General features: G+C 40.4%; 7 protein-coding genes and 1 non-coding gene across 10 annotated transcripts; 7 read left to right on the top strand and 1 right to left on the bottom strand.

The window, feature by feature from the left end:
* The first annotated feature begins 2,423 nt into the window (after positions 1-2,423).
* prkar2aa (protein kinase, cAMP-dependent, regulatory, type II, alpha A) lies at positions 2,424-48,461 on the top strand. Of its 2 annotated transcripts, none has more exons than XM_085345410.1 (11): positions 2,424-3,077; positions 3,891-4,162; positions 33,093-33,128; positions 38,785-38,921; positions 39,511-39,617; positions 44,108-44,249; positions 44,707-44,808; positions 45,038-45,112; positions 45,218-45,283; positions 45,607-45,745; positions 47,253-48,461. In XM_085345410.1, exons 2-11 carry the CDS (start codon positions 3,916-3,918, stop codon positions 47,375-47,377), a joined length of 1,176 nt encoding a protein of 391 aa, XP_085201536.1. In that variant the 5' UTR covers positions 2,424-3,077; positions 3,891-3,915; the 3' UTR covers positions 47,378-48,461. The 2 variants fall into 2 exon arrangements, with proteins under 2 accessions (XP_085201536.1, XP_085201535.1); XM_085345409.1 differs by having other exon boundaries at positions 2,424-3,094.
* Positions 48,462-49,295: 834 nt separating this feature from the next.
* Positions 49,296-54,089, top strand: naa80 (N-alpha-acetyltransferase 80, NatH catalytic subunit). The gene is made up of 2 exons (XM_085345630.1): positions 49,296-49,348; positions 53,255-54,089. Coding segments are annotated over exons 1-2 (837 nt in total). The 5' UTR covers positions 49,296-49,346.
* Positions 50,545-50,658, top strand: LOC146610563 (U5 spliceosomal RNA). Its single transcript, XR_014905035.1, has one exon. It is a non-coding gene; the product is annotated as a U5 spliceosomal RNA (small nuclear RNA).
* Positions 54,090-55,965: 1,876 nt separating the features above from the next.
* On the top strand, positions 55,966-57,911 carry hyal3 (hyaluronidase 3). Its single transcript, XM_085344316.1, has 6 exons — positions 55,966-56,229; positions 56,376-56,811; positions 56,934-57,081; positions 57,252-57,378; positions 57,481-57,570; positions 57,651-57,911. Exons 1-6 carry the CDS (start codon positions 55,966-55,968, stop codon positions 57,909-57,911), a joined length of 1,326 nt encoding a protein of 441 aa, XP_085200442.1.
* Positions 57,912-58,392: 481 nt separating this feature from the next.
* LOC146610560 (uncharacterized) lies at positions 58,393-62,679 on the bottom strand. The gene is made up of 4 exons (XM_085344314.1): positions 62,363-62,679; positions 60,244-60,389; positions 59,949-60,167; positions 58,393-59,866 (listed from the first exon to the last, which is right to left on the bottom strand). The coding sequence occupies exons 2-4, from the start codon at positions 60,377-60,379 to the stop codon at positions 59,724-59,726; spliced, it is 498 nt and encodes a 165-aa protein (XP_085200440.1). The 5' UTR covers positions 60,380-60,389; positions 62,363-62,679; the 3' UTR covers positions 58,393-59,723.
* Positions 62,680-63,881: 1,202 nt separating this feature from the next.
* On the top strand, positions 63,882-74,674 carry amt (aminomethyltransferase). Its single transcript, XM_085344582.1, has 9 exons — positions 63,882-64,071; positions 65,358-65,525; positions 65,804-65,884; positions 69,564-69,695; positions 69,775-69,853; positions 70,142-70,287; positions 72,189-72,369; positions 72,757-72,912; positions 73,256-74,674. The coding sequence occupies exons 1-9, from the start codon at positions 63,934-63,936 to the stop codon at positions 73,429-73,431; spliced, it is 1,257 nt and encodes a 418-aa protein (XP_085200708.1). The 5' UTR covers positions 63,882-63,933; the 3' UTR covers positions 73,432-74,674.
* Positions 74,675-75,378: 704 nt separating this feature from the next.
* ifrd2 (interferon-related developmental regulator 2) lies at positions 75,379-84,399 on the top strand. Of its 2 annotated transcripts, XM_085344128.1 has the most exons (13): positions 75,379-75,827; positions 76,412-76,468; positions 80,322-80,438; positions 80,623-80,707; positions 80,843-80,967; positions 81,175-81,332; positions 81,556-81,609; positions 81,730-81,908; positions 82,042-82,150; positions 82,258-82,392; positions 82,534-82,662; positions 83,481-83,573; positions 83,695-84,399. In XM_085344128.1, exons 1-13 carry the CDS (start codon positions 75,785-75,787, stop codon positions 83,773-83,775), a joined length of 1,365 nt encoding a protein of 454 aa, XP_085200254.1. In that variant the 5' UTR covers positions 75,379-75,784; the 3' UTR covers positions 83,776-84,399. The 2 variants fall into 2 exon arrangements, with proteins under 2 accessions (XP_085200254.1, XP_085200255.1); XM_085344129.1 differs by lacking the exon at positions 76,412-76,468.
* A 1,118-nt stretch (positions 84,400-85,517) lies between these two features.
* On the top strand, positions 85,518-93,440 carry apeh2 (acylaminoacyl-peptide hydrolase 2). The gene is made up of 21 exons (XM_085343940.1): positions 85,518-85,816; positions 86,985-87,120; positions 87,399-87,474; positions 87,558-87,633; positions 87,783-87,895; positions 88,008-88,142; positions 88,273-88,364; positions 88,551-88,588; positions 88,676-88,797; positions 88,899-88,959; positions 89,186-89,280; positions 89,467-89,518; positions 90,086-90,192; positions 90,326-90,458; positions 90,541-90,624; positions 90,733-90,813; positions 91,959-92,047; positions 92,255-92,448; positions 92,546-92,648; positions 92,971-93,077; positions 93,192-93,440. The coding sequence occupies exons 1-21, from the start codon at positions 85,699-85,701 to the stop codon at positions 93,289-93,291; spliced, it is 2,112 nt and encodes a 703-aa protein (XP_085200066.1). The 5' UTR covers positions 85,518-85,698; the 3' UTR covers positions 93,292-93,440.
* The last annotated feature ends 28,456 nt before the right edge of the window (positions 93,441-121,896 follow it).

Here is a 121,896-nt window from a genome sequence, read left to right as displayed (position 1 = left end):
ACACTGCTGCTAGCATTTAAAATTCCAGTCCTATTTAGCTTTGCCTGTACCTCACTGCCTTAGATTCATTCCTGAAGAGTCAGCTGATTGTTTTGGGAGGAAGCCAGCCCTGAGCCCATCTCCAAGGACTACCAGCAGGTGGAGTGAACATTTGGAGAGCAGAGTCTGGGGAGTGTTTCAGCATCAACCCTGGGAGTCAAGTTTTTTAGACATCTGGACATGGATTTTGTTTGGAGCTTCAGATTAATCAGTCTGGGGGAGGTTTGATTTGTTAGTCTGTCTTAACTACTTTAGAAATCTCCTTTCTGATCTGGTTTGATACTCAGACTTGTGAATGAACAATCTGCAGGCAGATCATTGCAGATTTATCCAATGGAAGAGACTAAACTTGATAGAAATATTTTTGAATTTCATTCTGCATCATTCTGAGTTTTTCTGCTGGCAATGTTCACATTAAAATCTTTGAGCCCTTTCTTGAGTGTCCTTTTGGTAACAAAACACAACACCTTGTTTAATAAATTTAACTGTATTCTTAGAGTGGCAACATGAAAACATCACTTATGTATAATTGTTTTGGCTTTCCTCCTTTACCATTTTTTTTCTGCTCAAAGATTTTTGCCATGTAAAGTACAGCCGTAGAGTCATTTAACATTCTTCGAGTTTATTTGTCTTAATGCACAGGTGACACAAAGTTTGCTAGAAGCATAATAAGCCACGCAAAGCACATCAATGGAAGCAAATCAGATGGGACCTATCATCACTCTTCTCTCCTCCTCATCCATCAAAGTTGCTGTATGTCTGAAGTCCAAGACTCAAGTGTTTGGAAAGGAAAAATACAAAAGCTGTCCAATTTTCTTCTGGTTCCCTGTTTTCTCTGCTTTTCCTCCTCCTCTTTACCCAGTAAATAGGTTAGTAGCTCTCCTTGAGACATTTTTAGAGTTTGTCAGGACCACATTAGCAGTAACTCTCAAAGGATGATACTTCCAGGAAAACCATGGCCAGAATCCACACTCTAAATCTGTATATTATACCACCATGATAAGATATAGATAGATAGATAGATAGATAGATGAAACTTTATTAATCCCTCGGGTAGGTTCCTCCGGGAAATTCAGTTGCATATTACAGATACAATAAGGGGAATGAGAGTAAGGAAATACACAATCTAACCCTGGGCCATTTTATATATACAAATTATACATAGGTGAGTTCTCAGGATAAGGGATAGGGAAGTTGGGTTAACAATAACTAATTTCCACAGTGTATCGTTTTCCACAATCTAACCTGTTCAATGACAATGTGGAGGTATATTTTTTATATATAAACGTTTTACTTGTTTTATGGAGTTCATTCTTCCAGCAGGGGGAGCCTGGAGGTAGACTTTCCCGTTTGTTGGAAACAAAGACCTGAGCCAATCAGAAATCGGTTCAAGGAATTAAATCCGGGCTCGTTGTGGCCATGGCAACGGATTTACCTTGGTGACAGCTGAGAAATAGAAATGGAAGAAGAGATGCGACATGGGCTGTAATGGTCCTGAGCAATACTCTCAGAATACTTCAGATCCACCCTCAGTGACCCCACTGCACCATGACAGGTTAATTTCTGCAGGGGGTGGACTCCCGAAGATCTGCAGTAAAACAAAGTAAACAAAGGCAGGAATATGAAAAGGGAAACAGCAACCTTCAGTAGTACCCTAATTCAGTAGAGCTCTGTGTATGAAAATAGAAGTAAATATAGACTGGTGCATTTAAGGAGATGATATTCAGAAGGTTACATGAAGATTTGATGTATTGGCTCAGAGGGTGATAGCAGAGACTGTTGCCTAATCTGAACATATCTATGAAAGCCCAGAGAGTCTGGAAAGAAGGAAAGGATAAAAGATACCAGGTTAAGGACGAAAATTAGAAAGTGATGAGAGCATGTGAACACCAACGAGGTTAAGGCCGTTCAAGAAAGGTTTTTTGTTGCAGCTTTTTATACAGTTTACTATTTGATATCATCCCATTTCAGCAATTAATTTGTCAGGAAAATGTGTGTTACTTGGGTTACAGTGAAACAAAATTGACCATTGTCCTCATAACTATAATGATAATTCTCAGAGACACCTCATTGGCAGCTGGACAAAGGCAGATATTCACATTCAGCAGCGTCTACATATATAAAGAATGTTTAAATTATTACACACACACACATCTTTACCAAATTGTCAAGGCCACTTCTGTAGGTGTGGTCCTCTTGTGACTGTACAAATATGGTTCTGCCTTCTCTACCGCGTCTAACCCAAGAGCTGTATGTAATTGGCTGTGGTATTGGAATTTTTTATTTTAATTGGCCCTGTTTTCTGTCACTCTACGTCAAACGCTCTCTGCTCACTGTGTAACCACGCCTCCTCATGCTTTCCGGAGCCAGTGGTTCATTCGTGCGTGTAGAGCCGTGGATTGCCTCGCCGGGAGGGAGGAAACGTGTTTCGTTTAATTTTGCTGGGTTCTCGTGCTGTCATTAGCAGTGCTGCTACTACAGTAACGTTTTAAACAGTATTTTCGCGGGTACTTTGCGTTGTAATTAACGGCGGCGTGGCATAACGTTGCGAACAACTAGGTTAGGCTCTGTCACCTGGCTGCAGCAGCTGACTTGGTGTCTTGCGGAGAGTGGCGACAGTTCCCAAAAGAAAACAAGCAATTGCTAGTTAGCAATTCAGCCAGTTAGCCTGCTAGCTAGCTAGCTCTTGCCTTATTGCCACAGCAAGTCCCTCCCTCACAAAGTGCGTGGACGCTGTTGGCTGCGACGGTGAAGTCGAGTGTTTTTTTTCTTTCTTTCTTTTCCTTTTTTTTTTAAACTCCCCTCCTATCAACTTAATAGCCAGCATCCCTATACAGTTGGTTTGCACGGGAAATACCCCCCACAAAGGTTAGATAGGTTAGGAGACGGTAACGTAAAATTGCTGGCTTTTCGTTCGACAAGTGTGTTCTGTGGAGGGATACGGATCATACACTGGCAGAGAGACTGGCTAAAAGAAGACGCGAAATAAGAGCGAACAAGGAAGACACCAGGAAGGAGGGGACTGGCTAGTTTAGCCGGTGAGACTGAATCGCACGTAAGTGACTCATAAGTTAGCTTGACAAATGGCTTAACCTGTACAACTTGCACTGCTTGCGGCTATCAAGTCTTCTACTCTTCTGCGGCTTAGCACCTACAACCAGTACGCCATACTACAAATGTTAGCTAGCTGCACAGGCTTCCTTGAAGGTGGCTTAGTAGCTAGCACGACAGCTAATTGAATGGTTCGAAAGTGAAAATGTGCTTGAAACACATCTCGACTACGCTTTCTTCACTCGTTCCGTCTTAACTAAGGCTCAGTTAAATAGAGGAGTTTAGACAAGTTGGATGTGTGGCTTGAACAGCACCGTGTACCAGCTAGTTGTCATGAGTGGGAGCTTTTTAGCCGCTTTGCTAGCTAATTCCTGCCGGCTACCCACTCAGATTGACAGCTCAGCTTCTGACGACACGAAACCTGAATAGTAGTGAAACCCAGCTTTTATCGCCCCTTTACAAAACACAAGGCTCATATCTATTACGTGCAGCTGTGGGAACTGTGTGTTCCTGAGCTGAACCAAAGATAAACTTGTCAATGTCATGCAGAGTTCACATGACATTACACTATCTTGGTTATAAATGACTGTAGCTGTCAAACTACTCAGTTAATCAGTTTTCTCATTTGTATAGGTTTCATCAGTCACTTAGCATTCACAAGTCATGCACACGTTTATAGTAGTCTATAGTAAGCCACAGCTGTGTAAATCAGCAAATAGGCAACAGCACAGCCCTGCACTTAAACACAATTATGATTCTGTACCAAGATCAGTTGTGACAAATATTCTCTTCTCTTTTAGATAGTACATCAAGCCACACACAGCCATGAGTATTGAGATACCGGTTGGGTTGACAGAACTGCTGCAGGGCTACACTGTGGAGGTGCTCCGACAAAGGCCGTCAGACCTGGTGGATTTTGCCGTACAATACTTTACCCGTTTGCGGGACACCAGAAGTCAGGATGGGGCCAGCACAGGTGGCAAGACGGGAAAAGGAGTGATGTTTGACGGGGAGCCGATGCAAACAGAGTCCAATGGAGAGGATGATGAAGATGATGACTCCGACTTTGAACGTAGGTTGATCTTTTTGTTGTTGAGATTGTCAGCTGTTGTGGTGCAGGTGCTTGTGTGAGTGAAATGGGACGCAATGAGTGATTGTTTGATTTTGTTAGGGAAAGAGCAAGTGAAGGTGAGGCCCAAAGACTTGTCACTGATATGGTCAGAATTTATCCGTCTTCTTGGGAGATTCTTTAGCGTGTTACGTCTGCCATATTTTCATACATGCACTTGCTCTCAGAAAATCCCACTGAGCAGACAGCTTGGCAAAGCAGACATGATCTAATCTGGGTCTACTACATTCTCATCATCTGACTTTCAGGATCAGAAATAATTTATTATTTACATGTCTAAGGATCTGAAAGAGCCGTCTTTGTTAAATGTAGATTCAATGTGCTCTTTAACATATTCTTAAATTAAATTTATACTTCCAGAAAACTGAAGTAGCCCAAGATGCGAAAGGTAACAAGGTAAAGCTGTCCTGTAACGACATATAATGTTGTAATAACAAAATCGGCATGATGTTTTCCCAGAGCAGTGAATGTGTGTGTATATATAACTCTAAATTGTACCTCAATAGTGATACTGGGCCTCTTTTGCATCAATCCCTTGTGTTTGGCACACTGGCATAAGATATAAGCTGCTCCCAAACTCAGCTGTCCTCTGTGCTCCTGAGAGCAATGTGACCTAGATCACACCAGTATGTTCACTGGCATCATCTGTAAACTATGTGGAGATAAAAACTGAAGCCCCTTTTTTGTTTGTAAATAGTAATTGGAACCCAAATGCTGCAACCTAGCTGGCTGCACAGCTTTTGTCAAATCACCAGCAGGTACCGGAGCACTAAAGTGAATTTTGGGCTTCATGAGATCTATTCTTTTTGGGCCTGTTGTTAGTATTCCTTTTTTTTTGAGCTTCTATTCTAGTTTTGTGGTTTAACAATTATGCCAAATATACAGTTTTAAATATACAGTTTTAATCTCTCCTGAAAGCAATGTTGGCCAGCCTTGTAGATTGGTACAAGCTGGCTCATGGTGAACAGGGATTATGTTTTCTTTTTCTGCTAATACAAAATGGGTTCTGCCCGCTGTAAAACAGCTGTGACTTCAGCTGAGAGAGTTGTGTGTGTGTGTGTGTGCGTGCGTACGCTTTGGTGTACACGCGCCAGATGTATTTGAGTTTCAGTGAGTCCTTTTGCATACTTGTGAAAGTAAGCAGTTGTGTTATGGCATTCTTTCACAACCGTTCAAATTCCAGCCTGGTGACGACATAAAAAAATGTGTCCAAGTACACTGTGATTAGCAATCACACCTCATTCTAGGGGATAATAAAGGAAAGGGAGCTGCAACAGTTGTGCTCCAGGGAGAAATCTGGATTCTGGAGTTCACACACATGACTTCCATGACATTAGATTATCCAGTAGGCTTGTGTATACTTCCCCCAGGGAACATTAACATTATTTCTCATGGTAATAACACAGGCCTGCATAATGAAAGGTATCATGTGCTCTTGCCTGACCACTGCTGCAGCCTATAGGTATAAAGAGTGATCTAATTCAGTTAGTTCACTAGCACGTGCTCTAAGACAGTTGCTTGAGTACTGAAGACACCAAATTAGCATTTTTAATCCACAAACCAAGAACGTCATTACTTATTTTTTTAGGTGAGAAATACAAACCTGGTTCTGTTAGCTATAAATGGGACATTCTGCATAACTATCAGCACAGTCTGCAAACTATGCTGGTAAAATACAAATGTCATACTTCTACTTACTTGAATTATGATTGGTTATTTGGGGCATTTTATTGAATTTGGTACTTGCTGCATGTCCTCTCTTGCATGCCTTCTGCTCAAGACTAGGAGTAATTTTTCTCACATTTAGAGCACAAGTGATTAAACTGTATTACTGCTGAGTTGGCAGGTAAGGTATTTTGAGTTGCTATCCTCTTTATAAAGTATGGCTGTTGTGAAATTAGTATTGAGCTGAAATAGTATTGAGCTGTGCAGTCTAATATAAATATTGTTTAGCTGGCCCTGAATTCAAGAAAAAATTGAAAGAAGTTCAAGGTGCTTTTCCAGTTGTGTTGTTTTGGTTGATTTTTTTTTTCATGAATCTGTGGTATCTGGATATTCTTTAGACGTTAATTCTATTGTTTTAATAGGCTACTTACATTTACGATGACTCACCAGTGTGCTCTTAACCTTTCTTTTGCTCTGAAGGAAATCATTGTGTGTTGGCTAAAGGCCTAACATGTAAATGAACTAGATAGCTGCTTGTGTATTTCCATGGATGGTACACCGTATCCCTAAAAACAGGACGTCTTGTGGTAATTTACTTGTCTTGTTTCTGTAACTCCTGCTGCCTGAATCCACTTAGGGCTCACCACACAGGTCTAAGCTGGTTAACAATAGAGGATTTAGTTATACATCCATCATATTTTGGTGATATTCAGGTTTTTAAGTAACCCTTTTTATATTGAGGCTGAGCTTTTAAGAAGTCATTTATTGACAATTTTATAATCTTCTTTCTTTTTGCTGAATGGGTGACATGGACACCAAACTGGGTTTCTGGTAGTGAATTTAAGATTTGTATTTGGCAGGAGTAAAATTCACTTCTGTGAATATTAGGATTGCATCATACTTACCTTTAATGGTTAGTAGCTGAATCCAGAACAAATGCGTCCATTTTACTCAATTTTCAGAAATACAGTGATAATGAGAAAAAGGGTGCAACACAAGGGCATCTTTCTAATTTGTATATGTGGTTTTCCTCTCCTTGCCTCCTCTACTGTCAGTTTAGCAGTGCTTGTTCACTAAGAGAAACAGGAGGGGATGAATGGATGCCTCTGACTGAAACGAGCAGGGCTTTTTAGTCAAAGATGGATGGAGGGACAGATGACTCCTAGAGATGATAATAGAAACTAATTAAAAGTGTTTTTATAAGAAAGACAGCAGGGATAAAGCAGAGGCTGTATTAAAAAAATAATTGAGGGAGGAGAAGAGAATGGGTTTATGTAATTATTCTAAGCTGCACAAAACTTTGTAGAAATGCTTTGTAGCTAGATGGTTGTGCTGCATGGATTCATAACAGAATGCTAGCTTAGATTTTTCTCTTCAGAGTGCAGATTTTCCATAGATTAATAGGTCTTAGCCAGTTTGTCTAGTAATGATTTAACTGTAACACTTTAAAGTTTTTTTCCTTCCTTAAAAGCATCGGTCCATATTTTCAAAATTCTACCTCCGTGTGTTGTTTTGATTATTTATAAGCACTGGTATTTTGAAAACAGATATCTTGAGAGGAGTCATAACGTCATCAGTGTTTCCTTTTCATCGCAGCAGCTCTCTTGCAACAGTAAGTGCAAATTTTCCCAGATGGTTGGTATCCATTTTGGACTGCAAATCTTCTGTTGCTGTTAAACACACCATTAGATTAAGAGATAAGGTCTGTTAGATTTTTTTTTTTAATGATACATAGACATCTTTCTAAGAAGGGTGTCCACCAGCCTTTAAATGTCATCAAAATGAAACGCATTAAATAACAGGATTGAGGGCCTTACAAAAATTTAATAAAGTGCAATAAAAGGTTTCCAGATCTCAAACTCATTTGCTGTTTTACTTAGGTGCAAATTAAACGTGACAGTGTGTCATCAGGTTTGTTTTGATGTGATTAAACCTAGAGTAAATGTTTTGAGTTAGTGTGTTTGCCCTGTTAAGAGTAAATACTGTTAGAAATTTATGTATTTAAGTTCTTCTACCAAAGAAAATGTACAGGAAACATTAAAGCTCTATGGTTGAAACACCAGTAATTGAAAAAAAAAAAATTTTTGAGTTTGTGTTGCAAGTGTCAAGTGTTTTAGTTTCTGTCATATCTGTCCAACATGATAGAAAAACACTGTCATGCACTTGTAGATTTGCATTGAAGATGTGGTTGTGTTCTAGTTTTGCATGGCCACAAGAGTCCCCCAGTCCCAGAATTCATCATCTGGCCAAATCCGAAAGCTTCATCAGAGCTCAAAATTTATCAGTCCAAGTTTGGCATATGAGCTGACAAATGTGTGGATGTGTTTGTCAATGCAGACCACAGTTTGTTTCTGTGTGGAATAGATAAAATGTGTTTCTTGCATGTTTGGTTTGTGTCAAAGGCTCTGCGTAATTTAGCTCGGAGTACGGCCGCACACAATGTGATGAAATTCTGCCTGTGACCTCTTTCTGTCTCCACCCTTGCTCTGTCACCACCACCTCAGTGTTGTTTACACCCTGCTCCCCCCAGTCTCTTCCTTTGCTCCCATAGTGTTCTCCCTTTCTCCCTCTATGGCCCTCTTTTTTTCCCTCCATATTTTTCCTATGTCTCTTAAGCAGTTTGATTTGGCTTTTTTTTTTTTTAGTAGATAAAATTAACTCATAACATGATTGTCAGAACAAACTGCTTCTAAAAGAGAAAACAGAGAGACTCCTATAGTTTTCTTTGATGTAAATTGTGATCCTGCTACTGTTTTCATTTTTTTCTATCCCTCTCTAATTCATACATTTGCTACTGGACCATTTTCCCCCCTTAATATTGCTTTGTGCTTTAGTTTCACTTATTTGGGATGAAAGTACAGACTGCTTTGTCTCTAAAGACACTAATAATTGGTTCAGTAAGACGAGCTGAGATGTCAGTTTTCATTTTCGTCTAGGAGCTTTGTGTCTGTGCACAGTGGTAACAGTGATTAGTGGAAGAGGGAGTACATGTACACTCAAATGACTTTTGTCACTGTAAGTGTGCACAATTTTATATCTGTAGGTTTGCGTGCTTGTGACTAGTCTCAGTTTAGTGTTGTGCAACAGGTGACCTGATTAGTAGATAGCAGTGTATGTCCAGGGTGCTTTTAGCCTGCAGGCAAATCTCATCCAGCCTACTATGGAGACCAGTTGGACTGGCAGTCTGATGGTGTTAAGTGGAAAAGCCCCCAGACGGCTCATACTACTCTGCCTGGCTGATAGTTCACTAATGCAGTTGCTGTCTTTACTCTTGTCTTATTTTTATCATATGCAAAAAAGACAAGTTTTGAAAATGCCTTTTTTTAGCCTTCTGTCCAGATGAAAACAGGGTTTTTGTTCATGTTCAGGGCGAGTAATTATCAAATTACCAGCATGGTGTTTGTGTGACCCTCGTAGGATTGGCTACCTCCATAGACTGAACCTGACTGAATCTAAACTCGGTAGCCCAAACACATAAACTGAACCAGCTGTAAGATAATGGAGTGCTGGTAATAGGATATTCAGAGGGGAGTAATACCACACTTATGGCATTAAGAAGAAGAAGGAGTAGGCTGTACTAGCTGAAAAGTCTTCAGATAAAACTATGAAAAATTTTGCCTATCCCAGTTGGTGACAATACGTGATATTACCAATTATTAAGTCATAAAATCTGTCTGGGTCTGTCTCACCTTTGCTCTTCTCCATGCCCTTCCTACACACAGCAGTTTCAGTGTGACAGTGACACCACTTTAATCAAGAAATTGAGGAGTAGTGGCAAAGTTGTGCGTCAGCAGACACAATTACAATACATTTAATAATGATATTCATTTTCTGCATTAATTGGAAAATAAGCTAAAAATTGCCTGGATTGACTAATCATTAATACCAGAGATCATTATCCATCTATTTTAAATACCGTGTAGAGTACATAGCAGAAGATGTGATGTTCCAAATTCACGATACTGGAATTTGAACCACGTTTATGGTCAAATACGTCTTTAAGCACCTAATTTTTAAGCCCACTTTTTGTGCTGATGTCAATAACAAGTTTATGTATGTAAAGCTGAGAAAAAGCATTTAAGAAATTTTTTTTCAGTATTGTATCATATATTATAAATTAACTAGTAATGTAACTGTTTTGCTTATGCTAAATAACTTTGTACTGCTGCTAAATGATTCGTGGTTAAAGCATGCCAGTCTAATGGGGGGTGGAGTCTTTAAACATGGCTAAGGTCATAATCTCTTTCGTGCACTCTGCGTTTTCTTTTCCTTTTTAGCACCAGGGGAGTAGTATGCATGTATGTATGTATGTATGTAATTTTTGTCTGCCTGTTGATCAGACTGTAGAACTCTAAATTTGTCTCTTTGTTGTGTTATTCCTTTGATTTCTTCAGATTGTGTGTGTGTGTGGTGTTTTGTTTTGTTTTTTTTGTTTTTTTTAAATCTGCTTAAACTTCGTTATCAGCTTTTTAAAAAATTTTTTAATCTTGGTGTCTCTTTGTTTGAATGTCTTTGTAGCCTTATCTCTCTACCTTTCTTCACCCTGTTTCTTCACATCTCTTTGAATTAAAAAAAAATGTATATGGAAACCAACAAATTTTCTTAATTCTATTGTCCTGTTTGTATATTTCTGTATATTTCTGACTTTTTGAAGTATTTGTCTTTACATCATTTTCTGGATCTATATCTTTTTAAAATAACAATACACTAAAATAGTTTGAGATGGCTATAGTGTCAGTTCTTTAGTCACTCTTCAAGTCTCAAACACTTTATGTGGAAATGAGATTTCAGGAGACATTTATGTAGCTGTCCTAATCTCCATTGTCCATTTAAGGGATTGTCATCGGTTATTGGTACAGCAGGCTATGAGACAACTTGGCTTGCATGTATTTGCTAGTAGACATCATTTGAACCTTTGTACTTCCTTGTTCTCTATCCTCTAGCCATCTTAGTCCCTGCAACAAAATAAGGAAGTGGTGAGGGATGACTGGCTTAAAGAGAGAGATTGCATTTTATCTTCTGCTGCTCCTGTTTGAAGTTAATATGCATCCCGTGTCTCTAGCACACTATTCTTGTGAATCATAATGCTGTCTGAACCCTGCCTCGCCAGTCCAGTTAAAGCCTTCAGTGACACATATATGTAGATTTATTACCGCCATCAGAGGCATCTAGATTACATATTTCTGGACAACAGATCTGAGTATGATGCCAGCCTTCTTGGTGTACATTAAATCCAGGCTGGAACCCTCTCAGGAGACTGTCTCTGTCCCAGTCGTGCAAAAGGGTCAGGTTGACCAGTGCAGACTACTGTCATGTCATCATGTTCAGAATCAGAATCAGAAACTTTATTGTCATTGTCATGAGAACAACGAAATTAAGAATGGTCCCCGATCATTGCATCATCCCTAGCAATATCAAAATATAAATAAAACAATAAAATTCAATAAATAAAATAGATAGAATACTTAAAATACTAATAAGATATAACAGTAAAACATTCACATACATTCCCACACACATGCTTCAGACCGTGCATAGATTAACACAAGAGTGGCGTGATGGACATTTTTTTGTAGTATTCAGATGTGTTATTGCAGTTGGATAACAGCTGTGTTTGAGTCTATTAGTCCTTGCTCTGATTGCCCTGTACCGTCTGCCTGAGGGCAACAGTTCGAACAGGGAGTGGCCAGGATGTGAGGTGTCTTTTATGATGTTTTGGGCCTTTTTAAAACAGTGGGCGTTGTGTAGAACTTCCAGTGTGGGGAGAGGGCAGCCAGTGATCTTTTGGGCGGTGTTAATGATCCCTTGGAGTGCTTTCCTCTGAGCCCCTGTGCAGCTAGTGTACCAGATGCATATGCAGTAAGTTAGAACACTCTCAATGGTGGCTCTGTAGAAGGACACCAGCAGTCTCTGTGTGATGTTATTCCTCCTGAGAATTCTCAGGAAGTACAGTCGATCTGTTGATCTCTTTGGTGCATTAGAAGAAGTTGTGATGTTTTGTGAATTCAGTTCATTATGTGTTATGTCTCACCTTTGATTGTCATATGCAATAGATAATGTGGTATAAGCCAGACTTCCCATCAGTGGAAATGATCAGGTCTGTACTTTAGTTTGATTTGGTTTCACTCTTTCTTGAAAAATAAAACTATAGTCTTTTTTTTGAAAAAGTTAAAGGCTCAAAGTTATTTAGCTTACCCCAGTGTTCTAACAAAACATGCTGTATTTATCCTACTATACGCACTGTATATGAAGATGTGCAAATTAAAGTAAGAAGAAAGAGAGCAGGAAGTAAAAGAGCTGAGAAGCATCAATGTTTTTTGTAGAAAATGTTTTAACCAGTTGTTTTTCCCCCAATTTGGACAATCCACAAAGCAAGAGTTTTAGTTTCAATTCACTGGCCAAATAAAGGCAATAAAACTAACACTAAACCAATATTCTAGGTATCAGAAACATGCTCATTTATTGATGTTTCTCCTGGGAGAAAAGCGGGGGAACTACAGAGGGGAGTGAACAGATGAGGGCATGGGATAGCAACAAAGTTAAGGAGGATGACAAAGACCTGAATTGAAATTATAAAAAGAAACAAATACAACTAAAGGATGTGGGACTCATTCCTCCAGCGTTTAGGGTTGTTACTGGCGCCACATTTGTCTCAGAGGGCCATAGCTCCAGGCTGGAATTTGGGAATCCCGGTCCTTACTAAGAAGTAAACCAATGCTTTTTTTTTTTGCTTTTTTTCACACATTTTCATGGCACTCTGATTCCTGATTTATACCAAAGATGTATCGTCACAGAAATGTATCAGATCCATATGTCTTATATTGTTTTGTCATTTTTGAGCACTCTTAGCCACTATTGAATTGTCTGCAAACATGCTTCCTGTGTGAACAAGTGCTTTTCCTTTTCATGGAGCAGCCATTGTTGATTATTCTCTCTTAGCTCATGCTGCTCTCATATATTCATATAGAAAACATCTATAAATGGAAATTATAGCGCATATAGTACAGAGCAGGATTGTCAAACTCATTTTACATCACTTCAGTTTTAAGTGGGCTGCATCAGTGCAAGTCCCCCTTCCTGACAATGGATGGAAGTTTAACTACATATTTAATCCTTGAGATATCTTAAGATCAGAAAAAAGTGCAAAAGTACATCTCAGATTTTCTACATGATAAAGAAATGCTGATGCAGCAAATGGAAGAAAGGTGTCAGCACAAATTAAATATGTACAATTACAGAAAGAAAATCCTGGTAGCCCAGACTCCTGTAATTACAAAATTGAAAAGTTTTGAACAGAAATTCCTATAGTGGATGGTGATAAAAAAGGAATTTTTCCATCATTTAATTCTTTATCTCTTACAAAATTACTTTTGAAGTATGAATAGCCATTTCCCTAAGCTTTCCAGTGGGCCGGATTAGAGTTTTTACCAGGCTGATTCTGGCCACTGGGCCTTATGATTGACACCCCTGGTGTAGAGGAAAAATTGTGTTCACATAAGGTTCAAAGGTGAATGCTGAAGGGAAACTTGGTTGTCTGAGTATGTATATACACATTTTGAATAATTCATTTAGTATGAAGTCAGCTGCCTGTTCAATGCAGTAAACTCAGATAAGCCTGTGACCAACAGTTGTTGTTTTAGTTCTGTTTCACAACCTAGCGATGTGAGATAAGAATGAACTGACGAACCTGAAACCTGGTCGGTTATCAGTTTATTTTTTTTAATTTCTACCAAAAATACGTGCATTTATTAAAAAAAATAAAAGATATCATAGTAACTTAGTATTTAATGTCCGCCATTGGCAGGTTGTTTACCTATGTGTTAGCCATGACAGAACACATCATTTTAACCTTGGTTCTTAAATAAGTAGGACATTGTGTAAAAGGAAATTTATGATTCATATTTTGCAAATCATGTAAATCCTATATTTTAATTAAAAATAGGACAAAGATGACATCATCATGTTGAAATTGATATATACACTCTTTAAACATTTGAATTTGGATTTTATGTCAACAGTCATGTGCTCCCTTTGTTCTCTCAATCGGTCTGTCAGCTTGCCGTTCTGTTTCCACTGGAACCTACTGTGTCATTCTCACGATCCCCTGTCTCCCTTGGCCTGCGTGTGTTTGTCTTGATGTACTTGCCCAATCTCATTAGGTGACATGGCTTAGAGAGAGAGGTTATTAGGGCGGTTTAGCAGAACCATCTTTGGCACAGTAAGAAAGAGAATTAACAAGGGTTCGAGGTATTGAGAAAGAAGGAAAGCATGAATGAGAAGAGGAGACTGAATGAGCGAGAAAGCTGTGGTTAATATCAGCCAAATATCTTTAAAGTTTTACTTTATCTGCTCTTTCAGCCTCTTTAGCTGACAGGATGTAAATACTGTTCAGAAGTATTCTATAATACAATATTTTGTTGCATAACTGCTTAAAGGAGATTTGTTATAATCAACCTAAATAATCAGTGGCACAGTGGCCTCCATCAAGTGTTGCTGAGGAGGTAAAAATTAACCTTGCAGGGTTTTTGTTTTCTTTAACTCATCAAATAACATTTTAATATTGGAGCCACTAGGCAGCAGGTATTTGTATAAATTTGTTGTTCAAATAAAAACAATCACAACAAAATTCAGACTGGGCATCCTGGAACTTTATATTTCATGGGATTTTATTGAATGCACAAGGAGAAAGCTTTATGTAGACAAGCACTAATGCTTGTTTGTGTAATTTGTTACATATGAAACTAGCCATTTTTTTTATTTTTTTATTTTTTTTTTGTGTTAGGCAAAAGTCATTGGGGATTTTTTTTTTAATTTCTAAACTCCTTTGATTTGTAAAAGGAGAGATGAACCTGAAGTATATAGGTTATAGCAAATTGGAGTCCTTCATGTTCCTCAAACCTCGGCCTTCCAAAAATCCTTCCTTCCATACCAACCAACACTATAGGTTAGTGTGGAGGGAAGGGTTGTAGGGAATGGTGGTAGTTTACATCAATACTAGAGCTATTCCTTCTGGACTTCCAGTGTTCATTTTAAAACAAGATGTAAGCCTGTTATAGATCATTTATGAATGCAACATCTGGAATTAAAATACTTACTAGCACAGTAATAAAAGAAATAAAATGGTCTTCAGGGTTGGACAAGTTGCTCCATAGTCTATCGACTATTTGGCGTCACTGCTAGGCAGCAGAACAGGCCTCCTGATCCACCTTCCATATTGCATAATGTGTGGCCCTGTTGAGAGAGAGAAACACGCAGACTGGAGTTTCTCACTTGCTGCATAAAGAAAAGTTTAAACATTAACATATGATGCTCATTGATTTAGACTACCATAATTAGTTAATGTAAGTGGATAGATAAACAGCTATGCTGAGCAGCTATAACAGTAGCAACTTGTAACACTCGCTGGTTCTTTACTCATTTACCTTGGACCTACAGATCTACTGTCTGTATTTCTACCGAAATGTACAAATGTACTCTGTTCTCTAGCTTAAAAAAATTCTATTAAGGAAAAAATCCAGCAGTTTGCCTTGTTTCTCATTTGATGATGATGGATCAGTGTCGCCACTTTAAAGGTAAGCATTAATTTCAAAGCCAGTTTTGTTTTTTGTTGTTTTTTTTTCCCCCCGCACCTAGAATTTTGGGATGTTTTTAGTTTACAGACAAACATGATTGAAAACACAACCACCTTGTAGGAGGAAATGGCAGGTTGCTTTTAACAAAACCATGTGAATGGACTATACTTGGTGAAAGAAATTTGTTTTATTTGCTAACAGTTGATAATGATAAATGGTGAATCCCAAAACCCACCAGTAGTTTTCACCACTTACCTGACAATAGGGGGTCTAAATAACTACCTTTAAAATAAAAATGAAATGGTTCGCTTCAAGACATGTAGATTGCCTTTAACATGGCGCTCTAAACTGTTGCAGCTATTGTTACCATAGAAACCACTGTCCTTGAAAATACTCTCAGCCAATTGCTGCTGGACATGACAGTGAAAGGGAGCGGTCTCACATAATTGTGAATCAGATAAAGAAAGTTGGGAGGTCACAGGTAGTTCACAGCCCTCACTTCCATAACAAGTATCTGTAGCAATATATTTGCATAGCCTTGATATGACTGACTTTCATATCCCTGTCCTTGCGTTGCACTTCTGATAATGTGGGTTTGTATAACCCTATTACTGTTTTTCTTCTTAAAAGAGTAGCTGCTCTGTTCATTGGCAGTCAGTAAGAATTGAAGCTGCAAGTGAGAATCAAAGAAAATAAGAGTGATTAATTAAAAACAAAAGGAGGATGAGTGCAACCTGTCACTTGTTTGCTTTTGCTGTTTGTTGTAAATTTATCTTTCTAAATCTTATAGACTTCCTTCATTTCCATAGTAACACAAACTAATTATGTGTACTGGGTTGGATTTGTTGACTTGACTGAAGGACCAGGTTAAACACGCTTGGCTGTTTCAGTGGCATAACAAGTGGTACCCATGAGTTAGGTAATTAAATTCACTACCATTTGACATTTAACTGTAAACATAAGCTTGAGAATTTGGAATTTTGACCCACTTTTGTGACTGTAAATGGTCATGTAATGGGAAACCACATTGGCTTTGTTTATGTTATACTTCAGTGCTTTGATCAGAATGTGTTACGCTCTAGGCTGTGCAGGCTGACCGTTCTGCAGTTCATAGTTGTACCACCACACAGTACTGTTGAAGGTCATATATTTTTATTTTTTTTTAACTTGGGCGTTAATGACATTCTTTGTCATCCTGCAGATTAAAATAAATGCATGCAGCATTATCATGGGTACAAGTAATCTTACATCAGTTAGCCACAGTAACAACACCAACTCCCTAATATTATATAGATCTGCTTTGTACCCCCAAAGTAGCCTTTACCATTCAATGTATGAACATTGGTGCACTGGGAATGCACGTTTTCACATTTGCAAATGTGCAAGATCCTTCGGGTCCTGAGAGTACATAAATAAGAGTACAAAATACCATCCTGAGCAGTAACCAGTCATTGGCTGTAATACCACTGTCTGGTGTGAGGAGTAATATTGGTACTAATATTGATATTGGCCAGATGGCACATGATTCATTATAGCTATTCATGTTTTTTGCTTTGGTTGCCTTTGTCATATGAAGGATGTGTCATCCCTTGAGCCCTTTTCTGACATGGGATACATAAATCTTTATCAATCTATCAAAGTAACAGTATTCATAATGGCAAGGTATGTTGCTGTGCTAAATTGTGTGTGTTATTTACTTTTAAATCGGATGCTTTGTAATGCGCTTGTGTAGCACCTGTACACTTCACATGATGACATAATTAAAGATGCTTCACCCTACATGCGGTTACGAAAACGCGTCTATATACACTTTACTAAAATTAACTAAGCAACAACAACAAAAAAAATATAAATTGTGTCTCTATGTTGGGGATATTATTTATGGCACCCTGTACATAAATTCACACTACATTCTCACTTTGAAGAAGGTTATGATGCCTGTAGTCTGCAAACTAACCTTAGTTCCTGTTAATGTACTTGCCAAAGCTCAGATTATTTTCATTACTGGTGAATCTCTAGTCTGACACGTCACAGTTTTCATTCAGACTGTTAAGTTTTATTCCATAAACATTTCAGTCTTTAATACAGCAACTTGAGTGAAGAAAAACTCAATGTAGGAGAGGTCTGTGTGCATCTTTCAACTAGTCTTGCTCACAAAAAATGGAAAAGCAGAAGCACAGAAAACTGCAGGACCATAATCTGGGAGTTCTCTGCACGACATCAGAGTCACCAAAAAGGGAATCGAGGTTGGTCATGACACAGGCGCCTGAGGCTAAGGACTATAAATTATTTCCTGCTATTTACAGATGATAAATGTTGCAGAAAAACTACACCAGCTAGGTTCATAAATTTAGTACCAGATAAAGTCAGAAGGGGGATTGCTGTCATATACGTTCTGCAGCGTCAGTTTTCACCGGTGACTGATAATAATGCCCAATTTGTGCAGATTTATAATCCAGCAAACTGTCAGTTATATCGCAGATTCTGCTAACATTAACGTACTAAACACTACTTACAAACCAAACCTTTTTTGGTCTTTAAACGTTTTTTTTAAATGGAAATTTAATTGTTGCAATTATACTCGTGTTCATATCTTGGCTGTTACTTGTCTCTGACAAGCTGGCAGCTTGTTTTGGGCTGCTATCACTGCCAATACTCAGCCACACTCGGCTGAATTGTGTTAGAAGCATCGTGTTAACCTCATAATCCCGTAGTCCTAATTCCTCCAAAACACAGGTGAATCCTTCAGCGCCATTTCTGCAGGAATTTAAACTGTTCCTGTGGTCTTCCCCTGTTTTTTGTAATATTAACCATCTTTTATCATCCTTTTTCTTGTGCAAGATTACACAAATTCCTTGATACTGGCACAAGTACTGTGCATCAGCTTTGACATCAGCATAAAGCTGTCATCAGTGGTCACCAGTAACTATTAGCTGTCTTCATGAATGTGGTGTTTCTAAGAATTTCTTTTTGGGAGTAGGCAGCATATTGGTCATTAGAGAGAGTGTATTGCCCCCCTGAGAGAAGAAGTCTGGGAAAACAAACTACAGTGTAGTCATTTAGCTTGGTCACTCCCATAATCAAGTCATAACTACTAGGTTATGAGTCAGTAATATGTATTTTATTGAGTAGACAATCATCAGTGAACTGTAACCTCTCTTAGTTTACTCAGAATGGTCAGGATTGCATCAAGTAGCTCCTGCTGGATTAAAGTGACACTTGACGCTGATTAGTCTTGGTGTCATGTGGCATAGTTTGTCTGTGCCTGTTTGTTTGTTTGTTTGTTTGTTTTTTGTTTTCATTGATGCTATGTGATGTCCAATAATTGAAAAAGATAGCACACTCATGATGTTTGTAAAAGAGTGGTGCTTCTTTTGCTGCACTAACTGCTACCCTGTGTAAATACTTGGGAATTGCATAGTATTAACACTACCAGGGGCATGGGGGATTTCCAAAGACCTTAAATAAGCACTTTCTTGTGGTGCTTGAATATCATTTGCAAAAGCCTTCGTACGCCTGTGTCTGTGCTGCCATTGCTGCTGCTTACAAACTTTGAAATTTTAGTGAGACTTTTGTGATAACTTGGAGTATATACTTAAGTCAGACTTCAGATAACTGAGTAATCAAAATAAACATTACATTTTTAGCTGTGTTGTCGATCTTTTCAGCCACCTCACATGTCCGGCCAATTTATTTTTTTTCTCTGTGTGAATTGTGTGCTTTTTGGGTTACACAGTAAACCATCTCCTAAGGGATGTGTTTAGCTTTCCACTCCATAGATGACTCTTTGAGTTATCTTTCTCACCAAAAACAAAGGATGACAGGTTTGTTATATTACAGCCAGCTACAAGTTGACTTTGGAAAGTAGCACATTTTAAAAAGCCAGAATGTACCTTCTACTTGACACAAAGAAAACATTTTGCTCCCTGTGTGAGTCTAACTAGGAAGTGGCAGGGCACATTTTTTTGGTTTTCTGGTTATTTGCTACAAGTTCACTTTGGAGTCCATTTGATTTTTAGTGGTCAAAAACTATCCAGAAGTTCCCATAAACACGGGTAATACAGGAAATTGTATTAGTGAGAATGTTTTGACAATATTACTTTAATATCACATTTTGTGACAGATTGAAGTAATAAACACAAGAAAAATAGTCAATTTGAGCTTAAAGACGTTAGAGGCATTGGAAAACCTGATGGCTGTGGTGATGGGAAAGGGTTAACACCAATGCAGCTATAAGCAGTACAGGGTTACTTCCTTTTAAGGACCTAAGTCTTAGGGAGCGTGTGATAGAGGGAGTTAGATACTGGGAAAATGAGTGAGTCGCATATGGGGCAAGGGGAAAGAGGGAGAGGACGAGACTTTTTTTTGTGTTGAGAGATGGTAAGAGTTAAATCATAGGCAGGATGTGGAGTGAGCAGAAAGTTGTATGGTGTGAAACACAGACTGAAACAGTAACTAAACTAAGTGTAATAGCAAAAAGAGGAAGCATTATGACAAAAAAGATGAAGGTATAGGCTTTGAGAACTGCTGAGACTTTTGTTTTGGCAAGGACGAATCGAAATAGTCTGAATCGGTGAACAGTAGGATGCAACATTTACAACAAATGTCACTGCAGGCACAGTACTGTAGACAAGGAAGGAAAGGGCAGTGTAAAGATACAAGCAAGGTAGATCCTCCAAGACCAACATAAACGGAAGGGGAAAAAAGTAGTATGTACATATCAAAAGTATAGGAAAAGACAATGTGGAGGATAAGATGAATAAAACAAAAATAAATTATTACATAGTCATAAATTCCAGAACACATGGTAAATTACAGCTAACTATAGGCTGTGCCAGTTTAATTTCTTTGTCCCTTTATATCCATACTTTCTATATTACATGTCATCAACCATTAGTTTTTGCATCAGCATGTCACAGTGACTGTACAAGCTATTGTTTTATGCCGAATTGCCTAAGATGGGGTATAAGATATAGCCCAGTTACTGAGTAAAATTGCTCTTGCACCATTCAGTGTAGCGCTGGTAGATTTACTGCTCTTTATAGAGATATAAAAGCTATTTTTCCTCCTTAAAAATCTATATCAGCACTTGCCAAAATCCTGCTTGGCTCATTGCAGTAGCACCTCATATCTCGCCACTCAATTGTCTTTTTACTCCCGTGAACTCCTGAAGAATTGCTGCTTAAAATCTCCTAAATTTCTATGCTGTCCTGATTAACAGGTTATGTTATTAGTCTGCATCCATAAAGAACTATTTCTTGCACAGTCTTCCAACTGTTAAAAAGAGTTATATTGAAAAGTTGTTTTTGGTTATTTGGGCTGAGGCTTAACAGGTGAGATTGATGTCATGTATTTTTCAACAGTACCACCATAGTTTTTGCTGCTGTGACTTATCTTGCTTATTTTAGGTGTTGAACTTTAAAAAAAGAGCCCAAAGTTCACAAGCTTGATCCTTGTAGTCTCCATCCTACTGCTGGTGGTATGAACGTGCAGTTATGAACTGGTGTTAACTATAATTTTGTTGAAATATTAAGCATTTTCAGAGTGTGCTCTGTCTATTTGGTAAGGTCCCAATTTGCTAGATGCAGTAATTGGCAGGTTGCTTGACACTCATAATTTGACTCTGGTATGACGCACTGCAACCAGCAGGCATGATATGTCAGCGTTCTTGATACCTGCATTGCACTACACATTTTAACCCAGTATGACACAAAAAGATGCCACAAGGTTTGTTATCGATCTGCTTCCTCTCTGTAAAGCAACCACATGTGTTGGCACATTCAGAAACCACACACTGAACTGATTTATCAGAAAACAGTGAGAATACTGTTCTTGATAAGACAATTGAGATCAAATTATTTAATTTTTACTGCAAAGCTATTTTGTCACCACTTTTTTTTTTTCTTCAGTTTTTTACACTTGCTGCTTAGTTCACCTAGAGTTATGGAAAAAAAAACATTTGGTCAACAAGACCAGTCTAAAAGGAATAAGTTGTTGTAGCTCTCTTGTTGCCGAAAAAAAGACAAACATTCACTACTCTGGGACTAAGACTCTGAGACGACCCAGTCGCCCACCATGTCCACCTATTGTATCCCTACTAGAGCTGTGCCGTGTCATATTGCCCAATAATAAAAGTATAAATGTTTACATGATATTAAAATGTCATATCATGATATCATTGCTATAGCAACATTATGCATTTACCTTAGTAGTTGTGTGCACTAAGGAGACGAGACTAGGTATGTCTGTGAGCAAAGCTGCCTGTAAGGCCTCCCATGAAGATTTAGTACCTAAAAAGAGAACTAGCTTAACAGCCTATAACAAAGCGTAGTACTTTGGGAAATCTGCAAGAAGATTGTTCCTGCTAGGGAACAAGATGGAAACGGCAAACTTGGTTCACCACTTCAAAAACATACCAGTGAGTACAAGGATACAAAGGAGGAGATGCTAGAAGCTGGTGATATGCGACCCAAAAGTAAACAAACGACTCACTTGCTAGCTGCACACCATATGACAGGAAGAGCAAACAGTGGATGGTCACATGGTAAAAAGGCAGGGTTTTAAAGCAAGTGGTTAAAAATCTTGGCCCAAGATATACAACATACCAGCTAGAAAATGTTTTTCAGTTTTATTTTACAGGATTAACTCTTACTTCTGTTGCTGTTAAACTAAAGTGTTAAACAACTATATTATAGTTTTACTTAAAATTTCCAGAGAAAATACTACCTAGGCTACTTTAGTGCTTACATCTTTATGCTTGATATATTGCTGTGTCACTACTGTTGCACTGTAATGCTCCTGGTGCTGGCACCTTGCTTCAATAGCTTCACACTTCAAATTATGTAATGGGTCATTTGTGACAGTTGCTCATTAGAAAAGGATATTATAAATAATGCTGCCTGCAAGCTGCAAGCTTTGATGAACTGTTGTTCTGTATTTTTTCTGTAGATTCAGAAATCTTCTTGAAATATTGTGATATAATTTTGAGGGTATATTGCCCCTATTCCCTACTATGCATTTAGTTAAATTTAATAAAACTGTATTCATTAAAAATCGCTGTTAAAAATTGTATTAAAAAATGTATTGTTGCCGACTGGTGATATATAGGGGTACATGTGTAAATGTTATCTGTGGAGGAGGACATGCAGGGTAATGGCAGAGAATTTTTTTTTTCCCCCACTTCAGACCAGTCTGCCAATCCTCTGTACTTTTCCCTCCAGTGAGTGGATTTGTATTCAGTGTACAAGGGAGTGTGCAGTACTTCTCGAGCTGATGATGTGCTTTATTGAGTCTGCTTTTGAGCTTGCCAGTTATGTGTCTACATCTCCTGTTTGTGTGCCTATATGAACACCTTTCTTATGCTTTATGTATCTGTGTGGATTGCTCTTTCTGTCTTGCTGTGGGTCCAAATGCCTGTTTAAGCTACTGTTTGTAAATGCATGCGAGTGTGTTTATGTGAGATCGTGCCAGTAGAGTCTTGCTGAAGTCCTTGGTGGCTAGCTCTGGAGGAGAGGTAACACGTGAGGGGAAGCTCCACATCTGACCCTGACCCTTGACGCTCTTATCAATCAGGCCTTGAGAGGTGGAGAAAGTAAGAGGAACAGGCATAAGCATAGAGGCTGAGAGGACTGGATGAAAAAAGATGGAGAGAGGAGGAACAGATGGCAGGAATTGTTGCTGAGCAGGGAATATGCTTTAGGTGAGGGGGGAGAGAGGAATAGATAGAATACTCCAAATCACAAATGTCTGTAAAGTCGTAGTTTATTCTCAGGGCTAGTACCAACTAAGTTATTATATTTGTTTTTTTGCATTTATTGAAAGATTATTGAATGTGTGTTTTTATATTTTGGATGTATTCATAGATCAGCTGTGAACATTTTAGATGCAGTTGTTGTTTTTTTCTATGAGACATAAAGCCACAATATCAAAACAATAATACTAACATTTCATTTTTGCAGGTTGAGCCAAGTTGTAGGGATGAAACTATACAAATTTCTCAGTAATTGGGAGTTGCTACTGTGGAATTAGAGACGAAAAAGCAATCAATCATTACACTTCTTCAGCTATGTTTGATATGCTGGCAAAATAATGGTCTTCCCCCTCCTGTAATAGGACCTGTGCATGTGTATCATTTTTTAAACTTGAGTTAGGGTTAGACTTTAAGGTAAATTTTCTTAATTTAATAGAGGGTGTCAAATAGTCACACATAGTCTATTTTCAGTGTTGTTCTGAAAAATTGCCAGCAGCACATACATGCCAAGCACGATCAAGTCCCCGTAGGGCTGTGCGATATGTCCAAAATCTCATATCCCGATATTAAGACATCTATCGTCCGATAACGGTATAAATCACAAAAATGTAACATTTTCTGTAAATTCTGTGAATCTCGGGCAGCTCGACTTGCGTGAAGTGTTTCCAGCTGGGTGTCACAAACCTGAAGTCGAGTGTTTTAAGTGATGCATGAAACTATACATTTTTAGACATAGGTTGTAACGGCCGCCGTTTTCTTTGAGTATTTATTACACAGCGTGCTGCGGGGAAAAGCCTGTTCTAACATTTGAGTCCAAGGTTTATTTTTTAGCACCTGATGGCTCATTTTTGCTTCTCATCCGTAAACACTCTGCATCTTTCACGTGAATCAGTTTATTTTGAAAAGTCTCAACAAGATTTTGAGCTTTATTGTGAAAGGTTTACGTGGAACAAGTGAACACGCGGTGGTTTTACCGTTGTTGTTGCTAATGACAACGCATAAAAACCAACACTTGTCTGTCTGTAGTGTGGTTATATTCAGTGTTGGGACTAATGCGTTATTAAGTAACGCGTTACAGTAACTACGTTATTATTGTGGTAACGAACACGGTAACTAGTTATTATGCCAAAACCAGGAACGCGTTACTCGTTACTGGGATTTAGATAGGCTCGTTATTCGTTACTTCGTGTGGTGGCTATTGCGGAGCTTCCACAGATTCAATAACATTAGCAAGTGGTGGAGGCCAGCAGGTGGATGAAGGAAAAGGGAGGCAAGAGGAGAGACCTGAAGCGGCCGCTGGTCCGAGAGTGTCAGGTGAACTGAACTTCAGGTAAGAAGTTATAATCTGCAGTCCATCTGGGTCAGATATGAACCAAGTTTAGGTGGAGTTTATTTTCGTTATGCTGACTTTTTCGTACTGCGTGCTAGCTAGCATGACGGAGTTTCTATACAGCTGGGTGGGTGCTATGTTACTGATGTTGAACTTTATTTTGTTCATAAGGTTAATTAGTAGAGTTGCCAACTGTCCCGTAAAAAACGGAATCATCTCATTCAGAGAAAATATTATGCGTTTCGTGTTGAGCTGAGAAGGAACGCAGTTTGTCCCAGACTTCAGCTACAATGAAAAAGACACAAAGCTGGAGTTATTCTATGTCTTTGCTGCACAGCTGCCTCTTCTCCTCTCATTCTCTCCCCCTCCCTCTGCTGTTTCTACTTCAATCATGAAACTGATCAATGATCAGCTGATCGGCTTTTCTCTCTTGTTTATTTATCGCCCACTTTGCGCCAGAAAGAGGAAACCAGCGGATGTCGTGGTAAACAACAGCAGCACTTTTAAGCTTGATCAGCTGTTGTTAGAATTTATTTAATATTAATTTCTAGTATCAGCTGATGTTTGCTGGAGCCACAGCTGTAAAAGCTGCTGGTCATTATGTCGGTTTGGATATGTGGTGAGAGGGAAACATGAAGATGAAACCAGGAGATGTCCTTACTGAATCATCAGAGCTGTGATGGAGAAACAGGTTTACCTTTTAGGTGACATGAATGAGTTGAAGAGAAGTTATGAACTGTTTCTGAGAGACAAATAACACCAGGATCCTTTTCTAAGTAGCTGACAGCTGGTAACTGTGCAGGGGCAGGTCTAGCAAAGTGCTGCCAGAGGTCCATGTAGGGAATTAAAAGGGAAAGGGGGGCACAAGGAAATACTTTCTTATTCTCATTTAAAATGTCACTTTTAAAAAAATAATTATCTGAGTCTTACAACAAACAATTGATTGATACATATATACCATCAGAACAGTGTACATCACTGTCACAACAGTGTTTATTTTCATTCAAAGGCTTTATGATTTTTCCTATAATGGTGGGCCGGTCTCTAGTCAAAATGCCCGGGACAATTATTTTTTTTGTCCCAGTCCAGCTCTGTATGCAGCTCATATGCAGTCTGGTGTTACCTACATCTTCCTATTCAGAAGGCAGAATTTCCGAGTTCTGAGTACAATCGAAAGCACCACGACTGCAGTCTTTGTGTTGGATGTAAAAAGCAGGCTAGGATAGAATCAGGCGTGGGATTTCTCTCGTGGAAATGTGCACATAATTTTTTCCTTTCTATTGGTAGGTGGCACAGTGCACTTGTGGCAAGTAAGCAAGCTAGAAGACTGGCAATCTTGCTGGGTATCCAGTTACGGAAGCAACACATTAACAAGAGAATTCTGAGTAAAACCAAAGTTACTTTCCCTAGTAACTAGTTACTCTGAAAGTAACGAGTAACTTGAAGTAACTGAGTTACTTTTGATAGAAGTAACTAGTAATGTAACTAAGTTACTAATTTAAAGCAACTTACCCAACACTGGTTACATTAAATAGAAGAGAAAGAGAGAACTTGAAGAAATTAATATAGCCACTACAGTGACCATCAAAATAATGAAAAAATATTGCTGTAAACAGTTTATTTTGCGACACCACGAAACAAACAATAGCGTAAAATGAAACGATAGACGTTTTTACATCGTCATCTGATATATATCGTTATATCGAACAGCCCTAAGTCCCCGTCACTATTTTATTCTGCCAGACTCATTCTGTTTAATAGATTGAAGACTCTAAATGGTGTTTGACTCTCTGCCAGGATGGCTAATGTAATGGACTGACCCGGTCTTTTAAAAGCCAAAAATTTCCTCCATTTCAGTGTTACTATTCCAGGAAGAGTGGTTAAACGGAAACTAGGAGGTGTGAGCAGCTATTACCAGACAAATCCAAACTTTTCACTTTTTTTCTTGTAGCACTACGCTTTGAAAGCCAGCGCTGCTTCCTTAGTTTAAGTTGGGGCTCATTTATTCCTTGTTAACTGTAGCAGATCTGTCTTTTGTGTTTTCTTCAACTGTACCTCTCAAACTTGTCAGTCTTATTAGCGTCATCACCTAGTAGGCCTGTTGTTGAAGCAAACATTGCAGAATTGGAATTTGAAGCATCTTGTGGCTAAATACCTCATTTGGTCTCCTCCAGCTAACTGAATGATGTATTGATGGGCTGAGCAGACAGTTACACACTGAGAAAGGTTGCAAGGGAAATCGATAGAAAACACCAAGCAGGGAATCTCTCTCTCTCCCTCCCCCTGTCATATCAGTTTGCCCACTTCCTGTATTTATGCACAGTCTCAAGTCAGGGTGCTCTCTTTTTTTTCCTTCCTTTTTTCCTTTTCTGTGTTGATAGTCATACAAGGTAGCTCAATAGTCATCACTCATCAAATGCTATCAAGGCATTTTATAGTCTTTTTTTCTTTTTTTTCCTTCACTTTGTTTCCCCCTCCACAGTCAGAATCACTCTATCACCCCTTCTGGTGTTTTTGTTTCTTCCTCTGTGGTCCCCTCTCTATTTTACTCTTCCCTCCATCTGTTAATGCTGTTATAGCTGTGCGTGGGAGTATAGGGAGGGATGGAGAGAAATGGAAAAAACATGAGGAGGGGGGTGCTCTTCTACTTGTTACGAGCTGGATTGTTTGGGGTGGGGTGGGTGTGTGTGTGTGTGTTGGGGGGGGGGGGGGGGGGGAGATTGTGAAGGGGGTTGTGTTGTTATGGCAATGAGATCTTCTTTGTGTTAGGTTGCCAAGGCAACTTCAGGCGTACACTTGGTACCGCCACCGCCACCACCCTACCCCGCCCCCAACCCCCTCAGCCACATGACTGCAGGGAGAGCACTTCACGCTTTGCATGCGCAGCCTTATGCACCCACACACTGGAAATGCATAAAAGCATGTGCACACACAATTTTATTATATCTACATCCTTTTAACAGAGGACTCTGCAGAGTGACAGTACCCAAATCACTTTTAAACTGACTATTGTAAACAAACTATTTTACAGTTAAGGTTTAGATATACTTTTTTTTTTAGCCATTAGCATGGACATTTGAAAATTATCCAAACATCTACTGGCTACACTGGAACACTTGATCAGCAAAGTCATCAGACCAGAGTCAATGGGTTTTTAGAGTAGATTTATTTTTAAATATTAGAGATCTACTTTTTTTTGGGGGGTGGGGCTGAAAAGATTTCTGCAGCACAATTGTTTCTCACCTCAACACTGCACCTAAATCACCCTGAAAGATCCACGTCTACTTGCTGTTTCGTTTGTTGACTTTGGTTGCAGTTTGACACACATGGTGGTGAAGTGCATAGCTCTAAAAAACCACAGGACCAGAGAAAAGTCATCTCACTGTTCACGTCACTGCCCAGACTTTATATCGCATTAAAATGGTCTGTTCTGAAGTAAACACAGTGCAGCAGCAGATCGCCAGTGCAGTGATCATCACTTATGTGAACTGCTGCAGATCAGCAGTTTGTGATAAGATCCTGCGGGTGTAGCTCCTCATACCACTGTCATTTCAGTGCAACCTTCATGGCAGCACTGAAATATGGTTGCAGTATCACAGCAGCAGTAATCCCAGGGCAGCGCTAAATATATCAGAGCCCTCAGTGTTATATGGAATCAAGCAGTATGCTGCCTACAATCAGGGGACACAGACAACCAACGGGAACTTAACCTCCTAGGACCTGGTGTCCACATATGTGGACATCACATTTTGGGTTATTTAGACCAAAATACTAAATTTAGCTCTACAAGGGCCTGATATCCACTTACGAGGACATTATACTGCCACTGTTCTATCGAAATTTTAAACGAATGTCCTCATATGGCGCTCTTTTTTTTTTTTTTTTTTTTTTTTTTTTTTTTTTTTAAATTTATTTATTTATTTTTAGAAACAAAAATCTGGTTTAAAAAAAAATCTGGTAATTCTTTGTTTTTATATTCATCGGGTCCCAATATGCCCAAATATCAAAGAGAAATTAAAAATGCATGCCATGGAAGAGTTCGAGTCTTAGGAGGTTAAAAGCAATTCTTATGGACTTGTCTCTGCCCAAAAGAAACTAGATGAGCCTTTGAAAACTTCTGGACTCTAAGAAGAGGGAATCAATCTTTTGCATTCAAATAAAAAAACACCAAAAAACCCAAAAGAATTTAGGCACCATTTGAGGATACAGTAAAATCACGGAGGAGGACAGTATTAACTTGTAAAATATGTGATTAGTTAGTCTTTTAGATAGACCATATAAAGGAACGTGAAACCTAAGCAACAGTGGTCCGGAAATCAGTGTGTGCTTTAAATGTAAAGGGCAAAAGTACAGACAACAGCCGTAAAACAAAGTATTGTCTGCATATATTCAGTCAAAGAGCAGTGAGGTGGGCATTATTGCAGCTTTTTGCTGAACAAAGTACATCAGTGTTTCCAAGCATGGCCTTTTGTGGTCTATGTGTGGATCTTAAATTCTGTGTGAGAATATATATATATTTTTTCCTCTCTCGTCTTTGTGCCTCTTGCCTGCGGTACCTGCAGCGATCTGACCTGTTCGTGAGTTTGAGTCGGATCAAAACAAATCATTTTAAGCAGTTTGGAATGCGTCCTCCCTGTTGGTGGGTGAATGGTAGCGCTTAAGGGAAATGGGGATTGTGTTGAAGGGAGAGAAAAGTGTGTTTGGGAAAGGGTAAAAATTAGGTTAAGCTGAAGTTAAATCTTCCCAGGTGGTGTCGGGATTTTTCTCAATGCACCTCTTTTAAGAAACCAGCTTATGTTATGTTTTTCGTTCAGTGTATCACAAATTGTATATCTTCAGACCTACCAAGCTCTTATGGAAGGGCTGATAGATGAATGAGCAGGTGAACCTGAGGTCACTGATGGAAGAATGTTAGTGCTATGTGCATGTGTGTTAAAGGCATAGTACATTGTTATGTATTTTAGCATTGATGTCCAAGTTAACTACAGCACATATTCATCTTGTTAGTTATAGAAAACAGTATTCTAGTTTATTCAAGAACACTTACAGTCAGTGATAGACCATTTAATTTTAACCCTGAACTAATGGGTGGGTTGTTTTCCAGCCTTGCTTTTCTGCAGGCTTCACCTCGAGTGATGTGTGCTGACCACATTTCTTATGGACATGATTTCCAGTGAAAGAGGTGGAGGAACAACTAAACATGTGAAAAAAGGGCAAAAGTATACTACTGCTCTCTGTGAAGCTAAGACTTGTTGACTTTGGTTGCATGACGACTGACTGCTCATGTGATAAACAAAACAGTGACCCTTTTGTAGATAAAAAAGACTACTTTTGGATGTTTTTTTTTTAATCTGTATTTATGAGCCATTTGTGGGGTGTTTTTGTTTTGTTTCTTAGACAAACATTGGTTTGTCAAAGTGCCATTTTACAACCCAACCCCCCCCCCCCCCCCCCCCCCCCCCCCCCCCCCACTTCATGTATTAGTGTTGGCAAAATGAAAATTAATCTACTTCCTGTTTTGGCTAATGTTCATTAACATTACCCGCCCAGTTTTATGAGAAAACACAAGATTATCTGCCTCTACTTTGTGTAGAGCCTCTTCAAGAGCTAGGTTTTTGCTTTTATTTGAATGGTTAAATCACAATCTGCCAAGGACTGCTTCTGTTGGGCTTGTAACTTTTATGGGAGGCTCCGACACTGTTTTACTCATGCATGGCATTAAAACTGAACATGCAAGCAGGCAGATCCAGATTTCAAGTAAAGGAGATCACAAGAACCTGACTATCTGGTATATATGTGAGAGCTAACACACACACACACGCACACTTGTGTATCATTTACTCTTGGATGTGACACAGATGTCAGTGTACTATTAACTAGGACCCCTCTATGGCTTTATCTGTTGAGCCAAAGTAAGCCTGATCTCCAGAGAGAGCAGGCATTGTTAAACCCTCTCCATATCCCCAGATGACTGCAGTAAAGTGGTGTGTGTATGTGAGTTTTCCCCAAGCTCCTGTCTTCACAGTCCAGATCTAATTTGCTCTGACAGGATGGTAATAAGGTAGCAATAGACACATGCTGTGTGTGTGTGTATCTGTATTTCAGCCGTGAACCATACCCACGCTGGCTTGTAACAGCCCACTGCTAGAAAGCAGGTGTTTAGAACCTCAAACTTACCCTCTGCGTGCGTAAATGAAGGCCATGTTGCACACAGACTTAAATACTCACAATCACATACAAACTCGAGGGCACAGCTGTTGCACTGGCTTTACCGAAGAAACACATTATGTAACCAACTTTAGTTTGTCAAGGTAGAAGTGATATTGTCTCAGGTTTTCAAATGAGATACAAAATATCAATGCACTAAAGTAGATATACTTCCCAGCCATAACACACACACACACACACACACACACACACACACACACACACACACACACACACACACACACACACTGCTGAGACATTGTTTCACTGTACATATGCTCTCATCTACACTGCTATCTATTTATACCCAGCTGTGTTCTTCCGGGCTGCCATAGCTCTGAAAATTTTCTTTTGTCAAGTGCGCAGGACTTGAAATCATGACCACATATTAAACTTGATTATAGTTGTTGTTGAAACATTTCCAGGAAACATTCCCTGATTTAGGTAGGATGTTTTTCCTGTGTTTGGGTTTAATGTTGTTACTAACATTGGCTAAAGCCAGCTCCTGTATAATCAACTATCAAAGTAACACAGGAAATTAACGTGTTATTGTCCAAACTCTGAATAATAACGGCTAGAAATGTTAAAGCTGTTTTATTTCCTTTGAAGAGCTCATTGACCTGTTAATAATTTCTTTGCCACAGGGCCTCACCGGTCCTTGATCTTGAGAGGCCATAAAGCCAGGAGAAAAGATTGTGAGCAAAAGGATGGCTTCCTGGCAAGTATTCCTGTGGCTCAGCTGGGAAAAGTCTGGGGGAAAAAAAACCCAAAACAACAAAAAGGGGCAGCACCAGCAGTGAGTGTAGCTGCTCCATGCCCAAATGGTCAGCTTACACTCGCAGAACTAGACCAGTTTCAGGCTGTAGTCTCACCCAGTTAACTCTAAGACTACAGCCCTACTTTTCATGTCTGGTATGCACTGTGGATAGCTCGTTTGTAGCATGATAAAAAGTTCAGTATTAATACATGCAAGTTTATTGGTGTCCCTAAGGAGAAAGGCCTTTACTAGGTGTTTTAATCAAGACTGAAGGCAAAGTCCATTTCTTGTTTTATTGCTCCTTGTATCATGATTGACACCATAAGGGGACTTTTTCATGATTGCTCTTATTTATAAATTATAGGGCAGTGTAATAAAAGAAGGGTTGTTCCACTTTATTTTACACATGTCACCACATCTGAAACTGTATTGTAATCTGAGTTCATAGTGCACTCCATCCACTTGTATGAACATGACGCAAGTTGATAAGCATCTCTGTGAATATGCAGTTATTAATGTAAATACATTGACCAACATTTGGCTCAGTGTTTGTTTAGTTTGTACAGAGTACAATGTGTTAGCTTGGGTTTCAGGAATACATTGATTTTTTTTATTGCCGAATCTAGGATGAGCAGAACTCAGAAAAACACAACATGCCGCCTCATGTTTTGTTTTTTCTTCATCACATTGCATTGATCTGCAGCGATTACCGTTACATACTGGTAGTGGAGGTGCATGCTGTTTTGAGTCCTTGAAAGCTGAATTTGAAAGCAGAGACATGTGCTACCCTGGCGGCTCAAAAAATGTCAACAGCGCCCCAGCAGCATCTGTGCATCCAAACAGTGCTATGCAGCAGCTTGAAGCTGGCTACACTGGCGTGCATACAAGTCGTCTTGTTGAAACAAAATATAAACAAACCGCAAACCTCTGAACGCAGAAACCTGTCAACACTTGGGGGGGGGGGAATTGTGTTGCTTATTTAGGCAACCAAATGATTATTACATGTAATGTGATCTGTCAGCTAGATTTTATTCCAGCATAACCTTCATTAGACGTACGAATAGTTGGATATGCTTTACTTGTAAACATGCATCTGAGACTTCCTTATTAAGTTATTTGTTGCATATTCATATCTCTATTTTGTTTTTGTTTTTTGTGATCAACTTTTGTTTTATTTTTCCACTTTGTAGTCATGAAAAAATGCATCTCTTCAGCTCAGGGAAAGTGTGTGTGTGTGTGTGTGTGTGTGTGTGTGTGTGTCTTTAGTCACTGCTCATTAATGTGTATAAAGAGACTGATAACTGTGCTAATCTGAAAATGCTCTTTGTGGCGTTCTCTTATCTCTAAATCTCTCCTGGTTGGACTTGGTTTCTCTCTAAATCTTCTTGCCCACCTGCATCTCTGAATGTGTCCCACTTTTAGTCTCATTATTTCTGTCTGTCTACCTTTTGTCCAATCTCCTTCAATTATGAACACCGTCTATTCAGAGCACACAATAGTTATATGGATTTTTTTCTTCTTCCATATAATCATGAAATTGTATTAAATGTCACCACATTAAAACAGAATTCTTTCTTTCTGTCTGTTCACAGCTCCACCACCAAGCAGATTCAACAGGAGAGTGTCGGGTAAGTTCACCGGCGTGTGTTTGTGTGTGTTTGACATCATGTCCCCCAAGTGTAAACCACACCATTGGCGACATTACATACATCACTGCCAAAACAGCTTACCAACAGTTTATTTGTGTGTGTGCGTGCCTGTGGGGCTGATTAGTATCTGCTTTTGCAGTAGAACTGTGTTTAGGCATTTTTTGGGGGGGGGGGTAATCACTGTATTTGTGCACGTCACAAATGTACAACAGTGTTAAGAAGCTTCACTGTGGTGTGTTTTGGGTCTTGTGTGTCTGCCTCGTCTCTGTTTCTGTGCTTTAGCGTCTGTGGTTTGGTGTGCGCTGTGCTCTTGTTTTCTCACGCTCCGTCATACTTCTGTAGTGTTTACACGAGTGGCTGAATGTCATCAGCCGTCACAGAGCGCTGCACTTTGATTAGGCTCTGGGTGTGTCCCCTGATGTTTATCTGCACTGCCTTTTTATCATTACTGACCTCCTGTCTTTACCCCAGTCTTATGGTTTCCTTGGAGAAATTGCACATTTTAACAGAAAGTGCACATTTTAGCAACTTTATTTTCTTTGTTTTTTCTTTTCTTTTTTTAAAAGCTAATTTAGAACAATGACATTTTGCTGCCCAGAGGTCCTTGTTGCTATGATTTGGTAAACAAAACTGTTCAAATATTCTTTGTTGACAAAGATACTGTGTGGTGCCACAACCTTTGTTGTGGTAATGTTGTAAGACACGATGATCCCTTCTGATCCATGAGGAAGAATTGCTTTAATATAACAACAAAGATGGAGCGTCACTGTGCTGCTTGTCATGTTTCCCAGAGATGTCACTGCAAAGATTCTTCAGAAACGAAGGCCCATGTTTGTAGTTTTCTTTTTCAGGCATTTGTATGTATATTCAATGATGGCTTCATTTTTTATTTTTTTGGCATTTTGGTTGTGATATACAGTCCTTTGCAAAAGTCTTGAGCTCCCCTTGTTTCTTTATATTTTACGAGGAGCCACACTTTTTTATTTTTAAAGTAGTCTTGAGCAGTAGTTCTCTTTCTAAAGGTCTTTCAAAGGTTTTCTTTGGATTTTGGCTGCTTTTTCACGCATTTTTAGTCCAACGTATGTACCTGGCCTTTTACACAGGATGCTTTTCTTTTTTTTTCTCTCTCTCTTTTCCTGCCTAGAAATCCCTCAGGAATTAATCAGTTCTGTATCTACTAGGGGTGCAACGATACACAAAATTCACGGTTCGGTTCGGTTCGGTTCGATACTTTGGTGTCACGGTTCGATATTTTTTCGATACAAAATAAAATGTTCATGCCTTTCTAATTTGTCATTTATTAAAATTATAAATATATATTTTAACTCAAAAGTACAGTTTTTAAATTTAAACCTAACCCTTGTGCGTGTTTTTTATTTTGACAGCGAATGCGCACCTGCGGACCACTTATGTGCAGCCCTGGTTATTTAGCTCATCATATCGCAGCCACAGAAATTCTTTTGTCCATGAAACCATAAAGCTGCACTTTCTTTTTGCCTTATAGTCTGATTTGTCATAACTTCTCCGTTTTGCGGTAAGCTTTTCTTTGGCTGTCACTTCTTCACCCTGACCTGTCTTATTTGGCTCAGCAGAACTAAAATATATATCCTGCTGCTTTTACACACGCACTCACATAAGCTCAGCGATTCTCTGCGCGATCAACCTCTCACATGTTTAAGCTGCGGGAGATTTCACTTGTCATGTTTGCATAGTAAGCTAACGATTAATAAGACGATGTCAGAGGAATTGGTGCACAAATTATCATCACTCACAGATCAGTGCTGTCGCTCTCTATACACAGTTCGCACGATTGCAAAGTGAAAGCAAAAAAACAAGCGCAAATTCAAATGCGATTTCAATATGTCACATATTGACAGTGGCTCACCGATGCCAATGACATAATTACCCAGCTACATTTCTGAAAGAATGCAAAAGCATTGACATATATTTTTCCTTCCTACAATAGCCCGACGGGCAGGGCAGAGATAGATTTTGGTAGCCCGACTGAAAAAATCGCTAGCTCCAGGACGTCGGGCTAGCGATATTGCAAGCCCTGTATCTGATTGAAGAATCACTCATCTTTGGAAAAGAGAGTTTATTACAGAGAAATGTCTCTTTCCAAAATAAAAGCTATACTATCCGCTTCTTCTGGGCTATATTCTCAGCAGCATAAGGAGAATCATGTGCTAACAGCTGTCTAAATGACTCGGCTAAAGTTAGTAGCATGCTTGCTTGTTTTTGTCTGCTTCCACTTGTCTTTGCACTAGGATGATGTCGGCGTAAATGTGCAGTCATATTCGTTGTGTTCCCACTAGTGCTTTTCAGGTTAATCTCGTTGAAATGACCTTAACGCCACAACACGGCAAATCTCCGTTAACGAGCTACCGCCGATCGCCCTGTGCATGGGGCTAGACGGCCAACACGTTAACGAGCTAACTGCGCTAACACACTAGTTCCCACCCATGTAATTGAGCATTGCATGGCACATCCAACATACTGTTTTACTTTAGTCCATGACTCGCCTACCTTCAGGGTCATACATCACATGAAAACCAAAATAATCCCAAACGCCAGATCTGAATGAGGGTGGGGGAGGTCCATGTTGCAAGGAGAGCTTAACTTCTGTCTTGCTAGCTTGCCCTGCTCTCTTCCTTCTGACGATGCTGTCTGTGTTGAGCGCTCAGTGGATCTGTGCTCGACAGTGCAGCCTAGGCGGAGTAGTCGAACGCAGATTCACTGAGCGCTCAACACAGACCGCATCGTCAGAAGGAAAGTTGATAAAATAAATTACAAATGTTGTATTGTTCGATACATATGCGTACGGAACCGAAAGCACTGTATCGAACGGTTCAATATCGATACGAATATCGTTGCACCCCTAGTATCTACACATAGCAGACAATCATTTTTCAATTGTATCCTGAGGCAATTTGTTACTAACAGCCTGTTGCAAAAACAAATTTGCTCCAGTTAAAAAGTTTAATCTTTTAAAAAATCCCAAAGAAGAGCTATTTGGAAAACTGTAGAAGTGGAGGATAAAGGAAGAGGTTATAGGCCTTAAAAAACACACACACAAACAAACAACAACTTACACCAGATGAACAAATATCCCACGAATCCCCAAATTTCACAAGAACTGGATTGAAAGTCAGTGGGGACAGGTCTTATGGCGTAATGAATCCAAATTTGAAATTTTTGTTTAAAATTTCTGTTGGTATTGATGGAGAAGGAAAAAGAGGTTCAACAATGTCTACAGCCATCTGTAAAACATGGTGGAGGCCCTGTCATGCTTTTCAAGCTGCACGTCAGTCAGTGGTGTTGAGGATCTTGTCAAAATTGATGAAATTATGAACCCAGAAAACTACGATCAGATTTTGCAATATATCTAAAAGGCAGCCAAAATCCAAAGAAATGAGTTATCTGTGTGTTTCATTAAAAATAAAGGGGTGGTCTGCCTTTAAATGAATAAGAGAAGAAAAGGGAGTAGAATACTGTCCAGAAAAGGTGTAATGATGTCATCCAACAGTTACACAAAAGCATTTACTCTTTGCTTTTCTAAATGGTGAGGTAGGTGTAGCATCCAAAACTTAATATGTGACTAATTTCACAAGGAGATTGTTATTTAGATACAAAGATGTTTGCCTAAAACCTTCTTGGCATTGTCTTGTAATTAGGATTCCTTAATAATTAGATTATTTTGTGATATTAAACCACTGGTCTGTGGTTCATTTAGTAACAGGCGTGATTTCACTTTCAGACCGTCTAGTGCAGTGTTCGACAACACTTCCAAATAAGTTAATTAAACAAAGATGGGGCATCGTTTGTTGTGGCTTGGCACTATAAATCAAAATATCCTCTCTGTACAGTGATATTATGAGAGTCCTGTTTTGTATTGTAGCAGTTAATATGAGGATCTGCTCAGAGTTTCTGTCCACTCTAATGCAAGAACAAATAGTTGGGGGGGAGAGGGCCGCTTTCCAAGGACGTGCTAAGTAAAGGAATTTCTGATGACGTAGTTTAAATTGTTAAACAAAAAATTCAGCCTTGGAGCTTTTAAACTGTGCTTTAAATCAAAAAATGCACTTATCATTATTTTCTTTTTTAATAATACAGCGTTTGGTCCAAACACTTGTATTTTGGGGCAGAAAAAGTAAGGAATAACCTATTTGGATGATCAATATGTCCATTACCTTTGTGGGTCTTGGGTGTGATGCCTCATTGTTTAAGATTGTGTTCTCACTCCTAATTAACTACCATATTCTGAATTAAAGAGCACTGAAACTCACACTTTTGCATTTTTATTTCTTCAAACTGAAACAAATGAGTTAGCACATTGACTCTCTAGAGATCACACTGCTTCAAACATCATTGTTATGACTGCTGGAAGAGAAGACTCTACTCTTGCGCGCACACACACACACACACACACACACACACACGGAGGCATCAATGTGTTTTGTGAGAAGTGGTGTCTCTCTCTACAGAGAGGGAGGAAACAGATAAATAGTGACTATCTAAAATTACCTTGTCAGTGTTTGTCATGCACTGTGGCAAAACATGTCGCTGCACATGTGTCATTTCCTCAATCCAGTGTCCTGCGGTCCTCTCTTTCCCTACGCTTGTGTGTAGAAACATTTGTTTGTTTTTCCTTGTCCAGAAGAATGTGATAAAATTGAATTATCTTACAAACATAATTATCTTACATACACACTTTTTGTTGAGTGGACTCTGGGCTGTTAAGAGTGGTTCATTTTGAAGTTAATTTAGTAAATTAGCTTACCGGTACCAGTTTACAATGTAAGGGACAGAGTAGTGTATTTTTGACAAGGTTTGTCATTTTTAAGGCAAGTTTTTGGTATGTTTATAACTTGAGGTTACTCTATTCCGTAACCCCTGTTCTCTGATAACATGAGTGAGGTGTCTCACTATGGCTGAGAGAGCGTTCCCCATACAGGTAAAAGGTGCAGCAGTGAGAGTTTGCAGCCATCTTTAAACCACGGTGAAGGCTTAATAGTGGTTTTGGGCTGCATTTCAGCCAGAGGTGTTGGGTCTTGTCAAAATGGACAAGAAGTTATGAAGAGTCACGAAAAATGCCATCAGATTTTGATGCAGCATACAATACTATTTGGAAAGTGTCTAGTAACAGATTAATCTTTCAGCATGACAATGATCCCAAACAGACTTCCAAGGGAATAAAAGCATCCCTGGATACAAAATCCCATAGTGCAATGCCATCAGTCACAGTGGCTTTGGGACCTGAACATTATTGAAGCAGTGTCGGATTATCTTGACAGAAAACAGAACAAAAGTTAGCCAACATCTAAAGAAGAGCTTTGAATGTCCTTCAAGAAGCCTGGAGAACTATCCTTGAAGACTACTTAAAAAAAAAAAAAAATACAAGAAAGATTGCATAAGAGAGTTCAGGCTGTATTGAAGAATATTTCCATGTATGTTTGCTTGTTTCAGTAAATCACTGCATGTATTTCCCATTTTCCTAACAAAATATAAATGAATGGGGATGGGGTCCAAACTTTTGCACCATACTGTAATTAATTTTTTAGTTGAAGTGGCTTAATGCTTACTCAGAAAGAGTAGTAGAAAACTGTATTTTTTACCTGGATTTCTTTGTCTGTAGTGTGTGCGGAACCATTAAACCCAGACGAGGATGACGAGGACACTGAACCCAGAGTGGTTCACCCAAAAACAGACGAACAGCGCTGCAGACTGCAAGAGGCCTGCCGAGACATCCTACTCTTCAAAACACTAGATCAAGTAAATCAGTCACACAAACAAACAAAACAAAACAGGAAGAGATGTGTACACAGATGGTTAGCAATGGATAAAACTATTAAAAAAAAAAGGGGGGGGGGGGGAAAGAAAGGTTGAACAAAGAATGATTCCTGAAGGGATGCCTTCCTCATTAAACCTGTCAGTGAGGCCATGAAACAATATTTATTATTAACTTGGGTACAGTGCAGTAGAGTTACATGCAAATAATGCTATATTACTACTTGTGGTGTTTGTGTGTGCAATGAATTACTGACTCGTTTGGGTCACATAAACAGCACAGGTAAATTATGTTTCTTAAAGTCAATTGCTGTTGGGGTAAATCTGACATTGTGAAAAAAAATATTGTATTGTGGACTCGAAAATGGTCCTCTTCCTTTCCCTTGTGTATTTTCTAATACCATTTCCCTGATGGGATAATTAAATTTCTTCTTGTCTCCCTTCAGGAGCAACACACACACAGAAGCTAACTGAAATTATTGATGCACGAGCGCATGCGCACACAAAATATATTTTCCCTGTTACTCATCTTCCTCATTTGTGGCTGACATCCTTTTTCTGTTCCCGTATGAAGGAGCAGTTCTCACAGGTGCTGGACGCTATGTTTGAGTTGATTGTTAAGCCTCAGGAGCACGTCATAGACCAGGGACATGATGGAGACAACTTCTATGTCATAGAGAGGTAAGAAGCAGATGCCCGTGTCAGATCATTAAAACTGGGACTGTTTGTTTATTCAAATACAGCCTGTTTATTTAGGCTAGGCTGGATGGCAAAAAGGCCAGTGATGGTGTTTTACAGCATAACTGTTGCAAAAGACGGTGATGACCAGAGTTCCTGTTTTGTATATTTGAGTTATTATATTATACTGAAAGACCAGACAATATACATTTGTATTATTTAAACCAATGCAGTGCCATATTCCTGCATCATAATGTAGCATCAGTCTGTATGGAAAAGAGTCAGACAATTATGAGCCTCATAAAGTATAAAACAATAAATCCTTCCATTACATCCTAAACAACTGCAAACTAGATCTGACATAGTGATATCACTTAGAAAGTATATTATGGTAATTAAGAAATGAGTAGAAGGTAGTTTAAAAAAGCACGGCTGTTCTTTTAGAAATCAGTAAATAAGTTGTGACTGCTGGTCATAACAGTTGGGCTTGGGTTTGTGCATTGTTCAGGTTTGACAGGCGTGTGTATCTGTGTTTATGGTATTAGTGGAGCTGTGTATTTCACCTGCTGTATTGTTAATGTAAACACATGGTGCGTTCACAGGTCTTTACATGCCAGGTTAAAGTTGACTTGCATTAAATATACCCTCTGCGTTATATGTAATATGGAAAAATGAACACATTGTGATTTGGAAAATTATAATTACTCATTCGTCTGCAGGAAGTTGTGCTGATTGCTGCATTAACTTTCTCAGGCCTTGGTGAAATACAAACATTTTAAGTTCATTTCAAGAGTTTTGTACTTTAAAATATGTTAGATGCAACTTGAAAGGTTTCCATGGTGATCTCGAAGAGTACAGTGCTCTTGTAGGATATAGCATCTTTGTCGCTTACATTACTCTAACCAAAGTGATTACTTAAGAATGACTTAGGGATTACTTGCACTGAAAAAAGCCTGACCTCAAGATGTCAGTTTTTAACCTCTACCACTGAAGAGAGAACAGACTTCCCACTGTGTTTCTGGTGGCCTGCCAACGTTTGTCCCACCCTGGCCTCAGTTCATTCTTGGCATGGCTCATATCAGTGCAGTACAGCAGTGTAGTTCCACTCGTGTGCTATCGTTTCATCTGCACACACACTTTTAAACACAGCGTGCTCCCTGTACATGAGACATGCAGTGACCTTTATGAGCAGCATGCCTGCCTGATCATATACTATCCTGTGGTTTTTTTCCTAGCCTGTGCAAAGTGTAGGTGGCAGCTAATGTCACGAGCAGGGTGGGGTGTGAACATGGACACACAGAGAGACGAAGGGATAAACAGAAAAGAAAAGCAGTGAGGATAATAGGATAAAGCAACATTGCTTGTTTCCCATTTAATCTTTTTCGTATGTCACTGAGGCATATTTGTATTATAGACATCTCCTGCTTTCCTTATGGTGTCATATTATTAATCAGCTTAAACAGATTGGTCTGTTTCTGCTGTCAGCTGATTCTGAATGGCATAACTAAATGGGTTTGTGTAGCTGACGTGTGTGCCACTATATGGTAAATGTCCACTTAACAAAATCATAGACAGTCAGTTCTAAAGCCTCTAAGACAGGAAGTGGCTAGAAATCCTTCAGAGCTCCTCAAGGATGAGGAGTAAATATATAATGGGAGGAGTGACGTGAAAGATGTGAAAAAGGATCATTGTTGCTTTCAGCTGTGATTACTTAAAGTGTTATTACTGTAATCATTAAATTAAAAGTTTCAGTTTTGAAATCATTAAGTTGCGTAATCTTTCTCTCCTGCCTGGGTTTTTCTCATGAAAGCTGTAATGTCTTATATATTTTCAAATCACTGTGAAGCTCAGTGCCCAAAATAATTTTTTAATTCTGTTTACTGATATTGAGCATTTGCACCGTGTATCTAGTTTAAACATCACTGAAGGCTGTGCCCAAGGGTGGGCTTAGAAAAATTATGTACACATCCCCTAAGTGCAGGAAGAAACATCCGTTTGTCCTTGAGCAGCAGTTCCACAAATATACTCGTCGTTTTCTCATTTGCTGCAGTTTATCAAGAAAGTACATTTAACACTAGAAACACTTTGAGTTCAAAAGCACTGAACTACGCTAGTGTGATGTTATTCCTAGTGGTTGAATGAAGAAACAGAGGTGGTGAAAGAATCATGGCTCTTTGTTTATATTGACCCAGACATATTTATCCAAGCATGAAATTTATCAGTGGCCACCAGGTTTCACACCTGTTTGGTTGTTGAATAATGTGTGAACAACACATACAGATGGGTCTAGAGGGGGGAAGAAAAGAGAGGCTATAAAACTGTCGAAGTAACTTGCAACAGCTTTAATCCGCTTTGGCATGGATTCTACAAATCTATGAAACTCTACCAGAAGGATTTAACACATGTAATGCAAATACAGCTTTCGGATCTCATATCATATCTACTATCATTTAAATTTAATTCATTTTAAATTTTAATTTATCAATGGATTTGAATCACATCATAAAGCCATTCATTAACTTCTCTTGCCCTATGAATGGCAGAATGGTCTCACCATAGGATGAAGGTGACCACATCGAACAAGTTTGCATTGATTTGCAATGAACAGATCCACCAGATCCTTCACTGCTTAACTTTCTCACTCATCTGTAGCTACATCTTAACTTCAGGCAGCTGGCGAAACAGGTTATCATTGTTCCCTCTGTCATGATAATCCAGTCGACGTAAGCTAATACTCAGTCGCCACCGATAGGGTTTTATCCCTTCTACGCAGCCAATGGGAAGACTGGCTAGCCTACAAAATTAGGGGTTAATCCTGCCAAGCAACAACGCTGCAAATTACCTACTCCAGGTTTAATCCTCGTGCAGACAGAGAGGGAGAGTGGGCTTCTCAACTGAAGCATTAGTCTCAATGAGTCAAGTAGGCACTATAACCTTTTTTTATTAGACAGTGGGATAATATAACAAATCCAACTGTTTTCCTGTCATGTTTTCCTGCTATTAAATCTTTTACATAGTGGATTGCAAAACAGGATGCTTTGTAAAATGAAAGAATTTGACTGGAATGATTTGCAAAACATTTGAAGTACATTTAATTGGTAGAAGAACAACGACAAAACAGAAAATGGTAAAAGTGAGGAATTTTCTTGAGTTTGAAAAATATATGATCATTTTAAATTTGATGCCAGTACCACATTTTAGAAAAGTTAAGACTTTTGTTAATCACATTTTCTTTCAAACATGGTTAATGGTACTGTTGGAGTTATAATAGTGAAATGTGTTGTCATTCTCACTAAATATTTTTGAGCGGTTCGGCAATCCTCCGTGGTATTTTGCATTTCATATTGTACCAGATGCTTTTAATAAGCGACAGCTCTGGACTGCAGTCAGATCAGTTTATCACCCCAACACTCTTACTGTGGAGCTATAATGTTGTAAGAAAGTAGTTTGCTATAGTCAGGCTGATATAGATACAGCAGCATGTACTACTTCAAAATTTGCATTGCTTGTTCAGAGTCGGTGGTCCACAAACATATGTGAGCTAATGCCTAAAGCCCATAGAAATTGCCTATGCTTATTTTGAATGGTGCAGTCCTGATGGCACCTCTGTACCTAAATGAGCTTGTGCCCAGAGGATGTGTCAATTACACTTTTATTCATTGCTGACAGTGTTTTTCACACGTGTTCCTGAGCTTGTATGAACCCACTGATTTTTCCATTATAAAATCTTTTATGTTTTAAATGTAGTGCCTCCTCGGGGCCTTATGATTCTGCCTGTTCCCTATTAGTTTTCAGCCTTGTCCCTTGGAAACAAAGATTTTCCTTGTTATATTACACTGAGAGATGTATTACAAATTATTGAGCTTCTTCTTACACAGTATTTCTCAGGGAAATAGACACTTCTCCATCTTTACTTCCTCTCTGAGATGCTCTTCAAATTAAGTGAGTTCAGGTATTTTTTGCAGTGATACGTTTTCCCTGGTTATACCTGTGCGCGCCCATCAATCCATTTTAGATAGCTTCACAGAACATTGCAGCATCTTTATGTGCTTACATTACTGAAATATAGCATTGAAATGATTTGCAAATCAATGCATTCTGTTGTTTTGTTTTGTTTTTCTTTTTAAGAATAAACACAAGTCACCAAGTGTACCACACTATCACGGTCCTATCCACAGGATAGAGATGCTCTGTAAATAGATAACCATGTACACCATTTTGTAGTTAATAAACATTACTCATTTTGGGTGATCAGTGATGACTGTCATCAAAAAACCTCTTATAGCAACTAAAATGGTACATTTTTTCAAAGCTTGTGGAGAGGTTGAACACAGTCAGAGGAAGAAGCCATAAAATGTTTATGCAGATCTTGAATCACTTTCTTTGAAACTGCAGCTCTGTCCAAGTGCCCCACTTTTCTCACTTTGAGACTCTGCTGCTGACTTCTTGTTATTTCTAACCTTCTGTCAATCGCTCTCTCGCCTTCTCTCCAGGGGTGTGTATGACATAGTGGTTTCAGGAAAATGCGTGGGTCAGTATAACAATAAGGGCAGCTTTGGAGAGCTGGCACTCATGTACAACACGCCACGTGCCGCCACCATTGTAGCCACCCAGGACGGAGCGCTATGGGGACTGGTAAGAACTTATAATCCACTTTAAATCCTTTTCTAAAGCCACCACCTACATGAAACTCCATTATTAAGCATTTTCTAACTCCATTTTGTTCTTTGTTTTTCAGTAACATTTCAGTTATGACCTCTTTGAACTTACATCAACTGTTGTACATCTGTTGTAATAGTATAGCAGCCTGTACGGGTCTGTAAAGCTCAGGTTTAAACTGTTTTCATTGAAAATTGTCTCAAGAGTATTGCACTGTGAAGGCTGGGAGCTGTTTCTGTGACTGAACACAGTTTAATAGGCTGTGATGCTGAAGCATGTTAAGAATGGACTCCTGTAATCTATGAATGGAGCCAGTGGCTTTGTAATGTCTTTTGCCGCTGCAGCTCCACCTGCTGGCCAAGCAGAGGAAGAACAATGTGACTTTTTCTCTATATGAGGTATTTGTTTATTAGAGACATTTTTCCTCTCCTAGGACCGTGCTACATTTCGTAGACTCATTGTAAAGAACAATGCCAAGAAGAGGAGGATGTACGAGTGTTTCATTGAGTCAGTGCCCCTACTCAAATCACTGGAGGTGAGTTATACTTGGATTGGTTTGAAATAAGCCTCATCTTACTCAGTTTAGGCCCCCCCACCCCCACACCCTCATATTAAAGAGTCTAAAGTTCAGCAGAAAGTATAAGAATGTGATTGATGAATCTGAGATGAGCTGGATTGACTTTGGGGGTATTTGCAACATTTTTGACGCATTTCTTCTACAATATTGCCATTTTCCCTTAAATGTTTGTCTTCTCTCTTTCCAGGCAACAGAGAGGATGAAGCTAGTTGATGTATTAGGAGCAAAGCAGTTCACAGATGCCGAACGTATCATCACACAGGTGAGAGATGCATTTATCAGATGTAGTTTCACGCTGCAGCGTTGAAGGTCTTTACATTCATATAGAGCATATATATATATATAAGTGTCTTTTCTTTCTCCTCAGGGACACAAAGCTGATTGTTTCTACATTGTAGAGTCTGGGGAGGTCAAGATCATGATGAAGAGTAAAGTAAGAAGCTCAACTTCTTTGAATGAATGTATTTTCAATGTGCATTTCTATAAGCAGAAAACTTAGGATCATACTTACTGGTTTAACAGTATGCAGTTAGACAAAAGCCTGATTATATTCTTTCACCAGGTAATTTCTGTACAGCACAATAGCAACCCACACTCTCCATTGAAATCCATCACAACACAAAAGCGTGTCCTCTATTTGCCTAGCAACTATGGGATTCATGATTGTCTGCTCAGTCTGCTGAGTGCCTCTTGCTTCGGGGTTGAGGCTCCTAACCTTTAATCCTGTTCCCTTTTCTCCTCCCCCCTCTCCTGCAGACGAAGGCAGACCACGCAGACAATGCGGAGGTGGAGATAACACGCTGTACCAGGGGTCAGTACTTCGGGGAGCTGGCCTTGGTCACTAACAAGCCCCGGGCCGCCTCAGCCTACGCAGTGGGAGATGTCAAGTGTTTGGGTAAGACAAAATATACTTGGACATCAATGCCAATCCTGCTATCTCAAGGATAGTGATAAGGAACTTAGATGTGTGTAACCCTTGTATATAGTTGGGCATCATATAAAATCTGTGAATGAGTAGTATTTAAACCACTCAAACTTTCAACAGGTCTGTGGTATTCATTTTCTACTAATTGAACTGTTACAAGCATTTTGGCCTGAGATATCAAGTGGCATTTGAATTTTGATTAATTCACGGCCGGCTGTTCATCGCCTTTTTTTTTTTTTTTTTTCCTCTTTGATTGAAGGTCATTGTGTCATTATTTTGCTTTTAAAGTGGGTACACTAATTCAGGCTCTTCAGAGTGTGTATGAGCAGCTCTTCAGTTTTGAAAATGAACAGGATTATTATTATTTTTATTTTTTTTAATAACTGGTTGTGTTTTTGTAGCATCCCTGTGGTTTTTATTTAGTTTTCCAGTCATCTCTGTTATTTGTTTTAATGGTGTATTAGCTCCACTCTGTGTTCCCCTGTTTACTCCTCTTTAGTGTTAACCATAAATACACTGTTAGTATACACTCTTATCCATCTTGTATTTCAGTGTATTTTCTGTTCCCTGACGGTACCCCAGCTTGTCTTGAACAAATGCTTGATCTTTTAAGAAGAGGAAGTGTCATTAATCTGTACTGCAGCGGCATATTCTGTCTGCTGTACTCCTGTCACTCTCCCACCGTTGTTAAAGATGAGCAGGACTTCAAAGGCCCCCTGGTGCCTGTAGTGCTGTTATGAACATGTATATCTGTCACAGTGCATCTGTGACAGATAAGATAAGCAGTCTGCTAAATGTATTAATGATGCATCAGAAACATTTCACTGATGACTGAAGTTGTTGTTTCATTCGGGATGAATGCTTATGCTCGCATTTGTCCTGATGGAGGTGAATTTGTCTGGTACTTTGGAGACCTCGGGGTTCAAGTGGGGTTCTTGTGAGATGTGTTTCCAGCTTGGCAGCTTCAGATGATTCTAATCGCAACTCTACTCGTTGCACTTGCGCCTCAGAAATACGTCTACCCTGATATTCTAATGTAGATGTTTGGGAAAGCCAATCCTTTATTTATTCTTTTCAGGAAATTTACATCACAAAGGCAGACAGCTTCAGCACAGACATAATGCCTCACATCCCAAACAGAAAAACTTTATCTATTCCTCATGGCTCCAACTTCCTGTTGAGCTGCACACCAAAGTATCTGTGGTTAAAGACTACTTCTGCTTCTGGGTGGTTATCGGTATTGGTTATGTCCTCCTCCTACCTCTCTTAAAGTCCACAACCATCCCCTTGTATTTGCGATGTTAAGATGGAGATGATTACATTCCCTCCAATCTACAAAGTCCTGTGTTTACATATATATGTAACTTTATGTGGGGAAACATTTCAACAGTACCCCTTGTAGACTGTTTAAATGTGTTGTGACAACTGAATTTAATCCTCAGATGTGTTTCACATCCATCTCTGTTTCTCTGTTTAGTAATAGACATCCAGGCATTTGAGCGCCTCCTGGGCTCCTGTAAGGAGATCATGAAGAGGAACATCGCCCACTATGAGGAGCAGCTGGTGGCTCTGTTTGGCTCCAGCATGGACCTGAGAGACTGAGCCTCCCATACCACCCTCCGTGCCTTCTACTACAAACACACATACAGACACAGACACACAGACATATGTCCTTTCCCATATCATGCAGTGGCTATAGAGACTCATAAGCTTTACACAGATGGTGCAAATGCATGAAAGTGTACTTGGCTCACCTCCAGGTATATAAATCAGAGTATGAACACACACTCCATCACACACACACATTCACTGATCTCTGTAGGCACTGAGAGACGCTCACTTAAGTCTGCTCACCCTCGTGCACAACCAGCTCAACAGACCCCTTGTTAAGCTGACTTTGGTTAGATATACACATACAGAGCTAGCTGAAGGCCCACATACCTTGTTACTTGAGCCAGCTTCAACCTCTCAGTATGAATGCCTTTGCTGCAGTGACCTAAAACAGGTAAAAGCAGTGTAAGGACGTATAGTACACAAGCACTCCATACACACGTCCAAAAAGACACAGAGCTTCACATGTGCAGGCTTTGCATTCACGTGAGCACTTAAACAACTCCAAGTTGTTCCAAGCCTCAGCCAAGGACACATCAACCCATGGAGACACACACACACACACACACACACACACACACACACACACACACACACACACACACACACGCGGGTACAACATATAGGCAACCACAGTTGCAAAAACGGATACACTGTGGTAAAATGGAGATGAAAAACTTCCCTGAAAAGGAAAACTTCAAATTCAAAAAGGCAAAAAAAAAGAGAGTTTAAAAAAAGATACATTTTAGAAACATTTTATGAAGATTCAAAACAGAAGCTTTGATAAAATATTTAAATTAACAAAAAAAGAGTGTTTCCTCTTTGGGGGGGGCTGGGGTGCAGAACTTTGTGAGCGCGCTCCGTTTCTTCCTCTACTGTTGTTGATCGAGTTGAGTTAGTGCTGGTGATTATTGCAGTACCACAGAAGAAGCAGTGAAAACAACCCTATGTTTTCTGGGCCATTGTTATTCGTCATTGACTCCACACATCATTGTATTGAATTAATTAATAATGTATTGTTATATTCTTTTTTTGCTTTTTGTTTTGTTTTACTTTGACCAGTTCTGATAAAATTCACCATCATCTCTGACACAATGTAAAGAGAAAAAAAAGGAAGAAAAAAAAATCTAATATAACATTAGTGCTTATTTCGCCTTGATTATTCTTGAATAAGTTGTCCTGGATTTAAAAATGGAAAAAAAATAAATAAAAAATTTTGTTAAAAAATCTTGCCTCTGTTAAATTTCTAATGCAACTTGATATTTTTTTCAGTGCCATATTAATAACATGTAAATGCAAGTATTTGGGTGATTCAAATGCAGTGCATGTAACACTGAGCTTTGGTTGATTCTCACAGGCAGTTTGTGGTCCTTCATTATGTTCTAGCCTTCAGCTTATGTAGTAAGAGACTACTCATCACTACTGCACTGCTTTGTTAATGTCATTTCCCTTTGTTTCCATGTGTCAATTTTCATCTTTCCTAAAGGTGCTTGTACATGATTCAGCTGTGACTCAACTTTAGACAATACTTACTGCAGATCACTGTTTTTAATTAATTTTTTAAAGTTACAATAATAGTCATACATTATGCATTATTTAAATAATAGCCAAAATATTCCACCTACTATATAACACAAAGAAGCCACTCATGACCTCACTGAAAAGGTCAACGGAACAGATTTTCCTTTAATTTGTCACTTTTTGTGTATATGTAATACAACTCCCATTCGCTGGGGGCAGACGTGACAGCACGCACTCTTGACGTGAGCAGCAGCATTTCCTCCCGTTATGGACGTACCGGTTTGATGGTAGGGGAAACTGATACAGGAGCGGACGCTATGAACGGCCATAAGCTTATACAGTCGTGAAGCCAGATTTAGAGCTTACCGCAGATCAGCTGTGAAACAAACTCCTGTGAGAGGACGACCAGAAACGGCAACCAACCACGAGACTTAAAAAAATGTAGGTAACTTTGTGGTGGTAGGAAGCGACCGAAAAGGTGAACTTGTTGCTTTAGAATAAACTTAAAATGAGTTTCTTACTAATATTTAACTAGCGTCACTACGCACCCACGGGGTACTGCTTATTGACGCCTAAAGCTGTAAATAAGCACATGGGCATGCTAGCATGTCGCTGTGAATGAGAGTTCATTTAACTTGCATAGAAGTGGACGCCAATAAGGGAGGAGTAGATGACAAATATATATATATATTTAAAAAAAATACCCAGCTTATTTTTATATCAATATTTTATCTCAAATGTGCTTAATTATTTTACGATCAGGGGAGTTGTGGGCAGTGAAACATCGAATAACTACAACTCCCACAAAGCATACATTTCTGCTCTTGCTACTACCTGGGGGGAAAAAAACTTTTTGTCTGTAATAAATCTGTTTTCTGATTAACGAGAGCATTAAAACGGTATTACCACGTTTAGTTTAGCGTCTTACTTTCTTCCCTCTTTAAGGTACCCGATATTTATCTTGTTGCCCTCCCACCCAGTGTTATTTCTCACTATAAAGGTTTTTGGGCTATCTGGCCAAGGAAAAACATAAAAAGAAGCATCTTATAAGTGAGAGAGGTTAGAAAAAGGGAGTAATCCCTTATTTTTAAATCATACATGAGTAATAATATTAACGATATATTTTAGTATTCTATTGTTGTATTTAATGAATGTACACTGCTGTACGCAGACATGAAACGCGGTTATACTACGCATGTGCAGAGGGCGACAACATTGAGTGTCTATTACGCATGCGCGAAACCTCTGAGCACGGAAAGTAACGTTTTTAGTAATTACTGTTCTTGTTGGAAAATCTGACATCCTCGCTTCATTCAGACGTCACATAATCACATCAGTGTTTTATGAAGAAGCGGGAGCTTTAGTGAAAAATAACGTAGGAAACACACAACTAAAGTTAGAGGCGTGGCTGTGATCGCAGTGTTCCCATAATGCATTGCGCGTGTGTAAACGTTTATAGTATATTTAATAATTTACCATGTAGCGTTTGTGTTTTCCTAAAAGGTAGCGTGAAATTTCCGAACAGTATTAGTTTGTGTCTGTTTAGTTGTGGCATTATTAAACGTTAAAGTGCGAACCGTAATAGAGACTGCTATGTCGGAGAATGGGGTCGGCCTGCCGCTCGTCTAGTATCCAGTACACTCTTGTTTCTCTTCAGATCGTATAAATCTTTCGCCTTTTACTAAAGATTTCCGTGGAGTGGAACAATAAGAGTTTAATCTAATTTTTTGATGCCCTGCGTTAGTGGGGCTTGTTTCACTGTGAAAAATTAATGTTTGTTTCTAAATGTTGGTCTATAAGTTCTGTTGGAAGTATCTGTGTGGTTTAGTGGTCTGTAAAACTGCTGTTTTTGGTATCAATCTGACACCAAGTAAATATAGGACCAGTACTGCCAATACTGACACTTTGCAACCCATAAAGGCAGTTTATGCACAAGATTGCAGTGTATGGCATGAATCATCATAGGTTTGCCATTTCTGAACATATTTAATAACCACTAAATCACTGTGATTCTTCAATAATGAGTTAACACAATAAAAAAAACACCTTTCAGATTTTCCTGCATTTTGATACTAGGTCTTTTGGAGACAAGAAATATGCATGTGCCTGTCTCTAAACCAAAGCACATGTTGTTTAACTGTGCTATAGGCTAGAGCCTATTGCACTAGTATCACCCAATACCAGGGGGGGTTTGCAATACTATTGACAGTTGAATCGAACTGCCAACCTCTAGTGTGGTTCTTGGTAATAGATAAAAGTGTTACTTTCAAAACGTCACTTTTCCATGTCCACCCCCTTCACAATAAAAGCCCAGATTTTGGCTGTCTTTTTGTACTAGTTTTACTAAATAAAGTAGTTTTGGTTCATTTGTTTTGTATTTTAAAATTAACTAATAAATGTTAGTTTTTTTGTTGTCATTTTCCTTATCAAATAACAGACCTATTCCTGTTTTGGTAGGGAATGTCTGCAAAGCATATATTGTGAAAGTTTATAAGACGATTGCATTAGTCTCTAAACATACGTTCCAAAAACAGCATAAGCTGTGACTTCAGTTGAATTTGAATTTCGCAAACACACACACACACAGTCAGATAAAAGTGGACCTCTTTACAGAAACAACAAAACATACATAGAGCACACAAAACACTGCTGTTGATTTAAACATAATATGGAAATGTCAGTCATTTTAATGCAAAATCCGAAAAAGAATAAGGTTTCTTTTACTCTCGAGCAGTGACAGGAAGTTGCCAACCTCTGTTTTTCATCATACCCGATGTAAGTGTTGTGGCTTCAATACTGAATATAATTAAAGTTTAAAAGGCAGAGTCAGACATCAAAAAGAAGGTAGTCAGTGCCTTATTCAGTAAACTCCCATTTCCTGTTGAAGGAGAGTATGTGAAGTAGCATTGCATAGCCAGTAACACATTCAAATCAGTTTGACAGTCAGCTGTTTCGTTTCAGCATTTCTCTCTTGGTGAGTTATTTATTTATTTATTTAGTCCAAGAAAAACTTAAATTAAAAACGACTGCAATGTTTTTCTCACTGTCAGTCATTTTTCACATTTTGCATGCACAACTTGGGGTGAACCCAGTTTTGCTTCTTCTTTAAGACCACTTTAATTACTGGTTTGTGACTCTAATGTGGACGACTTGACTATAATTTAAAATAACATATATATAGAGATATACTGCAGTGTGAATGCATTTGGGTTTTTTACATAAGAAGCAAGTGCAGCTTGGCTTTGAGTTGAATTAGCTGGATTAGTTCGTTTCAGCGTCAGTTTGTGCTGACTAAACTGCACTTCAGCCTTTCTGAAGAAGCACTGTGGTGTAACTGTGACAGATAACTACTGCTTCCCCATTTAGAATGATAACAGCTATTAAACATCAGGACCTCAGCGTACATGAACAGAATCTATTCATCAGTTAAACGCTCTCACATCTCAAGCGCACATAAAAATGCATGAGCGCGGCTATGATTGCACTTTGATGTGTATTTGAGAATTGCGATATTAATTGTGAGGCAGTTTAAATCCACAGTGTGGATTTGAACCAAATGGATCAGAAGTTTGAGCTCTTTGTAGTATTTAAAGGAGAGTGAGACAAGATCTCAGCATATGATACTCCAGCATGTCGTAGATAAAATGGAACTTAAAAGTCGGTTCAGTCACACCCCCACATCACATCTCTCACATCATACTTGGTAAGTGATGCGAGAGATGTATTTTGGCAGTTTCTTTAGGCTTCTCGAGTTCCCGTTTCTGCGTTCAACACGTAAAAGCTGCTGCTGCCCTGCCTGCTGTTTCAGCAGCTCTCACATCCACCTGTAGGATCCACCGTTATATTATGCGCCCCCCTTCCGGCTCTCCTCCCTGCTTTCTCCTATCTTGTCACTTTTGTCTTACTTCTCTCTATCACCTTTTCTGTCCCTTTGAAGAAGTGCGGCTCCATAAATATTAAAGAGGTAAGTATTACTTCTCAGTTGCAGTGAATTTATAGAAGAAAATAAACTGTAGAAAAACAAACAGAAGAAAGTAGAAGAGAAATAATAATTGAACATAAACCACTGACGCACTCCGGGGCCTGATTAACCCTGGCAGGGCCTCCTTGGATGAGGGTGTCTAGTGAATTATATTACTATATATACGTTTGCTGTTTCTGGTGTGGTTTTGAAAGCAAATGAATGCCTTCATCTCTAATCCTTGCTCGCACTGCCTGTTGGGTAACAGACACAGTGTTTTAACCACTCAGCTAAGGAGGAACTGCATGCTTGAGACACTTCCTGATATTTTCACACTTAACCATAGAAGGTAAATGGAGACTGACTTGAAACCCTGATCGTCGCAGGTCTGAACCCGTAACGTCAACGTCCGACGATCCGAGGCGACAAAACTTCTACGAGGTCTCAACACTGGATGGAGACGTTAAAGAGAAGCTACACGTAGTCTCCGAGCAGCCAGAGAAGGTCCACGCCGTTCCCATCCACCAGCGTCCCGACCTGCTCGTTCCCTGCGCAGACCTCGTCAACTGCGAGTGGCAGAGGAGCCAGGCCGCCCGGGTTCACTCTCTCCAAAAATCCTGCTCAGAGTTTCCTGTCAACCTGGTCCTCCTGCAGGGCCGCGGGGAGACTGAGAGGCTACTCGGCCACGCCAGGCTGTCTCGGGTCGTGGGTCACAGCGGCAGCCTTTTTGTCGAGTCAGTAGTTGTGTCCGAGGCGGAGCGAGGCAAGGGCTATGGCCGCACTCTGATGGAGAAGACCGAACGTTACGCCAGAAGTCGAGGGTTCAAGCGTCTCTGTCTGACCACCCACGATAAGCAGCACTTCTACGCCCACCTTGGCTATGTGCTGTCGACACCAGTGCAGAACGCGGGGGCCATGACGGCATTCATTCCCATGGAGACGCTTCTGAGGTTCTCCCGAATGCCGAGTGAGGAAACGAGCGTGCAGACGCAAACAAAGATGCACGCTCAAGAGGACAGAGACTCAGGAGGTGGTTGTGCTGTACGGTCGCCTCCATCCTTTAGTTTACCTCCTCCTCCACCACCTCCTCCTCCTCCCACTATCCCTCGTCCTCCCCCTCCTCCTCAGTGTGCAGGGCAGTGTGTAGTTCAGACTCTGACTGAAACTCCGTACAGAGATGCCAAAGGACTTCCCATCTACTGGATGCACAAGGACATTTGATGATCGCTGTCAGATACACACCAAAAGACAGAAATAAGCACAAACTCACAAAACACACACATATTGGAAGAAGAAGTGTGACATAGAAAGAACTGTGCTAGCAAACCAAAGAAGTAAACACTCGCACTCAACACTTTTACTTTTTCCACGTCACAGTTTGCAGAAGTATTTCCCAACACCTGTGAACAGATGCTGCGTGTGAACCCAGCTGCATGTGTACCTGTACGTCTGCATCGCTGCACTGAGTAAAAGAGAAATGATGGTGAACATAAGGACCCAGCAAGAAACTGGGGATAAACTTTAATGCTTCAGTTTCACTCAAGAATGTACTTTTTTTTATTGGAGTGACTGATGTTTGAGCCTAACTCTGTACAGTGTAGCCTGTGTGATACTCATCGGTTCAGTTTGCTGTGTTTACTTGAAAAGAGCTTAAATAATTGTAATTATTACAACCAGTATAGCTGAGCAAAGCATAAACGTGACTCCCCTGCTCCCAGCTTCCAATGCGGGACCTTGGCACAGCGGAATTTACAGCCCAGAGTGTGTTATGTGTTTTTTTTCTGGCAGTTAAGCGAATTAACTGCAGGCAGGAGCGCACACTCGCTGCAGATTATGGTTATATCGTAATAAATATTACATATTTTCCTTGTTGTTGTTTTTTTTTATGTGTTTTGTAATCCGGGTTTTGAGGTTTGATTGAAACAAGAATAAATTAAAGATCATGACTATTTCCTATTGCTGTGAGACTGCTTGACTTCCATAAAAATGTGTTTTGGTCCCCAAATGTCGAGAAAAGGTGGCGCTGTCGCCGCTTCATGCGCAAAAGCGCAGCGCGGTGGTCATGTTAAAGGCGCTTTTAGTGCTCCGTTGAGTAGAAAAGCGCAATATAAGAATCAGTCCAATTACCGTTTAGCCTTACACATCAGTGGGGCCACACAGCTACAGCGATGGGGCACGCCTATCACTGTTCGGCACCGAGTGCGCGCGGAGAATCCAGGTTAGCGCTGGGGAGAGGGAAAAAAATCCCTCAAGCAGAATCTAATCTGAGCTCTAATCGGATGAGAGGGTGACTCACATCTCTCACCTCAGTGAAATATCAGTCTATCCCGGACTGTCTGAATGGCGGCATCAGTGTAACGTTTAAGGAAAGGGGGCGGAGCTCGATGCGCAACAGGTGCGAGGCTGCAGTTTCATCTTTGCAGCTCTTAGCCCAAAGATGCACACCGTCTACCTCCACCTGTCCATGTCTCAACTCCAATCGCTTCATCTGGAGTTCTTCGGCCGTAAGCTGGCTGTGCATTCAGCAGGAACTAGAAGCTCCACGTCGGCTTTGACTGCTTCCCCTGCAGCGGATACACCAGCAGCGCCAGCTCCCCTCCTGTTTCCTCACATTGAGAAAGGTTTGAAGTGAGAAAAACTAAAAAATAAGCTTTTCTGCGTTTGTTGAGCTGCTTTGATGTAGAATTTTTCGCAGAATAATGCGAATCACAGTCATTGTTGCACTCAGTGATAAATACTTCATATCTGCAGTGACAGCTTGGACCAGTGCAGATATAACCAATCTCAACCACTTAAGTAACTTGTTGCCCATCAGTCTTCCAAAAATCTGTCTGCTGCTGTTATTTTCTCATGTTGTTTTTATTTGGTTCATTGAAATGTTAAAGATTTCTTACAGTGGGTGAAAAATGATTGGAATAAAGAGACTTTCTTATCATTATAGCTTTGACTGGTCTTTATTTTTGCATTTCTTATCATGTTTTTCTGTCAGATAAAAGCCCGTACTTGTATATACAAAGTTAACCATTTAAATGCAGAAAAGTTCATCAGGACGATTTCTTTCTCCTGCCAGGAAGGACACATCTGTGGGTGAGCAGCCATGGAGCTGTCTCTCCTCCTCCTCCCCGTCTTCTTCATCTCTTCCCTCCGTTGCAACTCGCTGCCACAGAATTCCCCCCAGGCGGATGCCTTCATCGGCACCTCGCTGCAAGCTGTGGCTGCAGCTCATCCCATCCTGCAGAACCAGCCTTTCATCCTGGTGTGGAACATGCCCACGGCAAACTGTCCACAGCGATACAACATCCACCTGGACCTGGGAGACTTTCATATTGTGGAGAACAAGAAGGAGCGCTTCCAGGGACAGGTGATCGTCCCTCATCCATTTATTTTACTGATATTCTACTTTAAAACCATAGAAAGAGGGCTGGTGAGGGCACTGTAACAGTAACAAGGATTAAATGTGCAATAAATCCAAAACAAGTGAAAAAGGGAAAATGTTTGATTTTCCAGAAAATGACCATCTTCTACCGCGACCACTTGGGAAAATATCCATACCTCTCCCGAAATGGCAAGAAAGTGAATGGAGGACTCCCTCAGCTCAGCGACCTGGCCTCTCACCTCTCCCTCACGGTGACGCAGCTGTCCGACCTCCTGCTACCAGATTTTAGCGGCCTAGCTGTCATCGACTGGGAGGAATGGAGACCGTTGTGGGAGACGAACTTTGGATCTAAGGTGGAGTACCGGAGGTTGTCCAAACTGCTGGTGAAACAGGAGCAACCAGATCTTTCAGAGCGGGCAGTGACATCGCTGGCGAGGCAGATGTTTGAGGAGAGCGCTCGGAAGTTCATGGAAGAGACACTCCAGTCTGCGGTCGGAGAACGCCCCAAAGGCTTCTGGGGGTTTTATGGTTTTCCCGCCTGCTTTAACAAGAACAAGAGAAAGACAGGTTGGTCTAACACTAACGTTGAACACGTTGGTTTTCTAGCAATCTGAACAATAATGACAACTCCTTTTGTACCGATGATACAGGCTGATCTCTGTCTTTTATTTGTATTTCTGTGTGATCAGATAAAACTTACACAGGACGCTGCCTCAGGGGGACCAGGCAGCAGAATGATGAGCTGTCCTGGCTTTGGACTAAGTCCTCCGCTCTCTACCCCAGCATCTACCTGCCACAGAAACTGGCAGGGTCTGCAGATGCAGCTCTAATGGTCAGGTACAAGAAAATCAGCAAGAAATGCATTCACTTACACTCTGCTGCCTCAGGCACTCACATATCCAATCATGACAAGGGTATGAGCAGTCCTGTCATTTAGCTTTTGTTAGCCATGATGGCCAGACAGGTGGTTTCGCTTACTCACGGGTTGCTCTGTCTTCTTTAACCAGACACAGACTGCTGGAGGCTTTGAGGGTGGCGTCAGGTTGGCCATATCACAACAACACCGACCACGCCACACCCGTCCTCCCCTACGCCAGGCTAGCATTCACACACTCACTCAAGTTTCTCAGTAAGGTAGGACTTTTTTAGCATACATCACATAATATTAAGATTTTAAATATGTGGCATGACAAACTGTGTGTGTGTGCGTGCGTGCGTGCGTGCGTGTGTGTGCAGATGGACCTGGAGCACACACTTGGAGAGAGTGCATCACTGGGGGCAGCTGGAGTTGTGCTGTGGGGAGAACTGAAATTCGCCAAAAACAAGGTGTGCATGTGAGAAAACATTATCAGTGTGTGTGTGTGTGCGCCTATGTGTAACCATATTGATCTTCCCAAACCATCCAGAAACAGTGCGTTCTCCTCAGAGACTACGTCCACAATGTCTTGGGTCCCTTCGTTCGATCTCTGAGGTCTGACGCAGAGCGCTGCAGCCTCCAGGTTTGCCACGGCAATGGACGCTGCACCAGGAGACACCTGGGCTCTGGCCACCGGCTCAGTGACTCTTCCAAACATTTCCAGAAACACTTCATGTGTCATTGCTACCAAGGCTGGACAGGGCAGGGGTGCCAAGACAAGAAGAGCGAGAGCAGAGAGGAGGAAGATTGACCTGAGCTTTTTTGTTACGGTGCTGTCCATTTATGACTTCATGGGGATAATAATACTACTAATGGAAGTTACAGTTTTGAGCAGTGTAGTCCAAGTTCATTTTAATTTCATTAGTCCAAAGTTTTTTTTGTTTTTTTTTTAATCTTCTCTGCCCTTTCTGTTTTCCAGTGCAACCAGTTGTTAACACCTTGCTGTAAATCCTTTGCATTCCTATTTATGGAGTCATCTCTTGATTGTAAACTTTAACAATGATACACCTACCTCCGCAGAGGTTGTGAAGTTGGTACCCATGGAGATAATTCTGCCATCATGCACTTTAATAGTCTGTGGTCTTTCAGTTGTTTAGACTTTTTGGCTGTTTCTGTGGTCGTGTGTCATAAATGAAAGGAAGAAAAGAAACTGTGTTTGGCTACATTAAAGGGACCTGTACTTAAATTTGACTCTAATGGACTTTGCATAGGAAGACTAAAGTGTAATGTTTTACTGTTGCAAGATTTTTTTTTTCTCAACCAATAGTAAAATAGTGTCTTGTTACCATGGAAGAAAAGACACATTTTAAACTTGACATGTGTACATAAAATCTGACTGAAAAATCCAATCAAACATCACCATGAACGACAGAACACTGTAAATAAACGACTTGGTGAAAACACGTAACTATACATTTACCCAGTCATACAATACATACTTGACAAAGTTGATGAAATCAGAAGTCCGTTTAATTTTCTGGCCGTCCACAGCGTTTGTACTTTATGTGTTTCCTGTGATGCCCACAGTGAGTCACCCAAAACGACTGACAGCACAGTATAAAAACAGCTTGTACGTTTTTAGACACAGTGGCAATGACATAATGGTCTCACACAGGCACGTGCAGAGGGGGGGGCTAGAGGGGCTTGAGGATTCTGGATCAGCACCATGATGCCCATAGTATATACATATACTATGTTCATATTCTGAACAAGGTCTAAAATGTCACTGTGTGTGCGTGCATGTGTGTGTTTTATGTATATGGATTATTTTAAATTATTACTCATGATATAACATTGTCCAGACATGCCTGGTAAGGACATGAGGAGGAAACAGAGCTGTGTGAGGCTACTAAAGGCAGTGCTATAACATTTTTCTGTCATCATTTTATTATAGATTAAGTGCTGGAGTTGTTAGGTGTGGATAATTAAATTATAGTTTATTGCAATAGGAAGTTGTGCCTTGTTCTCAGAAAGACAGCAAGTGGAGAGTGATATATGAGAAGATGGGATGGAAGGAAGAAGAGAAGCAAAGAGTGATTCACAGGCAGAGCCCAAGTGCTGTCACCAATCTTTGCATTTAGTTATTATCTCGTGACACTTGTTTAATCAGCTACCATCTCTCCTATGGACTTTTTAATGTCTACAGTCTCAGATCAACACAGCCCTGCCCTCCAGCACTATCCACAGCAACCCCTCAACAGCAACATTGTACCCATCAGGTAAAACATTGGCTACGTTTGCTTTGCCTTGTTGCCCATATTAGATTCTTGATGAATGTGTGTTGTTGTTATTCAGCCTGGCTCAATGTGCCCCTTTTTAGCTTTAAGCATCCGCCCCTTTAAACCTCTCTGCACGGCCCTGGTCTGACATTATTTCAAGCAATGTGAGATCAACCACTTCCCTTCTGCCACACTGCCACCATTAAACAAAAGCTTTATTTAAAAGTCCTTCTCAAATAATCCTAGTAAGCCTAGAAGTTGTTTTTCAGAAAACTCCAATCTCATATTTCTACGGTAATAATCTGAAAACGCTGTCGGTGTTTTGTTTTCTGTGCATATCTTCCTCACGTCCCTCCTGTCGCTCTCTTGGCTGTCAGGTTGTGCCTGAGTGCGTGCAGCTCTTGGATCAGCAGTGACAGCTCTGTGGCTGCAGCCTCTTTTTCTCTCACCGCCTCCGTCAGCATCCGTATTGCGCCGCCCTGCTGGACTGGAAGAGGAGCAGCCAACAATAAATGTTTGCTTTTGTTTGCACATTTCTTTTATTTTTTTCTATTTATTTTTTATCTCACCTAAGAAGTAAAAAATGAGTAACACTGTGAGCAGAAGCAAAGTGATGATAGCGCAGCCCATGGCATAGGCCCGGGATGAACTTGGCGTCAGCATGTCCTGCAGTCGGCTCTGCCAGGATTTGCTGCCTGGGTGGCCTCTTTGATTGGCAGCTGTCGTGTCGCAGGTGTAAATGTTCCCATTTGGCGAAGGTGTGTACACCGGACGAGGAGCCCTCATTCCTGAAATCGCATTTTGTCAGAGTCAGTGTTTTAATGCGTCATTGCACTGTGGATGGTGTGTTTGGGGTGATTTTACCTTTGTGGCTGTGCTCGGGGTGTGTTCGGTGGAGGTCGTTGATGGAATCGACAGAATGCAGCTCGATCTCGGTGAGATCTCTGTCGCTGACTCTGTAGAACTGAGGAGTGGTCTGGGTGGAAGAGGGCCTCGACATGTCTCCTTGTCTTGAGAGAAAAATCAGGAGGAAAATATGCTCACTGTTTGCTCCAAAAGGCTCAACTAATGAGCAATTCCTTTGTTGATCATTTAAATGAGAGGTGCTGCAATCTTGGAATAGTTCTGAAATGCAAAGAGAGGCTGTGCAATTTTAAAGTTCCATAATAATAATACATTTGAAGCTTGGGTCTGTAAAGATTATGTTTCTCTACCAGAGCTCTGTTCCTGTGGAACAAGCTCAGACCTTAACTCAGTCATCAACCTTCGTCTGTTCTCTCCCATAGTTTGTGTTTGGTTCTCATCTCTCTGTGCTCTCCATAAGGTGGCTTTACCGAAATCTCTTCCTGTTAAAACACAGATCTTCCTTCCTACTGTCACCTGCATGCTCACAGGGGATTATCTGATGTTTGAGGTTTCCTTTCTAATATTGCTTTCCTTCTTGAAGTGAATGCTGCTGCGCGTTGGTGGTATGTAGGTAAATTTTAACTAAACTGATCTCAGTCACTGCCTTTGGAAAGTGGACCACAGCTGCATGAAAAAAGATTTTCATAAAATATGACCAAAAACATTGTACGATTTTTCAAGTCCTTAAAGTAGTAAAATAGGCCCAGATTAAGTAAGTGAAGCATTAGATTCAGACTGGGTTATTTATCAGTGAAAATGTGCCAGTATTACACAACTTTCAGTGAAGATTTTTAAGCCCTTGCTTTCAGTATCTGTAGATTGCTTTAATCCTACACACCATCTTGGAGGAATTTTATCCCATACAGAAAAGCTTTAGGATGCTGGTGGGATTCCTCGGATGCTCAATTCAGGAACATTTCTACTGGGTTAAGGTCAGGTCAGGACTTTGACTGCTCAAACCCCCAAAATTCATAACCCAGAGTTAGTTAAACTCCAGGGATATCACTCTGTCCAGTTAGGAAGCTTCAACCACGTCTGACAGTTTGCTCAGAAACATGTACATGAGTAACCCAATCAATGATATTGTGTGCTTCTCCTGTTCCTCCTGCTGGGTTGAAGCGCTTCTACAGCCATTTCCAGCTCTTCTTAAGTAACTGCATGTTACCTGGCATCTCCTCCACACTCTGGAGACTGTGCTGACCTGCAAACCTTTTTGTGATGGCATTTATGAAGGTGCCATCCCGGAGGAGCTAGATTACACATGTAGTCACAAGAACACTAGGAAAAAAAGCAAAACTAAAAAAAAGGGATAAGGACAGAGAAAGAGTCTATAACATCTGCAAAACAATTCCTTTTTGGGGGTTGTCTTGTTTTTGCTTCTCTGGTGAATCTGTTGTCACTTTCAGTGAAAGGATTTGAAATGGATTTATAATGGTTTATACCTACTAAATGAACACACTGACATCCCTGAGGTTAAACAACACCACCCTCTTTCATGCTGTAGATAGGAGAATAATGTGTCAACCTTTACTCAAACACAACATTTGCTCCACAGAGGTTGTTAGAGAAGCCTTCAGTGGCTTAGATGCTATATCCTACATTGCTTTGTGACTTCCTGGACTATCACATGACTGGTTCTCCTGGTTTCTCTCATGCCACTGAAATTCCCAGTCTTTTTGGAGCCTGGTTAAATGAAATGAGGACACAGATACTAAATAAGTAAACACAGATTAGGTCTTTTTTGGAGGGAAGAAGTTTGTGATATATTCTGCTGGTGGAATAAAGCAGCAGGTGATGGCTCGGGGTATGAGGGTTGCCTATTTGAAGAGAAAACACACAGGTCAAATGGGCAGCTGATTAATCAGAGCTATTATTAAAGCTGGCTGCCTAACCGATAAAGGCACAGTGCTGCTTGAATTTCAGACAAGGGCCAAAGGATGTTTCTATCTAGAGACTAACATAATTCTAAGTGGGATACAGGATTTTATGAACCCACCTAAATAATGTAAACTCATGGACCTGAGCAGATTTCTTTTACTTTTTAAGTACAAAAAAGTAACATTTTCTTCTCACCTACCTTGTGTCACCATAAACAAATGCTGTGTTAGATTTTGTCTCTTCTCGTCAGTCACTCTTCTTGCTCCCCCAGTTCTCACACATCCAGACACTCGATGGCCAAAACATATGGCTGCACCCAGTGGCGCAGCAGTTAAATCAATTCAATCTCCCGATGGGTCTTTCAGGGGCCACACTGTGACAAAATAAATCCAAATAAACTCCCGTTCAATCCCAGCAGTAAAATCTTAATATTTTAAAGCCAAAGGGAAAGCGTAGATTTTTCCCAAGGGTCCTTCTGCTCCTGAGTGTCACTGAGCAACTGCAGGATGCCCCAGAGCCACCCCTCCTACTACTAACTATGTTTGTGTGTCTGATTTAGCCCACCCTAGTTTTTTTCACCCCTGCTCCAAGCATGCTTGTGCACACGCCCCAGCTTTCCAGGCCTTAAAGGCCTAAAATAGCAGAAGGAACACGGGGTTATTATTAGCTGCTCAGCCAAAAGGATGACTCAAAGATCTGGGTGGAGGGCATGATGGGGGTACAGAGGGATAAACACACTCATAAATACTCACAAGGACAAATATCACAGTCTGGCAGCTTCACCTGGCCAAAATATCCTCTCAAGTGTGAGAATCAAGAATGGATGATAGTGTGTACGTAGAGGGTGGAGTAACTGTGTGTCATGCTAAACTGAATGCTGATAAAGGATGTTAGGCTCATTATGAAAAATCATCAAAATGTGCTTTGAAAACAATGAAAGCAATGGCTCAATGGGGCCCATTTAATATCCTCTCTGTTTCTTTCATTCTTGATCATTGAACGAGAGCAAAAAATCTGCATAGTCTTCAGATTCAATGCTTTTTTTTTCAGGCTTTTCTTCGCTAGTTATGCTAAAAGATTTTTGGTATTGAATAAAAATATTGACACTGCACGAGGCTCTGAAAATCAGGTTTTACTTTATGTGAGAGCAGAAACACTCCAGAGCTAAACATTTCCACATTTATTAAACTGAGCTGATATACATATAATAATTTTTATTTTGAATTTAGTCTCCCAAAGAAAGAGAACTTTAAGGATTTGTTGTTTATGTGTAAAACAACAGAATTTCATGAAGCTGATGTAAACAAATGTTTTTTTAAATTATTTTATTTTATTTTATGAATGAAGTGGGAAGCCAGTAATATCTCAGGTAACACCCACATTGTGTTTTCTTTTATAAGATTGAGCGTGATTCGCTGAACCAACCAGCAAACGTCTGCGCGCCAGCGGTCCAATAACTACATAACCCACAAGTCCTTGCAGCTAATCGTTGCGCTTCATGTGGTTTTGCTAGGTGAGCGCACGCACACTGCACTGAAGAGTTTAGAAGCACAGCGGAACTTTTGTCTCACTGTCCTTGTCACTCTTTCTGTTCCTCATTGTACTACCACAATGTTATCTTTTATGTGATCCCTGTTTTACTTGACTGTATGTCTATAATGTGATAAATAAAGTTTAAAAAAAAAAAAAAAAAAAAAAAAGCACAGCGGAAGTGTTACCCCGTCAGGAGCAGCGAGAGTGAGTGCTGAATTTAGCGGGGACTCAGGTGTCATGATGTGGGCTCGGTTGACGGTTGGAGCCGGGGCTTCGGGGCTCGGGTTGCGGGCTGCAGGGGACGGTTTGCTGCGGTTCGTTGGAGCTGGATGTGCGGGGAGGAGGCAGCAACAGAGCCGGGCTGCCAGCACAGAGGTAAGCAGAGCCGTGAACTTCAGTCCTTGCAAGTGTGCCAAAGGCTTTTGGCATCAGACTTCACACGCACCTTTTGTTGTTATGAGTTATTTATCTATTTGCTGAATTTTCACTCATTTCATTTGTCACGTGTTCAATATTACTTATTAATTTTTTTTTAAACTCTAACTTTGGTCCTGTGGTATTTTAATCCTACTTTATAAGACTTTAAAGGACAATTTCAGGCCTGTAACTCACGTACTTTAATGAGATTTAAATGATATTTTTGATTGACTCGCTGAAGAAATCTTGCTCTATTATTGTTACTGCCTACTGTGTGTGTCTTTAGTCCTGTCTACCTCCCCTCACCCCCAACAGGTCACCTCAGAGGCCTGCCTGGTTCTTCCTGTTAAAAAGGACTTAACTTTCCACTGCCGCCAAGTGCTTGCTCATTGGGGGGTTGGTATGATTGTCTGATTGTTGAGGTTTCTCTTTATTGCTGTAGGGGTTTACCTTACAATATAAAGCTCCTTGAGGTGACTGTTGTGATAAGGGTTAAGGCGCTGTATTAATAAAACTGAGTTGAATTAATACAGTATTAACATGTGAGTTTGTGACAGCAATGGCTCGCCCATGCACACATAATGTATATCTGTCCCTGCAGAGTGGCCCTCCCCCCCTGCCTGCTTCACTTCACTGAGCTGCACAAAATGGCTTTATTAAAACCACGAGGGACTGACTCTGCAGTACTGTCAGCAAGGTTTAACGCAGGGCCAACTTACCCTTTCATCCATCTTTTTACTCCTTCATGACATCCCTATGCTTTTGTAGGTTTGTATGCAAAGAGGGTTTGGGTCAAAACAGTTGATCAATATAGGATCAGTCTTGTTCTTTCACTTTCAAGTACAAAGCAGTATAAATCCACAACGACTTAGGAGTATATGGGTCTGCAACCAGAGCAGCCACATGCCTTCGGTTTGTTTGCAGTAACGGCTGACTGTGGACAGTTTGGAAAGGTGCAGACACACTCTGTCCCACAATGCGTTGCTGTGGCTGATAAGCCCACCTTCAGCTGGTTCAAAGGTCAGACTGAAGAGAGCACGAGAGAGAGGCCTATCAGCTGAGCTGTCTATTAATCAAAGATGTGTTGTTATTATGTTCCTGCTCACTGTGTTATTTGCAGAACATGCTAAACTACTAAACCTTTTAGAAACACTTTAATAGATTTAATAGCATGCAAGAACTCAGCAGTCACAGTATTTCATCTGTGGACTTTCACTACAAGCCTGATGTTTTCTTTTCCCCAGACTGCCTTGAAGAAGACTCCACTATTTGACTTCCACAGGGGGCAGGGGGGAAAGATGGTGGAGTTTGCAGGCTGGAGTATGCCCGTTCAGTATAAAGACAGTCACATTGCCTCTCACATGCACACCAGAGAGCACTGCTCCATCTTTGATGTCAGTCACATGTTGCAGGTGAGGCATGCGCTCTTAAACATGGGTGCAGATTTCAAGTAGAGCATCGCAACTTGGATTTGAGACTTTCTGAGATATTCTGCTGTAAATATTGGGAGCAGAGTGTGACCCCTGTGTCAAGCAATGTGTGTGTCAAGTGAAGAAATGTATGTGTTAGTCACATCATGGCAGAGTAAAAATGTCTAGTGTCTGGCTGTTGTTTTTATCCACCACCCAACTCTCCAGGAAACTGCTGCTGTTAAAGATTTAATTACAGACTTTTTGTTTTTCTCTGTCAGACCAACATCCACGGCAAAGACGGGGTGAAGTTTATGGAGTCACTGGTGGTGGCAGACATCGCAGAACTCAAGGACAACCAGGTAACGATTTAACGTTAACCAGGCCCGGCCCTAACCAATCTGGCGCCCTAGGCAAGATTTTAGGTGGTGCCCCCCTACATCGGCAGTGTAGTGTATGTACTCACAAGAAACTGAATAGCTTTGTCTTTGACCTTTTTTTTTTTTTTTTTTTACTTAAAGAAAGCAAATTCACAATCAGAATAATTAACAAGATAAAAAAAATATATGAATAAATAAATGAATACAAAAAATAAAAAATGAATATATGAAATACAATAAATTTCATTTCATTTATTTATTTTTTTCACACTTGGTACAACAGATCAAACAAACCAACCACACTTTCTATCAATAAAGCACTACAACCATGTGTGAAAAGGAGCAGGAAGAAGAAAATATTCTTATTAAACCCCGCCCCCTATCTACATTCCAACTTATATTACAAGTGGGCACCAAAAATCAGGGAACAAACTAATATTAACATTTCTCTCCGGTCCTAACCCAAACCAACCAACAAATATACCACTCCACATAGTAACAAGGAGAAAAATAAAATTAAATAAATAAAACAAAAAATTATAATGGATCCATTTTCAATGAACTCCAATTTCATTCGCATTCTTCATATTGAGTTATCGTTTTAAGCATGTAACACTTTTTAAAACAATGTAAACTTATACAATTCTTTAAATTATAATGAAGAGAGTTCCACAGTCGTATACCCCTAACGGTTGGACTCCTTAATCTTTGTGTAGTCCTAGCTAACTGATGCTTAAAATAAAATTTCCTTCTGCTATCTTCTCCCCCTGAACACATTAAAAATACTCTTTGTAACTTAAAGGGCAAAATATTATTTTTAGCCTTAAACATAATTAATAGTGTCCGTAATTTCACTAAATCTCCTAATTTTAATCATTTTGATTTTATAAATAATTTATTTGTATGTTCTCTATATTTAACGTTATGGATCATTCGTATCACTTTCTTCTGTAATAAGTTTAGAGGTTTTATAATATTCTCATATGTATTCCCCCAAACTTCAACACAGTAACTAAAATATGAGAAAAACAATGAAAAATATAAAATGCGCATTGTTTTATGATCTAATAAATCTCTTAAATTTCCCAAAATATAAATGCTTTTGACCATCTTCTTTCTAATATACTCAATATGAGATTTCCACGTCAAATTTTCATCTACTATTACACCCAAAAAACGAAATTTCTCCTCCTCTTCTTTTCTCTTTTTTCTTCCCTGGGCACCTGACAGTTTTGGCCGTTTTGACATCTTGTGTTGATTTTTTTGATGTGGTGACGTCCAAAAGGAACCATAATACGGGAAGGGAGGGGGCGCACCGTGCGGGGAGGGGGGGGCGTAATGTTGTAACAAATAATATTTCTATTAAATAAGCTTTACTTTGCATTTTAATTAACGTGGGATTATTTTTTGTATTTAGAAATAATAGTACCAACTTTTTTTTTTCTTCAACATTTGTGGCACTGGCGTGGCGCCCCCTGATGGACGGCGCCCTTAGCATTTGCCTATACGGCCTATGCCACGGGCCGGCCCTGACGTTAACCATTGTTTCGTTTTAAAACTGCTTTTACTGACTTTTTGTTCACTTTGAGGCAAGTGAGGGGAAGCTGTGAACACAAAACTAGCAGATCAGACATGTTGACTTTAATCAATTTTTTTTTCCTTCCAAAAATATAATCGTCTGGTGCTGAGCAGGCAGTGTACACAGTTTATACTGAGAGGGTTTCCTCTAAATCATCTGCCGGTTGTATTTAGAGACAAACAATGAGACTGTATCCACTGCAGCATGAGGGCATCAGTTCACTCTTGTTGTGTGAATGATTATAAAGGATATATCTTTAATCAACTTAAAAAACATATTCAAACATGTACATACATGTACATACATGTATGTATACACACAGGGCTGCACATAAGTGGTCCGCAGGTGCGCATGCGCTTTCAAAATAAAAGACGCGCACCAGATAAGAAGTTGCAACGCGCGTTTGCGTACATAAGATTTTTTGGAGGAGGACAGACATTTGTTTAGCACTCTTAAAGATGTCGAAGAAGCAAGCTCCTTTTAATCAATTACTTTGGTGTTCCTCCACCTCCAAAGAAATGTCAGCAGGAGTCCGAACCGCAAAAGAAGCACGTATTCTCGGAAAAGTGGTTGCAGGAGGTGAGCTGGCTTCAAACAAATGATGAACGCACTGAGATGCGGTGCAGAATATGCCGTGAAAGTCTCACTCTAGTGGACAAAAACAGTGCCTTTTATATAATATAAAAGGCACCACTTTTCCGAGAATACGCGCTTATTTTGCGATAAGTCAGAGAGAATTCATGACGATGTTTATGTGAAGCGTAGTTTGGATCTTCTTTTGCTGCTGGTTCAGTCAATATTGCTTGGAGAAAGAGATAAAAACCTGCAGCTTCAGAATGTAGCGCAAACGCAAAGCGCGGACCCGCTGACACATCACTGACACTTTCAGCCCCGGCCGTGCCCGTGCCGTCGGGTGAGAAAGGCGACATCTCACTGATTCTGATGTTTCGGCGGCTGCCTGCTTTTTGTTCAGAGTCTGTGTACCTGCTCTCATTTACTGTTTAAGCTGTTTGGTGGTTGTTGAAAATTTTGTGAGGTTTAACCTGAGATTTTGGCGTTTCTGGCAAAATACATTTATATTTAAAAATCGATTCAGATTTTAATGAATCGATATCACGTTATCCAAGCTAGAATCTATTTTAATCGATAAATTGGTAATTAAAACCCACCCCTAGTTCCAAGATCTGCGTGAGCACCCAACTGTGTCCAAGTTTCAACCATCTAGCTCAGGGGTGGGCAATTCCAGGCCCTGAGGGCCGGTGTCCTGCAGGTTTTAGATCTCGCCTTGGGTCAGCACACCTGAATCACGTGATTAGTTCGTTACCAGGCCTCTGGAGAACTTCAGGACATATTGAGGAGCTAATTTAGCCATTTAAATCAGCTGTGTTGGTTCAAGGACACATCTAAAATGTGCAGGGACACCGGCCCTCGAGGCCTGGAGTTGCCCACCCCTGATCTAGCTGTTGACTTGAGGTGAAGTTGAAGAATTTGCACATAGTCCTCATTCTTCATTATTCAAACTATTTTGTGTAATGTACTAGTGTCACTGGTAGTAAAGCCTCACCTTTACTCCTCCAAACGTACCTCCTGTCGTTGTGGCCAAAAAAGCTTTTCTTGTCTGACCATAAAACTTTTTCTTGTCCATGTGAACAGCTGCAAATTCCATTCAAGCTTGAAGATGCTGATTTTGGAGTGTGTGCTTCTTTCTTAATTGGTACCCTTTTAGTTCACAGCGACGTAAAACCTCACTGTGGACAGTGATGATGGCGTTCCAGCAGTATACAGTTATACAGGCTTGAGTCCTTGTGGTTCCTGGATTGTTTGTCTTTCCTTCAGTTGTTTGAACTGATGATCTTGGAATCTGCAGTTGTTTAGAAATGGCCCCAAGAGACCTTCCCAGCTTGTCTAAATCTGAAGTTTCTCTTAAGGCATCTTCACTGAGTTGGGTTTTCAGTTATTCTGAGTATTGGCTAATCCAGTGAGTGCAAGAGAGACTTAAAGATGAGAAACTTAACATAAACACGATGTCCACAGTGTCCTTTTTTCTGTTTCCTTCATTTCCTTTCTTGCCTCACCTCCAAGGGCACGTTGACCCTCTTCACTAATGAGAAAGGTGGGATTATTGATGACCTCATTGTGACAAAGACGGACCAGGGCTACCTCTACGTTGTCTCCAATGCCGGCTGTGCTGACAAGGACTCTGTTCATATGAAGGTGAATTCAAGAAAAGTATGTAGCAAAGAGACCGAGATTTAAAAAGCATCTGATGTGTGTGGGTGTGTTTTGTTTTCAGGCCAGACTGGCAGAGTTCAAATATGCAGGTTCTGATGTGGATCTGGAGTTTCTTGATTGCGCACTGATTGCTGTGCAAGGTAGAATATTTGTGTGACAGTCCGCCTTCTTTTTCTTTTCATCGGTGCTCTTACTATAGTCTTCATCACTTCCTTTCCTTTATACTTCTCTTCCTGCTTCCTTTTCATCTTAATTTACTTTCCTCTGGTTTTGCTTTCCCTCATTTGCTCTTTCTCTGTCCATCTATGAATTTTGGCTATTGCTTCTGATTTTTTTTTTTTTTTTTTTTTTTTTTCCTTTTCTTTTTGAACTCCTGCAGTTTAGGTGTTTCAGATCTTGCAGATAAGAATTTATTTGCATGTCTCCAGGTCCCACTATGTCTCAGGTGCTCCAGGCGGGATTGAAGGAGGACCTCAGTAAGCTAACTTTCATGACCTCTGCCCTGGCCACAGTGTTCGGTGTCCCTGACTGCAGACTAACTCGATGTGGATACACTGGAGAGGACGGGGTGGAGGTGAGCACATATGTGTGTGCTTGCAGGTTCTTTCATGCTTCGGGACAACTAGTTTTGTATTATAACTTGTGTTTAATGGACAGTGTTTTTATTAAAAAAAAAAAAAAAAAAGCTATACTGGCAAGCAGTTCTGTGGGGTCCCACGCCTCTCTGCTGGCCCTGTCCCCCATCACTCCCTCTGACAACCAAAAGCCCATGCAAGTCCTCGAATGTCCGTTATTGCCTGGACAGTGTGTTATTTCTTTCTAACCTCGGTGTGTAACTCTTATTAGGCCTGGTCTTTAGTGAGCTAACCACTGGGACTTGTGCAAAAGCCCACACTCTCAGATACAGTGCCATTTATGGAAAAGAGTGCAGCTCTAAAAGAGGCATATGTGACCTATCGAAACCACAAATGCAAAACCAAATGTTAGGCCAAAGTCAAAAGGCTGTGGACTAACTACTCTGTATCCTGCCATTGTTGATTCACAAGTTGTCTTTTTAAAAAAAAAAAAAAAAAAAAAGATTAGTTACTTGCTGATATGCACCCGCTCAAAAAGGAAGAACCTGTTTCATATGAATGATCTACTAAAAGAAGTGAATTTTTTTTTTTTTTTTTTTTTTTTAAGGGAACTGCAGGTCCTTGAAGGGTAATACAGTTTGAAGCTGGAGGATCTCTATATAAATATCCGCGATAAGCTAGGTTCCCTAACTTTCAGTAGCTGTTGAAAGGATAAAGTTGTGGTATATCAGTGGTTAGAAATACCATTATTACTTTAGGATTAGTTTAACACAAAGTTAGTGCTGATCCGGGACCATTGCTGGAGTCACAGTGCGCAGCATCAAGGTCCTTTCATATTGGCGGCAGCATGTGCTGCTAATGCTAGCTAAAAGGCAAGGATCCGGAATTTGTTGCGCTGGCTGCTGAGCTCTGTGGGTTTTTGCAGCAGCTCTACTTGTACTAGATGCACCTGCTCCTTGTCGTTTCTATCTCTGACACACAAATCTTTTTACACATACAAATCCTGATTTACAAGTACAAAATATTTATGACCACAATTTGAGCCCATAGAGGCGGCTTAAACATTTGACGAACAAGTTAAAGTTTGCTGGTTTTTGTGTCCAGGAGGAGACACAAATCTCTTTGAGTTTGTGTCAGGAAGCTGATTCTGCTGTTTGAAAAAATAAATAAAAAATCTGACAAATAAAACAGAGAGAGGTACCTGCTGTGGTGACCCCCTTGTGAATAAGGGAGCAGCTGACAACAGCTTCTTAATATGTAATCAACATCCTGAAGTAGGCTTAATACACTTGCACTTATTCGGGCATTCATTTGATGCAAATCATGTTTGAGGAAACGTCGTCTCTGCAAACTGCTGCTTTGATTGTTAACAACAAGATTCAGTTTAATTTTTGGTGCCATCAGCTGTAGATCTGCCTGGTTTCTTGTAGCTAGAGCGCCATCTAGTTCTGCTATATCGTTTTCCAAGACAAAAAGACTCCTCAATGTCTTGTTCCAGAAATTCTTACTCAAAACATCCAGAAACCTTATTGTGAGCACTTAATCTAGAAAATGTTTTCTGTTGGCTGAATTACAGCAGCCAGCTGTATCACTCAATACAATAAAGAGATTGTGTAATTGAAGGTTTGCATCCTGTGAAGCTTTCATTACACAAGCTAGCTGCACGTCTTTTGATTGGCACATATAAAATAGTTCCTACATTGACTGACACACACACCAGGGTCTGTGGCTGACAGATCTGTAATAAACTTCTCCAAAACTGGTATAAATTGCACTATGTATCATGACATGCGTAGATGTAATCTTGAGGTGAAATTTGTAATTCTCTGAACTTTATTGACATTAAAGGTACTTGGATAGAGACGTGGCTCTACAGTTTGCCTGTGTCTCTGTGTGTCAGATCTCCGTCCCTGCGTCCAGAGTGGTGGAGCTGACGGAGAAGCTACTGACCAACAGTGAGGTGAAGCTGGCCGGGCTGGGAGCTAGGGACAGCCTACGACTGGAGGCGGGGCTTTGTCTTTATGGCAATGACATCGATGAGACCACTACACCTGTGGAGGCCACGCTTGTCTGGACCATAGGTTGGGGTTTAATTTTTTTGGTCGTTTATTCTTTTTTTCTAACGGCTGCTTTTGTGTGAGGCTGTCATGAAACTTGTGATTTAAAAACATTTAAATTATTTTGTTTTTATTTGCCACTTAATAAGCAGCTGTCGACTAAGGCGTCACTCAAAGGTAAACGTTCTTCTGATTGGTCTCCGAAGGCGAGAAGCAGCACATGTGTTAGGATCTTTTCCTAATAGTGTCACAATTGCATACCAATTAGATACCACCATCTGATAATTTGGAATTGCACATAAGATTTTTATTTCCTTTTTTAAATTTTTATTAGAGGATCCCAGATGTTGTTGTGCACGCCTGCCTTTTCATTCAGTCTGTCAACGAACTCTGCTGGTGTCTCACACACAGGAAAGCGCAGACGCCAGGCCAAAGATTTTCCCGGTGCTGACATCATCATACCTCAGATCAAAGCCAAGACAGCCAGGAAGAGAGTGGGTCTGGTGTCCACCGGCCCCCCAGTCCGGCAGCACACCCCTATTCTCAGCCCTGATGGAAAGGTCATAGGTCAGAATGTGCCAAAGTGCAAACAGACATAAAAACATACCCCCCCCCCCCCCCCCCCCCCCCAAACAATTATGAGAGTATTGTTGTTTGCCACAGTATCTGTTATGATGTTGCCAATTGGGGTCTCCAGACTCAGACATTTTCAAATCTTACATGTTAGGGCTTTAAAATAGATACGATCGCAATGTTTGTATTTCTGTGGTATCATATCAAATGTCAGTGAGATGATTGTTAAGTGTTTCTTCACACGCTGCATGATTGCTGTCATATAGAAATAAATGACTGAAAAAAACTGTACAACAGGATTTCCTTGGAAAGACAAATTCCTTTGTGTTTTGTACAGGTGAGGTGACCAGCGGCTGCCCCTCTCCTTGCCTGAAAAAGAACATTGCCATGGGTTACGTGGATGCGGCATTCGCCAAAAATGGAACAGCCATCCAGGTCGAGGTCAGGAAAAAGGCAGTGCCGGCCACCGTCAGCAAGATGCCCTTTGTGCCCACCAAGTACTATACTGGTTAGGAGAGACACTTTTATAGCGAGTATAGGTGCTGCTGAGCGTTCCTTCAAACGATCCCGTATTTGCCAGCACTGCCCCTTCATTCTTAGCTCACTATTTAAAATGTACAAACCTTCACTGGTGAGTCCAACAGAGGAAAAATTAGTCCAAAAATTACTACTGACTATTGATCGGTCACAAATATATTAAGTTTAAAGTACTCAGTGTTCATATTCAGTCACCAGGGCTGCTGCTTTGAGAATGGACATTATAGGAGCTCATGTAGAAAACAGGGTGTCCAGATGACCCTCTTCATAATGTATTGCAAAGCATTTTTATCCCTTGTCCCCCCCGTCCCACGTATTAAGAGTGTGTCCCACATTTTGATTGGCTCTGCAGGATGTGCATGTCTATAAAGTCTGGCTTGTAATCAAACTGTCTGAAGACAGCAGGGAAGGCCTTATATTCAAGTGGAAGTTAGTCCCACTTAGAGTCATGTAGCTCTGCCCATCAGGGAAAGATGATTTTTCGGAAATGTGATGGAAACTGCCACAAAGAAAATTATTATGTTAAACTGGGAAATTCAATTTGTCCAGCTAAAAAGTTCCACATCGTCTCGTTTTTTTTTTTTTTTTGGGGATCGGGTCACCCTACATAGAAAGACTTTGCACAGACTGCCAGTCCTTATTTAATAATTCAGTATTATGCATGCATCAGGTTAAGAAATTCATGGTGCACTAACATGGGTTCCCCTGCAGATGATGGGGCTGAGACATTGTTCACGTTGTTCCGAGACCAAGTTATTTTGGATTTTTTTTTGTTTGTTTAATGAAATACTTTGCCGCACTTTAATTTTTCCAGTGGGAGTAACAAAGATGTAAACACTAGCATTTCACTTTTTATTGCTAACAAAACATGAAATCATTTCAGTTTGTCACTGTTGGACCAAAACAGAAACTGCACACTTGTGAATGTTATAAACCAAATTTCCAGTGACCATGGTTTTATAAAATGCCTGATTTGTAAACAGTGGCGACTTGTTGTCCTTCAATGCAAAATGTCTCTGTCTGAAGTGTTGTAGTTTTTACTTTACTTTTTTACTCTTGGTTTGGTGATTCATAAAGAAATCTTAAGATAAAAACACTTTGCACCTGGGCAACATGTGGTACAAGACTAACTTGAAAAGATGTTAATTGTAATTGTTTTCTGTCTGCTTCTAATGAAATTTTAATTATCAAATGGGACACTGTCTTATGACTTATGTATGTCTGCAAAACTACTGACTCTTAGGTTCTCTTGAGTATTTGCTGTGAGTTTGTACTAATACTTGGACTAATTATGGAGTTTTTGTAAACATTTTCTATTGATATGAGGTCTCTTCTTTAATAAAGGTGATTTTTGTTCAGTCCTCTTCTGTCAACTTCAACACCCTTTGTCCAGAATATCCATTAATCCTGTTATGCACAGGTCCATCTAAGCCTTGCCTCTCTTTGTTTTTAAACCATGGTTTAAAGACAAAGTTAGCGGTTCCCCCACCTCAAGCTCTGTATCCTGTATTTATTGTTAGTGCCACCATCTCCAAATGTCAGGTCTCGATACTGTGTTGTGAATAATACCCAAATCAGATACAGTAAAAGATTTAAATTCAAGATTACATTGGTAAAATGTTCATCTCCAAGCATGAGTCTGGAGGGATGTAAATGTGTTTTCCCCAAATTCGACTCATGGCTCACACCTTTGAATCAATAAAACACGATTAAAGGCGAGCCGTTTGGTATGAAAACCCCAGAAATTCCAACTTCAGTTCAAAACAAATGCATGACTCAATTTATTTAATCATATCAAGTCCACAAAGGAACTTCATTTACGACGTGTGACGTTGGCTTTACACGTAACCGGAAAGGAGGGACTTTAACTGAACAAACCTGGCAACCCCGGCTGCCGGTTTTATCAGTAGCTACTGAGGGGAAGATGGTGGACTTGGCGACTACAGCGTGCTCAAAACTCCGTCCCAAACGCTTTGAAAAATACTTACCATCTCACCCTAATATTAGATATAGATTACCCGGGGAAAATCATAGATAATACACCGGGGCAGCTGCTAAAGACAGCCACTTTTCCGCCAACAGACAACTCTTTATTCATAGACTGAAGAAAGCGAAAAGTTACGGAACGTGGTGTTGGTTGGTGATCGTAACGGAGGCTAGCCAGCGATAACACGAAAGCAAGTGGCTTAAAAACCATCAACAACCCCCCTAACCCTTGTAAATACGAACAGGCTGCAGTTCCTGCTGTTTTCACGCCCGTCGTTCAAATCCTTGAGCTAGCTAACCTCAGCTAGCTTTGTTGTGAAACGGAGGATCAAAGCTGCTCGAAATGCCGCGGAATAAGACGGGGAAACGTGGCTCCGGTAAGCCGGGTAAGTAGCAATAGCAGCCATGCTAACTCGAGCTCAAGCAGGAATATAAGGGAATAGAAGTCTGAATACGGTTTGAACAGATCTAGCAGTACACTTGGAAGAAAGACTAGCAGTTTGAAGCAGGGGTATTTTTGCCATATGGAATAGACGCTAACAGACGGGCAGCCTGTTGCTTCCTAACTTTAGCATGCGAGTTGTTTTGGACCCTGTCGTGCACATCCATGTGGGTATAATCAGTGCTACAGCTTAGCAGTGCAGTCTGCATTTTCTTGGCGTTAATGCTAAAGTCAGTTTGACACTCTAATAAGCGCGAGGAGCGGTCCAGGAAAGCTTGATGCATTTTTTTAATAGCTGCAGACTTCTGCATTGAGAATTATTATTTAAGCTCATTTACATATGAATGCATCAATAAATGCAAAAAAAAGGTTGCAATACAGAAGTGAATGCCCGTTTTTCATGTTTTCTTCTCCATCATGGCCATTCTTGCATTACATTCACCTTCCCCTCCGTTCATGAACCTGTCCACTGCTCTTGCTCCAAATATACAATCTATTTCAACCATCCGTTCATTCCATCATGTCCAGGCTCTCTCCGTCAGGAGGTTCTTCAGCTGCAGCTGTCGACAAAGGCGTCACTCAAAGGTAACTCCTCTGATTCTTGACTCCCGACCCCAGCTTCTACATCTGGTTCTAACCTTGTCCAGAAGGTCTTGAACCTCATGATAGTGCATGCAGCAAATCAAACGACCATGTCGTTGTCGTCTATTCCAGCTGCACTCTTCCTTCTGCGTGCCTTGGCTGTTCACTTTAATAAGATGTAGCAGTTATATCTGAATGTTCTCATTCTTTGTGTGCACGTCTCACGTGAACACCATGCACTTGTCCTGGCTTTAAGGCAAGATTAAAAGATAGACATTACAGAAGTATGAATGTCATCTAATGACTTTGGACCTTTTCATCCACCCGTCCTGCTGCACTTACAGGTGTTTGGTTTATTTATTTTAAAAAAACTTTTCTTGTTTTATCACCATCTACTCTGATCTTGAACTGGAATTTTTCCTCTTCTTACCTGCACTAATACCATAAACAATTATTTGTTGCTTCCTGTGCGACTATGTCATGTGTAAGCAATGTCAGGTCAGCGTGACATTCTGGACGCTGAGTTAAAGTCACTGGTGACACATTGCTCTATGTGGCAATCCCTAACTTACTGTCACATGTTCCTTATTAACACATAATATAATCATGTTAATGTTTGAGCTTCCTTTGAAACCCAAAGCTTTCTGCAAACTTTAATGTACGGGATGGATGGACGGGGAGAATTTCAGTGTAAATTTTTGAAGTTGTTTAATTTATGCAGGATAACAGGATTTAAAGTTATGAGCCACAGTTCAGCAATAATCCCCAGCTGGTAGAAACATGGGGAAACCAAGTATTTTACATGCTGGTCCAAAGTGTAAGTGTGGCTAAAGGAAGAATCCCAGATTACAGAGGATAGGCTTAAGAAAAGAAGAAGGAGAACCAAAGCATTTCATTATCTTTGGGAAGAGGCCAACAGGGGCAGAAACAAGAATCACGTGTATTGTCAGTATTTAGCTTTATTCAGATAATTCAGTAGTACAGCGTTTTAAATAATCGACTTAAAAATAGTGCGAAGCTGACAATATGCAGATATAAATATCATTAAAATGACTTATTTGCCAGGGAAAAGGCAAGTACAGTGCTAACAGGATGGGGCCCAGGATACAACCTTGTGGAACACCTCATATTATTCAGTTGATGATGGATAATTGTGAGAAATGACTGACAAAGTCCTATGTGAGAGAGATACAAAGACAACCTTTTAAAGCTATCTTTAACCTCTCAAGCAATAAATGATTGTGAATGGAGACAGCACTGACAACCAGCAGTACCAGTAGAGAATACTTCTACATATTCCAGTAGAAACAGACTATTTAAACTCTAAAAACAGTAGTTTTTGTTATCGATGCAGATTTATGCATCGGTTTCCTGCAACACTCCGCGTGGTGTGGTATTTTAAGTTGAAGAATTTAGTTTTCCTTCAGGGTCTGTTTCTGGATGACTTCAAATAGGCCTTGCAGTTTTAGAACAAGCGCTGACGGTGAGAAAAATAGATGTCTGAATATTAGCTGTGCTGCTTGACTTCTCCAACTGTAGGGGTAGTGATCCATTCAGATGTTTAGCAAAGTGCCTGCAAGGAGAATGCAGGTTAATTTAGCCGTTGGAGTCCTATGTCCTCCATCTATAGCATGTGGGCTTTTTAAAAAGCTCCCACCTCCTCGGCTCGAATCTGTCAGCAGAGCCTTATTTCCAAGTGGCCGACCAACTGCTGGAGCCGTGTGAGTGACTGCTACATAAGCATAAAGTGGCAATGTGGAGAGGACACGTGAGTCCTGGCGGGGAGCTCACACTTCACTAACTGAGCTGTGTGTGGGCAGGCCTGCGTAGGAAGGTGTGGAGCTCTGTGTAACCAGTGAAGTGACCAGCAGTTCAAGGATGGTGACTGGGAAACTGCCGACTGATATTGGCCCACAGAGTGTGTTATCTCAGCTACCAACAGTATGTTTGCCTCGGGCCATTCTGTCAGAGTAATCAGAACATCACATAAGGAAAGCGCACTTCAAGGAACGCTGTTTCGATCATCGTCTTTTTTTCTGAATTTACATTTTTTCCTGTATTTCCTCATGTGTTGTTTCACAATTATTTAAAAGAAAAGAGTTATATGATTATTAACTATTAAGTAGAGAGCAGTTGTTGCTAGGAATCATGAACCGATTCTTGGTAGAGACATTTGGTGTAGTGGCAATAATACCTGCTACGCTCAAATATTAGGTGTAACAGTTGTTGCTCGTACTGTTTCCAGAGCCTTTAAATGATGGATAGGAATTAATCAGCAATTATGACAAAGGAATTAAGCAGTGCTTGGCTTGTGAATACAGGTAAGAAACTCTGTAAAGGAAAGGTAAAACTTAAGATCTGACAACAGTGGCTCAACAACTGAGTCCACTCCAGTCAAATGGCTGAACTTTAGCCTAGTTTACACTCTTTACTCTGAGGTCAAACATGGTCCTAGTTTCTTTTCATTTCTTTTTATCTGGGAAAACAGGTGGAAATAACTACAAGATATTGCAAAATGTGTCAACAAAGTTTGTGTATTTGCTGTGCTTTTGTGTTTGGTATTGAACAGAATGGAGTGATTTTCCTATTTCGAATTGCCCCAACACCGGTGACCTTTGGGCTACCCCAGCTGTCCTGTTTGACCTCGACACGAACACCTAAACACACGCATACTCGCGCACACACAGTCTGACCGTTCTGGATCCCACACACTGAATGAACGAATAAATGAAAACCACACTGGTCTTCAGTAATCCCAACAACAGTAGAAAGTCCTGAGCCAGCAGGAGTGTTAGCTTAGCTCGGCATGCCTCACTCTTAGCCCTTCTCATACACACACGACAGAGCTGTGTGGAAACAGAACATCTGGCGCTAATAAACAAATAAAAGATGACGGAGCATTACCTAACGGAAAATCCTTGAGTTATCTGGTGTTTGCTGTGGTTAGAGACTTCATAGTATCATGTTATCCTAATGGAGCACTTTTCTGTGGAACATTCGGCTTACTTGTCATTTAGTAGAATAGGAGGCTGCTTGGTGTGATGCACTTTTTCACTTTCCTTGTGTTTTGTTTATTTATTTTTTTATATTCCACTGCAGCATGTCATTACATTTTTGGCTCCTTTCTCTTGGTTTGTGTGTTGTTGTTATTTATTTGTTTTTAATTTAAAAAAAAAAAAAAAGATTCCTAATATGCAGCAGATGTAAGGTGGTCTTAAAAAACCGAGCATAAAAGAAAAATGCTTGAAAACATTTTTTTTTCTTTGCTATACCATGTGCATACAAATGAAGCGATTCTGACCACTAAAGTCAGACTAAAATATTTAGCATTGAATTTTTTTGTTCCACTGAATCTAACACCGTTCTGGTGTTTGTGCGAGTTTGGCTGCTTTCTGGTGTTTATGGAAAAGTCGAAGAATTACGCAGCTTTTTTCAACTATCACAGATGTGTTTGGGTTTGTTTTTTTTCCTGTTAGTTTGGTAAGCTTCACACTAAGAGGAAGTTGTGCTAACAGGTAATATAAGTGATGGGTTACTCAACACGTCCTGCTGCCTTGGTAAATGGCAGAACAGGTTTCAGTTTTACTGTAATGTTTTTTTTGCATATGATTGGAAGTGAGCTGCTTATAGTGACATAAGAGGGCCTCAGTGTCATCCAGATCTTCTTTAATCATATAATAATTGGGAGCGCTAATCAAAAGGTTTGGGCTAACTTCTGTTGTGTTTTATAACAAAAAGAAAAAAGGACTTATGTTAGACATTAAAGCATCAGTGTATACAGTTTCCATCCATCTTCTTCCAAATATAAATCCTTTTGCTCTGCTGTTTTTTCTTATTTTATCTTTTCCGTCTCCAGGTGCTAAAAATGGAGTAAAGGGAGAGGCGGCAGCCAGCGATGATGAGCTGACGTCGGACGTTCTCAGCCACTACAGCAGTGCCAGCGAGAGCACCTCGGTGGTGGAAGAGGGCACGGGTAAATACACTACACAATTCATTCCCTCTGCATGTGCATTCAGTCTGGGTTAGGACCATTATTTCCTAATTGATTTGCCACTAAACGATCTGTGTATCTGTGGCCGGAGTCTCCAGTCAAAACTTCAAACAGTTGCCTTTTAATGCAGTCGTATCAGTTTTCTGTGTTGTTTGATCTGACACAGGAAGTGAGCAGGTGGATGAGCAAACTGCCCAGGAAGAAACGGAAGACAAACTCAAACTGTGTATAGACAACCTGACTGATAAGAGGTGAGAAACATTTTTTTTATTTTTTAAATCAATCAAGAAGTGTCAAGAAAGAAAAATGAGCATGCAATGGCATTATTAACTGCAAAAAAAATGGCTTCAACACCTTTTGTTGTTGTTTTCTTCCTCATGTCTTAGTGCAAAGACTCGTCTAGCTGCTCTTGAGTCGTTGCGACAGGCCTTCTCCTCCAGAGTGCTGTACGACTTCCTGACAGAGAGGCGCCTCACCATCAGTGACTGCCTGGAAAGGAGCCTCAGAAAAGGTAATGCAAAACAACACGAATGGGTCTGGATTGTTTCAGTTAATCTTGCTTTCTGTTAACCTGTTGATGCCACTTTGTAGAAATTCAAAAGATTTATGAAAACTGTGTTTGTTTGGTTTTTGTTTGGTTTTTTTAAATGGAACGAAAGCGTGAGAATGATTTAAAAACTGCAGGTACTGATGAAACTTTTTCTCCTCGTGTGTCCAGGCAGCGGGGAGGAGAAGGCGGCGTCGGCCACGGTTTTTGCTCTGCTCTGCATTCAGCTGGGGGGCGGAGACGAGGCGGAGGAGGGCTTCAAAATGCTTCGCCCGCCTCTCACGGCCACCTTGAGTGACAGCAGTGCCAGCATAGCAGCTCGCCAGAGTGTGAGTAATCACATGAAATTTGTGAACGTTAATGCAGATCTGGATTTAGGATGGCCTATTCGGAGGGGGGAGGGGTGTTTTTTATTTTCTGCTTAAATGTTATCTGCATGATTTAGATTCTAACCAAGCCCAGATTGTGTTAGGATCACACATGAAGTGTCGCTGTCTGTCCTCAGATGCTTGTGTGTTAGTTTGACCGTTGTTACATCTGTGTCCCCGTTAGTGTGCCAGGACTCTGGGGATGTGCTGCTATGTCTCATCTGCTGAAGATGGAGAGGTGAGAACACTTTGTAGCTTATCAGTTTAATTCTAAGAAGCATAAGCTGGATGTTTTCAGAGTAAAAGAAAAAGACTTAAATAACTTATGCTGTTATGCATTGATGTTACCTCCTCACAGGACTTAATCAAGTCATTGGCTCTTCTGGAGAGTGTGTTCATGTCTTCGTACCCTAATGGAGAGGGAGTTCTGCCCACACCAAAACCTGGAAGTGCAGGTCTGCACACTGCTGCCCTGCAGGCCTGGTCACTGCTGGTCACCATCTGTCCCACTTCTAGACTGACTGTGCTGCTCAGCCAGTGAGTAAAACAACCTTCTTATGGCATCTTCTGTTATGACTGGCAACTGACTTTAGTTTTAAACTGAGAGGCGACAGCAGTAGTATCTAGCAGTGTAGCTAATTGGTAATCGTATGCCTCTTTCTTGCTGTAGTCACCTCCCTAAACTACAGGCGTGTCTTCAGAGCAGCGATGTGAACTACAGAATCGCAGTAGGAGAGACCATCGCCCTGCTGGTGGAGCTGGGGCGAGAGATAGACGAGGTACACACCTGAACAATAAGAACAGACAAGTACACTCACTTACAGGCGTATAGGTTTAAACGTCTCCTGTGTTAGTGCACTACATATTTGCGTGTGAATGTCTGCAGGAGTTTGAGGTGGAGGACGGTGAAAGTCTGTGTGAATGCCTGAAGAGTTTGGCCACAGACGGCAACAAGCACAGAGCCAAGAACGACAGAAGGAAACAACGCTCCATCTTCAGAGAGGTGCTGCATTACATAGAGGTATGTTATCTCATGTTGAAGCCGTGTAAAGACTGACAAATGTTTTTAGGTGCCCGATGTTCTGTTTTAAGTTGCTGAGTAGCTTTCTTCAACATCGCTTTACCCACATCTGAGCTTCTCACTTCTCATTTCTTTCTCCAGAACGAGGACTTCACAGAAGAGAAAATCAGGTTTGGAGTGGAGAACGTTTACATTGACAGCTGGGTGAGGAGAAGGATCTACGACGCCTTCAAAGAGATCCTCGAGTCTGGAGTCAGAGACCATCTGCAGGTGAGGAAACGGAACAAAATGCCTTCGTCTTTATCATTGATCACCAGAGTGGGCTTGTTTTCATACAGCCTCATTTACTGCCGCTGCTCGGTGCTTTCTGTCTCTTCAGTCTTGTCTTCTGTCATATCTTGCACCGACTGCAGAAAACAAAAACCTGAAGTTGAGTGGGAAGACTGGTACTGGCTGCTCAGCCAGCAGGCTGCGAGGATACCAAATGTAATTTTGTGTGGAGGATATGCCAGTCGGCACACAATGAGCACACCTACACACGAGCCGCTTGTGTGGGCAAATCCCACTGCCTCTGTTAGGTTTATTTAGGGCAAATAAGCTATGAAATGATGCACAAACACTCTGAACTAAATGATCCAATGTTTAAAGTGACGCCTCTACTGAAAAAATCCACTAGAATGAGATACTATACCTTTAAGAAGGCATGACGTGGTACTTAATTTAGTAAGTTTAATGTTTTGTTGTTTTGTTTTTTTTAACTGGATTTTTTAAGATGCCTTTTGTATGTACCCTCCACTTGTGGTACAGGTGAGAGTTGCATATAAGTGGGACTTGTCAAGTGAAAGGTTGCTGGTTTGATTCCAGCTAGAGATACAAATCCCAGGAAGGGCATCCGGCATAAAACTGCCAAATCAAACAGGCGGAGCTCCCCGCTCTCACGACTCCTTGTAGCAAGGGAGCTGCCAAAAATAGCTTTGTTTATGGAATAAAACATACATTTATTGCCCATCCTCCTGCATCGCAGTCTGCATAGCATAAATGCAACAAAGGAAAATCGGTTTTATCGTCTAATTTTTGTTTTGGTGCAGTTCAACCAACTACTGAGAGACATCTTTGGCCTTGGCCCACCACTCATCCTGGACGCTGCGGTCAAAGGCAACAAGATCTCACGGTTTGAGAAGGTAACAGCAGCTTCTGCTGAAACAATCTGACCTCTGCCTTTGAGTATTTTCTTTAAAAATGTAGCGTTTGAAATGACCGGTGTGTGATTACGACCTTGCTTTTATTTTTTGGCTTAAACAGCATCTTTTCAACTCGGCTGCCTTCAAAGCCAGAACTAAACAGAGGAACAAGGTCCGGGACAAACGTGCCGATGTCATGTAAGAGCACGGCCACAATGAAGAAACCGAGGAACTCCTTTCATGGATACAACGTGATGCCTTCAGCTCTTCGCAAGCATACACTCAGCAAACAGGGTTATTTTTGTTTGTTTGTTCGTTTTTTTGCCACTTGTGCTCTTCACATGCAGTGTCATTCTCCAAATTTAAGGCGGCCAGCGTTTATTCTCAGTTTGCGGAGGACAGGTCCCGATGTACTTTCAAATCAGGCGCCGGCTTTGCTGCCATAGCGTTTCTGATTCTCCACAGTGAACATGAGCTGTGAAACAAAGCAGAACTTCCTTTCAGTGGGATTATAACGACTCAATTCAGTGCAAATACAGAGGAAAAGGTAAAATCTCACTTACAGAGTCACACTCAGTTCAATCTGTTTTCCTGTCATCTGACCGGTGAGGCAGGTATTTTACATTTTGATACCTATGGTCCCATTTAATATCTTAACCTATCCAATAATGAACTGATGTTAAAAGAGCCAAGGACGTATTCTGGAAAAACACTGCCTCGCTACATTTCAGCTGCCAAACCAGAAACTAACTTTACAAACAATGCAACCTAAAGGAAAATGTGTGTGGTGTTTTGTGGGGGGGTGTGTTTTATTGGAAATTCATTCAATCATGACAATTGAAAATTAAAAAGGAAAAAAAGGGGGGGGAAAAAATCAAATAAGAGGTAATATTGTCATGTTTGTATTCATATTTTTTTTGGAGTTGTATTTCATTTTAACCATTTATAGTGAAGAATTGTATTTTAATAATAATTTATTAAAGGGGACATAATGTGTGTGGTTTTTTAAGACTTAAAAAAATACTACAACTTGTTTACAGACAGAATTATTGGATAAAGATGGTAAAATGAATCTGCTGCCTCTTTTTTTTTTTTTTTTTTTCCCTTGTATTTTTGTTGCAGGTTGGTGACTCATACCATCTATCCATGTGTATGTACTGTAGATAAAGTGAAGATTGGGGTTTATGGAGATATGTGTTTATAAAATGTTGGCTGATAACATACACACCACTAATCAAAGCTGCTGATGAGTGAGCAGTTTGGGTTTCTAAAGGGTCAAAGCCAACAGGTTTGACCCCTCACCCTGGATAAAAGTTATGATCTCACCAAACTCTTATCGGTGCTTCTTGACAAAAGTTTGAATAAAGAGAATTTAAGCACTCTGTTTTCTCCTAAGTTCATAAAGTTACATCAGAAAGGAGGTCTAGTTTCTGCCCGGAAACATGATATTTAGCGGATTTAAGTGTTAGTGTGAGCACAGGTGCTTTACATGAAAATCCTAAAATATGTGAAATTATTGTAATTTAAGCTCGAATTACCTTTAAGAATAATTTTCCAAGCTCCAAGCATAGTAATTGTACAGTGTAGTTTGGCCAAGTTTAGTCTGTGTTTTCAGAAAGAAAACACCTCATTAATCATGAGACAGATTTCACGCTGCCAAAATCCCTATTTATATATCACCGTGGACAGCGAGTAACCACTAAAAAAATAATGTTTTTAAAAAGTATGTCCTGGTCACTTTAGTTTTAAAAAATTCTTCGCACTTTCATTCAGACTGTAAATGTTTCAACGGATCTCTGCTGCCTCTCTGTGGTCATTTCCCTCAACTACACCCCCCCCCCCAACCTGAGCCAAGTGGTATCGCCCATTCATGAATTCAACATGGAGTCGCTGGTGCAGCGAAAATCATTCTTCTGACATGTTGAGCTGCAGTCAAAGAAGCGATATACAAACGCTAACAGAGCTGTGTGGAGGTATTCGTGAGTCGAGCTGCAGTGAGCCTCAGACTTCATATAGTTTTAACATTTAATGCACGATGTATGACCGTGCAGCGGACTGCAGCGACTGTTGAAGTTTCAGGGTTTAAGGCTTGACAGGAACTACGAGTGAACCACGACAGGCTCTGATGGAGCCCAGACAAATCACCGGGGTGTACGGAGAGGTGAGCGGCCTGCCTGCGCCTGTTTCAGCCCATGTGAGAGAAGAGCAGCTCCAGGAGCCCCGGATATACACGGTGACAGCAGGTGAGCGCTCCCCCTCCCTCCCCATGTGTGCACAGATGATGATGATGGTCATTATTTATTTATTACCACCCGGCTTCCCACTGTCAGCTAATTTATGTTCACTGCATGGATAGTTCATGAAAAAACAAACTGAAAACCTGCTCAGTACTGACCCCAAAATGTAGAGTGGGAGAAAGGGGGAATAAAATGCACCCAGCTGAAACTTCTTTAAGTAAAATACACGATTTATTATTAGTACATATGCTTCATAGTAGGAAGTGCTTTCCATTTAGGGTCCTTTTAAATTTAGTGTGCACTTAAAGTTGATCCTAGCCATCTACATTCAAGAATACTTCCTTTTCAGCAGCAGTTGTTCATAAGTAAGTACATAAGTGAGTGACTATGAGGTGATTAATACCCACGTGATCGCTTGGTCAGTAGGTCTTGGATATGACCTGATATCTTAGTCTGATGATCTAGTGGAGTAACTACTGGGACGTCGTGCCATGGTTGTATGAAGCTGTTAATTTGCACCTTAATGTGACAGTTTATGGAGTTGTTTTGGGGATTGGGGGGAGTTATTTTTTTAAACACTCAGTCCAGTAGTTGTCCAATCCAGCTCACACTCTCCTCATGTTAACTGGAATCAACAAGCAAGATTAAAAGAGCTCCTCACTACTTGCTTTCATTTCAGCATAAGCAATCAGAAGATGTTTCCATGTGGAGGGCCGTTTTTGTTTGCTTTTTTGTGAGAGCCTGCCGTTTGAGTACAAGAGCAGTGACCTTGTCTTAAGGGTTTAAAAGGCTTTGCAGCGTAAACCCGTCTGTGTCGGGGGAATTCCATTCAGCCTCTACGTTACTGGTTCATTTTAAACGGGATTGTGAAGCTGAGGGATCGACGCTCGAGTCAGCTTTAACTCTGCAAGGAGAGCCAGCAACCCCCACCGTCCATCTCACAGGGGAGAAAAGCTATCGGAGAAAATAGTGCAACCATGAATAATAATTTAACTGGATCATTAAAATAACAAGTGAAGAAAATGAGCAAATATTTTGGTTTAATCTGACGGGGGAACACTATCTTTTATTATATTAACATTTTCTTGCCAGGATGTCATGCAGACACATATGGCTTTTTCTCTGTTCTGTGACAAGTAATAAACTTTTCTATGTTCACTGTGTCCATGTGCAGAGTGGAGTCAGAGCGAACTGGTCCGATGCTCCAGACTCCGATACTTGCAGGAGTTCAGGCTGATCTCGGAGAGCAACACTCACAAGAGCATCAGGACTGTTCTTCCACCAGGACCGTGTGTGTCTGTGTCCGGAGAGTGAGTTGGGCCATAATTTAATAGTAATAATAATGGCACATTTTCTAATGTAAAATCTTAATTGGTTGGCAAAAAACAGTGCCTGAAAATTTCTACTGACTTGATCTCAGGTGGTTTTACTTGTCCGCCTGCTGCTGTGATGTACGAGTGCACCACAGGGTGTCTCAGAAAGCTGGAAATCCACTGAGTGTGGTTGAGGTGCAGTAGAGAAGCAGTGGGATCCCTCTGTCTGCATCAAATTTTGGAGTCAGTTTTTCTTTGTCTTTTATTTTTTTTAGGTTGTTGAGTGGATTCTCTCCCATTCGAGGCCTGAGAGCTGTTATCAGAGAGACAAGCGGTCACCAGCTCCTCGAGGTAAGAAAAACGGGACGCTTCATTTTGTAATGTCTGCGTTCGCGCATCTTAACAGGCTGCTGTTTACGGTCGTGTCTGTTTAGATATGGAACTGCCACGGCCTCAGAAAATGCCTCAACCTGACTGCTCTTAACAAACATGGCCGAGTGTATGATGACGGTGAGATGAAATCCTGACGTATCGCCACCAGAAACCGATAAGAATCAAGGACACGGTCTCATCACCGTGCTGCCATATTGTTCTGCATCCATTTACGTCTGTATTTTTAAAACAAACAAACACTTATTCTCACATGTGTTTATTTTCAGCCCAGTTTGGCTGCCTGTCGTGGTCAGCGTGTGAGAACAAACTGCTGTACGTAGCGGAGAGAAGCAAGAACGCATCAGCCGAAACGCAAGATGGGGGACACGCGTGGAGAAAGGTATGATGCAAACATATGTTCGTGCTGTTTTGCTAACCTTACAGCAGAGTGTTTGAGTGCCGGACTCTTGTTCTGTTTTTTTGGGGGGACGTGGGTTCCGATGCCCAATCAGGACAGGAGTTTGTACTGTGAAGATTGGGGGGAGGCCCTGACCAATAGGAGCGAGCCGGCAATTTGTGTGGTGGATTTGGAGATCGGCACGGCCAGCGTGTTGGAGGGCGTTCCGCCTGATGTTTCACCTGGACAGGTGAGGATGCAGAAGTTTACGGCACTGAACCTTAAATGTTCAAACACCTTATTCTGTAAGTAACTTTCATACAAACTAACAGGAGGATGTTTTTTTCTCTCTCTGTACATTTGCGTGTTTTTATCTCCAGGCTCTGTGGGCTCCCGGCAGTCAGGCAGTGTTTTTCATTGGCTGGTACCACGAACCCTTCAGACTCGGACTGAAGTTCTGCTCCAACCGCAGGTTAGAGAGCTGCTTTAAATGCGCTTACAGAAACAGCAAAATGACACTGAAACTTGTGAATGTTTTCAGACACTATGAAAAGAAAATGTAGCTAGTTTGACTGAAGCAAATACACGATTTCTGTATACATATACATTTAAAATGTACTTCTTCACTTTATGTCTCTGATGGTCTAAACTCTTTCAGGTCAGCCTTGTTCAAGATTGATCTGTGTGGACATTGTGGTGAGAGCATTCTCTTTGTCTGTTTGTTAATATATTAAAGTTGTGCCCCCACTTTGCTCAGCTAGCCCCTCTCGTCTTCCAAACCAGAACGTCTGTCGGGGGAAAACCTTTCAGTGTCTAATCCCAGGCTAAGTCCTGATGGGTCCACGCTGATCTACCTGCAGGGTGCAGTGTTTGGTCCTCACAACCAGTGCCTCAGTCTGCAGCAGGTGCTGTATGTGTGCTCATGTATGTGGTGTTTTTGTGCATGTCTGTGTGTTCTTTCTCTTAATGGCTGACTGCGGACTGACTCATGGATCATCCTCCACAGCTGGATCTGGAAAGCGGGGAGACATCTACGCTGCTGGATGTTGTCAGCAGGCCACAGGCTGGTACGTTACAGTTCCTGAAGGTGCCAAAAGAGAGGCTCGTGTCAGTTTCAATTAGAATTTTGTAACTATGATGGATGAGTTTTTCAAAATTCAGATTTGAAGAACTGTAAATTCTCACAGTAAGAGATTAATGCATCAAGAGAACTTAAGTGTTACTTGTGATTGCTCGTAAAGATTGAGGAGCTCGGTGGAGAGTTGAACTCCTCTGCACGTCTTTCTGTTCCAGGTGAGTTTGCAGGCATGTATGAAGCGCTGCCGTCCTGCTGCTGGTCTGCAGACAGCCAGAGAGTAATGTTCAGCAGCGCCTGCAGGAACTGGAAGGTAACAAACACATTTCTCTGGCACAACCTGGTATAACTGAAACAACTCCTATTTTTTTGTCTATAACATGTTGTGTTCGTGACACACACACACACACACACACACACACACACACACACACACACACACACACACACACACACACACACACTTCTCCATGGCTCATTTTGCGTTTCTCTCTTTCAGGGTCTCTTCCTAGTTGACAGAAGATCAAAGATAGTCACCTCCCTCTCTGATAGTAAGAGTCCGTCCTCTCCTCCACCTCTATCACCACCACCACCACCTCCTCCTCCTCCTCTTTCCCTCCTGTCCTCATCTCCATCACTTCTTTTCCCTCCTCCTCCTTCTCCCCTCTTTCCTCTGCTCCCCCCTTCCCCTTTCCCATGTTGGGCTTCCTGTCCTCTCCCATCTCCTCTTTTCCCTCCTCCAGACGATTCCCCCTCTGTTTCTCATTCATCATCTCCTGTTTCTCCGACTCCTCCTTCCCCTTTTCTTCCACCTCCGCCTTCTCCTTTTCTTCCGGTTCCAGTTCCTCCTCTGCCTCATGAATCTCCCCTTCCTCCTCCACTTCCTTCTGATTCTCTTTCTGAACCTCCCCCTCCTCCTCCTCCACTGTTTAATCTTCACCAGGACGACAAGGGAGAACAGAAAGGTATGACAAGACCAAAAAAAAGAACAGCACATCTTACCTCTCTAAGGGTTGACCTTTCTCTCTGTTTGTTTCACCCCTGTCAAGAGCCTGTGTGTTTATTCTTCATCTCTTCTTTCACCCTCTTCACCTCCGTCTTTGTTTCCTCCTCTTCAGACCTCTCGGATTCTTCTTCCCAACTTTATGGCAGCTGGAAACTGCTGACAGTCCAGAGAGACCTGATGGTGGTCTGCTGCTCCAGCCCGAACACCCCTCCCACTCTGGTCGGACAAACCACAACGCCACATGTGAACACAAACATGCAATTCATGTGTGAATGTTTTCAGTTATTTAAAATGATTTAATATGTTTCTGTTTATCTGCCTCTTGTTTCCACGGGGATGGACGTGCATGCAGAGGGTGGGGTTTGTCCCGCGTGCAGGTGAGGCCGTGTCTTGGCAAACTCTGCAGGAGCCCCTCATGACCTTTGACTTCAACTGGAAAGTTCTAGATGTGACTCTTCCATCGGACGAGGAGAACGCAAACTACCGTGAGCTTTCAGTTTCTCCTTCAGTAGACGTGTTTTGAGTTTCAGCTCCATTGTCCTCTTACTTCCTCTCTGTCTTATACAGCTGGCTTAGACTTTGGTGCAGTCTTGGTTAAACCATCTCGTCCCCTTGGTGAAACCAGGACACCTCTTGTGGTCTTCATCCATGGTCTGTATTCATGTCCCTACTTGTTATGCCGTGTTATTGCCTTTTTTCTGTCTACTGTGTGAGTGATTTATTAAATCGTTTTCCTGTTATTGCTGTTTGCACCACTAGGGGGCCCTCACTCTCAGTTCCCTGCAGAGTGGAACAGCACCACAGCTGGGCTGGCTAAACTCGGCTTTGCTGTCCTCATGGGTGAGATACATGTGCTGCGTAGATTTTGTCAGGCTCTCATGCCGTGCACACAAGTTTAACATTTTGGAAAATGAGGTGGATTTAATTTAATTTAAGGTAAAGATTCAAAACTGGATTAGCTTGTTGTCTTCAGAGAGTTATAAATACAGCAAACGGTATATTTGTTTCTTTTTTGGTTTATTCAGTTAATAGTAATAATTAAACAGACCATAAAAAGTACACATGTGAAACAATGGAGTAAAGGCTCTGATTCGCTACCCATTTTCTGCTGCTTATCTGAGTCCAGCTCTCAGGGGTAATAGTCTAATCATAGAACCCCAGACCTCCCTCTCCCCAGCCACCTCCTTCAGGGACATTGAGATGTTTGAAAGCCAGCCAAGAGATAATCTTTCCAGTGTGTCCTGGGTCTTTCCCAGAGCTGCCTTCTTGTAGGACATGCCTGAAATACCACTCTTATGCAAGGGCCAGGAGCCCTCCTAATCAGTTGCCTGAACTACCACAGCTTTCCCTTTCAATGTGGAGGAGCAGCAACTTTACTCTGAGTCCCTCTTCAGTGACTCCTCACCCTGTCTCGTGAGAGCCCAGCAACCCTTTGAAGGAAGTTAATTTTTGCAGCTTGTATCTGTGATCTCATTATTTCAGTCACTACCCAGAGGCTCGTGACCATAGGCGAAGTCAAAGCTTTGTCTTCACACCAGTCAGTCGGTCGGTGTCCTGCTCCACTCTATCATCACTCATAAACAGGACCCTGACATACTTAAACTCCTCCACTTGGGTCAGTACCCTGTCCCTGACCCGGAGTCGACACACCTTTTTTTTGTCAGCTGAGAACCGCGGCCCAAGTGTGTCTCTGATTCTTTTTATTCTAAATATGAACCATTTTAAAAAAAAAATACATATATATACATAAATACACGATCATCCCACCATTACCAGATACATTATGTCATCTTGGTTTTTTTTAATAAAAGAAAGAAAATACAGAAACTTAATATCTTCTGGTGAACAAGCAAATCAGTCGCCATCTACAACAACTACAAGCCTTTCAGGGTTAATATTATTAATATTGATATTGTTAGTATTTCTTTAACATTTCAGTTTTGATTTTGCGGTTTTTCCCTCTCTAATTTTGTGTCTCTACCCAGTGAACTACAGGGGATCCACGGGGTTCGGCCAGCACAGCATTTTGTCACTGATCGGTCAGATTGGGAGCCAGGATGTAAAAGATGTGCAGGTATGTCCTTTTTGTTTTTTCTGCTCCCAAATCCAGGAAAGAGTGTCAGCAACAAATCCTGCCAGTGACGCAGTTTGTCAGAATTACAAAAACATAATTATTTTTCCCATATTTGACCATATCTGCACATGTAGCTCTATCACTTACACAGTCACCCCTGCAGATGTAAGGAAATGATCTGTCCTGGCTTCCTTGTCTTTCACCCAGAGGGCTGTGCTTACTGCGCTGGAGCGTGACCCGAACCTCGACCCCGATCGCTTGGCTGCAATAGGTGGTTCTCACGGTGGTTTCCTGGCCTGTCACCTGCTCGGTCAGTATCCTGAGTCCTACAGAGTGTGCGCAGCCAGGAACCCTGTCATTAATGCTGCTACTCTATTGGGAACCAGTGATATAGTGGACTGGTGAGGCAGATATGCATCGACAGATCAGAGCTTTTGTTCTGCTGAATCAGATCAAATCCACTTCATACGTGAATGCTTTCTGTCACCCCATCTCCAGGCGTTACACCAGTGCTGGGTTTCACTACTCGTACGACCAGATACCCACTGCTGAGGCCCTGGCTGCTATGTTACAGAAGTCACCCATCGCACATGCCGCCAAGGTCAAACACAAACACAAAAATCCCATGTGATAACCTTAATGAAACGACCAGAAGCGATAGCTACAAAGCTGCTTTAATAAGGAAATCTTCTTTAGACCCCTCTAGAGCTCACAATGCTGATTAAATCCCAGACTCTACAATGACGAGACAAAGGTGCCTCAGAGATGATGTTACCGCTCTTATACTCTCAGTTGTGTCTCTAAAAACTAAGCCCGCCCTGTGAAAGTTCAGTCGTTGCAATTGTAAACACAGGACTTTTTTATAGTGATGTTTTTTGAGTCAAAAATGTGGGTAAAGAAATGTGCTGTGTGACAATGTGCAGATCAAGGCTCCGGTGCTGCTGATGCTGGGAGGCAGAGACAGGAGGGTGTCTCCACACCAGGGGATGGAGCTTTATAAAGCACTGAAGAGCCGAGGTTCACCTGTCAGGTACGACGGGGCACAACAAACTACATAAAGACAATCTGACAGTGTGAGCCCTGCCACACTGGTTTTACTCATATTCAACTCAGTCATTCCTGTCATTTATTTCTTTAAAATCAGGTTGCTGTGGTTTCCTGAAGATGGACATTCTCTGTCCAGAGTGGACACACAGGTTGACTGCTTCCTCAACACAGCGCTGTGGCTGCACCAGCATCTCTGACCACGCACACACACACGTACGCACGCACAGCCACGAGGCCGTTTTTGTTGGTTTTTTTTGCTTCAGCTCGACGCTCTGAGAAAAGTGGTAGAAATCTGGTTTTTGATCAAAGCTGAGAATCTTAAACATCGCAGACTTTTTAATAACTAAACAACGCTTTTTAAGGTAAAGTTAAAAAAAATAAAAGCATGAAATAAAGAACATTTTTACAATGCAGCAATCATGTGTGCATGTCTTGTTTGTTTTATCATACATCACTTTATCTAAGCCAGGGGTGTCAAACATAAGGCCCAGAGGCCAGAATGGGCCCGGTAAAGAGTTCAATACGGCCCACTGGCGAGTGTATAGATTGTGACGTTTTAAACTGTATTTTCATATTTTTTACAACTTTTTCTATTGAAAGAAATGTCTGTTTCTACACTAGATAGAAAAAATGTATATTTTTTTTATTGGAAAACTTTTTCTGTAATTTTATGCACTGGTCCGGCCCACCTCAGGACCAGTGACTCTATGTGGTCACTTCCCAGTCCAGGCGGGCAAAGATCTACCAGCACACATGGGGCATGTAATTTAAGGAACTATCCAGCAGATGGCGGTCTCTTCATATTGTAGCCATAGACATCAGCTGGCTATGCATGTGTCGGTTCAGATGCATGAGATTAGCCAACTTAAATGAGTAGCCATCAAACAGGTGGTTGTAATCACATCTGCTGCTTTCAAGTTAACACAGAAATAAATGAAAAGTGGAAAAACTGAAAAATCAAAGCAAACCAGGACTCCAAGTGTCATTTGAGTCTTTGTAAGCACACAGACCCGCTGCAGAGCTGCAAACCACCTGAAACTTAAGCTGGAGCCTTTAAATGAGACTCTCAAGCAGCTTCCTCATGTGGCTGCCTGAACAAATAGTCTACTGTAATGCTGACCTTTAAGCACAGGCAAAGAGATAAAGCAACTCCGGGAAAGAAACGTGTTTAGATTTAATGGTGATGAACTCTGCAGGAAAGAAATCCTAGATATCTGGTAAAAAAGATGGTTGTTTAACTTGTCTTTAATCCATTTTGCACTAGGCTGGAATTTCCCTTATTTCTGGGGTGCTTCAATCATGACTTCCCCACAAACACCGGAGTGTTTAATATAAAGCTGTAATTTTCCACTCGCAAACCTTGCACTTGGCTAAGAGGTGTGCTGAAACAGTGGCTGAGGAAAGCAGAGCCAGTTTGTCAGTACTTTGGTGGCCTTGTCGATAGCGGCCTTGAACAGTACCACCGCTTCATTTCCCAGACAACACAAGTGGACATTCCTACAGCTGATAGTACTGACAAATGAAATTCACAGATGCACATTTGGAAAGATTAAGTGGTGAGATGAGACGCCGAGGTGGGCGATGTCTTCCAGAGGTCTCACGCTGGTGTCCCAGACACGGTGGCGGAGATAATTGGCCTCCCCACCAACACTTTGCTCCTGTGGCCTTGACTGCAGCAGCTGCCGCCTGATGAAGTCACTGCCACGTGGGTGTTGGGTGGGGTCACCAATTCTGAGTGAAAGACGGAGGTTGCGTTGATGAGGAAGTGACAAATGAAGACGAGGAGTGAGACAGAAGCGAGCCGGTGTTCGAGACAATGAATGAGCCAGATAGAAGGGAGAAGTTCCTCTCAGCGGTATTTGCTGTGTGGGCTGGGGCTCAGAGGTGAAGCATTGTTGAAAGCTGGAGACAGGGAAAAGACTCATGCTCATGCTGGGTGAATGTAGGAGGTAGACAGACAAAGAGAGGGAAGAGTGAAAGTGTGTTGTCCGACACTGGTGGACAAAGAGCCTTTGGTGTTTGGTTCATTCTGGTGCTTCCCCGCTGCAGCTGGCTGCAGGACAAGTAAAGTAAAAGAGAACAGCAGAGGACGATGGAAACGAGCAAGGGAATCAATCTGGCAGTGTTGCAAGTGCATCCTCTGGAGAGCATGAGCAACAAATGTAGTGTGTCCTTAAAATCTGAGTGAGCTGAAGGAGTAGAAGACAAAAGAAAAAGATAGATGTCCTAAATCACTATCTTTAGCTGATGAACAGTATCTGAAAGACATGTCCTTAAGAAATAGAAGAAAATCAAGTAAAGATCCGACACAGGACCTGAGAGATACACTTGGCCTTTCACTTGATCAGTTTGAAGCCTCATTAGAAATTGCCTCAGTGGAACGTGGCTCCCAGTCAGCCATTCTTAGAAATCAACAAGCCTGGAGAACTATTCCTGAACAGTAGAAATTACAAGGAAGAAAGGACAAGAAAGCTCAGCTAAGAGAGATCAGGCTGTGTGAAGAATAAAGGTGGTCATATCAAGCGCTCATTTTTAAGCTCATTTTTGCAGAATATGCTTTTTATGTGTTTGAATGTTTCAACAATATTTATTTAAATTTTCCAAACAAAAAGTAAAGAAGTGAGGACGGGATCAATACTTTTGCACAGCACTGTACACATACTTACATACACATGCCAGAGGAAACAGGCCTAAATAACTCTTTCACTGCTGCGGTTTAGAAGCCCCGTATATTTTCAAATCCACATAATAAAACAAAAACTGCAAACTGTGTTAAAGGTGAATGAGATGGCATTTGATGTCGACGGGCTTTGAATTTGTCTCACTTTTCTTCTGGCTGCAAAAGTTTGTTCCAACATTCATTTCCTAGTCATCAAATGTAAAACAATGGATTCACAAGGTGAGTAAGTTTAATTCTCAGCCGCAACCTTTCAACATCTGTTGCTCTTCCACTTTAGAGTGGGAATTTCCCATCTCCTCACCCACACCCTTCAGCCATGGCCTTCACCTGTGGACACTGGTTGTGTGCCAGGGTGTTACGTGTGCATTGCTGAAAAGAGCCAGTACAAAAAAATTGGTCCTTTTACTGTCTAACTTTAAACAAATTAATAAAATGCATCCCAGGCCTTTTATTCCTTAGCATACTTACAGTACGTCCCTCAGCATAGTCCTTAGTCCCTGTTATTTCCTTTGTCTTGTTGTTTTTTAGCATGAAAGAGCGATTGTGTGCACACACAGTGTTCATTCAGGAGCCTATTAAAACGGGCCTTAAAGAGGGGAAGCAGCATTTTACCATCTCCCTTTTGATTCACCCTTTGACTGTAAAAGGCTGTTTGAACAGGAAGAGCCCCAGTCACTAAAGCAGAGACCTTCCATTGTGTTAGCGCTACGTGGATTGCAACCTTTCACTTTTATTTTTTTGGTGTCATTCCTTTTCTGTCATGTGAGCTTTGTTTAGAGCTGTTGAGTCACAACAGAGCCGTTTTGTTTCTGGGATTCATGAAGGGATAGCTTTGGGTTTGTCATCGATACAAAACAAGCTGTGCCATTGTCTGTAGAGTCTGGGAGGTAAGGTGTCTTGGCGGTTATGTGGGCACAGTAAGTACTTTTGGGGTCTGCTTCTTGTTTGCTTTCGGATCAGTGTGTTTATGCGAGCTGACAAAGTGTTTCTGTTTGTCTAAAAAGGGATCTTTTGGATCATTTTTCCATATATGTGCCAGTGCATTAAAGACCCAAGTGTAATTATACCTGTTTCCAAAGCAAATCAGTTGTTTTTTCTTGATTCCAGGATGATGATCTGTCTTGGTCTAAGAAATTTCCCCAAATTGAATTAACAGCAACATGAGGAAATCATTTGGTGTGTTGTAAGAAAATAAGGTTTTTAGAATTTAATGATGGGCAATAAAACCTGAGATAAAGAGCTTCTAAGTGTTGAGCCATTCTGAACAGCTAATACATTTCTCCCCACTCTGAGTGAGCAGTAAATCTACATCTACTGTATTATCAAAGTCTCCAGCAGATCATGGGAATATTCCCCCTTTAGCTGTGGGAGCTGTCTGGACTCCATCATACACAAACCTCTTTTCATCTCTCCTCCTCCAACCATTTGGCTCGGCTCCATCTTTCTTTTGTCACATTTATCTTTCTTCTTATTCCCATGCTGCATCCTAAGCCACTTTTGTACCAGTGCCATGCAGGATAATAGCAAGGGTGGGTAGGTGGGAGGGGGCTCGCTGTTATCCTGAGAACAACTTACACCAAAGGATGACAGGACAGCTGCAAACCCCTCGTGGTGCTGATATATTGATATCTCTTATTGTTGTTGTGGCTTGTTGTCGTAGTTACCGTGAGCATGAACGACCTGTTGGTTAGAGAATCTGCTTGAACTGAAGGTAGGAACATGTTTGTAGATGCAGCATTCCTTCACCTGAATTTGATTATACAGGCCGGGGCAGTGCATAATGGTCTTTATCTGACAAAGAAGAAGGGAAAAACAGTGAAAGTTGATATTTATGTAATTGAAAAGACATTTTACTGATTTTTTTTTTTCACTTAAGGAAGAGTTTACTTGCTTGTTTTGTAGGTCCTCTAGAAATACTTGACTGTAGCATTTGGAAATCTGACCACATTTTTAGGGGAAAGGGGTTTGGCAGATGATGTTGTTTACTAGGCAGAGCAGACATTAAGACACTAGTGCTGTAATTAATGTAAAGGATTCATTGTTGTCGGGATGAGACATCTTGGTCTGGCTGGAATGCCTAAACACTTTGATTTTTAGCCTCTGAGGAAGGAATACAATGTTTTCAAGGCTCGGTTAGAGTGTTGTTGCCTAAACACTCTCAAATAATTTGCCAAACTATACTACATTGCCAGAATTATTCACACACCCATCGAAATCGTTGAATTCAAAAGTTCCAATCTCTTGCATTGTTGCAAGTGTTTAAATGAAACACCTAAGCATGCAGACTCCTAGAAATATGTGTGAAAGAGTCTCTCAGGAGCTCAGTGAGTTTCAGCGTGGTACTGTGATAGGATGATACCTTTACAACGAGTAAAAAGGTATCATCAAGTTCAGTCTTGAAATTTCCTCACTACTTAATATTCCGCAGTCAACTTTTAGTGGTATTATAACAAACTGGAGGCAACTGGGAACCACACCAACTAAGCAATGAAATGGTCGGCCATGTAAATTTACAGAGCAGGGTCAGTGGATGCTGAGGCGCAGCGGTCGCCAACTTTCTGGAGAGTCAAATTCTACAGACCTCCAACTTTCATGTAGCCTTCAGATTAACTCAAGAAAAGTGTGTAGAGAGCTTCATGGTTATCCATGGATGAGCAGCTGCATCCAGGCCGTGCATCACCAAGACGAAGCAAAGTGTCGGATGCGGTGGTGTAAGGCATGCTGCCACTGGACTCTAAAGCAGTGGAGACGTGTTTTTTGGAGTGATGAATCACACCTCTCCATCTGGCAGTCTGATAGAGTCTTGGTTTGGCATTTGCCAGGAGAACGCTACTTGTCTGACTGCACTGTGCCAAGTGCAAAGTTCGGGGGATTGTGGTGTGGGGTTGTTTTTCAGGAGTTGGGCTCGTCTGCTTAGTTCCAGTGAAACAAACTCTTACTGCTTCAGCACACCAAGATATTTTGGACAATGTCATGATCCCAACTTTGTGGGAACAGTTCGGGGATGCCCCCTTGCTGTTACAGCATGACTATGCACCAGTGCACAAAGCAAGGTCAGTAAAGACATGGTGAGCGAGTTTGGTATGGGAGAATTTGACTGGCCTGCACAGAGTCCTGACCTCAACCTGACAGAAAACCTTTGAGATGAATTAGAGCGGAGACTGTAAGCCAGGCCTTCTCATCCAACATCACATGTCTGACCTGGAAGAATAGTCAAAAATTCCCATAAACACTCGTAAACCTTGTGGGAAGCCTTCCCAGAAGAGTTGAAGCTGTTATTCCTGCAAAGGGTGAACCAACACTATATTAAATCCAATAGATTAAGAAAGGAATATTAAGTGTGAATGCAGATGAATGGACACATTTGGTAATATAATTCAATTCATTTCAGTATTATTTATATAGTGCCAAATTACAACAGTTGCCTCGAGGTAAAAAACCCCAACAGGCAGATGACCACTTCTGAGACAGCACTTTGGTGACAGTGGGAAGGAAAAACTCCTTTTTAACAGGAAGAAATCTCCAGGAGAACCAGGCTCAGGGAAGGATGGCCATCTGCAATAACGGGTTGGGTATGAGGGGAGGAAGACAAGACAGTGACACATTATGGAGTTTAGCTATGATGCAGGTAGCAGGAACTCCTGCAGTGAAGTTATACTTTCTTTATTTTTTTCTCAAATAGTCTGAACCTAAACTTGTGCTAGAGTCACACTGGAAAAAACAGTGGTTTGGGCCCATGGCATGACCAAAATTCCAGAAATAAAGTTAATTATAATATATTATTATCATTATTATTAACCTTATTATATACGTTTTTTGTTTAATAGCATCAAAATGGTGGTTATACATAATCTGTTGGTGATAACACAAAGTGACTGTGATAAATTGGTAAAAATTACAAATCTGTTGCCATCTACATACACAGAAATTCATATTAACTACTTACATTGAGAAGCCAGCCTAAATTTGATAACGAATAACAGGAAGGATGAATGGACTTTATTTTATTCATTTTTTATGTCCTCCCAATAAATGTTCTGAGAAACTTTTGCATTACACAAGCTCCTCACTTTACTGTTGCCTAAGAATAAAAAAAAATGAATTATGCAATAACTTGTTTGTTTTCTGACAAGTTTTTGTTGCTTGTAACTTTTTACATTTTTTTCTTTTTAGCCTATCCTCATTATTCAAGTGTTCATTTACTCTTAAACTCACACCAGACTCATCTGTGGCAAAGCTAGCATGACCCTGGCAGATTACTATAACCATTTTAACTGCAGAAGAACATGTTTTCACCCTTTAAGCTCTCCTGACCATCTAACTCTCTGAACTCAGAGCTGATTCAAACCACCTGATTTTGCTGTCAGATGTTCTGCCAGTGCGCAGGAAACTTTCACTTTGTCTAAACACTAAAAACATATATAAATATTTTGGGTCTGGCCTTGTGGTGTTCATAACATTTCCCGGCATTAATACCTTTTTTTGACTCTTCACTAATAAAAAACATTTACTTTATGTTCATAACTTATAAATCTTAATATTTTCTCTGCTAGCAGAACTGCACTTCTCACTAAAAAAGCACCTTTCCCAAACTCAACTCCCTTTTGGGCAACTGCTAAAGCCACCGAAAACTAATAAACCTTTTTCCAAGCACCATTTAAAATCCATTAATGCACATGTGCAGATGAAGCCACACACTATCCTAGAGACATATCTGTTTCTCTTTTATAGGTGACAGATTGCAGAATTATCTAAAAACATCACATTAAACGAAACAGAGTAAAAGCCCGTAGTAAGGATCACCTCATAAAAAGCTTCTTTTATCAAAGCAGGTTTTAAATGGAGATTTAAATACAGACACACATGCTTCTATAGATAACTCCCCAGGCAGGCCTCTTGCCCCATCACAAAGTCTGATGGGTTTTTGATCCCCACCATCAAGTCTGCATTAATTCCTACCAAGGGCACATAAGCTAAACATGAATTACTAAAACCTGGGTCTGACAATATTTTGATTTTCTTCTTTGTCAGATCAGAGAGCTGATAGTGTATTCTGCATTCAAAGATAGGATTCTCCAAGCTAAGAAACACAGGCATTTTATATAAACAGAAACTAGGAGAGGAGGCCTCAGCTCTTTATGTTTTTTTTGAAGAGAGCTACTGAAACCATATTCTGGATCAATAGTTTTTGCTGCTTATTACCTTGTAAGTACCAGGCTAGATTTTTCTCAGTAAACCCTGCTGCCTTTGACTTATGTGACTGACTTGGTTGCATAAACTATTCAGTACAGGACAAACTGTTCACTGTACAATTTGTGCAGAAGTTTTATTAAAGTCTTAAAAGAGTCAATTACACCCCAGAGCATCACTTATACTAATCTAAGCTCATCCATGCCAGATCTACCAGGCCCCAAAACTGCAACATTAACAACGAAGATCTGAATGTAGTGTATATTAAACCCCCCATTCAGAACTGTTTTTGAGCACTTTGTTGCTTGTGCAGTTTTTATTCAAAAAACTGTTTTGCTCACGTCAGCAGCTTTCATTCTTTCCTGCGTTTGTCTCAGCATGTGTGCGTGTTTGCCTGCATGTATGCGCAGTGTGTGTTTGTATTAATGATCTATGCAGTGAAGCGTTTTGTATCACGTGTAATGCATAATTCATTGACAAGTGATGGGGTGTTCTTTCATTAGTCAAATGGGATGCGGCTACCACCTGTCATTACACTGCTCACTGATTCATATTCTGTGTGTTTGTGGGCGTGTGTATGTATATATGTGTGTACTTGATTTATATAATTTTAGTATTTGCTGTTTAAAATTGTAGTGTAGCTATTTTTTTTAAATCTACAATTACTGTATAGTGATGCCACTATAGTTTTTTATTAGATTTATGTCGGAGAGTATTTGTAAACAAAGGAGTTCCAGGCTTATGTTTTATCTAAAATGATAATGTAAACAGAACTGCCTTTTGATGTAATAAATGTACAATATTTTTTAATGAATTTGAAAACATTTTTGTGCATTCTGTTAAATTTTTTATGCATTTTTATTTTAAATGTTACATCTAATCTGAATATGTGATTCTAAATGTTATGTCCCATCACTTGTTATGTGTTTTGGAGTATGATAGACCATCGGTGATGCATCAATGGTGATCTCAGAGTCTTTCAGAGTCTCAGAGAAATTTTCATTATATTTCCTAGGACACATGACCCAAATGACTGAATTGGATAGGTGTAAAAAAAGAAAAGAAAAAGAATGCATATATTTCCTGGGATGTAGCGATGCTAGTTAGGTAGCTGTCCGATAGCTGCAGACAAACATTTTACTTTTATACTTCCTGAGTCAGGGGTGTTGGTTAGAAGTCTCTGCTCCTTATGAGGTGCAGATGGAGAAGCCGAGAAATGAGGCAAGACTGTTTGGATTTGCGTTTGCTCAGTTGTGTACATTCACATGCACATTAAGTTAGGGTGCGAGTGTGGGGGTGTTTTAATTTTGGCTGGAGCCTTTTGGTTTATCCAGTAGGGATTTCAGACAGCGAGGGTGTGTGTGTGTTTGTGTTTCATAAATGCTGGATTACCTCTCCTCCATCTCCTCCCCACCTTTACACATGAAGAAGCCAAGTCCCACTTTCTGAAACACACAAACAGCCACACACAGATAGCCACGGTGGGTAAACTACACACGTTTTTGGCTTTGTTTGACCTTTCATTTATTTATTTTTTAAAGTGCAGTGACTCCGAATGTGGTCTAAATGTCAACCTTGCTCAGTACCCAGTGTGTGTGTGTGTGTGTGTGTGTGTGTGTGTGTGTCTAATCGTCCCTCTGTATTTATATTAAGATGCAGCAGGCGGCGTGTGTGCAGCAGCATTGCTTTCTTTTTAAGACTTACTGCTGTACTTGAAGGGATGCGCGCATGTGCATGTTGCATAAATGTCCCACCTCATGTTTATTCATCAACTCCTCAAACTTCTTTGCAGCGTTCGACAAACTCTGCACACTTTGATCTCCGGATCACTCAGATAGCTGAGTCAACAAAAAAAAGCAAGAAAAAAAAGAAGAAGCTAAAAGCTAAAGACACACACAAACATTCTGCTGAACACAGACACTGAACGTGGACACACCAGAACAGCACAAATAAACTTGTTGTAGACACACACACACACACACACACACACACACACACACACACACACACACACACACACACACACACACACACACACACACACACACAACCAAGCCATATGCATAAATATCGATCTCCAATCAAACAGCTTCATGATGCATCTAGAACTGCTGAGTTTCTTTTAAATATGGATAAGTCCAAATTCTATATTTAATCAGTGCTTTCAGTTGAACTGAACTGGACTTAGAAATTAGAAACAGAGACAACATTTATTCTTTATTTTTAAAGGACCTGTTTCCAAGCTACTATAGTGTGACTATTAAGTTAATAACTTTCTACAGTACATCTTTTGTAACAATTGTTGGACGCTAGCTTTCCCTTAAGGAGCATAATATATTACTGTCATTTGTATTAGTGCAGAAAGAGTTGAAAATAAAAATATTAAGAAGTTTATCCAGTTTTGTTCAGTGTGTATTTGGGGGCCGTGCTATACCATCATTTTCCCAGGTATCTAGTGTGTCAGTTAGAAGTTAGTTATCTAAATGCATTGCTTGTATATATTCTCAGTATATATACTGCTTCTATGTACACTCACTGGCCACTTTAACAGATACACTTTGTCAGAGGTTGGGCCTTTTGCCTTTAAAGCTGCCTTAATTCTTCATAGCACAGATTCAACCAGATGCTGGAAACATTCCTGAGATTTTGGTCCATATTGAAATGATAGCATCGCACAGCTGCTGCAGATTCATCGGCTGCACATCCATGATGTGTGTTTTCCATTCCACACAATATTAGACGTCTACTGACGTCCTGTCAGTGCGCCCCAGGGCATGTAGCTTGCCATTGCCAGTGTGTGAATGTGTGTGTGAATGGGTGAATGACTGAATGTAGTGTAAAGCGCTTTGGGGTCCTTAGTGACTGAGTAAAGTGCTATACAAATGCAGGCCATTTTACCATTTTACTGGACTGAGATCTGATGACTGTGGAAAACCAGTTTACGATTATTTGGGCTTTGTGACATGGTGTGTTATTCTGCTGAGGGCAGCCATCAAAAGATTTTAAGCACTGAATTGTGGCCTTGTGATAGGCTGATTAGATATTTGTGTTAATGTGCAGTACCTAACAAAGTGGCCGGTGAGTGTGTAGTGCTGAGGTTGACTTTTCCTTACTTGGACCTTTCCACTTGTAGGGCCTGTTTCACTGATGGCCTTGTGTCTGTTGAGAGTCTATTTTTATCCTACATGCCTGCTAGACCTCTGAGTAACCAAAGTGGTATTATAACTGATTTCTCCTTGCCAAACACCCGAGGGTGTGTTCACCACAGCGCACGCTAAAATTTAATCTTATGTGGTATCTCATGTCTTTACATGCATTTTTATCAGTGTGGGTTTTGATCTTTCATGTTTGCAGAGGATTTTATTTGCATGGGCTAACTGTTTGTGCATGTGTTAGCTGAAGCAGGCAACGGGTTTGTGATAGCTTGTGTTCAGGGCGCGGTGGGCCCCTGCCAGCTGGCACGGGAGACCCTGTGCCATCAGAATATTGGTGTGAGTTTCATCTGTCTGGGCATTCAGTAAAGGTGCCCGTCATGCTTGGCAAACACAACGCTCAGCACCAAAACATTCCCTCTTTCCTTTTCCACAGGCACACACAAACACATGCACACTTGATACGTTGCAGTACTTGTATGCTGATACTAATATTTGTGAAGGGCGCTCCAACTTTCCTCACAAAGTAATCAATCAACCGGGCTAAACACCGACCTGCTCCAGCAGAAAACAGCAGCTGTGGCATGTGAATATGAATTGCCAGTGAACGCGATGCATGGTAAGAGTGCCAAACGGTTAATAAATAATCCTTCCTGAGAACATATGGTTCGGGTTTGAGCCTCATTTGTGACACAGATGTCTCATTTCTCCGGCAAGATGCTTCCCTGTTTCGCCTGGTCACGCTGCTCATGGTGTCCAGCTGTAATGAGAAATAAATATTGATAGAGGATGGATTAATGCGGTATTGTGTTGTTAGAGAGTTTAATGTGGGAATTGTCAATCTGCTCAAGTTTATTGTCCTTTTCGGTGTCCTGTTTGCCCCATTTAAACTGTTATATCGGCTGGTCTAATAGTTTACACTTGTGATTTCAACAGATATATTTTTTGTGTGTTTGTTTCCTCAAAAGCAAATAGATTAAGCTGATATCATGTAAAAAGATGGAAATCTCTATGTATTGCAGGGCAAAAACCATATGTGGAGTAGACGCATAACAGAAACAAACACATCAAGGAATATTTTTGTCCTGAAACAGTCCTGAGTCATAAAGTTGAACAAACATGTCTCCTGTACTTCAGGGCAGTTGGGGATGATGGTATTGCTGGCACATTCTTCTGGAGCACTGGCCCATGTTTCTCAGCCATCATCAGGCCCAGAGCGAAATCTGTCCCCTGCTGCAGCACAGACTCCGTCCTGCAAGCCTTCTGTTTTCTGTTGATGAACGCGTCCCTCTCTGTGTTTGTGCTTCAAAAAAGAAAAAAGAGAGAACGCGAGATAAACAAGTCCACGTAATAAGAGATAATAGCGCCTGAAGCGTCCTCTTCTGCAGCTTGTTTAAAATAATTCCAGCAGACTGATGCATGTTTCAGAGGAAAAAACAGATGTTGTGTTTCTGTCACATGCTTCGGCCTTACAAATCTTTGTGTCACTTTCATTGTCGTGGTGTGCTTTTCATCTGCTTTGAAAGGTTGAATCTGCACATTATTACGGATACAATTAAGGTTTGTGAAGCCTTATTTAAGCTTGATTTATAATTCTCCTCCACCGAAGGCTTGAGAGCCGGTTATTGCAAACATGTTTTTTTTCCCACAGAAAACACCACCGCAATTGTTCTCAGCAAGTGTCCAAAATCAGCTTTACATTCAATTAACAAAGCCTTCTCTTGGCTGTAGATTGTATTACGAGGGGAGCAGGGGAAGAAGTGAGATGTTGTTATTCGAGCGTGACAAAATTTTTACTGCAGTGTGACCCGATCATCTGTGAACCTTAAATAAGTAAACCTGAAACATAATCATTGCCCAAACCAAATGAGTTGCCCATTTGCTTAAATCTAATCAAATCATAATGTAGACACATATACTGGCCATTTTATTAGATACACCTTGCTAGTACTGGGTTGGATCCCTTGTTGCCTTCAGAACTGCCTTAATTCTTCATGGCTCAGATTCAACAAGATGCTGGAAATATTCATTCTGGGATGAATGCTTTGCACAACTGTGTTGCAGCAAGAAGTTATTTACAGTCTTACTTGGCGACGAAGAAAACAAAGAAAACAAAAAATAATGGACCGCCTCGGCCACGACACTAGTCCTGAAACCAACAACGGTGCCATGCTCGAAATTACAAAATCATCTTTCTTTCACATTCTGGCACTCATGTTGGAACTTCAACAGGTCATCTGAGTTCCTGCCATGTGATTGGCTGATTAGACATTTGTTGGATTATTATTTGATTATTTAGGTGTTATGTTAGAGGCCACAAGCAAACAATGGATTATAGGGTTTACTTTGAGGGTAAATTATGAATTTCAATCATCACATCTACCTTCATATTTTTATATTTTTGTACAACCCCCCAAAAAATGATATATAAAATAAAATATGATAATAATACCTTTTTATTTTGAGTGTGGTGCAGGTCTTACATTTGTCCTGCGTGAGACGGTGAAACGTTCTTTGAAAACAACACTTAAATTTTCCCCTATTCCAGCAAAATTTCAGGGAACCTTTTAGGATCTAACTAGTACGTTTTCTGTCTACAGCCAACGTTTTAGTATTTCACAATCAAAAACAGGCTGATTGCTGAACTCTGCTTTTTTTTCTTGCTTTGAGTCCACTGTTCACTGTATGCAGATGTTTTTTATGTAAATATTTTGAATAAGAGTTTTCTCTAAAGTGATTTTGGAAAGCAACAACAGACTCCAAACACGCCAAACCAGTAACTATTCCAGGCTGCCACGTGTCACTTAATGTGACCTACATTTTTCCACTGCTAATTTTTATTACTATATTTTTTCTATGAGGTCTTTGGATATTTACAAGTTGCATATCCAACTTTTACATATTCACCACAAATAAAGTATCCTGCTTCTACCTTTTGCCCCCGGGTCAGCTGTTTCTTTTCAGAGGTGGGGTGACCTTCTCCTCCACGCTCATATCCTTCCATCTTTTCCTCCATTATTGGCTCCATCCATCATGTCTCCTTCCTCTGTCAGGTTAGCAAGCAGTGAAAGGACTTACTACCTACAAGCACGAACAAGGTTCACAGCACAACCATGCCCATCCACATGACTACCTGCCAGATACCTTTCAGTTGGGATTTTAAGAACAATTAAGAGTTATAAACAGCATTAAAAATGTGATATGCCTTGAAAGGAAACTTTATGGCGCTGCTAATGTTTTCTTTAATGGTGCCTACAACTGGAAACCTCTCACATTTCTAACAAATAAACTGAAATGTAAGCGGCACAGTTTGGCCACAGAAGAAGTTGTTCATGAGTAGTCAGCATGGGTTCAATAAATATGTCTTAACAGTGCAGTAAGCAATAAAGAGGACAGTCTCCTGAGCATTCTGTTTGTCATTACAATAGTTCACTTTTTTTTATTGCAGAAGAAAGGTCTGTTACACGTTACTAATGTGAAAGTGTGTCTGGAACAAATGCTGTGCAGATTTTATCGACAGCATGAAAGGACAAAATATTAGAATAAGTAAACAGATGCAGTTTTTCTGTATGGCAGTGCAAACTGTGGCAGAGATGTTTTTGTTTAAAGTTTAAATTGTTTCAGCTTCTTATGACTCCACTTCTTAAGTATACTGGGGTACAAGAAAAAGAGAAAAGAGAAAGAAACGAAATTCTTAGTGCTTCAGCTGGATACGGAGCGGTCACACAAACACACTTATAGCCGAATTTGTACTGTTTTTTTTTCTTTTTTGCTACTTTCTCTACCACTACTCTGCTCTTTCTCCTGTACAACCAACAGGACCACACAAAGTCAGTCTGTGACCTGCTGACCTCTTTAAACCTGGATGATATGATCCCACCTCACCTGTTCCAACCTTCCATGGCCCCTATGAACAAAAGTATTTTTAAGTTTTTATACTGATCATTTTTAGAAACTTGCCGGTATGTAGGCTAGTGTTAACTCCTCAGGCGTGTTTTTCACCTGTCAGCTAGAAATGGAAGGGCAGAGTTTTCTTGTAGTTTTTGGCCCAGAGGCTTTGGAACAACCTGCCCCAGCAGAGCAGGATTAACAGATTCATCTTTTAAATCTCTTCTAATAAGCAGACATCTATCCTGGAGCACAATCTAGATTGAAATACATTTATTTTATTTCAAATTGTAATGTTTAATTCCGTTTTTCTTCCTCTTTTTTAATGATTTTAGAATTTGCTCATTTTCACTTGCAGCCTTCTATGGAAAAACTTGGCAGCTTGAAAAATAAATATGAAAATATTCTTTATGACATTTTGATTTTATGACCTTATGGGCCCAATTCATTAACATGTACCACCAGCACAAACTGGATTTTGGTGTAAAAAATGACTCTTAGCAGTTGCAAAGAGAGTGCAGTGATAAAACTGCAATGATTTTTTACCATTTCTACGACTGATCGTGTTATATATGAATTTCTGGGAGTTTCTCTTTCAAGGTACAACATAAAGAGAGGACAATATTTGAATCGAGTGCACAAACTGATTTACTAATGTTTGTGGCATGCAATTTACTGCAAATTGCACAAATATTTAACACAGGAAAACAAAAAGCATGTTTTATTTGTTGGACATAATATTGAAATGACTGCACCTGTGTTCAGAAAACAACACCTTTAAAACCAAGTGCACCTATATTATTAGTAAATCTGGCCCTGTGACTTATGACACCAGGTGTGTGGAAACAGGACTGGTGTGTAACTGCAAAATTCACTGATGAGAAGACAAATTATACTTCAGCTGACAATAAGTAGAATTGATCTCCTCTGCAGTGAAACCCTAAAGGAATGACGTGCACATGGGTGTTTATCCACTCAGAGCTGCAAGAGAATTGACAGATATTACTCAGAAGTGTTTCACACAGGGTAACACAAAACATTTTCTAAATACTTGTTTTTCATGACAGAAGAAGAAGAACAGCTGTGCGAGTGTTTCCTATATTTTTTGTGTTTTCTGATGAGTTACATGATCTACTGCATGTTCCTTTATGTTTGGATTTTTCTTTTGATAAATACTATAAACACACATTTCATAATGCTTAGCTAATACTTACCCGAAACAAGGGGCTATTAGATTTATTTTCTTTCCAAAGTATTTCTTTTGAGAAATTACAGCACATGTGTCAAAGTCAAGGCCCGCGGGCCACATCCGGCCGGGCGTACATTTATGTGGGAGATCATTTTATATAGATGTATTATTATTGTTATGCATGGCCCGGCGTTCTGAGAAACCATCCTACTCTGACAAATCGTCCTACCTGTATTATAATTTTACGGTGACGTGACTAAACCTAACCCTAACCCTAACCATAACCCTAACCATAACCATAACCTTAAGAATTATTCCAGATGGGTGAGAGAAAAAGAAGTTAATTCGGCTTTGGTGTTGTGCACATGCGCTGCGTCTGCGCAGAAACATTGGGTAGGATGTTTTTTGAGGTAGGATGGATTCCCAGAACAACCTGCCTCACTTTCCCTGTTGCCAAGTAATGCTGAACCAAGTCAGCGGACTTTGCTGAACTGCACCCGTGCAGATAAAGATGGAGCTGCAGTGTAATGATACACTCAAGGGAAAGTACGACACTGAATGGAACCTTGTATATGCTTTCATTAATTTTTTCTGGGGTTTTTGGCAGCATTATATAGTTATGCAAGTTATTTCTAACTTGCATAACTTGCATAATTTTGACTGGATATAGTTTTATGAAGAGCAAAATATTTAAAGTTAAAGTTTTTTTTTAAAATTTATTTAATCTGGAATAAAATTCCTGTCTGTTTTTATTCATATTTATGTTTAAAAAACATGGTTTTAGTGTGTTCAATAAATGTTTATCTTGTTTGGCCGGCGACCTAAAATGTGCCTTGAGTTTTGGCTCCCTGTGCGATTGAGTTTGACACCCATGAATTACAGGATGCCAAGAAACAAGAGGGAGCGAGACAAGACAACAAGCCCCTGGCAAGACTCATGGTTTTCTTCATAACCCTTAGATTACAGGGGTAGTACCCTGTTTTGTAGGCTTAGTGCACTGCAAAAACCCCAACAATCAGACATTGTCCTGTGAACAGTGGGAAGGAAAAACTCCTTTTAAAAAGATGAAACAACCAGGCTCAGAGACGGGCAGCTATCTATGAGGACCGGTTGGGGGTGAAAAGAAGTAGAAAGTAATTCTGTCCTGGATTTACCTGGGAGCCAATGAAAACAAGCGGGGAAAAGAGTTATCTCTCTTTCTAGTCCCTGTCAGTACTCTTGCTGCAGCAGTTTTTCAACTGAAGGGTATTCAGGGAGTTTTTAGGGCAGCCTGATAATAATGAATTACAGCAGACCAGCCCAAATATGCAGAATGCATAACAAAGTTATCCAGCTTCACTCTGAGAGGATTAATTTTTAATTTTGCGCAAATGCACTCACACCTGCAAGCAGTCCTACATATTTGTTTAATGTGCACATCAAGGACATATCCTGGTCAAAAATGATTCCACGATTCCTGACGGCGTTACTTGAAGCCAGAGTACTGCCATCTATTTCTAGGCTAGACTACGGTTAAACACCATGTTTCTAAGATTTTTAAGGTAAACTACAATAACCTCAGTTTTATCTCAATTTAGAACCAGCAAATTAGAGGTAATTCAGGTGTTTATGTCTTAAAGACATTTTTGTAGTTTAACTAATTGTGTGTTGTCTGGCTTCATGAATAGATAAAACTGGGTGTCATCTGCATAGGAATGAAAATGTATGCTAAGCCTTTTAATGATACTGCCTAAAGCAGGGGTGTCCAACTCCAGGCTTCAAGGGCCAGTGTCCTGCAGGTTTTAGATCTCACCCTGGGTCAACACACCCAAATCAAATGATTAGTTCATTACCAGGCCTCTGGAGAACTTCAAGACATGTCGAGGAGGTAATTTAGCTATTTAAATGTTAGATGTGTCCTGTGTTGGATCAAGGACACATCTAAAACCTGCAGGACACCCCTGGCTAAAGGGAAGCATGTATAATGTAAATAATTTGGTCCTAGCATGGAAACCTAAATTAACCTTAGTGTGTGAAGAACACTTTGGAAACAAAATAAATGAACAAGGAGTCTGTTAGATAGATATAAACTTATACACAACTGTAATGAACTGATGTGATATCTGGAAATATTGTTTATTGTGATGATCGTGATCATACTGGTCATGATCATGTGGGCAGTGGTCCTGAAGGCATGGTTGGGGCCTTCCTTTCACCGTTATAATAAGACCAAATGGGAGCCTTGACTTATCAGTGGATTTTTAATTCTCATTAGATGATAAGAAAGCATACCACTTTCTTTCAGTGCTCCACACAATACTTTAACTTGTGAACTGTGATTGTGACGTTCTGGTTACTGAGAGCAGTTTAACGCTCAATCCTGTATGTTAATGAGTTTATGCTGATCAAAAAGGATGATTGTATGTTAACTAGCCCAGATTTACTAACTTTCAAGTTGACAGTGATATTGCATTTTCTGTTTATAGTTGAAGTTACAAAATACTTTAGTTGCTCAGAATTGAACTTGGTAAATTCTATTTTTCATGAATGTTGCATCCATGGATGTTTTTATGGATGCACTTGTTTTTAACACCTGAGAGAACAGACACAGAGATCAGTTTATCAGAGTGACAGATGAATTAATGAATTAAACCACTACCCAGTGGATGGCTGACAGAGGTGGAAGAAGTTGTCTTAGATGAATGGATATATTAAGAGACAAGTCCCACCACCCCTGCCTTCTTCGGGTCCTGGGTGTTGGGGCTGTGGCACCTACTATTAGACACTTACATGGTGTCTAATTGTGAACACAAGCACGCTTACGCACACAGGTGTGCACACAAGTACTCACAGACACACACTATCTTGGGCTGCTACTGCCTCTAAAAAAAAGTCTTGTATTATTAGTACTGTGTGCTGTTCAGTAACATTGTCATTGTTATATGTTGCATATGTTGGTTGTTGCTGTGGTCGCTCTTCTGTTTTGTTTTCTCAACAGGTGTTGAGATGTTCAGATTCTTTCCTCTTTTTCTGGTAACTTTCTCTCCAATTTCACTTTCTTTCAATTTTTTCTATTTCATCCCACAGTCTTGTCCAATATGGTTGTAATAATCCAAAATAAGAGATGAGACTGAATGATGGAAGGGCAGCCATCCTGTATGAGGACAGATTAACTGTGAGGTTAAGTGAAAACTCAACACTCTTCTTTTTTTTTTTTGACTCAGCTTATTATCTAAAAGGCTTTAGATTTATGAGAGAACCCAACCTGCTTGTCGCTTGCTTTCATGATGCCCTTTCTTTCTTAGTTTAATTCAGCTGATGCTACTGCTCCTTTGCACGCTGTCCCTTCAGTGAACTCCTGCTTACTCCCAATGATCTTTCCCAGAAGATAAGCTTAAGGCTGGGAGTCCAAAACCCTGCCAGGGGCAGTTTAATTGTAAAGTCATCACATCCAGTAAATTAAAGACTTTATAAATATGTGATTTAAAAGTCAGAAAGCAACCTGAGTCAGTAGACTCTCGTGATTAATTTCCAAATGATGTGATACATTTTTTTTAGACCGGTCATATTTACGATGCCCATCTTTTAAATTTATGGGCTTCAGACCCCCCCCCCCCTTTTTTTTTTCTAACAGTGCCTTTAGGTGGCCCTGTGGTATGCAGATAATTTGCTAAAGTGCACCAGATGTAGTATCTTTCATCTTGCCAGTGATACAGATTACGTAGAGTGTCTGAGAATTGGTGCAGGTGATAGGAATCAGGTCAGGGCCATACAGGTAATCCTCAGATGCACAGAACACAAAGCTTTACCTTAACTGAAGCTGATTGTCATACACAACAGATCTTCTAGAGACATTGAACTGATGCTTCAGACACTGTTTGCCATAATTCTTGCAGTTGTTGTCACACTTTTCTTGGCCAGAACAACTCTTTCTAACAGGGTAGGGGAAAAAGACTGATACAAAATAGTATCACAACATGTTGTGTGTCAATATTGTATTGATGCAGGGATACCAAATATCCATATTTTATTAAATAAATTTAAATATGCTGGGAATACTACAAGAGAGCCCATCTCATGCACCACCATCCAGAGATAGTGACTCACATTAGACACAGTTAGCTTGACAAAACTACCTCCTAATTTCTGTCTATGTAGACAACAACAAACATGATTTTTAACAATTTATCACTGGTAATTGCTTTTTTTAGCAGAAACATATTGCATGTAACTGCTAGGTTGTTCCCATAAGACAGAATCACTCTATAACGCTATCAGTCTGCAGTTGAATTTTAGGAATGAGGTCTACTTCATCTTATTGGAAAAAACAGATGACAAAGTTGAACTTTGTGGATGTAGTTTGCGATTGAAAAAAGGCAATAAATTGCAACATATGTTTGTGCAGTACTCAGTGTATCACAAAAAGCGGGTCTGGTGATTCCCACCTGTAGTTTCTAACCAAGGTGCTTTCTTCAAAGCTACTTAAACCTTGTATAAAAGAGCCTGAGTGGACCTTTCCAGTGCATTTCCATCCTTAGATATATTAACAATGAGATATACTTTTTAGAAGCTGCCAATCAACATGTCAAAAAAAAGTTCTAATAAGTGTAATAGTTATTGAACAGCAAAGTCCTGCTGCTAGCTTTGATGTGGATATTTGGACCCTCAAACAGATATGGATGGGTTTTAGAGACTGCCATTTCCTATCAAGTAGAAATTGTATTTTTAATAGTTTTCCTATGCATCAAATGAATATCACATACATCAGTTACAGTAAATAATCAATTTAAAAGAGCTAAAAACAGACAAAGAAGTTCCTTTTTCTATCACATTCTCCATACATGGCAATTAGTTTCAAGCCCAGATGGTCCTTGGGGGCTTGTCCTCTTCTTGACTCGTCTTCTGTCATCTGTTACTAAGCAAACTCAAATGCAGTTAGAAGCGAAAGAAATTTCAGGCCTTCGGCCTGGCCTATGTTTAAACCATATATGTCTGTAAGCGTGAATGCTGCTTAACCTTCTATTGCTCCAAGTCACCTACAATAGTTTGTAAAAACATCGCGCTCCACAAAGCTTGAGACCTTTTATTGACTGAGCAGAATACACTTCTTAATAAGCCCAAATGCAATGTGTGTATACAATGATTATAGTTGTACCTGTAAGAGAAAGGTTAATCTGAGGCCAGCAACTTTAATAAACATCTTAATGCAATATCAATGCTGTGGGCTATATTATTAATGCAAGGTTAATGATGAAAGTTATATTGTAGCTGTAAAGTAATTTCTGTATTCCCACACTGTAAATGCCAGAGACCAAGAGCAGCCAAAGGTTTTGTGTATTACATTTCATTTTTGTTTCATCTGCAACTTTTGCTTCCAGTACAGTTTAGAGTCATTTATTTTATAGAGTTGATTTTTTTTTGTTTAAAATTTCGTCAGTTCATTTTTATTTGTTACAGAAGTTTATTTGTTCAAATATGGGAAGTATATTGTTAATCGAATTCCAGTCTTGATCGTGATTTTGACTTACCACAATTAAATGAGCATGACTGGGTGGCATTTAAATTGCACAGATGCTCCTTGTACTGCAGAGAAGCTTGAAATTTGCTGGACTTGTCCAGATGAGTAAAACTATGTTAAAAGACAGATGTGCAACAAAACTTAAATATCTGGCACAGCAGGAAGTGAAGAGCATCCATCAAAACCATCGAAACAGATCATCAGCTCTTTTTTGGAAATACTTTGCTTCATCCATCCTCTTCCACTTATGCTTGTCAGGGTCTGGAGCCCATCCCAGCTATCACAGGCCGAGAGATAGGATACACCCTGGACAGGTCGCCAGTCTGTTGCAGGGCTAACAGAGAGAGACAGAAAACTATTCACACTCACACCCAGTGTTGGTCAAGTTACTTGAAAAAAGTAATCAGTAACTAATTACTGATTACTCCCCCAAAAAAGTAATCCCGTTACTTTACTGATTACTTATTTTCAAAAGTAATTAATTACTTAGTTACTTAGTTACTTAGTTACTTTTTAAAAACACGATTTACAACCTGAAGAGGTGATAAAGTGATAGATCTTTCAGCCCAATTCTACTTTTTCTACATAATCCATCATACAAAATGTAATCAAATGGAAAAGTCTCTTTTTTTAACTTGTTTTATCAGTTTTAATCTTTTAACTTTATGCATCAAGCAAAACATTTAATTATATGCAACATTCTCTGACTTGAATAAATTAGTTTAACATTTAAACCTATTTTCTACACATTCCAGCACATAAAATAAAATATTTTTTGTGTTTTCACTCACTCTTTCAAACAGATGCAAGTAAAACACAGCAGAAAATAAATAAAGTCAAAGACTCAGCGGTCCTTTTGCTCTATTTTCACCTGTAAAGCAGGAGCAGGGTAGGCGGAGGGTTACCCTGGTGCAGGTGTGCTGCGGTCAGTTGAAGAATCCGCGCGAGTGTCTCTGTGAGTTTCCCATCACGTCGTAGCTACTCGGTGCTTGCTCGGAAGTTTAGGGGTTTTTTTCGCTGTAAAAAGAAGTTTTCTTCCCACGCACGATGGACGCTAATGTTTTTGTCACTTTTTATGGAATCAAACTCAAAGTAAGGTCAGTACTTCCACACTTTAAACGCTGCACGCTCATACTCTCTCCCGCACTCGATATATTATCCATTGTTGATCTGCACACAGCTGCTGTCACCAACGTCGCACTTGCTTACGTCACTGTCATGAGACATTCTCGCAAAAAAAATCACGGTTTTAGTAACGCAGTAACGCAGCGTTCCTACGGGAAAGTAACGGTAATCTAATTACTGATTTTGCAATAGTAATCCCTTACTTTACTCGTTACTTGAAAAAAGTAATCAGATTACAGTAACGCGTTACAAGTAACGCGTTACTGCCCATCTCTGCTCACACCTATGGGAAATTTTAGAATGACCAGTTAACCTAACCCCACTAACTCCATGTCTTTGAACTATGGGAGGAAACTGGAGTACCTCCCACGTAGACATGGTGAGAACATGCAAACTTCACACAGAAAGACCAAAACCTAGGACCTTCTTGCTGTGAGGCAGCCATGCTAACCACTGCACCACTGTGCTGCATACTTTGCCATTGATGTTAATAAAAAGAATAAAAATCACACACAGGGCAAGGCCGCACAACTGACTTATTTAACCACCTGAAAGACACAAACACCGCAAAGTGCAGCATAATTGAATAACATCAAGGCCAAGAAAAGTGGTTGTAACGGGAATAAAACCCAACACCAGTTCGTCCATAAAAGCGCAACTGTACAGTGTTCACTGAAATCACCAAACAATCGCTAAAGATATGTATTCAATAAAATGCGGCGAATGATAAGGGCCTCAGGAAAACGATCAACATACTTTGTCACTATCATATAGAAATGAAAGGTTAGTATAGTGTATACAGTGAGGCTTACAGGCAGGTGCATGCATACAAACTCACGCACACAACCACACCCTGCAGGCTCACCCTCATGCTAATCACAGATGCCTGTAGCAGAAGTGGAATGCAGCACTTTGGCTGTAAACAGGATGCTGACCCACATAGTGCTGATTACAACACTGTTCGTGCAACCACTGCACAACCTGTCCACTTGTGCACAACTACCTGCTCTTTTTTTCATACACTATTTCGCTTTGCAGGCTCCACGCGTGAAAATGTATCGACTTTTGAATATTTGCTTTGATCTGCTGATTTTGCTCATTACATTCATTATTTGATGAAATTCCTCAACAGCCTACTGAAATTCAAAGCATGCCCACTTAACCTTGATCCTCAGGTACACATCTGAGCTTGACTGATGCCTGATCAATTAGCCATTCATTTTTTATTTACACTTATACTTTGACAGATTCAACTTTAAATATACACTACCATGACAGCTTAATGTATTTTCTCTGTTTGTAGCTTCTCACCACTGCTTTCATTTCCACATCAAAGCCTGTCTGCACTATCTCCGCCTGCATCTGACGTCGTGCCAACAGACACATTGTGCTCGTTTCCTCCATTCATCTATGTGCTCATGTGGTTAAGGATGAGCAGTGCCTTCCTGACTGGATCTAAAGTATGTTTTTGGTATTTTTTAGGGGAAATTGGAAATAACTTGCTGGCATCTGTGCACACATGACTCATAACAGACTTCCAAAGTACATGTTCCCTTTATTTAAAATACAATTCCACTTCTTTTGTGCACTAGATGTGATGGATGAAGGGGTGTGTTTGGTCTTGTTTGCTGTCACACACACATATACAGACACACACATAGGGCCCCACTCTTCTGTGCTCACATCATTGATGCACAAGGCTTGATTAAAGATGTGTGCGTTCATTTCTATTTATGACCACGTGAAATCTGTATCGCCAAATGCGCGTTTCTGTGTAATTTTATGTCTGCCGACTTCGATCTCCGTGTTTTCCAGGTTCTGATACCCACCTGCGTGTGAGCACTGTAACTTGACTCCATACAGTAATTTTGTATAGAGTTTCCCCAGTTATTTTCTACGTTACTGACAGATGCTCTTTGTGCTGAGACGGAACACCTGCCAAGTCAGGAAAGGAGCTTTTCTACCGTCACTCAGCTCCACTTTATCTTCTCCATTTGTAGCATATCACACACCTTGTTTGTGTTGCGGCTGACTTCATGTGTGGGCACTTAGACGTACCATGTGCGCATTTGGTGGGTGGGAAGTGTGTAGCAGAATTATGTTATCAGGTTTCATGTTTTTCATTAAACTTTACATGAACCTTACACAAACAACAAAAAAAAGACTAAAGCGATCGTGTTTACAAGAAGCAGTTGTGTCACTGCTCTCGTGAAGGCACTTGGCCACACTGACTGTGGAAACTCTAAAAGAAGCACATAAACATAATGATCCACGTTAGCTTCCCTGTGCATTATATATGAAAATTCCCTGTTTAAATCTTGTTAAAGTTTTTGATTAAACACTAAAAAAAAATTCCCTTTGGTGACTTTAAAAGTGCAAATCAAGACAATCTATTGAAGCTTACAGTGTATCATCATCATCAGTACTGCAGTCTTATTAGAGACTGTCATGGTGACCTGGGAGATTTGGAAACAGTGCTCTCCATCCCTCCTGATCCTTGGCTCTTCGTAGCATCTTGCTTAGTTTGATTCCAGTCCACCGAGTGATAATGTCCACCCACCTCTTCTTTTGTCTCCAGATACAGAGCCTAACAAGATGGCCATGTCAAGCTTTAATGGGCAGGTGGCATGGCTTCAGTTCCCATTTTAATGTTTGTCTGATTTTCAGCACTCACTCAATGCATTTCCTGGATCTGTGGCGAGATTGTCTCTCTTTTGGCTCCCTTTTTTAGTTTCTTCATCAGATGACTAAAATTGGATGAAGAAACCTTTTTTTAAAAGCTTGGATCCTTTATTCCATTTCAGCAGTTAATGCCCAGCTTTCTGAAGGCATAAAGCAGAGTGGAGATTACAAGCGACAGCATTAGTCTGATCTCGATTTTGAGAGTCATCTTCTTATCAGTCTGGATGGGTTTCAGTCTGTCCGTAGCTGATGTTGCTTTTGCTATATGTGCCAGAACTTCATGTTTAGAGCCTTTGTCTAACATTTTTGCTCACACGTACTTAAAAAATGTGGCAAATTCTAGTTGTTGGTCATTGATCTTCATGCAGCGCAGTCTAATATCTAAATCATCAGCCAATCAGCCAATCATCTGTCATTTTTTCATCATTTTAAAAATAAAAACACTCAAGATCAGAGAGTAGAATTATTTAGCTTCAGGAATACAAGCATGCACATGATGAACTTTCAGCAGTGAAACCAGATCTACCACAACTTCTCTCTCTGGGAACAGCACTGCTTCAGTAAATTTGGTTTCATTTACTTTGCCTTGGCTACAAAATAATAGGCTGTCTGTGTTGATCTTGCTATGCATCCCACAGTGCTTCACAAAAGGTTATAGCACACAAAGATAATAAGATGTTAACATTTACTGAATATCCTATTATTACATGACAATGGGCATCCTCCAACAATAACAACCTCAAATGTGGGGTGACCGCGGTATTATCAAGGAAAGTTTATTCAACTTTGAAACATGTTACTCTAACCCACCATCACTGGGATCCTTGAAGCACCACAGCGAGTGTGGCAAAGAATTGGATAGGTTAGCAGTCAGTGAAGGAAATCAGTAGAAGGTCAAACACAAGAAGGATGTAAAAAAATGTAGAGATACATCTAAAAGAGGACTAAAAATGAGAAAGATGTTTAAAAATAATGAATTTAAACCTAAAATTAATTTCATGAACAACATGCAGTCACTGACAACAAAGGTTTAGAATCTTGCAATGTTGCTTTCCAGCTTAAAAATCTGCTGTGGCAATCAAACTGATGACTTTTCAGTTAAGCAGATGAATTGAGATTGTTGAAAGAGGCAGTGGGATAATGAAAGGAGGAAGGAGGAAAAGTGTTGGGAGAAAGAGGAATGCGACAGAAACAGAAAACAGTTGTTGCTGCATCTTTGTGTCGGGGCTGGTGGAGCACAAGGACAGGTAGACAGAAAAACACCTGGAGACTGATGGTCATATTTAGTCAGGCGAAAGGTGTCATCACGTGTTTGCGTGCACACAAGCATTCATACGCTTGCTGTTACAGATGGGAAGGCAGGGAGTTGTGTTTGTGTGTTCCTGTTGGTGTGTTTAGAGATGGATGTCAAACCTAAAGACATTAGTGGAGGAACAAGGCTTTAGTTAACAGACTGTGACCAGCCTGCCACAGTTTGTCCTTGGGATTCAGAGACAATGAGAAATGAGATGAAACGTTTGATGGCTGGTATTATCGCAGGAAAACCAGTTTCTTTCCATTTTTCTCTCTCCTGCTTTCTTGCTACATTAATTTTACACTCAGGAAAACATCTTAAAGCCATACTACACTGTTGCACACATTTCAACTCTATATTGACATAAATTTATACATAATTAATTAAATAAATTTGTGTTGTAATAAGTTATATGGATAGATAGATATATTATAAAAGCATATTCTTTCAGTTTCATAAATCTTTGAAACCTTTACTGTAATTTCACTTCCTTTTCCCAGATCAAGCATCAGTCTTTGCAAGGAAGCTGCATGTAATGTGAAACAATACACAAACTCGCACAATTACGGCTGCATAACCGTTGTCTAATTCAATTTGAAAAGTATTGGAATATATCGATTTCCAGTATTCAATATACTAATTGAGCCTAACTGTTGAAGTTCAGTTTGACTGAATAAAATCAACATCTTTTTTTGGGCTTATGCAGAGGCTTTGACAGAATTCTCTTAACCAGCACCGGCTGCTGGTCAGTCTATCTACCCAGTGCAGAAAATGAGGATTTAGGAACTTGTCTATTCAGACTAACGTGATGCTGTCCTGGTGGAGAGAGAAAGCAGCCTTGTTCAACAACTGTGTCAGAACCATGATGTTAAAGCTGAGGATAAGTATAAGAGTAAAGCATGAAAGGTAGACCATGGGGTCATGCACGTACTATTCAGGAGCCTTAACTAGGCATCAGATTTACAGCAGTTGAATATAAAAATGAATGATGTATGGTGAATTAATGTTTTAATTAAAACTAGTACATGCTAATGCTACACAGTTATTTGTTCTGTTCATGCTGCTGACTGAAATAAAAATAATAGTACAATCAGCAAAAATAGATAATTGTAGCTGATTGCTAGGTGGTTGCTAGGCAATATGACAACAATTGTGTATTCAGCTTTTGTGACTATAAATTTGATTTTATTTCCTTGATATTAAAAAGATAGGATGATTGCACAACAAGTTAAATGTGCATAACACTAAAAAGAGGGAATTTTAACCCATTGATAGGTAGTTGTTGGGCAACCTGATAACATCATTTTATTTTACATAGATAAGAACCTTCAAGGGCCTAAGATATACTGTGTGCCAAGTTTGGCGGCTTAATTCTTGACCATATAGGACGAGTTGGCGGCCAAACAAACAAACAGACAGGCAGACAGGCAGAGATTTTGTGTATTACATTAAAATAATTATTACACGGCCAATTATGAAATATTTTGATATTGTCTGTACAATGCAAAAAGAATGACCTGTTGTTTTTAGATTTTTTACTGATAAATGAAAACAGCAGTCAAACAGATGGGATGATAAGTGCACCTGCACTGTATAAAAAACATAAAAACAGAGGCGGTGTTGGCATCAAATATGAATTACATGAACAAACATGCACTTTGAAGAGATTTAGTACTTGATGTTTGTGTTCAAACTCGTGAATAAATCTGCTGAACTCCACTTATTCCAGCGTATAGCCATAGGCTACATAAGATTTTTTTGAACTTTTGAAGGGATTACAAACTTAAAAAGAAATTTTTATGCTTTTTTTTTAAACTTTTGACTTTATGTTTGTGCTTGAAAGTAATTTGTGTGTTTTATGAATGAATGCTGTCCGTTAGGGAAACAGTGAAGAGACTTTTCCCACAGTACAAAACCTTCCTACTATAAAAGAATTCAAAATGTTTCAAGTGTCTTCTTTCTTCAGCTCCCAAAATGTGGTAACCCATCGATAGGTACATTACAGTGCTGTGGTGGTAATAGTAATGTAGTAATGTAGCAAACTAGTCAAGCGCTCTTAATAACCTAATTACCAAGAAAGTGCTTTCCCAGTATTACTGGATGGA

The sequence above is a fragment of the Diplotaxodon limnothrissa genome, linkage group LG20, assembly GCF_057381915.1.
Source record: "Diplotaxodon limnothrissa isolate DT_005_m linkage group LG20, D_limnothrissa_male_GT1.1, whole genome shotgun sequence".
In the NCBI taxonomy this organism is placed as follows: domain Eukaryota; kingdom Metazoa; phylum Chordata; class Actinopteri; order Cichliformes; family Cichlidae; genus Diplotaxodon; species Diplotaxodon limnothrissa.
The sequence above is the reverse complement of the archived record's forward strand: the minus strand, read 5'-3'. Positions and strand labels throughout refer to the sequence as shown.

Bases quoted from the DNA above. Each gene is read 5' to 3' on its own strand.
- prkar2aa (XM_085345410.1), top strand. From the start codon at position 3,916: ATGAGTATTGAGATACCGGTTGGGTTGACAGAACTGCTGCAGGGCTAC. The intron at 4,163-33,092 runs GTAGGTTGATCT...GTCTGTTCACAG, and splicing joins TGATGACTCCGACTTTGAAC to CTCCACCACCAAGCAGATTC. The intron at 44,250-44,706 runs GTAAGAACTTAT...TTCCTCTCCTAG, and splicing joins ACGGAGCGCTATGGGGACTG to GACCGTGCTACATTTCGTAG.
- hyal3 (XM_085344316.1), top strand. From the start codon at position 55,966: ATGGAGCTGTCTCTCCTCCTCCTCCCCGTCTTCTTCATCTCTTCCCTC. The intron at 56,812-56,933 runs GTTGGTCTAACA...CTGTGTGATCAG, and splicing joins CAAGAACAAGAGAAAGACAG to ATAAAACTTACACAGGACGC. The intron at 57,379-57,480 runs GTAGGACTTTTT...GTGTGTGTGCAG, and splicing joins CACTCAAGTTTCTCAGTAAG to ATGGACCTGGAGCACACACT.
- LOC146610560 (XM_085344314.1), bottom strand. From the start codon at position 60,379: ATGTCGAGGCCCTCTTCCACCCAGACCACTCCTCAGTTCTACAGAGTC. The intron at 60,168-60,243 runs GTAAAATCACCC...ATGCGATTTCAG, and splicing joins CCCCGAGCACAGCCACAAAG to GAATGAGGGCTCCTCGTCCG. The intron at 59,867-59,948 runs GTGAGATAAAAA...CTCCTCTTCCAG, and splicing joins ACTCATTTTTTACTTCTTAG to TCCAGCAGGGCGGCGCAATA.
- amt (XM_085344582.1), top strand. From the start codon at position 63,934: ATGATGTGGGCTCGGTTGACGGTTGGAGCCGGGGCTTCGGGGCTCGGG. The intron at 64,072-65,357 runs GTAAGCAGAGCC...TCTTTTCCCCAG, and splicing joins GCCGGGCTGCCAGCACAGAG to ACTGCCTTGAAGAAGACTCC. The intron at 72,370-72,756 runs GTTGGGGTTTAA...TCTCACACACAG, and splicing joins CACGCTTGTCTGGACCATAG to GAAAGCGCAGACGCCAGGCC.
- ifrd2 (XM_085344128.1), top strand. From the start codon at position 75,785: ATGCCGCGGAATAAGACGGGGAAACGTGGCTCCGGTAAGCCGG. The intron at 80,968-81,174 runs GTAATGCAAAAC...TCGTGTGTCCAG, and splicing joins GGAAAGGAGCCTCAGAAAAG to GCAGCGGGGAGGAGAAGGCG. The intron at 81,333-81,555 runs GTGAGTAATCAC...TGTCCCCGTTAG, and splicing joins GCATAGCAGCTCGCCAGAGT to TGTGCCAGGACTCTGGGGAT.
- apeh2 (XM_085343940.1), top strand. From the start codon at position 85,699: ATGGAGCCCAGACAAATCACCGGGGTGTACGGAGAGGTGAGCGGCCTG. The intron at 88,365-88,550 runs GTTAGAGAGCTG...AAACTCTTTCAG, and splicing joins AAGTTCTGCTCCAACCGCAG to GTCAGCCTTGTTCAAGATTG. The intron at 89,281-89,466 runs GTAACAAACACA...TCTCTCTTTCAG, and splicing joins GCGCCTGCAGGAACTGGAAG to GGTCTCTTCCTAGTTGACAG.